The following is a 120052-nucleotide window of genomic DNA, read 5'->3' as shown; positions in this document are numbered from 1 at the left end:
AATATCCGGACGAGTACACACCATAGCATACATCAAACTGCCAACTGCACTAGCATACGGTACACGATCCATATGATCCTTCTCCACCGTAGTAGTGGGAGATTGTTTTCCCGAGAGTCTGAAGTGTGGTGCCAAAGGTGTTGACACCGCCTTCGCATTCTGCATCCCGAATCGAGAAACTACTCGTTCGCTGTACCCTTTCTGATTCAAGTACAGTTTCTTACTTGACCGCTCTCTCTTAATCTCCATTCCCAGTATTTTCTTTGCAGCGCCCATGTCTTTAATCTCAAACTCTTGACTGAGTTGAGATTTCAACTTATTTATCTCCACCATGCTTCGAGAAGCAATAAGCATGTCATCCACATACAAAAGGAGATAAATAAAGTCACCTTCGCGAAGCTTCTTGATGTATACACAACAATCATAGTCACTTCTGCGAAAACCATGCTTTAGCATGAAAAAATCAAATCGTTTGTACCATTGGCGAGGGGATTGTTTCAATCCGTAAAGAGACTTTCTCAAACGACATACTTGATTTTCTTTGCCCTCAACCTTGTATCCCTCAGGTTGAGCCATATAAATTTCTTCTTCCAAATCTCCGTGCAAGAAGGCGGTTTTAACATCGAGTTGTTCCAGCTCAAGATCCCTGTGAGCAACAATACTCAATAGCACCCGAATAGAAGTATGTTTCACGACCGGTGAGAAAATCTCATTGTAGTCTACCCCTTCTTTCTGTGCATAACCCTTGGCCACTAGTCTTGCCTTATACCTTGTACCCTTGATTTCGGAAGAATCCTCTTTCTTCTTGTACACCCATTTACAACTAATAACAGACTTACCTTCGGGCAATGGGACAACCTCCCATGTCTTGTTCTTGTGAAGAGACTCCATCTCTTCTTGCATAGCAACCAACCAACTCTCTCTTTCCTCCGCGGTAATAGCTTGTTTGAAGGTGACCGACTCGTCGTCTTCCACCGAGAGTGCATATTCAACCAGATTTGCCTGCCCGTAATGCCTAAGAGGTTTGTCTGACCCTAACCTCTGTACCGGCTTATATAACCGTTTCGGCCTAGTGTGTACCGAAACATCCTGCTGTTGTTGTTGTAAAACTTGTGTACCTTCCCCTTGAACCTCCTCATGATCGGGTTCATCAATTTCCTCATCCTGAGTTTTATCCTGATGCTCCACCTGATCATGATTCCTAGAAACCCGTTGGTCTTCGGCTTCTACTTCCACTACTTGAGCTTTAGTAGACCCAACATCACCACAACTAGGCACCGTAGCTTTCGCCATAGCTACAATAGATGACTCATCAAACACCACATCTCTGCTGATTACAAACTTCTTGTCTTCCGTACACCATAGCCGATAACCCTTGACTCCTGTAGCATATCCTAAGAAAATTGCCTTCTTTGCTCTATTGTCAAGTTTGTTACCTTTAACATGGTAATAGGCCGTACAACCGAAAACCTTAAGTCTCCCGTAATCTGCATGTTCACCTGACCACACCTCGTAAGGTATGCCGCCATCTAAAGAAGAATGTGGACATCTGTTCACAATATAACAAGCTGTAGCAACAGATTCTGCCCACCATTCTACGCCTAATCCCGAATTGGAGCGCATACATCTAGCCTTCTCAAGTAGTGTACGGTTCAATCTCTCTGTGACTCCATTCTGCTGAGGTGTGTTTACTACTGTCCAGTGCCTCACAATGCCTTCCTGATTACAAAACTCCTTGAATGCCCCATCCGTGTACTCGGTCCCATTATCCGACCTTAACGTCTTCAGCTTTCGACCAGTTTTGTTCTCAACCATTGCTTTCCACACCAGGAATGTGTTGAATACCTCATTCTTATGCTTCAGAAAATAAAGCCAGACAAATCTCGAATGATCATCAACGAATGTAACAAAATACCTGGAACCACCCTTGGAAGGTAACTTTGCCGGTCCCCAGACATCGGTGTGTACGTAGTCTAACACCTATTTGCTCCTGTGCTTGTTTGTAGAGAACGTCACCCTGTGTGCCTTCCCGAACACACAATGCTCACAAAACTCCATGCAAGGCTTCTTCATGTCCTTCAACAAGCCTTTCCCGCACATCAAAGATAGACCCTTTTCTGACATATGCCCAAGGCGCATATGCCAAAGCCTCGTACTAGCCGTTGGATCCCTTCCACTGATTCCTACTGCTACATCTCCAGTAATTGTTGTCCCCAAAAGTTTGTACAAATTACCGTAACGAGTACCTCTCATTACCACCAAAGAACCCTTAACGACTTTTATGGAGCCATTCTCTATAATTATCTTACAGCCGTTCCGCTCCAACACACCAAGGGAAATTAGATTTTTCCGCAAATCGGGTATGTGTCTTACGTCCGTCAATGTTCTCACCACTCCATCGTGCATCTTGATACGTATTGTTCCGAGTCCCACAGTTTTACATATACTATCATCACCCAGTATAACTGTACCACCATCTATACTCCTATAGGTAGTAAACAACTCCCTATTTGGACACATATGGTGTGACGCCCCTGAATCAAGCATCCACTTATCGAAGATTTTCTCAGACACCTCTGTCACCGAGAAACATTCATCCGCCTCTTCTGACACATATCCCGCCTCTTGCATCTCTTGTTTCTCCTTGTAGCCTTCGTTCTTTTGCTTCAACTTTCTCTTTGGACAAGCCGCTTTAAAGTGGCCAAGCTCACCACAACTAAAGCACGTTTTCTTGAAAGAGCCTCTAGATTTGGATCTAGATTTCCCGCCCTTTCCCTTTCCCCTTTCATTACTCCTCCCCCTCGTTACAAACAACCCTTGTGCTTGTTCTTTGTCTACTCCACCCGACGCCATACTGCTAGTAGCAACCTTACGAAGGTCATCCGCTAATAGCGAATTTCTCGTCTCTTCCATGCTTAGACTATCACCAACAAGCATCAAAGTTTGAACAAGGTTCTCATAGGATTTAGGCAATGAAAGTTGTTGGGATTTAAACCCTTCTACTAGTGTTTATAGCGGAAATAAGACATCTAATGTCTACACTAGTATCCCCAGGATCACATGCAAAACTAGTAATTAATCTAATGGAGATAGTAGATTACCTTAATCGCTTTTCCCTCGAACTAGTTGAATTGATTGAAGAAGACCAAGAGCTTCAAGTGTAGCTCCTCTACTTGGGACACGAGCAATCAATTTGATCTCCCACCTTGTTGTATAGCTAGCACACCAATGGTGGTTGGATAATAAGAAGACCTTCTTCTTGCTTGACTAGAAGATAGCTTGGGAATTAGCTCACTTTCTCCTCTCTACTTGATGTGGTAGAGTAAGAAAGCTTAGAGAGAAATTCCACACCTTATTCTCTGCCCTAAGATTGTTTATATAGAACCCTAATAAGAATCCACCTCCTTTTAGGTTTCCTAAAACACCCTTTAGAATAAGATTTAGGGAAATAGTCGAAAATAGCAACTATTGGTATTTTCTCAATTCCCTAAGGAGATGACGTCCAAACCCAGCCAAAATTGGCAGATTTAATGTTCATAATATAAGGAAACGTCCCTCCAAAAATCAGCCCAATCCGAGGCCTAAAAGTGCCCGAATCGGCCTAGGCCCAAAAACCCTGTTTTTGGCCTTTTTGTACTATCTTTGCCTAATTCCTTTTTAGGCCTATGAGATATGTTTATGGGACACTCCCATGATTATATCTCACTCCCACTAGTCATATCCTAGATCAATTTGTCACTCTTATGTGTAACCCGTTGTAGGATCCGATCGAAGTTAGCCGCGAATTACTTCGTAATTCGACGATCGTAGTTGGTCTCTAGCTACAACTCTACGATCCCTAAATCAATCGGACTTGATGATCTTCCACATCAATTATCCTATCCGACAAATTGTTCGCATTGTCACCTTGGTCGAAGGACATCTCCTTCAACTCCTTCAGACTCCCACTTGGACTTAGAACAAGTGCAATGCCTCGATTCCCGTGTCAATTTAGTATCCCATCTGATACGTCACGTCATTCAGACTTTCTTGATATCCGAGTACAACTGTAAAAGACAAACGATTAACTTTTAATCCGTTTGAGCGCGGCCACGCATTTTCAGTTGCTACTCATCAAGTGGCCTTGAGACACTTTGTACCTAATGTGATTAGGGTGACACAATCCATTCTTGCACTCCCACTTAACTTCATGTCTATCCTGTCCTTCCCAGTATCCGCCTTTATAACCTCCTTTTACGGCGCGGCGTTTAACAGAACCAAAGTCGGGCATTCCTTACATAAGATGAGTGGAGCACTCATGTTTTGAGGAATCTCTTCAATTGTCTTTATGAGAAGTATTGACGTTCATCACGAGTGATGTACTTCTCATTTTGAGGGTTATCCAGTGTATAAACCTTTTACACACCCACGTAGTCGAATAGAATATATTATTTCTATAGCCCATGAAACTGCGCTATCCCATCGACTCCCGTGCTAGTCTTCGTGAGTCATTGTTGTCCATGCAATGACCTGGACCAGGGATTCGATAATAAATATTCCAAGTTCACTTAATAGGGTTTCATTCATCAGATCACGTATCTGACAAACCTATTCGGAATGTTTTATCATCAATGGACTGTCGTTTAAATACTAAACCAAATTTAGACGACTTGTGAAATAACTCTATTATTTCTGATAACGAGAGTTGTAAATCTGAGCCTCTTCCGTAAAACTCCTTTTACCCACTCAATTTTACTTGTCGAGGTTTAAAATTATACCTCATGCCTTAGACTGTGTATGAATCTCATACTATGTCTTAGGTGACAGTTTAGTTTGACTACCGTGGTAGTCGGTTTTAAACTTTGCTTATTATCAATTAATTTGAAGATTGCTAACTTCAACCTTGATAATATCTAGTAACTTTTACTAGAGTTAAGGCTTTTAATTCTTTATGTAGTATTTGCAACAGTTCCCGGCTTAAACACTTTTAGCCTACTTTCCTTTCATGTCTGAAAGTTTGCTACGATGACATGTTCAATTTTGTACTACTTCATCCTTTAGCCTTCTAGGATGTACTAAGTAGTGTTTCGGTTTTCCAATCCGAATTCGGATGTTTAAATGCTAATCATGTCCAACATGATTGACTTTATGTTTTCGAACATAAATGTCTCTCTCATGCGTGCTAGCTCATCGGTGTCTTTTCAGACTCCGATTTTTGCAACGCCCTCTGTCATGAGTTTTTGGGTCGAAATTCTTTTAGACTTTCCGAGTCTTAGATTTTCTGTTTCGGATCTCAAGCATCTCAGCGTACTGAGTCTCTCTAATCCTATCATCCTTTTGATCTATGCCTATAGATCTTCAGATGCCCAAAATGGCATTTTATCCTTTTGTGTGTGGTCCTTTATTGAGTCAGTTCGTTACTGTTATATAACACCTTATGTCGTACTCAATCTTTTGTATGTACTCTGCATACGGACCCGGAAGGTTTGTTTCTCCCACTTACCTTCTTGAAACTCGTGATTCAAGATTTTCTTCATTCCTCAGGAATCAAACTTCTTTGATTGCCTTTTGAATCGAAGATTCTAACTCTTGCGTGCTTTTAATCCGTTGATAGATTTTTGAAGCATGCATATGGACATAACTTGATTGGAAGAATCTTTATTCTTCTTGTCTCGTTTCGGGAAACATGAATGTTTCCATCCTTCTCAGTTTTCTATTTTGGAAAACCAATTTAGGTCTTCTGTTGACTTAAATTATCAAGCTTCATGTCTTGACGAGATATGGATTCCACGATGATTTTGGCTTCTAGCCAAAATCTAGAGTCAGTTTCCGTTTCTGCGCAGGTCTTTTATCTCTTCAGAAATAACCTTTATTTTCTGAGTCTTTGAGATTTGACCTTTTAGGGCTTTTGAACAACAATTTGGAATTTTCTCAACCACTTTGAGATATTCCTTTAGAGACACTTTCATTTGCTTTGAGAGTTCTCCTGCGAATGACATTCGCTTTTGTGCGGTGGGTTTACAAGATCATATCTTTAACCTTTCCTTTTCCGAGGAGCCGCAGTTTGTTGCTCTTGGTCGAATTTAATCGTCTTGTACAAGTTTTCATGATTGTTCTTCATGACTCTTCATGATTTTTCTCATGATCGAATTAAATCGACTTGTACTTTTCTCCCACTTATTCTTGTAATAATTAATGCTAATTATTAGAAGAATACTATCATGAGCAACAAACACTTTGTTCTCTTGAATGGTTATGGAAGAAGCCCAAATTTCTTTCAAAAGAAATTGCGTCAGATATTAGCTAGTTTTTGTAATGCTTTTACAAGCTTAGCTGTTAGACAGACTTTGGTAAGTGTGAAAACAATCGTGTCTAGAATATATCCCAAGGTATTCGGAAGACTGGCTTAAAACCCATCATTGATCGAATCATGCATAGCAGTGTTCGATTACTCCCACTGAATCCACCATCCGTCGGATGTGTTCCATGGAGCAGAGTTGGGAAACTGTTTCTCAACTCCTTTGATGGTTATCAAGTGTTTGACTCAAGTTTTCACTATCTTGTCAAAGTGATTCTTTACTTCGGTTTGTACTTTGTTTGAACCTTTCAAACATTCTGACTTGTACTTTATGATTTGTACGTTTCCATACTTCATGAAGTTGTCAGAGTACGTATTTGAAGTTTCTCTCGTTAGCTTCTGCAAATAAACTTATAGGTCTGCATAACACTGTATGAGTCCTAATAGATTACTAGTCTCTATGCCTTTTGAAAAAGGGTGACTTTGTCAATTCAGTCCTTAAGACCTAATTGACAATGCTGAAGTTTAATGAGTTTGAATCTCTTGATTTTAGCCATTATCAATGTTAACCTTCAGTTAATTTTACCACTGGTTTAAAACATCATATGTTTCTAAAAGAACTATTAAGTTCTAAGCTAGATCAGTGTCTAAAAGAAGACTTTGATCCCTTTCAGCATCCCTAGCATTACTGCTTCTGCTCCCTCTTGGATCTTTACTTCTTTTAGTCAAGTATGTAATTCCCTTAAGCTCCCACTGAGCCGCTCATCTGGTCTTAAATACCTGATGAAGGAATTTTACGATACTTGTTTTTAACTTTGTTAACAAGGATACGGAACCGGAATTCATAATTCCATTCCTTTTGTCCTCCAGGTGCTAAAGGTAGTTTCCTTTTAAATGGTCTAGCCATTGTTTAGAAACATTCATAGTAATGAGAAATACTCTTGATCATGTACTCGGTAGCTGCTTTTCTTTGATCAAATGTTTGTCTCGCTTGACTGATCCTTTTGCCCTTTTGAATCTCAAGAACTCTTTCTTAGATTCTTTGTACCAAATCTCAAGAACCTTTCTTAGACTGGATATTCCCGTATGTTCTGCTCAGTTTGTCCGTAACAACCTGAGTGACTCATCTAAGGTCTTTATCTATCTTTGTTCAATCGATATTGAATTGGGTGATAGATGTATTCTGTTGTCTTCCCTTAGGATGACTTTCAGATTGCCTTGGAGGTCTCGTACCTCTCCATTTATGACTTATGTAGGAATTTCTTCCTTAGTTTGTCTTAATGGTTATGCTAGCATCCATTACTCTTCCAAAGAGAATGTTATACGATTGCTTGCAAATGGCTTTTGACCTTCTCTTGTACGAGTCAACATTGGGATTGGGTATTCTAGTGACCTTCCTTTTGAATCTGAGAACTATTCTCGGATTCTTTCATTCTAGGAAGTGGATCAACACCTCCCTTAGGTGTGATTTTAAAGTTGAAACCGTTTTCATGTGTCATCTTAAAAACTACATAAAGAAATGACAAAGTTTTAAAACTCGTTATCGTTTTTGAAAAACATAAGTTTTCCCACATTATTCAATAAAATCGTCCCCGATTGAATAAGTGATTCCAAGACCCTAGTTCTTCGGAGTAAAGCGGACGAAGGCCCTACCCTTTGACTCCGTCGTTCCGGGTGAGTGAACTACTTCACTGATCATACCTTATGACTCTTGGTTGATAGATTTCATTAATGAATGACTAATCTATCCTTTTGCCTCGAGTATCCAAGACTCTCTTGCTGATCTCGTTGAGTAGAACCATTTAGACGTGTAGGCCTCTTCTATAGACCTACCCGCATTGTCCCAAGGTAGAGGAGGTACTCTGCGAAGGCCGACCCACCTTCCTCGAACAAGGGCGCAACGAGTGTCTTAATCTGGATAGGCGATTACTCAAGATTACGTTTTGGGGACTTTTACGCTAGTCTGGCGTTTGTTATAGTGAACTATTTAGCCTAACTAACATCCACGACATAAAGCGTAAAAAGTAAGTAAATGCGCGCGAGAAAGTAAATCAAGCAGACATGGATCCTAGTATGGCCCCTAACCTAGAAGATTTAATCTCCTTTGGTTTTCTTCTTGTTTCGCCTTTTGGTTCGTCTAGATCTCCATCTTTGAACCTCCATTGATTTCTCCCACTCGCTTTTGGATTCCATCCTTGAGTTTTCTTCAATGGACTCATTGACCCTAAACTCTAATTACAAGACTCTAACGATTCGCAGATCGTATAAACTTGAAATTAAAATTAATTACAAAGCATGCACCCATCCGTGCTTAAAACAAGAATAAAGATATAAATCTATGGCCATACTAGTTTCCCGCATTCACAACACATGCAATCATATAATATATCAAGGCTAAGAATTATATATGCATGATTATCTTGGGAGATACTTTTGTTGACATCACATGTCACATGACCTACCTTAAGTCTAAATTCGAAGAATTCGACTAATGGTGCGTTCTCGTTTTATCTCTTATGATTTCTAAAATCAACTTTAAGAAAAACTCCGTTTTGGGCTTGAGAAAGCCCGGGTCAATTTCGGAAAAAATATTGGTTCGATTCTTAATGATTTCATAAATCAATTTAAAGAGAAATCCGTCTTGGGCCCTTGGATGGCCCGGATTGATTTTGGAATTATTTGGTTGGAATCGGAAGAAATTTTGGCAAAAACTCCCACTCGAATGATGGTCCCTTTTCGTGGTCCGAAAAGCCTCGAAAAAGCCTGGGACAAGTCCTAGACAAGTCCCGGCCCAAGCCCAAAAAGGGCTCGGACAAGATCCGGACATAGCACGGCCCATAGGGCCGGCATGTCCTGGCCGAGGCCTATCAAGGCCTGGTCTCGTTCTGGCCGGAGCCAGGACGCTAGTCCATGTACCAGACGCGTCCTAGACGTGTCTGGTGCTGGACCGGACCAGCACTAGGTGTCTCGGACCTAGTCCGAGACACCCAGAACCTCAGACGCGTCTCCAAGACACGTCTGGTGGTAGCTACTGGACGCGTCCCAGACGCGTCCTGGTATAGCACGCGACCACAGTAGTGGGATGCGTCCTGGTCGCGGCCTTGGACGCGTCCTGGTCGCGTCCCAGACGCGTCCTGGTCGCGTCCTGGCCTGACCAGGACAGCAACCTTGAAGTTTCTAAAACTTCAACTTTCCACTTTTTTTTTTTTTCTTATGCAACTCTAAGTTGCTATTTTCCAATTTTAAAACTTTTCTTAAAATTTTGAAATTCCTTTTAGAACACTTCTAAAATTTTTCAAAACTTTTAGAAACTTTTAAATTTTTCCAAATTTGTTTTGGGAGTTTCCTAAACTCAAAACTACTCCTTTTTAGAACACTTCTAAAATTCCAAATTTTTGTTTTTCAAAAGTTTCCAAAACTTAAAAAAACAACTCTTAATCAAACCAATTTTGGATCAAAATCTAGGTTTTCGAAACTTTTTCAAGAACAAATTTTGAAATCAATTTGAAAAATCTTTGAATCCAATTCAAAATTAATCAAATTTTATGTTTAAAACCTTTTAAACATAACTATCAACTTAATCAAGCATAGATTAGTTTGAAATTCAATCAAATTGAGTCTTTTAAAACACTTTTAATCATCAATTTGATTCTCAATTTGAAATTCATTGAATCTCATTCAATAATATCAAATTGTGAGTTTAAATAATTTTAAAACACTTTTAAAATACTTTTATAAACTTAATTTATCAAATTATCAATCATATCTAATATGAACTAGTTCGATTCTTAGCAAAAACTAGTTAATTGCAAGAGGCTCTGACGCCACTGTTGGGATTTAAACCCTTCTACTAGTGTTTATAGCGGAAATAAGACATCTAATGTCTACACTAGTATCCCCAGGATCACATGCAAAACTAGTAATTAATCTAATGGAGATAGTAGATTACCTTAATCGCTTTTCCCTCGAACTAGTTGAATTGATTGAAGAAGACCAAGAGCTTCAAGTGTAGCTCCTCTACTTGGGACACGAGCAATCAATTTGATCTCCCACCTTGTTGTATAGCTAGCACACCAATGGTGGTTGGATAATAAGAAGACCTTCTTCTTGCTTGACTAGAAGATAGCTTGGGAATTAGCTCACTTTCTCCTCTCTACTTGATGTGGTAGAGTAAGAAAGCTTAGAGAGAAATTCCACACCTTATTCTCTGCCCTAAGATTGTTTATATAGAACCCTAATAAGAATCCACCTCCTTTTAGGTTTCCTAAAACACCCTTTAGAATAAGATTTAGGGAAATAGTCGAAAATAGCAACTATTGGTATTTTCTCAATTCCCTAAGGAGATGACGTCCAAACCCAGACAAAATTGTCAGATTTAATGTTCATAACATAAGGAAACGTCCCTCCAAAAATCAGCCCAATCCGAGGCCTAAAAGTGCCCGAATCGGCCTAGGCCCAAAAACCCTGTTTTTGGCCTTTTTGTACTATCTTTGCCTAATTCCTTTTTAGGCCTATGAGATATGTTTATGGGACACTCCCATGATTATATCTCACTCCCACTAGTCATATCCTAGATCAATTTGTCACTCTTATGTGTAACCCGTTGTAGGATCCGATCGAAGTTAGCCGCGAATTACTTCGTAATTCGACGATCGTAGTTGGTCTCTAGCTACAACTCTACGATCCCTAAATCAATCGGACTTGATGATCTTCCACATCAATTATCCTATCCGACAAATTGTTCGCATTGTCACCTTGGTCGAAGGACATCTCCTTCAACTCCTTCAAAAGTAACAATATGAGGGCTTGGTCCTCATCCTCAACCTTAACATCAATATCCTTCAAATCTGAGATAATCCTGTCAAACCTATTCACATATTCCTGAATAGAAGAACCCTCTTCCATTCTACATGTGAATAATTTGGATTTTAAGTAGACCCGATTCGTTAAAGTTTTCGTCATGAAACTGCTTTCTAGCTTTAACCACACACCCGCCGCCGTTGTTTTTCCGTCTACTAGGAACGCCACGTCCCTCTCAAGACACAACATAATGGTAGCCCGTGCTTCGAGATCTAACTCCTCCCAATCCTCATCTGACATATCTCCTGGTTTCTTTCCCGTCAACGTCTTGTGTAATTTCTGCGAGATTAACAGATTCTTCATCTGCATCCGCCAATAAGAAAAATCGTTTTTCCCATTGAACTTTTCTATCTCATATTTCCCTGATTTGACCGTACCACTTCTTGATCCCATCTTCTCTTCGTTCAATTTCAACAAGGCTCTGGTACCAATTGTTATAACTGAAAGTCGCGGAAGCTATCGACCCTATCCTAGAAATTGATCCGATTATGAAGATTAATTGAAAAGCTAAGCCAAAATCAAATATGCGAGCAGAATTTAACGAGGTTCGGCTTTAAAGCCTACGTCCTCGGGCGAACAAGAAATCTTTATTGAAGGATAGATGAAGACGACTCACACAACCCGCAAGTTCGTCCCAAGATGGTACCGTATAGTAATAACCTTCTATACTAAATCTTCGACGACCGAGAAATTTAACACCGCTCAAAAACTATGAAAAATTTCTCTCACTCTTGCTCTCTCTCTCTAGCTCTCTAAAGAAGAGTTGTTGTTGCTTGTGTTGGTGTGTTGATTACAAAGCACTCAACCCCTATTTATATATATTATAAGCCAAAAAATTGGAAACTGCCTATTGAGCCAAAAAATTGGAAACCATCCCAATTTGGAAACTGCCTATTGCTGCCTCTTAAACCTCCTCTTCAATTTTTAGAAACTGCCTCTTACAATTTTCCATCCATATTCACACTATCAAATAAACTAATAATACTTATTTATACCAATAAATCATATGATAATAATCTAATAGAGTAAACTGCAGCCTGCAAAACAAAGAACACAAAAGTCATGCATAAAACCTTTCGTCTACAAGTCTAGACCTTTTCAAGGCTAGAACATTATAATCCATGAACAAGTCCAAACTTTTTCTTTTTGAAAAAGTCTTCACTAATCAACTAATAATAACAATTAGTCAAAAATTGGTTGTCTAAGTGGTCCAATTGTTGACATAAATTCTAAAATCCTGGAGGTCTTAGGTTCGATTCCCAGATGACGTGGTTTCCATTGTTTATTGAACTTGGTGTTTATTGAACTTGGGTTATTAAGGTATTAAATAATGTTGTTGGGTTTTAGGCCATAGTTTAGTTGGGCTATAGGCCCGTTCTTTGTAACAGTTTGAATTCGACAGTTTCGTACTTATCACATCTTTGATGTATCAATGTCAATGTAATGACTATCGTAGATCGTAGTCAATTTCCAAATAAATAAAAAACTAATAATTACAATTGGTCTCATAAAAAGTAGGTAGACAGATTACATATAAGTAGGACTAAATTGCAACTTAGTTAACACTCGAGGTTCAGCCGGTAATGCAACCAATTTGAGGGAGTTAAAAAAAGATTAACCAATTTGTGCTTATCTCTCTGCATAGCAAGGTGACACAATGAAAATCTCTGAAAAACCTTAGATCTTCGTCTAAAGACTTTATAATTGAAACTAAGAAGATTTAAACTAAAATAGTGAACTTTATTGATAATATTGAATGAATAAAACAACTCTTAGATCCCCCTTATATAGACTTAGGATTTTCTTAACCTAATCAGACTCAAATAACAACTTCTAAGAAAATAAAACACTGGAATCCAAAAAAAAAAATAAGAGAATGCCGAAATTAAAAAAACTTACTGTAAATAGTAAAAAAAAATTACAGTCCGTTTTAAGGACCTAAACAATGGAATGAGTGGAAGGTTATTTCGCACCATCCCTCAAAATTTCGTCCAATTCCCACACCCATAGCTTCGATTTTGCCCTTTTTAATTTGTCACCTTTATACTTGACCAGATCAATTTCCTCTATGTATTTTTCGACTAATTCCTCTACATCACAAAGGTCACCCATCTTTCAAAAACAAAAAAAAAGGTCTCCATGACTGGACTTGCAAAAGTCGTATATATTTTATAAGAGTTGCACATAGTTTGCACGACACCTGATAATCCTACAATTTGTTTTGTTGTAATTATTGTTAAGCTTATGTGTAACTAGTAAAAGATAGGTATGATAAAATTACTTTAGTTGTAGGACAACCATTTGTTTTGTGATCACGTGTTAAATAACTACGAACACCCAAAAGAATTCGACATAAGAGATTATCTCGATATCTATCTGATCAGAACAGATGATCTCATCTATCCTAATTGATTCTACGCCGTTGGATTAGATTAGGTAATAGGTTAAACATCAATCTCTAAAATGGTCCTACATACATCAATCATTAGGCCTTGGATTTAACTCTATGGAATAAGGAAGAACCACTTTCATAAATCAGCTGCTTACTTATTGGATAAAACTAATTAATTATTGATTACCAACTTATTAAGGAAGTAAGGTAGGCAGAAAAGTTGAACTTTAGGAAGGTTCTCACTGTCACAAAGATATTATCAGTAGTTAATTAATGTTTCTTTCTGACTTAATAACTTGTATCAATGACAAACAGCCAAATTTAATAATTACAACATAGATTATTAACTTGCATTATGATGTTTTCAATTTATTTTATAATTTAATTAGAGAAAGATCAAACTGACAGAGTGTTACAATATCAATGACACTACTCAAATTATAAATTGGTTTTACAATTTTTGGGAACAAACATCTCCAAACCAACAAAAAATAGTACAAACTACATCTAAAAACAAACACCGTCACGTAATATCTATATATACTACTTTTCTAGTGATAACACGTCTTCTATAATTTTTTGGACAGCAGGTTTACTTATATGGTTTTTAGTACGATACGGTGCAAAGAACTTAAGAAGAACAAACACGATTGATCTTAATTATTCATTATTCAGTTTTGGTCCGATCATTTGAAATCAATTTTTCTTTGCATGTAACATCACCTACATAGACCCGAAGATTAGTTATAAATAGTGGCGAGACCAAGATTTATAGTCTGTGGGGGCACATTTAGTACCAATAAAAAAATTAAATAACAAGATAAAATCATATACATTAATTCTAGTAATATAATCGACTCTCTCTCTCTCTCTCTTGTGACAGTGAAGGATAATGGTTGTGTTGGTAGTGGTCGCAATCGATCTCTCTAGTGCACGACTCTAGTTGTACACCCTCATTGATAAGACGCTATCGATGATTATAACAGTAGTATTTTACTGCAGGTAAACACGTCTATGTATAGTTGGTCAATGATGTCCCAACTGAAATTTCAATGAGTTTTAACTGATTTGGTCTTTGTTATCCAATAACACGTTATTGGTTACATCAGTAGGATCTTACGTTACTGATGTTACCTACAACCTCTTATCGTTGGTAGCTTACCTGATAAAAAAAGTCAAGACCACAACCCTGCTGTTGACTGGAAACCACTACCATCACAGCCATTATCCTTGAATTTGAATGCATATAACTCCAATTGAAATTTAACATCACACTTCGAATAAAAGGGAGGAAAATTTTAAATGCACTTATTGTATACATTCAAATTCAAAGGTATTTTATGTTATAAGTTAAAGGAGATGGGAGTGTAGAAAACAAAATGTGGCCCTTAAATGTTCAACTATTCCTTATTCTTTTGAAAATATATCTTCCCTTTTCTAAGAAACAAATTACTACTGATTACCTATGCATAATCCAAAGTGATCAACTCTCCAATGTTGGAAACATATTTGAAACTTTGGAACTAGGTAGCACTTGAGCTAGAATATTTCTCTTTGTAGACTATATAGCTAAAATAGGGGTGTCTCTTCCTATTTCTATGGAGGTGCCTGTAGAATCACAAAGCTGGTTTATTTATATGGGGCTCTGTAACATTAGGCCCAAGTCAAGCACTTTGGACCTGGACCACTCCTGTTTTCACGTGTATTAAATCCCCACTAGGTGCTGTTTAATGGAAGTTTTAAAGGCACCCTCCGAAGGCAAAATATTTATAGTTGACATTAATTAATATTTAAAAAACGGACAAGAAATGAATCTATTGGGATAGATATCGGAGAGAAAATACCTTATTGTGTGACTGACAATCGGGAGTGAAGTAACAGATGATTCAAAATAGCGCGGCAATGGCAGTCATAAAGAAGACGAATAAGATGGTGTTATTTGATTCACACTGCCATCTTCAGGATCCAAGAATCTACAAATTTGCCCCACAAATCATCACAACCGCCATTAATTCCGGTGTTCTCCGGTTCGCCGTCAATGGCGTCTCAGAGGTAACTACTACTACTAGTACTAATCTAATTTCTTCACTCTTTCCTTAATGGGTAATTTGTTTGTTGATTAATTGAATTTTGGGGGTAAGGGTAGAAAGATTGGCATGTGGTAAAGCAGATGAGTGAAGATTATCCTTCTTCTGTAATTCCTTGCTTTGGTCTTCATCCCTGGTATGTTCTTGAAAGGACACCAAACTGGTTGAATACTTTAAAAGACTTGCTTAATTCAACTCCTTCTGCCTCTGTTGGTGAGGTTTGTCATCACTTCTTTACTTGAAGGCTTTTATTTGAACAGGTATAATAACATAATGTTCTTGAATTTGTAATCTATATCTATACTCATTTCCTCAATTTGACCTCTTAGATTGGCTTGGATAAAGGTTCTCGCGGAAAGCAAATCGATTTCATCGATCAGGTACTCTTCCCTTTCAAAATTAACAACTTGGGTTGCTTTCTTATTGAGATTTTGAGATTCCCCACTTTTTTTGTTGTTCTAATCTTAATTGTGTTACTAACAAGAACGAAGAATTCGTATACCAGAATATGTTAGATGATAGTTCTTAATTGTCTTTTTCAGGTTGACGTTTTTCGCCAACAACTTCAATTGTCGAAAGATTTGAATAAACCAGCTTCAATCCATTGTGTTCGCGCCTTTGGTGATCTTCTAGAAATAATGCAGTAAGATTCTTTCTATTAACTTTTTGGTACAATCTGAAACTATGATAACTTAGGGTTCTGGTCATATGAATAGCCCAACAACACTAGGACCAATTCTAACTTTACTGACTGAGTATTGCGATATCGAGAAATGCTCTTTTGATTCTGAAAACTAAGTGTCCTAATTTCTTGATTGGATTCAATTGAAATGATTTTCAAAAGACAGAAGCGAGGAGTTCCAAAATCGATGATTTTTTAGTTAAGAACTATAAAAAGAAATTCTGAAAAAGAAAGAGAATGTATCATAACAATGATGTCGGTACTAGGGGGAAGTTGCATTTTTGTTTTGAATTATTTTTTAATATGCTCGATACTTCCACAACTACAGATTTGGATCAAATTATTTGTCTGGTATATACATTTTATTCCTTATAGCTTTTCCATTTTCGACAACCCTTTAGTGACATCATACTTTTCATATCAAGATCTATTGGCCCTTTCCCAGCTGGGGTGATACTTCACAGTTACGTGGGATCTGCTGAGATGGTTCCTACTTTCGCGAAGCTTGGTGCTTACTTTTCTTTTTCTGGGTTTCTTATGGACTTGAAACCCCAGAAGGCAAAGAAAATGGTGAAGTCGGTTAGTTCGTCCCCCTTGTTTATACTAGTTTGATCAAAACTCAATTTCCAAATAGAAGGCGTTCTCATTCAGCTACAAATAACTTTCTAGGTTCCTACTGAAAGGATTCTACTGGAGTCAGACGCACCTGATGCACTGCCAAAATCAGATGTGGGTTCTCTAGTATTAGTTCAAGGGGATGCTTCCGTCCGAGAACAGCTTCAGCATCAAGAAACAGATGCTTCAGATTCTAGCAATTCCTCGGACCAAACATTGCCAAAGGAAACACTTAATCAACCGGTCAATGTTCATGCTGTGAGTCTTATTTTTTCCCTTCTTTTGGGTTCTCGCTCATATGTTGATTTTTCTGCTTTTCATACTTCCATAGTTTAACAGATCTGGTGTGAAAAAAAAAATCAACCGAATATGTAAAGCATTCAAACTACTTGACCTTGATGTATTTCAAAAGAAGTAGAATCTTTCTCATGAAGGTAGAATAAAGTCGGTAAATTGTTAGTTAGAGGTTGGAAGAGACAGCTTTTGCTGTTATGGAAGCTTCAGAAACTGCAGTCGAAAGTTGTTTGACTTTTTACGACCGAAAAAATTATAGAGACAAGTTCATCCATATGTTAGTATATGAAGGATCTGCTTGTACATAATGGGATGTGGTTATACGAGTGGTCTTACATCGAGTAGCCACTTCCGTGGCAACTGAAATCCTGACGGTTTTCATTGTTTTTGTGAGAAAATGGATCATATACCTCGCAATTCATTTCTTTGACCAGACAAGACCTTGGTTTTAGTAGTTTGGAGTTACGTTTTTAATTTTGTGCTATACTTTTAATGTAGCAGTAACATGTAAGAACTTGTTACAGGTACTGAATTTTGTGGCTTTGTTACTAGAGATGCCAGAAGAAGAGGTTGCAGAAATTAGCTACAGAAATGCAATTCGCTTGTTCTCTTATCCGGGTTCAAAAGTTATCGACGGTTAAATCTGTTAACTATTTCGGGATTTTGCTTTTCTCTATGTATGAAGCTTGACCAAAACAATGGAAATTCGACTTTCTCATTCCTTATGTGTCATCTTAATATCTGCTACGTAATCTTCATATTGTATCATGTCCTTATCGATCATGTATATTGGAAGAGTAAAATTTACAAATATAGAATCTTAAAGCTACTGGATGGGAGACGTATGTTGGTTGATTGGGCCACTCATTGTACAGGCCTAATATGTCTAAAAATCTTAATTAGAATATTTTATGTATCTATTTGGGTTTTGATTGATGTAATTGCATTTACATCTCTCCTGGTTGAGTTCAACTGAAAAAAGCAAGATAAAGGTGACACTTAAGTGACGTCGAAAACGATGAACATGAAAATGAACTTTGTCTACTCGAGGCTGTTGCTTTCCTCCATTCATGTCAGTGAATACACGAAAAAGAAATACAAAGAAAAGAAATGTTAATCGACGAATGAATAAGAACACTATCATGTCAGTTGACACCGCTCCCACTGCGAAAGGCCAGTCTACTAGTTCATAAAGCTTACGAGTTATATTTCGACTCTCTATCCCGGGGCAGGACTGTTACGACCTAGGTGATCGATGTGGTTTTAAGACAATGTAGTATATTTGTCGATGATTTGATGAACGAACAACCTCTATTTCAAAAACTCACAGAATATTAAAATCAATCCACAAACTAAGAAACTTAGAGCTCAAGAAACTATATATATAAAACTTCATGAAGTTTTGTGAAATAAGTTGCCGACTCATCGTACACATGGTGATTGGGTTCGTTTTCAGGACGTGGGAATGCTTTGTACTGATTTTGTTAGTCTCTGAGCTTGTTTTCAAAGATAATCACCTGGTTTAATCTTGAACTTGAGGATATGAGGGTTTCTCCTTGAAATAAACTTGATGGGGTGCTCTGTCGATGGCCTATGTCGATCTGTTGCGGATATTAGCTGGGACCAGAGAACAATATCAAGTCAAGAATCATCATAAGAAATCTACTGTAGTTTGTGGCAATCAGTCAATGCAATACAAAGGGTAAAGAATTATTTTTAAATCATAAAGGTAACAAGAAAAATCAGAAACTTGGGTCTCGTTCACCCTCCTTAACCTTACGTCAACTAAAACCCTTTCTGGCAATATTTTCTTTCACTTTTAGAAACTTTCTATTTTTTTCATCAAAAAAAAAAGAAACTTCCTATTTTCTGAGTTTCTCCAAAAAAGTATATATAGGGAATGCCCCCCTCTCCACTTTTTGATTCTGAATTCACAAAGGTTTAGACTTTAGAAAGAGAAACAGAGAGAAAAGGCATAAGAGTTTGAACTCATAATTCAGCATTCTTTATCATTAATCAATCAATAGAAATAAGAAGAACTCAAGATGAACAATCATATTCATTCAAATAATAATCAAGTTCCTGTTGGGTGGTCTTGGGCTAGGGTTAAAAGTAGGTTATCTAGGTTGTTTTCCCTAACAAATTCAGATTCAGGAAGTGGAAGCCAATTGCTAAGAACAAGGTCAATTACTGAAACAAGTTTGGTTAGGAAAAGCCAAAGAGAAGAATTAGATTCCTTAATTACTATATTCAAGATTAAGTTTGATGAAACTTTACTGGAAAAGGTAATGATTCTTGATGAGGAAGAGATTTGTTCTATATGTCTTAATGAGATTAATGGAGATGATGGAAGAATTACAGAGTGCTCGCATGTTTTCCACTTCGATTGTTTATTCCTATGGGCGAAACAACAACTAACTTGTCCTGTTTGTAGATTTGATCTATGCTCTGAATAAAAGTTCAAGTGAAGAAGATTAGGTTTTTGTTTATTTGTTCTTGTAATATTTGGATAATCTCTAATGAAAAAAACTATGGTTCAGTCTAAGATTTTCTTTGTTTTTTGTTGTATTATGCGATTTTTGTCTAAGGTTTTATACCATCTAGTTATTGTTCCAAACAAATTCCTGCGCATAAACTTTTACGTTCTTGCTAATATTCGTTGGGAACTATAAAAAAAAATTCTGTTAAAAAAGAGAATGTATCATAACAATGATATCGGTACCAGGAGGAAGTTGCATTTTTGTTTTTAATTATTTCTTAATATGCTCGATACTTCCCAACTACAGATTTGGATCAAATTATTTGTCTGGTATATACATTTTATTCCTTATAGCTTTTCCATTTTCGACAACCCTTTAGTGACATCATACTTTTCATATCAAGATCTATTGGCCCTTTCCCAGCTGGGGTGATACTTCACAGTTACGTGGGATCTGCTGAGATGGTTCCTACTTTCGCGAAGCTTGGTGCTTACTTTTCTTTTTCTGGGTTTCTTATGGACTTGAAACCCCAGAAGGCAAAGAAAATGGTGAAGTCGGTTAGTTCGTCCCCCTTGTTTATACTAGTTTGATCAAAACTCAATTTCCAAATAGAAGGCGTTCTCATTCAGCTACAAATAACTTTCTAGGTTCCTACTGAAAGGATTCTACTGGAGTCAGACGCACCTGATGCACTGCCAAAATCAGATGTGGGTTCTCTAGTATTAGTTCAAGGGGATGCTTCCGTCCGAGAACAGCTTCAGCATCAAGAAACAGATGCTTCAGATTCTAGCAATTCCTCGGACCAAACATTGCCAAAGGAAACACTTAATCAACCGGTCAATGTTCATGCTGTGAGTCTTATTTTTTCCCTTCTTTTGGGTTCTCGCTCATATGTTGATTTTTCTGCTTTTCATACTTCCATAGTTTAACAGATCTGGTGTGAAAAAAAAAATCAACCGAATATGTAAAGCATTCAAACTACTTGACCTTGATGTATTTCAAAAGAAGTAGAATCTTTCTCATGAAGGTAGAATAAAGTCGGTAAATTGTTAGTTAGAGGTTGGAAGAGACAGCTTTTGCTGTTATGGAAGCTTCAGAAACTGCAGTCGAAAGTTGTTTGACTTTTTACGACCGAAAAAATTATAGAGACAAGTTCATCCATATGTTAGTATATGAAGGATCTGCTTCTACATAATGGGATGTGGTTATACGAGTGGTCTTACATCGAGTAGCCACTTCTGTGGCACCTGAAATCCTGACGGTTTTCATTGTTTTTGTGAGAAAATGACTCATCTACCTCGCAATTCATTTCTTTGACCAGACATGACCCCAGTTTCAGTAGTCTGGAGTTACATTTTTATTTTGTGCTATACTTTTCATGTAGCAGTAACATGTAAGAACTTGTTACAGGTACTGAATTTTGTGGCTTCGTTACTAGAGATGCCAGAAGAAGAGGTTGCAGAAATTAGCTACAGAAATGCAATTCGCTTGTTCTCTTATCCGGGGTCAAAAGTTATCGACGGTTAAATCTGTTAACTTTTTCGGGATTTTGCTTTTCTCCATGTTTGAAGCTTGACCAAAACAATGGAAATTCGACTTTCTCATTCCTTCTGTGTCAGCTTAATATCTGCTACATAATCTTCATATTGTATCAGGTCCTTATAGATCATGTATATTGGATGGGAGAAGTATGTTGGTTGATTGGCCCACTCGCTTTGTACAGGCCTAATAGGTCTAAAAATCTTAATTAGAATATTTATGTATCTATTTGGGTTTTGATTGATGCAATTGCATTTACATCTCTCCTGGTTGAGTTCAACTGAAAAAAGCAAGATAAAGGTGACACTTAGGTGACGGCGAAAAAGATGAACATGTGTCTACTCTGAGGCTGTTGCTTTCCTCCATTCATGTCAGTGAATACACGAAAAAGAAATACAAAGAAAAGAAATGTTATCGACGAATGAATAAGAACACTATCATGTCAGTCGACACCGCTCCCACTGTGAAAGGCCAGTCTACTAGTTCATAAAGCTTAAGAGTTATATTTCGACTCTCTATTCCGGGGCAGGACTGCTACGACCTGGGTGATCTATGTGGTTTTAAGACAATGTAGTATATTTGTCGATGATTTGATGAACGAACAACCTCTATTTCAAAAACTCAACAGAATATTATTCACATTCCTATATCAACCATAAGTTACAAAAATTTGCAGATTTGACTAGTTTTGTAGTGATATCTTGAGGGATGATTCAGCAGGAGGAATTCAACTGTGATTTTCAGTTTAGCTGCGGAAGTGAATATTCATAACAGACGGCTGAAGGAGAGTGTGTTGGATTGACAGAGCGAGGGGCAAAATTGGGTGAAACAGGAACGCCGAGATCTTCTTCGCCTGACCATCAGCACCACCACTTTCCGGCCCTGTTTCACCCCAAAGACATTTAGTAAGTTAAAAGGAAAAAAATTAAAATCAATCCAGAAACTAAGAAACTTAGAGCTCAAGAAACTATATATACAAAACTTCATGAAGTTTTGTGAAATAAGTTGCCGACTCATAAAGGTAACAAGAAAAATCAGAAACTTGGGTCTCGTTCACCCTCCTTAACCTTACGTCAACTAAAACCCTTTCTGGCAATATTTTCTTTCACTTTTAGAAACTTTCTATTTTTTTCATCAAAAAAAAAAGAAACTTCCTATTTTCTGAGTTTCTCCAAAAAAGTATATATAGGGAATGCCCCCCTCTCCACTTTCCACAAATCATTCTCTTCCAAGTTCTCGTAAGTTCTTGAATTTGATTCTGAATTCACAAAGGTTTAGACTTTAGAAAGAGAAAAGGCATAAGAGTTTGAACTCATAATTCAGCATTCTTTATCATTAATCAATCAATAGAAATAAGAAGAACTCAAGATGAACAATCATATTCATTCAAATAATAATCAAGTTCCTGTTGGGTGGTCTTGGGCTAGGGTTAAAAGTAGGTTATCTAGGTTGTTTTCCCTAACAAATTCAGATTCAGGAAGTGGAAGCCAATTGCTAAGAACAAGGTCAATTACTGAAACAAGTTTGGTTAGGAAAAGCCAAAGAGAAGAATTAGATTCCTTAATTACTATATTCAAGATTAAGTTTGATGAAACTTTACTGGAAAAGGTAATGATTCTTGATGAGGAAGAGATTTGTTCTATATGTCTTAATGAGATTAATGGAGATGATGGAAGAATTACAGAGTGCTCGCATGTTTTCCACTTCGATTGTTTATTCCTATGGGCGAAACAACAACTAACTTGTCCTGTTTGTAGATTTGATCTATGCTGTGAAGATTGAAGAAGATTAGGTTTTAAGGTTTCTTTGTTCTTGTAATATTTGGATAACCTTTGTTGAAAAAAATTATGGTTCTCGACTAGAATTTTCTTTGTTTTTATAGTAGTATTTCTTTTAGTGCTTGTTCTATTATGTGAATTTTGTCTAGGGTTTTATACTATCTAGTTATTGCTTTCATAATTCTTACTTGATAGTTGATGATATCTATTCCCAAAAGTGATTCAGTCGGTCCAAAGATGATCCCCAATTAAATCCATTATTTGCAATCTTGCAGACAAAGTGCTAAAGGTGTCAATGACAAACCTAGTCCATGTTATCAGACTATAGGTTCCTTCCCTTGTGTGTTGTGTCTGAAACACTAAAACGATATCGTATTTGAAACAAATTCTAAGAATTTGAGTATTGCTAAGCAATATTAGGTACATTCCTAGCTTACTCAACTTTAGTTACGATATATTTCCACTCTTAGTAGCTCATTGAGCTCCCTCTCCCTATTTATTTGATGAAAGGAGAGGTTTAGGTTTTTGGTTTTCCCTTTCAACAACAAAAAAAAAAAAGAAGCTTTGTTGTTCCCTTATTTAGTAAGATATAGTGAAGAGCATTTTTGTATGTTCAAACTATAACAACGTAGGGCTTGGTAAGCAAAGTTAATTTTGTCTGAGTTACAATAGCCGTGTTTGGACGTTCGAGCTCAAAGATCATCAACAACATTAGGGGTGATCAATGGTCGTTTGTGAACTATTTAGAGTCAGGTCGGAACCAAACTGTTAAATAATGATCATACTAAAACGAAGCAGATCGAATCATCAACCAACTTCATTTGGCTTAGGTCCATTTAACTTGATTGAATTTGGTTGACCAAAGAACCCAATTAACTAAATTAACCATGACAAAAAAAATGACAACGGCGGAAGTTATAACTTAAAATCAATCTTTAATTAATCTCTATCAAATATTAATTATTAATTCATAGTAATATATAATAGTAATTTAAAAATTTAAATTGAATGCAAATTAAATCTATCAGATCAGTTTTTCAACCGAACGGATCTCATCTCAACATTTATTCTATTAGTCCAAAACCCATTCTGTTCGGTTGGCAGCTCGCCCCAATAAAGAAAAAGACTAGGTTTACTGGTTTAGCTTCGGTATGAACTTAATAATTTGTAGTACAATTCAACTGTCATAATTATTAAATCCAATAATCCCCCAAATACAACTTTGATGCCTTAAAAACCCATCTTCGGTATCCCAATTCAACCACGTAGAAACAAGTAAAACTTAAAAAACCTAGAAATCGAAGCCACCTCCATCATCAAAACCAGCATCATAACCGGCATCATAATAAGCTGCACCAGAAACCATGCCTCCGATCAAAAAGACACCTAGAGCTCCTACATAAAAAAGTTCTAAATCGATTTATCACCGTACATTGACAACGTATCACACTTTTCTTAGAAGTTTAACAACTTAAGCCATCTTTGAAAAATGAAGTTTGGCTGCAAAAATTTTAGGAATACCTCAATTTATCATGATCTTCTTCTCTTTAAGAAATTACACATCAAGCATGATCTATGTTAGAAAGTTCAATTCTAGTTTATTTTTTTGATTGATCAATTCTAGTTTATTATATGTACGCATAAGGAGAGTGAACGAGACCCAAGTTTCTAATTTTTCATGTTACTTTTGTGATTTACATTTTTTAATATGGGCAATTGTATGGCAGCTTAGAAGTATTTCCTTCTAACATGAAAAATTAGAAACTTGGGTATCCTTCATCAACTAAAATCCTTTCTGGCAGTTAGAATTATTTCCTTCTACTTTTAGAAACTTTCTATTTCTAATTTTCTCCCCCAAAAAAAACGTATATATTGGATGGGAGAAGTATGTTGGTTGATTGGCCCACTCGCTTTGTACAGGCCTAATAGGTCTAAAAATCTTAATTAGAATATTTATGTATCTATTTGGGTTTTGATTGATGCAATTGCATTTACATCTCTCCTGGTTGAGTTCAACTGAAAAAAGCAAGATAAAGGTGACACTTAGGTGACGGCGAAAAAGATGAACATGTGTCTACTCTGAGGCTGTTGCTTTCCTCCATTCATGTCAGTGAATACACGAAAAAGAAATACAAAGAAAAGAAATGTTATCGACGAATGAATAAGAACACTATCATGTCAGTCGACACCGCTCCCACTGTGAAAGGCCAGTCTACTAGTTCATAAAGCTTAAGAGTTATATTTCGACTCTCTATTCCGGGGCAGGACTGCTACGACCTGGGTGATCTATGTGGTTTTAAGACAATGTAGTATATTTGTCGATGATTTGATGAACGAACAACCTCTATTTCAAAAACTCAACAGAATATTATTCACATTCCTATATCAACCATAAGTTACAAAAATTTGCAGATTTGACTAGTTTTGTAGTGATATCTTGAGGGATGATTCAGCAGGAGGAATTCAACTGTGATTTTCAGTTTAGCTGCGGAAGTGAATATTCATAACAGACGGCTGAAGGAGAGTGTGTTGGATTGACAGAGCGAGGGGCAAAATTGGGTGAAACAGGAACGCCGAGATCTTCTTCGCCTGACCATCAGCACCACCACTTTCCGGCCCTGTTTCACCCCAAAGACATTTAGTAAGTTAAAAGGAAAAAAATTAAAATCAATCCACAAACTAAGAAACTTAGAGCTCAAGAAACTATATATATAAAACTTAATGAAGTTTTGTGAAATAAGTTGCCGACTCATCATACACATGGTGATTGGGTTCGTTTTCAGGACGTGGGGATGCTTTGTACTGATTTTGTTAGTCTCTAAGCTTGTTTTCAAAGATAATCACCTGGTTTAATCTTGAACTTGAGGATATGAGGGTTTCGCCTTGAAATAAATTTGATGGGGTGCTCTGTGGATGGCCTATGTCGATCTGTTGCAGATATTAGCTGCGACCAGAGAACAATATCAAGTCAAGAATCATCATAAGAAATCTACTGTAGTTTGTGGCAATTAGTCAATGCAATGCCAAGGGTAAAAGCTTTGTTTTGCCTAAATGAGGATTTTTTTTTTTTAATGATGATCACTTGATAAGTTGATATACAAGTGATAGAAACAAAGAAGTTTATCTAAGCTGAAATTTGACTTAATCCCACTTTGCTTAAGAAGAACTTCCAGACCTGGGTTATAGGGAAGCACCTTGTCCTACATACTGGTAGGCCTTTTGGGCGGTTTGATTCCCAGGGCTGTGGTCAGGCAGGACGCCAGAGATGGGCTAGGAAACATTCATACCAAGAAAAAACATCTACCTTGCCGAGCCAAAACATGTACTAGGGCATCAGAAAAAGGCTTTACCTTGCCAAGACGAAACATGTACTAGGACATTCCCTTCGAAGGGGGGAGTGAGAAAACTACGAGATCAAACAGAATTTGTCCTTCTAACCCCTACTGACAAAACAGAAGTATGGCAAAATAAAAGCGTCTAGCATTTTCCCACGTACAAATGTGAGAAAATATGATAGGCTACATAATAATGTTAATATATTTATGATGTTAAATAATACACGATACCTTTTCGTCATACCGAAAGAGCGATTGGTCAAAGTATGGAGAAGGACTCTGAGATTGGCAACTGAAAGGTAAGGTTGTCATCATCTTCTTCACAAACTGCCCAACAAACAGATAATTATTAGCACAGCTTTGAAAAGAACTAACATGAACTAATCAAGAATAAAGTCATTTCTGAGGGATTACCTGTGTATTATTATTAACTTTACTTTTGGTGATCCTAAGATGCTCAAGAGCATATATGTTATTTGAATGAGATGATATGAAGTTCATATACAACAAATTCTTTGAAGTTGCATAAAAGTGATCAGAGAACCGCTCGAACAAGTAATATAGCTCATCTAGCGATTTCTGCTGATAAAATTATATACATTTTAGAGTAATGATAATTGTAAAATTAAATGTCATGGACCAACAACAACCACGGAATGTGAGTAAAACACCTGATAAAAAGCGATAAACTTGGTTGTCTCCATGTTATATACACCAAAGAACGCAAGATGTTGATCGATGTTTCTTGATACCTAAGAATTGCAAGAATGAAGAAACCAGTTTAATGTTTTATTTTTATTGGAATATAAAGAAGTTATAAAGATGATCCGAAAGTAAAGCACAAGGAAAGCTTACCCCTCCATCTACACTACCAAACTTGATTAGAAGGTGATGCCGGTCTAAGAATTGAACCTGGCAAGAGTAGCAAAAAAGGATAAACTTATGTCTTAATCTTTAGTTCTATGCAGTGATATGAGTAAATATCATACAAAAACATTAAAAATAAAAAGACCTACCTTCCACATGATCAAATCGACGTAATCTTGGAAATAGTAATGGAAGTTCTTCAGTTGTTGGATCCTCTGGTAAAACAATGTTGGACAGCAGTTATTCTCAGGTTTCTCGAAAATAAATCAGACAATGGAGTTATAGTCTAGAAGATAGTAATTGCCCAATGAAGTTTCAGGTGCAAATGAAATCGGATAACAAATTTAAATTTAATTAAAGAGATTTTTAACAAGCAGGTAAGAGATGATTTCTTTTATCAGCAAGTACGTAACATATAAATACATACATTATATATACATTTATATATATAAAGTATAGGAGCAACCACATGGTCTTGACACTTGACGATCAGCGAATCCCATCCCGGATCTCCCAAATAACTCCAGATAAAGAAAGACTAAATAGACCTCGATATATGTCCAACGGGTTGGATTTTTCATCCAAACAAGAACATAAAAAGTAAGTCTTTTAGTCCCCTTACGGTTTTCTATTATACATAAATGCTTCCTATATAAAGCTTATTGTCTTTCAACTCAGCACCAAAATGACCTTCATCACAAGCAATATCTCTCTGGGATACAACGACTATTTACTATAACTTTGAGTACCCGTATATTAGGTGTTCAAAAGACTCTTGCTTATGTCAACTGAAGGTAGGATTAAAGAAAATTTTCAAACAAGTGTCGTATTCTTGTTTATATGTATGGATCGACTTTTAAGCTCGTTCAATGTGGGTCAACATATGACAAAACTATTAAGATTATAGAACTAGGAAACTATATCGCATTAGAGATAACCAACCAAGCTATGATCTGTTTCATCATTCCATATTCCTTGAAAAATAAATGAGAGCAGCCGCTGTTTGATACCACTCAGAAAAGAACTCCCTTGTGTTTGTTGGTGACTATCTAATCCGTTTTGATCTTGATTTATAGGCATGGCTTGCTGCTTATTTTTGTCTGAGTTTACCATGTACTGCAATATATTAGATAAATACTCAGTTGAGAAACTCAATCTAATAAATTAAAACAGCTATAATGTGAAACAAATTAACATGAGATACAAATGAAGAAGGTGTTGATAACATAGACAGTTAACTAGGGTTACTGCTTGAGCTGATATTGCTGTCCAGAAATATAGGAAAATCTAACGATTTACTACAGATCAATCTAAGTTTGCGAAATTGATAATATCCGTATGGAGATATATAGTATAAGAAAAATCATCAATGGGAAATTTCTTTTACTTGCCTGAGCATGGGAATTGAGGAATAGTTGATCATCTTCTCGGCAAAAGGCCCCGATAGCTCGAACATTAACAAGGCTCCCAGATTCAAGAATTTGGAGAATGTGTATTGTTTGATAGCGAAGGGACATAATAGCTAACAAATCATCATATAAGAATACACCCATGCTATGTGCTAAATTGACAAAATCATTGCTGAAAATCTTTTCATCCAGCACCACTCCATCTTGCAGTCTAATAATCACAGAGAAAACATCAAAGAAAAATCAACTTATCATAAATTTGTCTAAATTTACTATTATTAGATTTTTTTTTCTTTACAGAGTTATTATTGAAAAAACGCAAACCTCACAAGGTGAAATGTAATCTTCTCAACTGATGGGATTCCCTGAACAGCTCCTTCTACAGTAGGTGCATCAAAAGTTTGTGCGGTTTGAGTTGCAAACAACCCGAACTGTTTACTCTCCACATATAGGAAGAAGTCTTTACAAATAAATTCATTGCTGGATGCAAGTGATATACAGTATAGCTGGGTGAAGAAACTCTCAAACTTCTTTGCTTTCGGAGGAAGATTGTGAGAATCATACTCTTCTTCTTTGCAAGAAAAGGAAAGCCATTTTGGCCTGTAAACAATTAGATCTTGATGATTCCTACTAAAACTAATGAGGAATTGCCCATCGTCGGTGAACTTGCGGAAAGAATTGTCTGGGAAATCAACATCATATATGGTACAGCTCGGGACTAAATTCTCGTAGAATCTCCTAGCGCAATTAACCTGTTTGTATGGAAATCTCGATTCAAGTTAGATACACATCTATTCTTTACGAAGAAGGCAAGAAATGGAAAAAAAAATAGAAGGTACACCCCCAGGTAGAATGATTGCCTATTCGGCTATTCTTTAAACGAGGAACGTGTCCTAATTAGACAAGAAAACAATATAGTCAAAACTCTATGGACCCGTACATATATATTAAATATGATATTTCGAGAACAATGGCGTTTGTTGTTGGAAGATTCTCATTTTCTTTGTTTCAATAAACCAACTAGCCGCGAAAAAAATTAGTTCCTGTACATATGACCTTTCTTATCGAGGATTCTTCCGTGCATCAACTGAAATCGAGATTTCACCCATAACAAGTTGATATGAAAGAAATGAATGATCTACTAATTCGCGATTGTTCCATTTCTTAATGTTAGCAATGAACAGCGGTCAAATAGGATCATTTAAGTTATATAATTACAAGAGCTAACTCAGTCCTATATCTCAATTTCAGAGCATTTAGAACAACACAGTATCTGTTCTTTAATGGAAAATCTTCTCAAAGGGGGAAAAAGGGGATAAATCAACTAAATGCCAGGGGAAGATTACAAAATCAAGCTAAAGGTCCAACCTTTATCACAGATGAATTGGAGCTAGACAATTAATGTACCTAAAATTGATGAAAGAAGTGCATGCAAATAGGGGTTCCTAGATAATTGTTCATACAGTAAAATCGAGTGATACCCGTGAAATTCATCAACTTGGGGTAAGATCTTTTAAGGTACAAACCCTAGAATCAACAAAACTCAATTGAAGACATACCCATGTTGATTATATAAACAAAAAAGAGAAAGAGAGACTAGAGCAAGAGAGAGAAAGAAGATTACTGAAGTGCCAGGAGCAGGGGTTCGAATCTGGCGTTCGAAAATCCTGGAGACGATATTGTTACTCTTGAACATTAGGGAAAGTAGAATTGAAGAAAAACCCAACTACCAGACGATGAAGAAGAAGAAGAAGAAGGTATTGGGAATTGGTTTCTTCTCCATATAATAATAACCACCATTGGAAGAAGAACAATTGCAGAAAGGGTAATAGTAAGAGGAGGAGCTGTAAGAGCAGAAATGGCTACTTGATACTGCCACTTGATGATGACGATGGCAGATAAATATGACCCACATGAAAATGATTTACTTATGCGGTTGATTTATTGCCACATCTACTATTTCAATCATGTGATTTATGATATATGTTACAATATTTTTTTCCTCACTAATCTCTTCTGCATTAATTTGTTATCCATATATTACTTGTTATCGGTAAATTAAGAATAAATACATGAATTGAATACGTACGGTAACTACCAACATAAAAGATTTCACATCTATTATGAGTCGAATTTGTGATCTCTCTGTCTCCATTTGGAGAGTAGATGTACAAACTACTAACGAAGTTTCTGGTAGTTGTTATTTGTTTCAAACAAAAATATTAGTAAAAAAAACAGTAATATTAAGTAATCAGAACAACTTCAAACGTGCTCTAATACTCCATATATGAAGTTTTTCAACCTCCAAACAACAGTGTCTTACTCTATGTATTAGAATCTTGTAAATAGTGATACTCCTAATTATAGAGTTTTGGGTAAATAATATTTTTTTTTTGTCTTTAGTCCCCGTAAAGTTTATATTCGAGTCATTCATATATTTCATAAATTGACACTTATGTCAAATAATGCTTAACATAATTAAAATTTCATTACTAAAAATGAAATGCATAACAAAATACAAAACTGGATGATAAATAAGAGGCAACGCCTCTAGAATATTTTATAGTTGGGTATTCGTTACGTCCAACCCAAATTTTACCGAATATGGAAGTGGTATCGAAGTGGTATAGTTGGGTATTCGTTACGTCTAACCCAAATTTTACCGAATATGAAAGTGGTATCGAAATGGTGCTTAAAATGACGGCTTGATCTGACAAAAAATAGGTTAGGCGGAACCACGCGGCAGGCCCAGCCAACCTGAGTGGAAATAATTCCAGGTCGGCCCTCAACCTAGGTTGGCTATACCCTGGCAGGCTGGCCCAACCAAGGACCAAATCCCGACCATATCCAGGTCGATCGAGTTCATCCCGGACCGGACTAGGCGAGCCTGAGTTTTTTTTAGTTATATTAAATTCTAAAATAACAATATGTATACATTTATATGTATATACATATAAATGTATACATCCTAGATTTTTTTTGAAAGATATAAATCCATATTTTAGGAATAATTTTCTTGAAAATTGGAATCATTGTTGGAAGCATTTTTGGGAATAATAAATAAAACATGATTTACTTAAACAAATATAGGTATGGTTTTTTAGAAAAAAAATTGGAAATAATTAATAGACATGAATTGCATAAATAGGTTTAGGAAAGATTATCTAGAACGATTTTCTAAAAAGATTTTCTAGAAAAAAATGTTGGAAAGATTTTTTCAGAAATGATTTTAGAAATGACTTTTTTGGAAATAAATCTTAGATCAATTTAAGGATTCTTATTGGTCAGAAAGAGGGATTTCAAATTAGTTTTTTCAAAATCCATGGAATTTTGAAAAGATAGAGAAAAGAATGAGCCGAACCCGGGCTTTTACCTGACGAAGCCAGACCTAGCCCGTTGGGCTCAAAACAGTGGCCCTACCTAGGACCGCAAAGGAACTCGAATCAACCTGCCTCGTTTTCTCTAGGCAAGCCGAGTCAACCCTGTACGAACCAGACCGATCCCGAGCCAGACTAGTCCCATGCCAGACCAGCCTTTTAAAGACCGCCAATAGAGGTGGTAGATCCGGAAGTGGTGGGTATAAAGGTGGTGGACATAAAATTAGTGGATACAAAAGTGTGGATATAGAGGTGGGTACGGAGGTATAGACGGAAATAAGTCTAGAAGTGGAGACGGAGGTGGAGACTTACTAAAACACTAAACAATTTTACAGGAATACTTACGTAATGGTTTTAGTTTATATTTTCGTATTTTGTAGTAAGATACACATTGTAGTATCTTTAGATAATATATTTTATTTTTTAGTATAATATGTTATGTATATTAATTATATTTAATTTATCAAATTCTAGAAGTTATAATAAATATAAATAATAATTTTGATATATTTAAAACTAATTAAATAACAAAAATGTTAATATATAGACTTAAATAGTCATTTGCTCTTAGAGTGAAACTCTATTTAAAGAGTAAAAATATAGAAAGTATGTCAATATAAGACTCCAACGCTTGGAGATGCTCTTATTGTACACTCAAAACAAACTAGTAGTTGGATTTGACTGTGTTGAGTCACAATTTTTCGACCATTTATATTATCTTACTTAGGCCTCGTTTGGGTAAAAAAAAGCCGTACTTGTTTTTAAGCGCAAAAAAGCCCATTTTTCATGAAAAAAAAAAGCCAAAAAATTGTAGCTTCTAGCTTATTGTTTTTTGACGGAAACATGTGTTTTTCAAATAAACAGACGGCTAGGGTTTTAGATATTTTATTTTTTCTCTTCATATCTTTTCTCGTGCTTCCTCTCTTCTTCTACAAAGTTAGGGTTTGGAAAGCAAGTCAGTTGTTATCGAAACCAGACGACATTTTAATTCCGGAGAAACTATCAGTTGCCATTTTAATTCCGTATTAAGAGCTATGGAAAAATTTTCTATATCAATTATCAAACCTCAAGAAAATAACGTAGTTTCATCCCACATTCGACATAACTCGAAATACTGGCCACTTTTTAAGGTAATATATCAATTTTTTTTTGTAGATAAATAATCAGACTCATAATAAATCATTTTCTCATGATTACCTTTGTAACTTGTAGAATTTTATTGGAGCTATTGATGGAACACATATCAGTGCTCATATTCTATTAGCGAAACAAGTACCATTTCGAGGTCGAAAAGGTATATGCACTCAAAATGTGCTAGCAGTATGTTCGTTTGACATGAAGTTTACGTTCGCACTTGCAGGATGGGAGGGTACCGTCAATGATTGGAAAAATTTCTTGAGACAATTAATAACCCATCGATGAATTTTCCACATCCACCTCCAGGTAATTTATTCATTATGGTTAACTACATTGATATATCATATATATTGGCACATTTATACATAACTGCATACAATCTTGAGTAAATATTATGTTGTTGACGCCGGAATTCCGAACATGAGTGGCTATTTGGCTCCATATCGTGGTGTGCGGTAACATCTTCCTGATTTTCGTCGTAGCGGTCAAACGAGAACACGAAAAGAAATATTTGATCACCGGCATTCGTCACTCAGGAGTGTTATCGAGCGATGTTTCGGTGTATTAAAAGCAAGATTTCCGATTCTAAAATGCATGCCACCATATCCATATGCAACACAAATATTAATTGTTGTAGCATGCATGACGATTCACAACTTTATAGTAAGGAAATGGCTACAGATTGGTTAATGCAGGAATACGAAAATGATGCAACTGAATTTGATTATGACGATGAAAAAGAACGTGAAGAAAGCTACGAAGAAGCACAACCATAAATAGTCAATCAACAACAACAACTGCAAATGGACGTTATTCAAGATCAAATTGCGTTGCTCATGTCAACCATTCAAATGATAGTGATGATTGAGTTGATACATTTTCATTCTTAAAATTTATCAACATCTTTTTAGTTTGTTTAAATTTATTAACGTAGTTATATAAGGAATAGTTTAATAACATACAGAATTAGTAACATATTATTAATTTATTAATATATCTTTTACAAGCGGATCAATTTAACTTTATGAATATAAAATAATTACATTTAGCTTATTTTACCAAACGCCTAACAATAACTTTTTGAGATAAAACACCCTTTTATTATGTCTTACCAAACAATAAAAATAGCTTATTATTAAGCGCTTTTTATGGGCTGATAAAAAAACTCATAAAAATAAGCTATATGTGTATCCAAATGAGGCCTTAGACTAGCTAGCTAATGGGCCCATTTTTGACCTTTCAATTGATTTTTGGCCCGTTTTTATTGTTATGGTAAAAGGTTACAACATTGTCTCCACCTTGGTGCAGTGGTTGGGTACCCTCTCTTAACCCCATAAGGTCGTGGGATCGAGTTTCGGTGTGAGTTTATCATCGAGATTTATCTCATATAATTTATATAATAAATAAAGTAGATCTAGGAATAGATGGGATTTCAAGCCCGCTAGGATAGCCCTAAGGGTCTTAATCTTATCTTTATTGTCCAAGATGGCGTAATGGGCGGCTTTAGTGTTCATCCAAACTTATGATGTATTGCATATTATAATCACGGTGTATCAATGTCATTCTAATATAATGACTCTTGGTGTCAAATCTCTCGGAAAAATAGAAGATTACAACATTGTGCTGGTTTGGTTGGTGCTTGTGTGTTCCATTGTCCTTTTAAAATAAGGTTAATTTTTTTTGGCCCCTAATTTCCGACTAACTGGCCATTTTGACCCCTAATTGTGTCCGACAATTTGTTTTGGCCTCTAACAGTTCGTTTTGGCCCCCAATATTTCTCTACCATTCCGATTATACCCTTGTGGTATTTACGTAAATATCTTTTTATTTATATTCTTTGTTATTTTACTTTATTTATCTTTCTCCATCTCCACCGTCTTTTATTTTCTTTTTCACTCTTCTCCTCTTTTTCATCACCATCTTCATCCACCATCATCAATGTCCAACAACAAGAGACGCACATCTTTGTTTCCTTTTCTCGACATTCTTTTTTGGTAATCTAATTTGGGATTTCATTGCTCACACCTCTACATCAAATCTCTTCTAATCTCTCTCCCCAACACCAGACCTATTTCTCTTCTTTTTCTCTATCTTATTTCTCTCTTCTTTTATGTGGTAGGGAGACGAATATCAACATACCTAGATCCAATGCTATCGGCTAGTACTTCCCCTCTCATCCGAGCTTTCCCAAGTGGTTTACTTTTACCTACCAAGTTTCTACCAAATCTAGATCCAGGTTGTTGCTGATGTTCTCCATTGCTAGGAGAAACACTCGTAGGTTATAATCCAAGTTTCGGCCTTGCTCCAATCGCAGTTGTTGAAGAGTGGTGGTGATGGTGATTCATTATGGATCTTTTGTGAAGGTTAGACAAAAGATCTGCTTATTGGTTTTTGTGGTGGAATTTTCATTTTGGGTATTTGTTGTTGGTGATTATAGTGGGATTGAAGATGGTGGAATGGTGAGATAAAATTGATTAAGATGAAGAAATGGGTAGATTAATATTTGAGATGATAAATAGGAAGTACTAGGGGTTTTAGATTGACATGGGAAGATGAATGATCACGATGAGTATTTCATTCTATGTTTTCACTATTAAATCCACCACCACCTCTACTACCAGAGTCATCGAATCCCCAAATACTTTTCAAAGATGAATCATATCTTTATCTAGCACTTCCCGCTCTCTCTCTCTAAAATCTCCCCTTCCTTCAGTATTCCTATTTCTTAGTTTTTTGGTATAATTCATTTTAGCAGTATTCGATTTTCTATAAAAGATGAATCACTGAAGGGTGTTATCGTTTTCATACAGATTTGTGGCAGTGGATGAAGGATGTTGTGGTGGAAAGAAGAGAGGGAAACAATATTTACAATAAAATAAAAAGAATAAAAAAGGGAATAAAAAAAAAAGGCAATTACAAAAAGGCTATAAGGGCAAAATGGGTAATTTTGACAAAAATTGGAGGCCAAAACGAACTGTCAGACTCAATTGGGGGCCAAAACGAACTGCCGGACACTTATAGGGGCCAAAATGTCCAGTTGGTCACAAATTGGGGGTCAAAACGTAATTAACCCTTTAAAATAATTAAGATGTTAAACATTAATATCTATATACATAAGCACTATAATTTGTATTTGGTCACCAAAAATCATTACAAGAACACACCCCATCTCTAAAATGGTGAAACCTATTAATATCTCTCACAATAAACTCTCTTTCAACTATTTGACTAATAACCTTAAAAGCTTCATGACAATCTCCACACATTCTCAAATTCTTCATCACTCTAATTGTTACCCCTTTTGGTATATTTAACAACCCAAACCCCAATGCCAACTTCTCACTATGAAAACCCAAAATCTCTTCCTTAGCTTCCTCTTCAACATCAACAAAAACCAACCCTTTTCTCTCCCTAACATACCCTTTTTCCTTCATTCTCACCTCTAACTCCTTCAACAAATTCATTACCTCATTTCCACTCTCACAAGACTTCACATCTCCTGCATAAAAAACATAAACTTTATCCTTAATTTCAACCCAACTACAACCAGGTTCTTTATGAATTCCATTCCTTTTCATCTCAGATCTTAACTTTGAAACATTTTCCCAATTCCCATTTGATGCAAAAGTATTTGATATTGTCACATATGCAGTTGCTAATTGTTGTTTTGTTTTGATTAATCTCTCACTAGCTTCAACAGCAATATCTAATCTATTATAAGTTCTACTTGAAGATAACAAAGAACCCCACAAAATTTCACTGTCTTTGATTTGCCCTGGAATACTTTTAGCTAACCGATAAGCTTCATCGATTCTACCTGTCCGACCAAGCATATCAACAGCACAAATATAGTGTTTTGAATCTGGCAAAATCCCATGTTTTTCGTACATCAGATTCAAATATTCGAGTCCTGTATCGACTAGTCCTGAATGACAACAAGCATGTAAAACTCCTAGGAAGGTAACATCATTTGGTCTTATCCCTTTTTCGAGCATTTCATGAAAGAGATCAAGAGAAAATTTCCCAAGTCCATATTTTGCTGCTCCGACGATCATCGATGTGTAAGGAACTAGTCCTGGATTTTGAACCCCTCTGAAGATCTTTTCAGAATAGTCTAACAATCCACATTTCGCGTACATGTCGATAAGAGAACTTTCAACTACTTCATTTGTGTTATAACCATGGCGAATCACAGATGAGTGTGTTACTTTTCCAGCTACTAACTTACCCAAACTTGCACAAGCATTAATTACACTAGCTAACATGAACTGATTCGGTTTATCCGATACCGATTTGATGAATTCTCTAAAGAGAATTAGTGCATCTTCCCCTTGAGCATTCTGGGTATAGGCTGATATCATAGAAGTCCAAGAAACTACATTCTTAGACTCCATTGAATCAAAAACTAGACGAGAATCATCGACATAGTTAGACTTCCCATACATATCAATAAGTGAAGTACAAACTACAAGATTAGACTGAAAACCTGATATCTCAATCTGGGTATGAATTTTTCGGCCGATTTCAATATCAGCAAGTAGAGAACAAGCATTAATTGCTGTGGCAAATGTGAAAGGATTTGGAAAAACATAAGCTTTGGGCATTTGACTAAAAAGCTGAAGAGCTGTTTTGGGTGAGCCACTGTGAATATAACCAGCCATAAGAGCAGTCCAAGAAACAACATTTGGATCAGACATTTCATCGAACAATTGATAAGCATTGTTTATTTTTTGGATTCTGATATAAGAATTTATGAGATGATTGGTGATGAAAGTATCATTTAAAAATCCAGATTTCAGAGCTCTGGAATGGGTTGAGATAACAGAGTTGAAGTTATTAGTGTTTTGGATTTGTTGAACAATTTCTGTGTTTGTATGGAAATTTGATTTTTGGCGGGAAAGATATGTGCAGAGAAAATATTGTCTTAATAAGGGCTTGTTCATTGCTGTTTGGTTGAGTTGGGAAAGAAATTGTGAATTTTTTGAAAACCCTAGTAGTTATGGAGGAAAGTCAACTGGAAAAATCAATTTTCACAAGAAAATTAATTTTTGCCGTTTGGTAAATCCACTTGAGAAAGTTAAATTTTAGGTGGCAATAAAAGGTTGGAAAGAAGTCAAAAAATTTCTCACTAAAAAGTGAGAAAACAGATTTCCCTCTCCCTCAACTTTTGATCTCACAAGCTTCTCTCTCGGACACTTTCCTCTTTGCCAACAATTACGACTAGTAGCCCAGTTGGTAAGTGCATCTACTCCGCAATACAAAGACCATAGATTCAATCCCATAGAAGTGCAACTGTGCAATTCAAAGAAAATATTGAACTTTGGTATAAATAAAGTAGTTTCTGTAGGCTTTAGCCCATTTCATTCGTCGGGCTTTAGACCAGTAGTAATTTGACAGTTATCGTGCTTATCACATCCTATCGATGTATCAATGCATTTGTAATGACCATTGCAATCAGTATAAAAAAGAAAAAACTTTCCTCTTTGAATGAACACCATATGAAAATGTTTTTCACAACCAAATGTTTTCACATGTATCAAACCCGCCCTTAATGATATTTGAAGGTTAGGGATCTCCCTCTATGAATAAGTTTAGAAGTATTATCTTATTGTTGCTCTGATATTTTTTTTTCCTAATATATCTTTTTCTTAACAAATCTAAATTCTAGAGTCAAACTAGTTATTGAATTTGTCAAATGGCACCTAAAAATAGCAAAAAGGAAAACAATACAAACTGTTGGATGGGCTGTAAAATCAACAAAATTTGTAGTCATCATCCTGCTTCTAACAATGGCAAGAATTAAACTTAGTTACAATAATTTTCAGAGGAAAAAAGCAGAAACCCCCCAAAAAAATGGGATCTAAAGTGAAGCTTGTTTTGATGATGATTCTATCAATGGCAGTAAGAGGATATAGTGCTTGGTTTGGACAAGCAATTTTCATAAGGAATGAAATGAAAGTCAAAACAATCAATCTACATTGTCATTCAGACAGAAAAGATGATCTCGAACCTCAAAATTTAAAACCAGGTGAATCTTTGAATTGGGTTTTCAACCCTTGTTTCTTTGGGACGACATTTACCTGTGAAATTCGCTTTGACAAAATCTGTAATAGTTTTGATGTCTTTAATGGCAATGCCCCTACGTTTCCATGTATTGAGAATTACTGGCGTATTAAAAGAAAAGGGATTCATTATTACCGGAATTGTCGAATGAAAGGTATCGAAAGTAGTTGGCTACACTGGTACAAATATAATGCTAATAGCGACACAGCAGACCTTATTGAACGCATTGGAAACGAGATTCCAGAGGATCAAGAAGATAGTAATGGCTCAAATGATGATCCACAATCAGGGGATGATAGTGCTGTTCCTAAAAATAAGAATATCCAGAGTTCTAGCTCAAATAGTTCAAAATCAACTTTACCTGGTTTAAAGGGTATGGATTTCAATTCTGGGAAAACGAACAATCGAACTAGAAGTTCAAATAGTTCAGAATCAGCTGCTATCAACTTAAAGGGTATGCATTTCGATCCCATGAACAATAAAACTTCTAGCTCAAATAGTTCAGATTCAGGATCAACTATGTCTGGCTTCAGTGCGACTGATTCCGATCCTAAAATTCCGAGTGATCAGATTGTTAGCTCAACCCCAACAAATTTAAGTGCTGATGATTCATCACCAAGTGATTTCTAACAAGTGTAAGTTAAGAAGATTGCTTAAATAAATGTATAATATTTATGCATTAGAATGACACATTTCCGAGTACAGAATTCAAGTGTTCTCCGTGATGGTCTGTTTTCCTAATCCAGGTCGAATTTCTGCTCCATCTTTTTATTGCTTACCCCCTTTAAGCAGTTTCATTCTCTTCACCACTTGTGACATTCCTAGATGAAGAACATGAACGGATTAGGGTGGTGTTTTGTTATTTTTGTCAGAAATGAATCTGAATATGAAATCTGCCCTATGTAAATTTTATTTCATGTCTGAGAATCAGATCTTGTGAAAGGTGCGTTAGTCTTTCATGTCTAATTATTGCTTGATGAGGAGTGTAATACGTAAATGCATCAACAGGTCTAGTCTTGGATAACAGATGGTTAAATAAGATCGAAACAGGAAAAACAAGGATAAAAGGACTTCCATCTTCAGATTTGACAGGTCTTATTTGAAAATTACCTGGTCTTCGATTAACAAGTAGGCTTGTCATGTGGATATCTGCGAAAAATATGTACACAAAATAACGCACTTGTCATTCCCCATGACTTGTACTTCTTTCCTGTAATGACACCAAAAATTCCATAACTAAAAAAAATAGAGAACGCAAAATAGTTCTTAAGAAAGCGAAAAGGCTATCAAATTCTGAGAAAAAACCGTGTCAATTGAGGAAATAATGAATATCTACTTATAAGAAGTATTTGTACTTTTCATACCATGGGGGGTGGATGAGAATGAAATTCCCAACTTCTATCTCAACATTATCACACATTCTTGAGCTAAAAATAATGGTTTTTTTTGTTTCACCATTCTCCGAATTTTCGTACACCTGCATATTACCACATAAATAATGGGTTCCTTTCCAATCACAAAGAAAAATCAAGTCATCTAGTAAAATGATGGAATAAAATGATATTGTGTCAGTGCTTCTGCAATATATAGTCACAGTATTACACCTAACGAGTGAAATTTTAATCAGACGGGGAGATTATTGGTTTTTTGTTTGTAATTGAATAAAAATGCAACTTAATACCTTCTGAACATATAACTTATTGCTTAGCTGCTTTTCCTTCCGTTAGGGAATGAAGAAGACAGGATTTCCTAACGTGAAACAAAGATTCAATTCTTTATGATGAAATAAAATAACAAGAACTTACGCATACCTTATTGTTTTCGAGGAAAGAGCATTCACATACTATCAGCTTTGCATCCAAATATCTTGACAGTATTTTTACGCCAATGCATTTCGTTTCATCTAAAAATAATAAGACACCATAATAGATAACTTAAGTAACATGAAAAGCCCTTTTAGAGGAGTAATATTTATTTTCTTATGTCTCTTACTACGATCTTGTCCAGTATCTGTTTATGGTAGTTATCAGGTGTTTGCATCATTACGATCAACTTCTGTAGATATCGGGGAGAAAAAACAAAGTATTCACCATGACTCATATCCTGCGAACGGTTCAAGAACTCTGCATGCCTATCCTTTTCAATCTGCAGGATATGCTGCAACCTACCATAGTACCCCATGCTGCACAATTTAAAACCATACTAGCTCATCTTGCAACTCTCTCTTTGGAGGACTAGCTGTATCAGTAATCTGAGACATGTATAATGGACAGATAAACCGAGAACACTTACCCTGTCTGTTTAGATGTCCCAAAGAAGCCTCCGCCATCAATCAATTTAGTGGCGTTTAAAGCTTCATGAAATCGATCTGCAATTGTCATCCCTTCAGTTTCCAAATTTGCGAGCTTCATCTGGCATGGGTCATTAGCTTGAAGTGCGAGCTTGGAAGCCTGCATAAGCAAAACAGTTAGAAAATACAACACCAGGATATGACTCGAAGAACAATAGAAAATGCAATTCAGAGATTACCTCGTCCTCACATGATGTATCACTATCCATGGGCTCAGCAAGTACTTCCTTGCCAAGAGTTCTATTACCCAAAGTATACACACTCCTCTTCCCAGTAATCCAGTGCTTTCTACGTTTCGGTTTAATATTCTGCTGAAAGTCAGAAACTAATCTATTACAAAGATCTAAAGATGTTTAGCTTTTTTTATAAGAAGAAATCAAACCAGTTTAGAGGTCCTTGTCACTGATTCATTGTTTTCTTGAAGACCTCCTAGAAGCTCAGATATTGAATGCTCCATGTCTCTATGTTCAAGTGATGAAAAGTCGGCACTCACTTGCACCTCGGACTGCTTTTTATTCTCTTTCTGGAAATCTCCCAAAAGCTCGATCATCGAGTGCTCCATAACTATGTCTTCAACATCTTCTAGTTCTTCATGCATTTCAAGAACCTTAGTCGATTCATCCTCTGCGTTACAAGTCAAAGATGGTCCCTTATGTATCTGGAATTGAATTGCAAATTTGGGCTTCACTTTGCCTCTACTACCTGCAGGAGATAATCATAGAACAACGAAAAGAATACAATAGTTGCATATATAAAAGAAGAAATGGCTGCTAGATCTTAGAAACAATTAGAAACACAACCGAGCGTCAGTAGGGGAACCCTACCAACTATGATGGTTAAAAAGAGGAGGAGATACCTTTCATCGATTTCTTGGTCTCAGGATTGACCCCATGTGATGAAGAACTGCCAGCATTATCATGTAAAAATATCAACTCTTTGGCCTCTTTATGAACTGTAGACCATGTAGATGCTTCGTCTTGGTCTCCGATCTCGTAGTTGTGGAGATGGTTTTCCCTGGACCTGATGGATTTTGGCATCGAGGAGCCCGTGGGGACATTATTTTCCTCAATATCAGATATACTTTCTTCATCAGTACTGCTTGTAAGTACCCTTCTGGACAATTGTATGAACTTTTCATCTTCTCTTTCAGAAGTATACATACCAAAAACACCCTTAAAAAATACAATTGCATTAGATTGAATTCTAGTACTGAGCAAGACATCAAAAAGAACTAATAAAGATAATCAGCACTCTGGAACAATGGCACTAAGCAGTACTGTTAATACAGAATAAATATACCTCAAAAGCAATGGTAAATATGAAATCAAAGTCTTAAGCACTTAATGTGGCCTATAAGAATCTACTACTTTTAGAAGTCTATTGTTGAAAAATGCCTTGCAAGTTGGCAACGGGGGTTTGGGGGCATAGAGCACCAGGGTCGTGGAATAGGTTTTACGACCGAACAACATAATCACTTGTGTGATTGTGTGATTGTATATTGCCATCATTACTTTACTGGTTTGCTAGTACTTTGTGCTAACACCTAAGTTCATGGCAAGACTAGTCAAAGTTGCTCGAGCGAGATTAACTACCCACTCCATGAGTTAGCCCCCCCCCCCCCCCCCCCCCTCTATATGAGGGGCCCATTCATAGGATAGATCCGTATCGTAAAAGGCCTCTATCCGGAGCCTTTTTTCACCTGCCATGTCCTTCATGAAGCCCTTTCGAATGCTCAAACTAGGAATGTGAAACCTAGCTCTAATACCAAATTGATAAGTATTCAACTAATACACCTCAAAGGGTAATCTCCAACAAGTGATAAAATAGGCACCCCAATATAACCCAAAAAAAACATATTAAAACCCTAATACTGGTAGAGTAGTAGAAAATTCATTTGAAGTACCTAATTAAGTTACTGATCTCTAAATCATTTAAAACAAAACAGTTTCTCAGATAGAAAACTATACAAATTTGATCAATCAATACCTTGTCATGTATACTTGTAGGGTTTGTTGGCCAATCGATAATATCTACATCTTCTTCATCTTCTACAAGATAAAACAAATAACAAATCAATTCAGATATAGTTTTTTTTAGGTCATCATTGTTACCTCCATTAATGCATCAATAACAACAACAACAAATACCTGAAATGCTTTGATCAGAATCACGATTTTCCTGCAAAAAAAAAAAAAAAAAAAAAAAAAAACATGATAATCAAGAATTAGGTGGAGATTTTTCAAAATTTGAATTGAATGAGATTAGGTTGAATTTTTTTATACCATAGAAGTATAAAGTATTTTGCCGCCAAAAAGTTTCTTCCGTTCGTTCTCGATTGTCAAAATCTCCCTCTTCTTTTCCCGGCAAGAGGAGGATAGTCGCGTAATATCGGTCCGAAGGTCCGATACCGTTTTTCCGGGGTAACACTGATACAGTGTCACAGTTACGGTTCGGAATCTTCTAATAATCCGGTTCAAGATAACGCGAGAATGCTAAATTGCGCTTTGGTGTATGTGTTTCCTTAGACTAATTTGATTTTCACGGTTTCATTTTGCGCAAATTAGTGTAGTAGTAGAAACTACTACTGCTTCAATGGCTTCTTTCACTATGATAAGTATATTTAGCTTCGTTTCTCCACCAAACCATCTTCCTTCAGCAGCAACTTTTATAAAGAAGGTGAGATTGCAGAAACCCTAGTTGTAACTTCTTTTAATTGTTTATATTTTCATCATGATCTTTGCAATTCTCTTTGCAAGTACTTTTTGTTTTGGTTTTAAGTCTCAGAGGTAGAAATGAGAGAAATTTAGGGTAAATAGTTGTATGAGATAAAACCATAGGGTTTAAATTGTATTGGGTAGGGACGTCTGGGTGAGTGTGAAGCAATTGATGAAAGTGGTAGTTGTTTGGGATCCCTAGTTGTTTACTAGTTTTACAGTATTTGTTATAGGTTTTCGATGCATTTGAAAAGTAGTAATGGTGTTTGTGGTTTGGTTTTTGTGCATTTTGAAGAGAGGGAGAGAGAGAGAATAGTCCCGTACGGGGAAAGGGTGCTTAGTAACCAAGAATATAATGTCTAGGTCTTCTGCACTCACAACCAATTGGTTTTGAGTTGGATGGCCGCAAACTTAACAGAGAGATTGAATTGTATTGTGTTGAATGGCTTTAAAATTTGCGAAGTTATAGATTTTTTTTTTGAAAACTTTGAATTAATATTAAGGAAAAAGAATAATAGACTGTACAAGAACGAAAAAGGGGGATATACTAATTACATGTCGCTCATTATGCCCCCCCAGTTCGACAAAAAATCAAGAAACGAGTAGCCCCTAGCCCACGCTAGAGACCTACTCCAATGAAAAAGGACACCCAACACATCTTCCTCCGCTACCTTAAAAGCCGAGTTAGAATTCCTAAAAGTACCCTCATTCCTCGCCTTCCAAATACACCACCAGATAGCAAAAGGAACCAAATCCCATAGGCCTTTTTTCAATTTCTTAACCGGCATCTTCCTCCATTGGCCTAATAACTGATCTGCCGAAGCTGGCAAGGCCCATAAGAACCCTATAGACCCAATGAAGAAGTTCCACAACTTCACTGCCTCCGGACAATGAATCAGCAGGTGAGAAACGGTTTCCTCGCTCTCTTTGCACCGACCACATCTGTTGGGTAATATCCAACCATTCGGGGATTTGGGTGGTATTAGTGACACTGGTGAGAGTGTTGTTGTTCTTAGGTGCTCAGTTTTTAGCTTCTTTGGCAGAAGGAATCTGTTTTAGTTAGCAAATCACATGATTTACGAACAGTATGCATTCTAGACAATTATATGGTGCAAATATGGTGTTTTCTTGTTTGGAGAATAGTTGATTCCCACATACCCTTAATTTGAATATGAAAGGCTTCTTTGTTGTAGTTTTTGAAATATCTTGGTACTGATCTAGACTACTCATAAACCTAACCACTTGCCTACTCCCAATCTAGAAACGAAAACCATGTCTTGTTTTTTCTTAGGTTCTTGGTCGGTAACGAGCTAAGTGGTCTTTTTTATTGGCTTCTAAATCAAGTTTTCTTAGGCAGTGTTATCATGTTGTGGGTTGAAAATTGTGCAGTTAGCAAAGAGGATATCTATACAATAAGCATAGTGAGAATGAACAAAATAGTAAAACTAAGAAAGATCCAGATCTCATCTATCCAAGTCTATTAGGATAGTTATCCCTTTTGATTACTTTCGTGACTTTTCGGTCTTTAACTTCATTCACTTTTACTGATCTAAGTCAGGAAAACAAATCAGTAAAAATGAATTAGCGAGTTTCTCCGCCTCGCTCGGTCTCTGGCGAAACTGAGACCAACTACATAGCTTTCGTCAACGGCAATGCTTCAGACATGTGTATAAGGCAGGCGGCAAGCCATAGTTTTGCGCTTCTCTGGTTTTCTTTAGGCCTCTTATTACCTTATAAAAGTTGTTCTTACAAATTTTCCTCGGTTTTTGTCCTAGTTTTTATTTGATTGAATCAACTTAACATGTACATTATATAGAACAAACGGAAAACCGGACAAGATCTTTTTTACTAGTCCTTGTGGTATATTATATACTTTGAAGACAACAATTGTGATATTATAAGTGCTAGAAAGTTGAACGTTTGGGTTCAAAGTTTCTTCAACTCTCTGCGTTATATATGGTAACAATAACGTACAATTGTCACAGCCCTATCGTAATCGTATCGTAACCCAACACAACAGGTTTACCATATTTCTTCTTGTTTTAGTTCGACTTGTGCTATCGCTGATTAATCCTGCTTAAGTTTGACTATTTGCAGGAACAATCTTCGAAAAGTAAGTCATCAAGTAGAGAACCAAATCAAACAGCTTACAGGATAGGTCTCCCAACTTTATCCACCTGATTATAGCTTTTACTTGCTTGTCACCGGTACTTGATTTAGCCTTATTTGGCATTTCATGATAGTAAATAATTCTGGCTTCTCTACAGATTTATCTCATTCTGCTGATTTAGGGAAACAACAGCGAACGCTTCAACATCCAGGTATGAGAAACCGAATAAGACTTCAATTTTGATCTGTGGTTGAATATTTGGATCATGTGATGAAACTCAAGGTAAACTGCATTGAGGCTTGAAAGCATCCTTTTAACATTAGCACCATCCTTCTAGACCTTAAGGCCTAAACCCTAAACTGTATATGTCTCTGAATGCAGAGATGGAAAGCTCACAAACACCACTTTTACTTGTGAATGATATAACTAGTTTGGATGGTAAACTGACAATCTACTAATGTCTGATATGTAGGAAGGAATATCCGATGCTACACTAAAACGGTTGACCTAAGATGTTGTGACTATTCGTCTATGGCTCTACCTCAACATTATTCTAAACCCATTTTCAGATATCAAACTGAGTTTCCTGGCTTTAATGTGGTAATATCTGGTTATTGGGTAGGACCTGATGTCGAAGATGGTTGGGGTTATACAGAAGCTATTCTTGGTCAAGTCCATTGAATTTTGTATTTCTTTTTTGTTGCATTTCTTTCTTTTGTATTGGTTATACCTAGCAGGCTTTGTCTGGATGTACCACAGGGAGATGATCTAAGGGACTTCATGTTTTCGGCATTCCTTAGAATCGTGAGTACAACTTTATTTCCGACCTTTATTGCTTTCTCAAACCGGGACTTATTTGCACTCTCGTAGGAGAGCTCAATTACATGGAGGTGGTCTAAATTATCTAGAAGAAAAATGCTAGGAATAAAAACAACCAGGCAGACTCTGGGCAAAAATCTTATGTGGTTTGTCGTGATTCGTGTTTCAGATGATTCTGATCTACTAGAACAGAATTTCTGTCAGAATTTTCCTAATTTTTCTTGTTCCGTATCATTGCCTAGTTCCACACAACACCCGCGGGAAATTGCTATTTAGCATCTAAGTGAATTATGAACATTAACCTATCTTGTCATCCTCTATAGAGTGCTATACAATTTAACTATCTTACCTATAGGAATAGATGGCATTCAAAAGTTCAAAGTCAATATTATCAACTTGCTTTGATTCTTTTTATGACCATGACAAAATTGTAACTACCACTGTCACAATGCTAAGGCAATTTGCAATTGTTTGAAATTTGAACGGATGGCGGCTAGAATAATTGTTGCGTGAAGTTTTAACGCATGGTTCTTAGAAACTTTGAAAGTAGAAGATATTGATGGTAGGGGACTTCATACCGATTAGTTTTTGTCAGATTCAGAATGTTGAAGCCTGCACCGAGATTATCTTAATCCACTTGAAGAATGAGCATGAGAATCCCAACAATTTGAAAGAGATTAAAAGAGAAAAACAATTGTGATGGTACTAGTAATGGTGTTAACTAGGAATATAAACAGGAATAAACCCGTTTTGCTTCTTTCATTTTTGTTTCATTAGAAGAGAAAGTAGATTATCTTATTAAAAAGAGGTTGGACTCTAGCAGTTCTATATTAAATATTCATATTCTAACTGCGAACGTTGAAAAAAAATCTGTGGATAAATCTTGATATCTAAATAGGTCATAAACACAAGCGGAAGGCACACAAAATGGTTTTCTACATACAAGATGCCAAAGTCTTATCGGACGTCCAATTGTTAAATTTCTATTGAACAAAAAAGTTAATTCAGATGCCAAAATCCACACTTCAATTTTTTGGTAAAAGAAACTCATGGGTCTAAACTTCGGTTACAACATAGAGGCCTAATCGGAATTAAATCAAATATTAATGATCTTATGTGGAAGTTTAAATTACAAAATGAAGAGTCAATACTTGTTTGTCCAAGTAGTTGAAAGTGTTAACATAAATTCCAAAACACTGGAGGTTCAAAACTCAAATCCAAAAAGAGGTCGAATCCATGGTATTGAACTCCCGTTGTTAGAGGTCTAAATAATGGTTTAGCTTAAGCAGTTAGATGCTAAGTGATATCTCAAAAAGAAAACTAGGAACCGAGACAGTCAACCACACGTGACTGTGTATCGACTTTATAGGCTTTACCTCCTAGGACACGGGAGGAAAGAAAAACAAAACACGGGATACTTTCTGCCCAGATTCGTGAATTAGGGTTTGGCAAATTTTGACCTTCACTAACAAGTAACAACCACCTCCAATAAATCTTCCAACAGGCCATTTTCCATGGCCCATGTGATTTGTTTGTCCAAGAAAAGTATTCTCTAGTTTATAATTAAGTGTTCATTTTATACTTCCTAAAAAAGAAACAATCGTCATCCGACTAACAAAGCTTTCTTCACCAAATAAGTACGGAGGCTTTAGACGGAGCCCAACTCAATCTGGATTAAGCTACTTAAAGTCACATATTGCACTCATTTTTCGACACTTGGAGCCAGCTAAACAGTCGCATTTTTGGATCTGGAAGCTCATTCGACAACACTACGCGCTCATTGATGATCTATCAGTCTAGGAAGTGCAAATGGCTACGAAATTAACATCTGGACTGATAATTGAATTTCTGGTTCGAATCAAACACCTACGAATTGTTGGAATCGGAGTCGATTTTGGCTCGACCTGACTCGTCAAACTCAGAAACGGAATGCACCATTGCATTTGTCTCGTCGAGCTCTTCAACTTAGAGCCAATAATCACTCAAATCCGATTCCGGATGAATGAGAAATTCAAGTTTAAAGTTTGGACGATGATCGGTTGTATTAAGGACTAAATCTACAAAAAGAACACAGTCAGTTTGGGGAGCATTTGAGCGAAGCGAGCACGTCCAAGATCTGGACGGCTCGCGTTCAGTCCGCGCGTTAGAAGGAAATCTGACGGTCGCGCTCATCCCCGTGTCGGGATCTCTTCGGGACAACGCCTAAAGCGTTGGATCAGATAGATCCAACGGCCCGTGATATTCCCGCTTCTGGCATGAGGTGGGTTAACGCCCATGCTTCATCCAACGGCCAGATTTCTCATCTGTTAGGCCATATTTGAGATAGATCAAGGGCAGGCGTTCCCTCCGCATTTTTTAGATCGATCCAAGTCCAACGACCCAGAATCCAACCGACTATAAAACTCATCCAGATTTCGTTTTGAGTCCCTAGTTCCGAACAATTGTGTTCCTTAAACCCCAAAAGACACTTATACCTATTCAATTCCTATATAAACAACCCAAACTCACTTCTTTGTCCATCAATTCATTCTCTTCTTCTCTTCTCTTCTAACAATTAGAGGTTCTGGTTTGCCTAGAATATCTGATTGAGAAGTAATTCTAGAAGTTCTGGTTTGCCTAGAATATCTAGAAAAAGGAAGAAAGAAGGTTTGAGTGAAGTGATAATCATAAAGTGTCTAGGACATCAAATTCATTCTCTTCTTCTCTTCCCTTCTAACAATTAGAGGTTCTGGTTTGCCTAGAATATCTGATTGAGAAGTATTTCTAGAGGCTCTAGTTTGCCTAGAATTAATATCTAGAAAAATGAAGAAAGAAGTTTCGAGTGAAGTTTGAATTTCCAAAGCGTCTAGAAGATCATCCTCATTAGTCCAAGAGCTCATAATATTTACAAAGGTTCGTCCGCTTTCAGAATATAGAAGTACCATCTTAAAACTCTGAAAGGAAAGTCGTTGTATCCCGAAAGCATACACCCTAACGTTTGGTATTGTTACGGGGTGTAAAATGTCTTAAGGAAAGAGAATTTGTTCTCACCTCGACTAGAGTAACGTCTATCTAGGTTAATCCGAAAGAAGGAATATGGATAAATCATTATTCTTTAATAGTCTATCTCTTTATAACTTAGAGAAAGGAAACTCTGTCTAAATCAAGCCAAGACAGAGAGAAATCGACTTATCGATTGATAACCAGAGGAACAGCACGAATACCCACAATTCGCCATTATCCCAGCTTTTTCCAATTAATTTAGCACAATCAGTGGAATGATCAGCTCCTCAAGTCCATGTTAAATCAGCTCTTCACGTCGCTATTCGATCAGCCCACTTGTAACCTCATCAAATCTATACCAATCCAGGAAAATGGTTCGGACACCCTTCATTGGTCTCTCACGGCATCGGGTAACTTTTCAGTTAAGTCGATGTATAAGCACTTATGCCTCACTCAACAACCTCTTCCCCAACCCAATGTTTATTGGAATTTCATTTGGTCCATTGGCACTGCGCGTAGAATTACTGTATTCTTTTGGAAAATCTGTGCGGCTGCCCTTCCAGTGCGCTTAAGAATAGGCAAAATTTAGAAAATCACTTTATGTGCCCCAATTGTAGTCAAATCTAATCGCTTGAACATGTCTTGCTACATTGTCAATTTGCTGAAAATATATGATTTTGTTTTAATATACTCTCCACTAATATCTCCTCCATCTCTGATTGAATTTCCTCTTGGCAGGACATAGGCTCTGATACCTTGTTCAGTTTGTGGTCATCCAACTCAAAACCAATTGGCAATGAGTGGAGAGAACTTATACATTATATCCTTAGTTGCTAGTTACCCCTTCTCCCAAGTGGACTACTCTCACACTATTGGCGTACTATATAATTTAGATTTTACTTTGTCGTAAGCATGCTTTGTTTCATGTGCGTAGTGGAAATAAATCATATACATAAGGTGGGCCCATTAAAATGGGCTCATTCATCCTAGGACTATGGTAAGTCCACAGCTGATAAAGGGACTCTCTTGTACACTGCATGGTGTACTCTCTCTAATAGGACAAGAGGTATTTTAGTCTTTTTATAATGTATTTAGAATGTGAAAAGACTAAAATACTCCTTGTCTGGTTAGTCACCCCAACCATGGGGTATGTCAGGGGTACAGGGAAGTCCTCCAATCATTTTTGAAGTCATATTCATCCGACGTTGGGCTCTTCCTTTTTCTCCTATTAATAGAGAAGGATCTCTTGCTTCCATTCTCAGTATCTTAAAAACTCAACCCCATTCTAATCTCTTTCTAACCCTTTGTTTCAATTCCCCACCTACTTCCTCTCTCTTCTTGTTGTACTTGAAGGTTACTATATAGCTAGAGATCGAAAAAAGAAAATGTCATCAGCTGATGTGGTAGTGATTCATGACGATGGTGATGATGAAAATATAGTTGATGAAGAAGAAGTAAATAATGAACATAATCAAGTGAAAGAGGATGAATTGAAGGTAAAGAGGATGAAAATAGAGTTGCCTCGCTGTGATTCTTTAGAGGTCGAGTCAAGCAAATATGCTGGTGGTCATGGTTCACAAGTCTGCTTCTTACTCTCTTTCTCTCTCTCTCTCTCTGTAGATCTCTCTCACCATTTTCAGTTTCTTTTTTTTTAAGAAATTGTATAATTATAAATTAGTTAATACTTGGCTTTTCTTAAAATCTTTTAATTTTGTTTTAATATTTCTCACACTTTCCTTTTAATTTAATATTTTAAGAATTTATTTATTTTTTAGTTTTTTTCTGCTGACAAGTTTGGGAAATGATAAAGTTACAAAAGATTTTAACAAAAAAAGGTTCCCAGCTGATGTGGCAGGTGTGATTTTAAACTTTGACCAAATGTAGGCCGTTGAGAGATGAAAATCACAACCGTCACATCAGCTGGGAACTTCGTCAAAATCATTTGTGATTCTAGCATCTCTCTATCTTTTAGTGAGTATCCACTTATTGTTTCTAACTTATTAAATTTGAGTTGGAAGTTAAACTTACACATATTTTTTTTTTTGTCGAAATAACTTACACATACTTGGAGTGATACCAGATCTAGACCTACTTGTGATAGGTTGAACAACGGCATATATTTGTAGTGGCCATAAATAAATTGAAGTAGTTGAACCAAACTAGGTAAATTCCGTTTGAATATTTGAGAAATCAAACTAAATTAAATGATCATTCGTTTGTAGTATTAGATAAAAAAATTTGATATTTATTTGGTTAAAAAACCAATACTTTTTTTAATCCTCTTACACGTTGTTGCAAATTTCTTTCAAGTCTGGCACAACTTCTTGCAAGTTGTTATAAATTACAGAAATATCTAGGGAGTTGAAGACTATAAAAAAATGAATTAGTCTATTTTAACTCAAACAAAAAATTTATAGAGGCTTTTGGCAAAATCTAACTATATAAAATTATATATTAATTACTCCATGTTCAAATTACCATTTAGTTTTTTTTCTGATAAAGATGATATTTATTGTGAATAACCAGAAAATGCAATTTCAGCCTGTCAATTACATGAAATTAAATTAAATTTAGTGGTTTAGAAGAGTTCATATCTTTTTTTAATGATTTACTTTGTCTGATTCTCTAAACAGCTTGAACCCTTTTTGTGTTAATCAAGACCTATGGTAATTTTAAATAGTTGTTATTTTATGTGTGACTCAAATAGATTTAAAATCAACATATATTAGTCATTAAACAAATCTAATATCACTAGTCTCATAAAAACAAATGTATTGAAATAAACTGAAAATAAAAAAAATCCTTATTTTGAGAAAACAGCAAAATTTGTCGAGATACAATGATTTTCGGGGTGGGTAAATCATAAATTTCCCTCAGATCCTCATCCTTCTTCAATGTCACATTGTCGACAGAGGGTCGTCGGTCCAACCCTCTACCAACGAACTTTGCTAGAATTCTTTTTCTGTTTTCCTCTTCTCACTACAAAAAGTGATTCCCGCGAGCAAACGAGGTTTTTTTTTCAGGCGCGAATAGTTTCCGCAAAACAAATCTCCGCCAAGTTATCGCCGACGGAGTAGATAAAACCGTCGGGAATCTCTACCGACGGAAAACATTCCAGCGGCAACCCGACCAAGAAAAAACACAGGAATGTTCACGGGTGTGACCTATGCCGGCAGTTTTATGTAAAACGTCCGCAATGGTCAACTACTACCAACAATTACTTGCAGTACCGTCGGCTATATACATTATGGCCGACACTTTCTCATTACGGCGTCGGAACAAGGCGTCGGCAATAACCCTTTTTTTTAAATCTCAACGTGTCTCGAACCCTTGACTTCTAAAATGGAAGACTATACCTCTTACCACTCCAACCAAGGGTTGTTGACAATATAAGCCTTTTTTTGTAGTGTCTCCCCATCACCACCATCATTTTCGTATCTTTCTCTTTCTCTCCCTCTCCCTGTTACGCAAAGGCAGAATCTGATGGTCGGAAGTAGTGATGGTGGTGACCGGTGTGAGGAGAGATGAAAGAAGAAAGTCTGGAAAGAGTTTAAGACTCACTAACAGCGACAGTCTGTCGACGACTCTTCTCAGCGTGAAAATAAAATAGTAAAGGGTGAGAAGAAAACAAAAGGGAAACGGATCCCTGCCTAAAAAAGTGGCCTGAATAATTCCACTCAAGATGCTCTTGTTTTTTCATGTGAAAAACAGGTCTGTGTCTTAACAAGAATTTGTGCTTTATTTTACAATTCAGAAACTCATATGTGGCCTTGTATGTTCTGAGGACGGATCCTCTATAGATAACAACTGCAAACAACTGCAAACAATTGGATATCTTTTATTACTTAATTAGTTGAAAAGTTCAAATAGATGAAGTATTAGTCCATATTAAACCCAAAAATTTTAGGAAAATGATTTTTGTACCGCCTCCACCCTACCGTCTGGATGACCACCCATATAAAATAAAGGTCAAAACCGTTGAAGGTCAAAACCGTCATTTCTCAGGTGCCTATGTTTTTAGCCTATGATAACAATATTAGTTGCTTATACGTTCAATTTGTTTCTTTATTTTGTTTTTCAGGGAGTTAGTTGGTCGACGATACTGCATTTGGCTTTTCAAAGTATAGGAGTAGTGTACGGTGACATTGGTACATCACCTTTATATGTATACTCTAGCACCTTCACCAACGGTATAAAACATAACGACGATATATTGGGTGTACTCTCCCTCATCTTTTATACCATCACTCTCATTCCTCTCTTGAAATACGTTTTTATCGTTCTTAGAGCTAACGACAATGGCGACGGTAAATAACTTCCCACCCTTTCTATTACAAAAGTGTTTATGACATAATAATAATAGTGAGGTCAATCCTAAGGAATTAGGATTTGAGTCTAAAATATGAATTCAATTCATATCTATATATATTGGAATCTTGAATATCATAAATTGAATATTCTATTAGTAGAGATTTCAAATTCAAAGGTAGGCTAACTCCATTTGGATGTGTTATGAGTTATGATATATATATAACTATGACAATTGAATGAATTGTTTATGTAGGTGGTACATTTGCATTATATTCGTTAATATGTAGATACGTGAAGGTGGGTTTGATACCGAGTCAGCAAGTAGAAGACCGAGACTTATCGAACTTCCAGTTAGAGTTGCCTAACAATAGTGCGCTGAGGGCTTCCAAACTAAAATCTAAGCTCGAGAAGAGCACGTTTTCGAAATATTTCCTCTTGTTCGCAACAATGCTTGGGACTTCTATGGTCATCGGTGATGGTGTCCTCACACCTTGCATATCAGGTACTACTATTTAAATAAATCATGCACTTTAATAAGTCAAACTCGTCTAAATATTTATTTTTGAATTTATTTGAGTCAGACGATTCAGATTTAGGCAATGATACAACACAAACACCCTTTAAATGTTTCACTTTCAATTGTAAAGATTGGATCTAATGGTCTGAATTCCATCTTGGAGGACAGTTCTATCTGCAGTAGGAGGAATCAAGGAAGCTACATCTGTCATGACACAAGGTATAGTTTGTTTCATTTAATTTTTGGCTCTACCCGACACCAAACGCGAAAAACTTAGGTTTAAATGATTAAACATGAAATTAATGGTAGATGCTACAATTACTTAAAAGGTTTATTTAGAAAATGACATGCTGACTCACTTTCACTAACTAAAAGACAAAGTTTTTCAAAGTTGACTACGATCTGGGCCGTTCATTTATCCGGATGAGTCAGCATGTCATTTTTTTTTAAGTTTCAACTAAAATCATAGAATGATTAGAAACTAATTTATGTTGCAAATAATCTATTTGTTTTTTTGGTAAACACAGACAGGATTGTGTGGGTATCAGTTGCCATCTTGATCTTATTGTTTGTATTTCAAAGGTTTGGAACCGACAAAGTGGGTTACTGTTTTGCCCCATTGATCTGTCTATGGTTTGCCTTCATCGCGTCTATTGGTGTGTACAATTTCTTCAAATACGATCCTAAAGTGGTCAAGGCAATCAACCCGAAATACATTATAGATTATTTTAGTAGAAACAAGAAAGAAGCTTGGATTTCGCTTGGTGGTGTCGTCCTTGCAATAACAGGTAACCATTATTATCTCACCAACAGTCACAGATGGCCGTCTATATCTGCGACGGTCTTTTAGTAGAGACAACCTAATTATACAATTTATTTTGTTTTACAGGAACAGAAGCATTATTTGCTGATGTCGGTCACTTCACAGTTCGATCAATACAAATCAGTATGTGTACTGTGACATACCCTGCTCTTATCTTAGCATACGCTGGCCAAGCATCATATCTCCGCAAACATAACGAGGATGTTAGTGATACATTCTATAAGTCCATACCAAGTAAGACATATTTTCAGTATATTTCATTTTCCTTCTCGGGTCTAACAACTACTAAACAATAATACGACTTTTAACCACAGTTTCCAGTTTAAATTTTTAGACGACACTTATAATGCTGTCGTGTATAATGAAAACTACGACATCTATAAACCACAGTCTATGGATAATTGTGATGCAGGTTCGATATTTTGGCCTATGTTCATTGTGGCGGTTTTCGCAGCTATAATTGCGAGTCAAGCTATGATCTCTGGCACTTTCTCCATCATCCAGCAATCGTTGTCGCTTGGATGTTTTCCTCGCGTTAAGATCGTGCACACATCGGCCAAGTATGAAGGACAAGTATACATACCTGAGGTTAATTATCTGCTCATGTTGGCATGTGTAGGAGTCACACTAGGTTTCAAAACTACTGTAAAGATTGGGAATGCATATGGTAAGTTCTTAATTTAGCTCATTCCTCTAGTCATGTAATGGCTTAATCCAACATTTTGGTACTACTGTTACAGGAATAGCTGTGGTGTTTGTGATGACACTCACGACGTCTTTACTAGTTCTCATCATGATAATGATATGGAAAACTCATATACTTCTCATTATCAGTTTCGTGCTAGTAATCGGTTCAGTTGAACTCCTATACCTAAGCTCAGTTCTCTACAAATTTGACCAAGGAGGGTATCTTCCATTAGCTTTCACTGCAATCCTTATGACTATAATGTTTGTATGGAACTATGTATACAGAAAGAAGTACTACTATGAGTTAGATCACAAAGTTTCGCCCGATAAACTCCATGATATTGCGTCTAACACGAAATTATGTAGAGTTCCCGGACTTGCTATATTTTACTCTGAACTTGTTCATGGAATCCCACCCATTTTCAAACAATATGTAGACAATGTGCCTGCCCTTCACTCAGTTCTTGTGTTTGTCTCTATTAAGTCACTTCCTATAAGCAAAGTCTTACCCGAAGAACGATTCCTTTTCAGAAGAGTTAACCCTAAAGAGCTTAACATTTTTCGATGTGTTGTGAGGTACGGGTATACAGATACACGAAACGAACATGATTCTTTTGAGAACATGTTGGTAGAAAGATTGAAGGGATATATTACCGAATGTATGTGGTTATCGGAAACAAATCAGGGTAACGGAGTGGTTATTGTCAATGGTGGTGAAGGGGGAAGAGTGGAGAGAGATAGTGGAGCAGCCGGAGAGGTGGAGGTGGTGGAGGAGGCGTATCGAGCCGGAGTTGTTCACTTAATGGGTGAGAATGAGGTGGTTGCTCATAAAGGATCTAGTTTGGGTAAGAAGATTTTAGTGAACTATGGGTTTAGCTTCTTAAGGAAGAACTTGAGACAGAGTGAGAAGTTCTTTGATATCCCCCACCAAAGGCTGTTGAAAGTAGGGATGACTTATGAACTTTAGATGTTTATGATGCTTGACAAAGGAGTTTGAATGTAAGATGAAGCTAACATTATATATATATATATATATATATATATGTGTGTGTGTGTATATGTGTGTGTGTGAGTATGTGCGCGCTCGTGGTGTGTGTGTGTGTGTGTGCAATTGTAATAATTGTTTTCTTTCAAAGAAGTTCAACATGTATAAGTTAAAGATGTAATAATAAAGAAGTTACTTAATTTGGGTTTTTAGGTAATCGTATTGATATTCTAAGTTGATTTTGTTGATACAGATATACTATGAATATACAGACTAACGCCTCTCAGCAGTTACTGATATTATTCTTTTTGCTTTTTTATTGCCTGGGTCTGAGCCCAAAGAACACGGAATTTTGTTTCTGACAATAATTTATTGAGCCGACTAAAAATGTCGAACAAGAGTGAAATACGATGGTAACTTTACGGTCATTAAACCTCATAAACATGAAACATAAACCTTTGCATCTTTTTCTCCTCAAGACCTATCCAAACATTAATACCTTCACCTCCTGGTCCTCCTCCATGAGTAGTGGTCCCATCTGAAAGCAAAACTACAAAATCATCAACCCCACCTGAAACTGGCCCACCATAAACAGGTTTACCATACCCAAAATCCATATCATAAAATGGCAATTTCCACCAAGCTGATACATAAAAATTTCCATTCAAATTTGTTGATGGTACCCCTTTATAAACCTCTAACCAATCAATAACAGATCTAACATAATCATCTGTAATTTTCTCAATACCTTTCTTGATCATCTCAACACAAAAAGAAAAAGGTTTTTGATCCAATTCAATCACTTTAGCAGTTGCAGAAGCTGTAATTACAGCATTTCCAGTAAACCCAAGTGGTAATGGTGGAGATAATTTTGATCTAATATCAACTGCAAACATAACTGTTGAATCTGAATTTGGGTCATCAAAAACTGCTTTAGTTCTTGATTTCCATAAATGAGCAACAATGGCTTCAAAGGTTGAGCATTTCTTCATCTTGGATTTGGATTTCAGAGAGTTAAGCATTTCAGGAGTGAAATAGAAAAGTTTGCAGGTTTGGTGATCTTTAATGGTGGATTTTGTTGGTGGTTTAAATGATGAAGAAATGGAAGAAAGTTTGTCTGATTTTATGTATTCTTGATGTGGGTATTTGATTTGAGGTGGACTTCTTGCTTTAATGGAGATTCTGTCATTGTTTAAGAAATGGGTTATTTTGAGAACTTCACCTCTGCAAATGGTGGCAAGATTATTAAACATTTCAGCTGCTGCTCTTCCATCAAGTAAACTATGATTTGTCACAAATCCAACTGAAAAACCACCACATTCAAATCTTGTTACCTGCACAATTTGAAAAACATATCAAAGGTTTAGGCCCTACCCGAGCCCACTAGCCTAATTCGACATGGTAAATGAATTGTGTCATGTTGGCGCAGACAAAATGTCTAACCATGATCTAGCCCGTGGGAACGGCTGTGGCAAGGTAACCGGTTGTGGTTAAACGTATCGTGTCGTGTCACTCACTGTAATAGTCTAGCCTCTACCTAGACCACTCCACGCTTCCCCACCCAGCCTACCCAATATATAAGTTAGGGTGTGACGTTGTAACGTAGGTCTGGAAGTCTACCTAAGCAATGTGGGATTAAGTGTCGTGCACATGAAACTTAAATATGATGTTAGAAAAGTAGTTAAAGTTGCCTGAATTGTCATGAGAGGTCCATTTGAAAGGTCTTTAGGCAAACCGATTCGAACAATAAGATGGCGAAACGAAGGATTAGGAAGACGAAGATCGCCGAGATCTCTTAACATAAGCTTTGATGTTGCACTCACAAACAAAACTCCTGCATTATTACAAACAAGCTCTAACCTACTTGTTTCATGATTGAAATTCAATCTTCCTGCCATGAAGTAGTAATGAATCAAAAGAATTTCAGAAACAGATTTCTTAACTCTCTTAGCAATGTCAAGTGTTGACTCTCTCATAGATGAATGAACTTCAAAAAAGAAGATTGTACCAACAGGAAAAGCTAATGTTTGATCTATATTTGATAAGAAAATCGTCTCAAATGGTGTCGGATTTTTCGAAGAAACTAATGTAACTGGTTCTTCTTTGTTTATATCTTGGTCTGTTAAGGTTATAGACATGGTTTTCTTGAACAACTTACGTATGTTGACTGAAATCAGTACTGAAGTTTGTGTGTGTGTGTATATATATATATATATATAGGAGTGTATAATATGAAAGTTGAACAAAAATAGTAGGAATAAAGAAATGGTGATGATGGGTAGGGAGGAAATGCATGAGTGGGAAACATACAGGGTTGATGCATCACAAGAAGAGGAAACATGAATTTGACATTTCTTTAGCCATGGATTCTAAAATCTAGCAACATATTTGGCATGGCTTGGTGGTGTTACCCTTTGGAACTCGAAATTGGTGTCGATCAGTGGCAAAACCAAAAATTTCTAGACTGAAGACCTAAGATTCTGAAGGCTCAAAATGAGCTTTAAAATCGGCTAATATGTGAGATTTATGTATAGATTTTGTTTTCATAATCATAAATTCTGTGATTGTTGGACTATTGATATATAGTAAAATTACATAGCTTGACCACAATTAAAGACTAAGAGGGTGTTTGATTTTTTAGCACTCATAAGTGCTATCACTTACTAAGTGATAATCACTTATTAAATGATATCACTTGTAAGTGATATGGCGTTTGTTTTCTATCACTTCTAAGTGTTTGGTTTTTGTTTTTATATTAATTCTACATGTTATAAAAATGAGAATGTCTACTTTGACCTTAAAATATTTACATATTAGCATTTCATACTAATTCGTTATGCTCGCGAGTTTGGATACAAGAGAATTACGGCTTATGAATACTTTCTGTGGAAAATATTAACCTCAAGTAATTAAAAACTATGAAGGAGAAAGAGCTTACGTTGCATCATGGAATTTGTGAAATTTTTTTAAGAGAAAAACTTAAGTGAAGGATGAGTGAAGAAGGAAAAGGGTCATTGGTAAAGTCATAAAAAGATTTTTTTACTCATCAATTGTTTAAGATTTTTTTTTTAGTTATAATTACATTATATTCGATAAGGATAAAAATGTCTTTCTTAGCACTTAGAAAGTAAGTGCAAAAAAATAAGCTCCAAGTTGGAGCTTACTTTTTTGCACTTACTTTGACCCCACTTACAAGTGATATTCACTTATTAAGTGAAAAAACAAACGGTCTAAAAATGTCGGCCCACACTTATTAAGTGAAAATCACTTAATAAGTGCAAAAATCAAACACCCTCTAAGACACGAGAACTGAGTAAGTTAAGCTTTGAATCTTTAACCATAATTATGAAGATAAAGTTGTTCGTAAAAGATCGGAAAGATATAAAAACAAATAGGCAATGACTCACACGACAATTTACAAGGTAGAATCCAATACTACCTTGCTCAGTGCGGAAGTTTTAAACACTAACTACTGAGTCGCCATATTTACAAGGCTTTCGATCATTTCAAGAGTTCGTTGCCGACATTTGATGAAGATGGATATTGAAAGAGAAAGAAAGAGGTCAAGTAGAGAGCCAAACTAGCTTTATTATCAAAAAATGATGGAAAATATTGACAAAGACAGATAAGTGGCTTCTAAGTCCATATGGAATTTAACCAATCTGATGAATATTCATAAGCAACAAATGTAACAGCACTAGCAGGAGCTGATTTGACAATGGAAGGGGCAAAACCCTTGTAAAGACCAGATAATCCCTCGGTAAGCAATATGTTTCTTAGGGCATTAAACATCCCATTGTAAGCAACCTTCTCTACTCTTGCCCCGTACTTTAAGTGCCTTTGAAGTCCTTCTATCTGTTACACCAAAACAATGTCAAGATAGTTAGAGATCCATTATCGATTCTAAACTCTTCTAGAAGCAAAATCTACAAGTATCTGAGTACTCAGACAATGCAAAAAAATACTAAAAAGAGTATCCGTATAAGGAATTTACTCCAACACAAAACACTTCAAGGAGATTCCACTTCTATAACACAGAAGTATCCATGTTTATCGACTTATCGTGTAAGTGGCAACGTTGACTCTCTAAAGTCAGTTCTAAGGTATATGTATCCCAAGAAAAAGAAATGTGAGTCCATGAACAGCTAACCATCATACCATCTATATACTATAGTTATTGGATACGTGGAGAACTGGTAATATACCTGAAACCTCTTCTTGACCACATCAAGTGGGTGACAGACAGCTTTGGCAGATATACCGGCAGCAAACCCGCAAATGGTAAGTTGGACGCTCGAGATACTCTCATCCGACGAGATTAGATGGGATGATCTGAATTTATTCCACCTCTAAAAGTAACACAAGAATCGTATTTAGTGTTACATAAGGAATTGTATGAAGATATCAACAAAAAAACAGCATTTAAGTACAAATTATTTTGAACTGTCAGTTTCTGAATTAAAGCATTACCATAGCCCAACGCTTGTAAGTGTCATAAGTTCCAAAATGCATACCAGCATAAGGAATGATCTCCACTAAAGTTGGCGAGAGTCCAGCATAAAATCCTCGAAAGCCACGGGTTTTGGCTATATCCATAAATGCAGAACTCATGGTAGGGTATACCTGAAAAAGTTAAACTTGTTGCGGTAAACTATATAGATGGGAGTATGGGACCAGTTGATCAACCGGATTAACTCGTGGATCAGACCGGGAACGGTAGTTGCCCGTGTTGATCCCGTATCGAACCCTCAAGTTTGTTGTTATGTATGAAATTGTCTTATCAAAAGAATTTCAGAGAGAAATTCTTTTTAAGTTTGAACGGACCAGGTGGGTTTTAGTAGTAATTAAGAACGTCTAAATTTATTCTAAAGTGATCTTTTACTGATCTGTATTGTGGAATTCCCATATTGAAAGGATTTTAGTTACGTAATGTACTACACAAAGATTTTTTTAAAAAAAAAGGTGATAAAGTGAGTTATTCTCATTAATATCTGTTTAGGGAGTAAAATATCACTCTCTTCTTTCTGCGATTACCATAACTAACTGTACAAATGTAGCATGCACTTGGGCGAGAAATTCAGATTCTTCAAGATCAAACATGCAAAATTAAACGTGAGTTGTGCTTACCTTTGGTTCTCCTTGTGATGCTAAAAGGGTCCGTAAAAGATCAAATGGGTATGTCCCTACAGTTGCAACGCACCCCGCAAGTCCCCCACTTAGGTATGATATATAAGGACTCAAACGAATGTGGTCCTCTGCATCATTAGAGCAGACATAATTTAACCTAAAAAACTGCTTACAACCAGAACCTTGGTGAAGAAAGTAAAACTGAAAAAACTAAGAGAAATCATATTCTCCGTGTTCAAATACCTGATTTTGATGAACCTGATACAATCGTCTTAAACTTGTGTAACACCATAAACTGTATAGAACAATATGGCATGACCATGAGTAGTGCCGGTACATTACCTCGCCAAAAACCCTGTAATAAGAAAACCTTTTGTCAGAAACAAGAGAAGATCATTTGACCCATCATAAACTGGATGTGTCACGTTTTAACAATCTAACTCAATAATATAATTTCTTCAATTCATTACTTTCTTCAATTGGATATTTAGTATGAAATCTTAAGCCATATATTAACAATTCGACATCATTTATTGGTGGAATAGTCAGTACCCGGAGGCCTTCTTCTCTGAATATGTCTTTAGTGGCTTGGGCCATTCCAGTATACTTTGATGGTCCATGGAATTCATTGCGAGGTAAAGCTAAGGAAGAAGTAGGCTCTAGCTGAACCTGTAAAAACCACATCCAAAGGATTATTAGTGCCTTATTCGGTTTAAATAGTTATGATGGTTGAGCATAGTGAGGAAGAATATAATAGAGGGTAACAATGCAGGTAAAAAACAAAGAGCTTTTCATATCGTATACCAACAACAGAATTTAAGTAATTAGCTCCATATGTACCAAACTATCATCATTTTAAGAGAAGAATATATATGAGAAAGAATGATGGAATACAAACAGCCTACAAAGAATTGGGAAAAACAAAAAGAAAAATTCCCATGCCAAATTATCATCATTTGAGATGTGCTATCGGGAAATATTAGGTGTACTAAATTTATTTGAAGAGAAGAATATATATATATATATAAGAAAGAATCATGGAATACAATCAGCCTACGAAGAATTGTAAAAAAAATAGAAAAAAGCAAACCGCATACCAAATTATCGTCATTAGAGAAGCGCTATCAGAAATATTAGGTATACTAAATTTGTTTAAAGAGAAGAATATATATGAGAAAGAATGATGGATAAAACCAGACTACAAAGAATTGGGGAAAACAGAAAGAAACAAACCACATACTAAAAACATATAGATAACATCATCTTACTTATTAGGACCTCCTAGTTGATAGTAAAATCATGACAGACACTAGGGAAACCCAACACTTCTACTGAACCAAATAAAAAGCAAAGAACGACATGATAATTTGGAATTGTCCACATCAATCCGCCTTCTCCAATTAGTACTCGCTTTCCAAATAGACAGAATCATTGCATGATGAATTAATCTCCAAATCTTTATGTTCCTCCACAGAAATTGTATATCATCATAACTCAAGAAGCGATATTTCAAACTCATGGGCGTATCTCATAAACCATGCTCCTTCAAAGGAGTACATATAGAAAGATCACAAGCGCGAAATCCAAAAGATATGTGAAAATTTGACCCAATAAAGATATGTAATAAAAATATTCCTTAACGAGATTCCAAAACGTTAAGACAAGACATAAAGATGATGAGTTTCACTCATCACAAAGTTAACCCGGTCCTAGAAACTCCAAAAGTGCCAAAAATTATCTAAAGGCTAAAGCTAGGAAAAGATATTTTATTGAGTTGAAGATAAATTGGATGAGAAAACAGACCTGAAATCTGATTTTAATAACATCCAGAGGCGATGTCACCGTCCGTGAAATACCACCCGAAATTGCCCCAGCTGTGAGGTCAATGAATGCCCGCTTTAGCGGCCCTGGCTCTTCCATTGCTGAATTTGAAGTCCCAAATATGGTAAACCTATTTCCAATATCAAACAGAAAACCAATTAACAACCAATAATACACTACTAAGATCAAAAATAAGAAAACTTTAACAACTTCCCCCCAAGAACAAACAAATAGAACATAAACAAAAACAAATAGCTTCCATAGAACAAAAACCCAAATCAAAAGCAGAAGAAAAAGATAAGAAAAATGAAAACTTTATGAGCTTAACCCAGGATTCCAATCAACAATTAGAGACTCCCCATACAAAAAAAAAGTTGAGGGCAAGTAATTACATACTCCAATTAACATTGAAAAAAATAAATTTCAAAATAAGAACCCTAAAATCATGGAAAAAAAAAACAAGGGTTTAATACAAATACAAACTGATAAGGATTTCAATACAAATATGAAAAAGAAAAAGAAGAAACAGAACAGTGTTTAATGAGGTTGTTATGAAACGGGATTTGAGTGAAAACAATACCAGGAGTTTTGGAAGCGTCGGAGTTAAGAGGAGAAAAAAGAAGAGAAGGGAAGCTTCGGTTGAAGATGGTAGAGCGAGAAAGAGAGCGAGAAAGAGAGAGAGATATATAGAGAGAAAAAGAAAAGTCACAGAGAGAGAGAGAGAGAGAGAGAGAAGGCAAACCGGGAGAGGATGGCGTCGGCTATTAGAGGGAAAAAGGTTTTGCTCAATTTTTTACGTATTAAAACTTTGAAGAGAGAGAGAGAGATAGAAAACAATGAAACCCCAACGACTCTGTTATATTGAGCCGTGTTTTATTATCGTCGGAAATAACTGCCTTTCGTAACAGTGTTCCACCATTACTGTTATTTTTATGTGTGTTACAAACTTACAATTAGGGGTGGGAATCGGGCAGGTTCGGACGGGTTCGGGCACCTATGAACCGGATTCGGGCGGATCGGGCTCGGATAAGGCGAGCCCGCGATTGGTAGTCGGGCGGATCGGGCCGGACCAAACTCTCACTATAGGAGCCCGTAGCCCGTCCGAGCCCGGCTGGCCGAGCGGGTTCCAACAGGCTCGGGTTTTTGTTAATTAAAAAATATTAAAAAAAAACATTTGTTTAACAAAAAACACATAATTATGCTTTTAATTAAAATAAGTCTATTACATCACATATGAAACCCTAGATCATCCTAGGGTTTAAATGAACATCACTAAACAAAATTACAACAAAATAACAAACCATCTCAAATGTTTGGTTTAATCAAACATGAACATCTAAAGAAAATAACAAAATTACTGCAAAACCTAGATCAAAGAAAATAATAAACAAAATTACTAAAGGTTTTTGGACCTTTTTCAACAAAAAAAACAAAACTACATATCATCATCATCATTATTAAAAATACAACCATCTCAACAGATCTATTAGACTATTACACAACCTTAAAAAATCAAAAAAAAAACTAACTACATGAAGTAGAAGCAGATCTATTAGACTATTATACAACCTTAAAAAATAAAAAAAACCTAACTACATGAAGTAGAAGCAGATCTATTAGACTATTATACAACCTTAAAACGAAGGAGATTAGAGAGAAAACATAAAGAGACATAGAAAGCAAGGTACTTCCGTTATTCATCTACCTATACCGTCTTCTTCTTTTCCTTGAGAACTCTTTTCCATCATTTAGACGATGCTTCTTTGATTTCTCTAGTGTTCTTCATATCTCTCATTAGAATACTGTCCATCTCCTTCTTCCTGTAGAATCCTCTCTACCTCTCTCTCTCTTAAACTTTTAGAAACCCTAGGCATTATGAAAATTAGTCTTTAAGTGGTATATATAACCTAACCCTAAATCTAATGGGAATAGAGGGTCTCAGCCGTTAGATCATAAGGCCCCTAAATATGACGGACTCTCGGGCGGGTTTATCGGGCCGGACGCCGGACTGAGGGATCTGCCCGTGGCCCGACTGCTAGAGTCCGTCTAAACGGGCCGGGTAAGCCCGCCTCGGGTTTTTTCGATTTTCGGGTCTTTGCGGATCGGGCGGTTAGGGCCGGATCTCGGGTTTTCAGACCGTTTTTCCAGCCCTAGTTACAATTGTTTGAACGACAATATTTTGTGAATAGAAAGTTTTTTTAAGGTGGACGACGATTCTACGAAGTCATTACAAAGACATTGATACATCATCAAGATGTGATAAGCACGATAGCCGCCTTATAATAAACATTCTAACCTACCGGGCCTAAAACCTATCTATACTAGTGGCCTAAAACCGCCAACAACTGGCAACCCAGTTGGTAAGTGCATCTACTCTGCAATGCAGAGGTTCTAGGTTTAATCTCATGGAAGTGTAAATCCAAGAATATTGAAAATTTTATGTGGGCTTTAGGTCATTCAAATTTCGTCGGGCTTTAGGCCATTCATTTTGTCAGGCTTTAGACCAGTACTAATTCGACATTTATCGTGCTTATCATGTATCAAATGCCTTTGTAATGACCATTTAAATCAATATTAAAAAAAATTAGTGGCCTAAAGCCTATCAAATTACTTTATTTATACCTTAAATAACTCAAGTTCAATAAACCATCGATTCTACTTCCTCTGATAATCGAACATGGAACCTCTAAAGCTTTGAAGTTTATGTCATCACCATCCAACAGTAGGGTGACCAAATATTGACTTGTATAGAATGTTAAGCCAAGATACTTTTTATTTTATATTTTCAACCCTAATTATCTCAACAAATATATGGTGTAAAACCGGTTTATTATTGTATTTTCATAAATAGATACCAGATCAAAATCCAACTGACCAGATTCTACAGTTTATCTATTAAGGTTGGAAATATCAAATTGAGGGTTTCAAGAACATCTTAGAGATGAACAATTTAAGTTTTTATATATATGAGTAAATTTGATTTGGTTAATAGTTGAGTTGCATAGCATTGTAACTGGCAATTTCATAATGAATTTTTGAGCTTATAGCCCAAAAAACGGGTCCTAATAGTAGATATAATCCTCTCTAATCCTATAAAGGGTTTTAAAACCAAAAAAATAATATAAATGTATATCTAGTCCATTTGGTCTCATCTAGAGAGAAAACACAAATCTCTAGAATAAATATTATTTCATAATCCCTAATCTAACCTTTCCATATTTTATAACTGATTTACCTTCGAAATCTATGCATATCTTTTTCCATATTTATCTCCCATATTTCTCCTTAATCATGTTTCTATTCAAAGTAAGGATATCTTCATTATTTTCAGTAACGGAAACTCTTCATTTGATATCTCTAAAACCGATTCAGTTGACAAACCTCCATTAAACTCAGAAAATCTTCTTCTACATTATATTGCTGCCCAAATTCATCATTTATCAGGTTTAATACTTTCGAAATCTTTATAAACACCATTGTTAATATCTAATATTTCTTCTTATAACTAAAATCCTAATTATTTCGCTCTATTATAAAACGTATCAGATTTATGATACATATCTATAAGATCTGTTTACTAATTCATTAACTTCGAATGTATAATGTTTATTTTCTCTCTCTAAAATTTTCATAACTGTTTAAGATCTTTATGTTTATTCCTTATTCAATGATTAATAACTAAAACCCTAAAATTTTCGTAACTGTTTAAGATCTTTATGTTTATTCCTTATTCAATGATTCCTTCAAAGTTAGTATGTTATGTTTGCATCCAGTGATACATATTTCTTTAGATTTATGTTTAATCTTATGTTGTTTCTGATATTTCGTGAGATCAGATTATCAATCATCAATCGAATGTTTGATGTTTATTTTCTTTCCCCCTTAAAATTTCATTTATGTTTTTGATCTTCATGTTTAATCCTTCAACTCGAGTTTGACATTATTGCAATCAATCATCATAGCAGATATCTTTAGCTTTGTAGTTTAAGCTTAATGATATTCTCATTTTTTTCTTCAGATATGGTTTTTAATCCGTACGGATTTATGAAACATTTGTTCTTTCGTACGGTTACTCATAATAGAATTTACAGTACATGTACTTTATCGTTAATTACCACAATTTATAGTAAATTATGGGTAATTTATAGAACATTACCCGTGCTTTAACACCAAAACAATACTCATTTCATTAGTAGAAATACTTCGCTTTACTATCAAATCTCGTGTACTTTGCAATAAAGTATATATAATTTACGTATATCTTCATGTTCTTACCATTATGTATATAATTTACGTATAAGTGCACATAAATTATGTATTATTTATTTACCATTACGTGTACTTTTCACCAAAAACAGTAGCCTTGATAAGTTTACCAAACTACTCAAAACCTTCAAATGTTGTCAAAATTTGACAAACATTATACATAATTTACGAAACTGTACATGTAGTTTATAATAAAATATATGATTATTTTTCTTTAATGTATGTGTATTTATGTGTGTAGATTTGATATACTAGATGAAATTTCAAAGAGAATCATCAAATCAAAGTGAGTCAACGAAACTAATGGAGAGTACATGGATGGGCACCATTTTTGAACCAAAGAAGATTTTGTACTTTTTTTTTGTAACAGAATGTAAAGGATGTGTAATGTAAAAGAAAGTATGTGTAATGTAAAAGAAATTATGTGTAATTTATTGAACCACATACATTTGATAAATTATGTTGTATACTTGACAAATGATGGTTTCCTCGTCATAAATAATACATAATTTACGTATTTGTTTCATAATTTGTATTCTATGTGTATTTATGTATGAGTAAAAACGAAAACATATGTTGCTTTAATGTTCCCAGAAAAATATACTATTTCCAAATCTGAAAGTTAAGTGAGAGAAAGTGATATATATGTTTTGTATATTAACCCCCAAATCACGCTAAATTGATCCTAGAAAGTATACTATTTCCAAATCTGAAAGTTAAGTGAGAGAAAATTGATTTGAATCGAAAAAAATTTACATAGTAAGAGAGAGAAAATTGATTTGGTTACGATTTTTTTTTGAATTGATTTGGAAATAGATTTGCTTTCCAAAACGGTTAGAAGATAGAGAAAAATCAATTTCGGATTTATACGTTAGCTGCTTTAAATCCCCTAAATCACGCCCACATTAGAAACATTCCAAATTCACCCTGAAAAATTAAAAATCCCGTGATTTTTGTAGGAGGGACATGGACGGTAGTTATCTCATAAAGAATGGGTTATTATGTCCATAATGTAAAAGGACTAAATATCCATGTTTTGGGAAGATTGGATCATAAACCTTTTTTGAATATTATTTTGGTCTATATACCTACGGACCCTTTCATAATTGGAAAAATAACATATGTAACTTTATTTTTCTTTCGGTTTCTCTTTGTGATGCAGCTGATAAAAAATAGCATTACAATTTTATGTTAAGTGGGATGGTGACAAGTCAGAGATTCGATGACCAAGAGGAAGATTTTCTATTTTTAGTAGTTTCCTAGTTCTATACTTTCTTAGTTTTAGTAGTTTCAGAATATTAGTTGCTTTAGAGAAGATTTCCCAATTTTTAGCAGTTTTTCAATTTTGATTATTTTCTTTGTTTTTAGCAGTTTCTAGATTCTAGATATTTTAGAGTTTTAGTATTTTTAGATTATTCTAGGATTTCAAGCTTATAAATAGGCCTTCTATGTTCATTGTTAAGGGAGCTTAGTTTATTGAATAAAGTTTTGTTTGATTTAATCAATCATAGAGGAGCGATCTATGACGCGCTGCATCAGTTGGTATCAGAGTTTGCGTCGATCTTTAACAATGCCACCGAGAAGACAACCCGCTAGAGGTAGGGAGAATCTCGTGGATATTGTTAATGAAAGAGATGAAGCTATAAATCAACGATTAGACGATGTTGACGAATGACGGCAACAGATGACTCGAATGATGGAACGGTTGACGCATCGATTAGATGCATTGATGGTTCATCAAAGGGAACCGACTTCACCAAATCGTCACTCAGAAAGGGATGCTGGATCTACTGAAGATGATTCCTAAAATCCTTTTGCTAGGGACATTCGGGGAAGAAGGAACGAAACCAATCACGATTCTCGAAGATTGGAAGCGGGATTGAGGATTGATATCCTGAAATTCAGAGGGTGTGTTCAGCCTGAAGAACTCCTCGACTGGCTAACTATGGTTGACGATATTCTTGAGTTTAAGAGGATACCTCAAGATAGACAGGTTCATCTTGTGGCTAGTAGACTTCGTGACAGGGTTGCTGCATGGTGGCAGCAACACGAGTTAACGCGGTCCAGAACAGTGAAATCAAAGGTAACTTCGTGGGAGAAGATGAAGAAATATATGCGTGCAAATTTTCTTCCACATAACTAGACCAAGTTAATGTATCAGAAATTAAACAATTGAAGCAAGGGTCTCGTACTGTAGACGAGTATACTACTAAGTTTCACATTCTCATTTCTCGCAATGAACTTGCTGAAACCGAAGAACAGTTAGTCGCTCGCTACATTGGTGGTCTTAAGGAAGATTATCAGGATACAATCAATATGTTTGATCCATTCACGATATCAGATGCTCATCAACGTGCCCTAATTTGTGAAAAACAAGAAAAAAGAAGAGGCAGAGGAACATCTTGGAATTCGGTGTCTTGGAGGAGTCATGTTGAATTTAGGTCAGATGGGGATAACCAACAACGAGGAAATACATCAGATTCTATTCAAACACCTATAGCTGCGAGACAACAAGCAAATCAAGCTAATCCATCTCAAACTAGTGGTTCGACTATTCGATGTTTTCAGTGTTGCGAATTTGGTCATCGTGCTAATAATCATTGTTTAAAAGGAGGGCTACATGGTAAAGGGTTGTATATTGATAACACTAGTCAAGAGGAGGCCGATCATGACGACGGTGGTGATCCCGTACATGATGATGATCAATCGGAATAACACGTCGAGGGGGATGTTGGTCCCTTACTAGTTGTTCAGCGAGCGTGTTATGCACCACGTAATCTTGAAGGGGAAGATTAGTTACAAAATAATATCTTCTAATCTACTTGTACGATTGAGAAAAAAGATTGTAAGCTTCATTGGTTCTGGTGCATGTGGGAACGTTATTTCTGAAGAAGCAGTAACAAATACTTACACATTGGCGTGGCTTTAGAAGAGAATCCAGGTAACTGTTTCTAAATGATGTCTTGTTTGCTTTTCCGTGGGAACAAAATATCGTGATAGTGCGTGGTGTGATGTCGTCGTTATAGATGCGTGTATTGGATAAATCTTGGCAGTTTGATAGGTCAACTCTGCATGACGGTCGAAGGAACACTTATTATCTCAGAGTTAGTTCGTTAAGGAGGTTGAAAAATGGATGTTAGATATATGTTAATTGGGGAGGAAAGTAGTATTGAGGATGGGGTGATTCCTAATTCTGTTCGCCCAATATTGAAAGAGTTCACAGATGTTTTCTCTAAGGACCTACCTGACGGCTTACCACCGTTGAGGGATATTCAACATCAAATAAATTTTGTCTCAGGTGCAACACTGTCAAATAGAGTTCATTATAGGATGAGTCCGGAGGAACACGTGGAATATGTGGTGGGCGAATATAACAAGTTATCAGCAAGGAAAATTGTACCATTAGAGATACTTGAGAAGATTAATCCAAATGCTTATCATCTGAAACTATCAAGTCATGTGCCTACCTCAGATATGTTTCATGTGAAGCATTTATTACCATATTCCGAAGATAATTCAGACAAGGACGGCTCGAATTCGAGGTCGAATTCTGTCCAATCCGGGAAGGATGATGTGGCAAAATAGCATTAGAGTTTTATGCTAAGTGGGGTCGTGACAAGTCATGGATTGGATGACATAGAGGAAGATTTTCGATTTTTAGTAGTATTTTATATTTTCTTAGTTTTAGTAGTTTCAGAATATTAGTTGTCGTAGAGAAGATTTCTTAGTTTTTTGCATTTTCCCAGTTTTGGATATTTTCTTTGTTTTTAGCCGTTTCTAGATTCTAGATATTTGAAAGTTTTATTATTTTTAGAATTTAGACTTCTATTATTTTAGGGTTTCAACTTTCAAGTATATAAATAAGCCTTTTATGTTCATTGTTAAGGGAGCTTAGGCCCCGTTTGGTTCAGCTTAAAAAAAGCTAAAAGCCAACCTTTAGCATATTTTAAGCGCTTATTGAAAACTTTGCGCGTTTGGTTCAAAAAAAATGTAGCTTATTTTAAGCTAGAAAAGCCAATTTTTCCCAAAAAGCAGAAGCCACAATTTTGTGGTTTTTTTTATAGCTGCTTATTAAAAGCTAGCTATGAAAATAAAATAAATAATTTTTTTGTCACCATCTATAAACATCCACCACCATCACAACCACCCCACCACCTCTGCCACCACAATTACTCCACCACCTCTGACCATCACCCCACCACCTCTGCCACCATTCCACCACCATCACTAATACTTCACCACTTCCATACCACCTCCGGCGCAACTCCATCACCACCACTTTCGCCGCAACTCCACCACCACAACTATTCCACAATCATCAATTCTTTTTACAACCACTCCACCACCTTCGCCACCACTCTACCACCATCACGGATGCTTCACCATCTCCCCCGCGACTCCACGACCTCCGACGTAACTTCACCTTCGGTACAACTCCACCACCACCACAACCACTTCACCATCGTCGCCACAAATCGACCACTCCACCACCACACTATACCATTTCACTATAGGCGTTACAACTTTACCCCTAACCACCAACACCCCCTTTATTCTACAACCAACATCACTACCATAACTCCGCCACCATTAAGCACCACCATAACACGTCCACCACTATTGAGCCCATCATCAGTACATAAGATTAAAATTTTGATCTTTATATGTTTATGAAAATTAAAAAATTTCTATTATTTTATTTTATTTTTAATATATATATATACTAGGGTATATCCCGTGCCCCAGGGCACGATCACTTACATCAATCAAATGTTACGAAATTTATTTTATATTTTACTGAGAGAGAGAGGGTTTTTTTGTTAGTTATTATTTTTTTGTTTCTTTTCTCTTAAATTAGTTATTATGTTATTGAGAGAGAGAGAGAGAGATTTCAATTTCTTTTTTCAACCATTGAAATTTATTTTGTTTCTTTATTTCTTAAATTAGTTATTTTATTTATAAGAAGGAAACAATTATTGTTTTTTAAATAGGTACCTTTATTTCTACGAAGGACTATATTTTAAATTTTGAGAAGGACTTCTAGACAATATCCTATATTAAAGAAGGATGTTTGTCCCAGTCATCGTTTTCCCTTCTGTTTTATTGTATATATATAATTTTTTTTTATTAATATAATGATATAAGCATATTGTTTAATAACTACAATACGAAGTTTACATTTTTTTCACCAAATGTCATATCCTAGCTTTTTAAGATACAAAAACACTTTTTATGTAGCATACCAAACGACTCAAATAGATTTTTAAAAAGCTATTTTATTTATGGACTTATAAAAAAGCTCATAATATAAGCAATGTGTGTATCCAAATTTATCATTTTCTACACGTCGAGTCAAATGAGTACTGATAAAAAAATTATTATAATTTAATTATTTTACAAATAGTCCATTTACACGATGAGTACGTGGAGTTGGAAAAAGTTTCTATGACATGATCTTGGAATATTTTATGAGTTAGTGGAAATTAAAAAGTATTGAAATATCATATAAAGAAAAGCCCTATTGGCAAAATTTCCTATAAATAAAGTCCAATTGGATACTCGAAAGAACAGTTGTGTTTCAACCGAGCATGATATTGGTTAATGACTTATGACCATCAAGTTGGAAACATGGACCCAAGCAAGGAAAATGAAATACAGGATGGAGTTTATCTTGTTCTATGGGCTTTTCAAATATATAAAAAGAGATGGAGATAGAAAGATCGATTGATAAAAAATTGATAACCGGTACCTAATGTCTACTTGCCAAGTATATATATATATATATGTATATATATTTCCGCCTTTATCTATTCTTGTAATTTGAATCAGCAATTTTAAGTTTATTGTAAATTTGTATAAAAGTAGTATTTCTTTTGTTTGAAAAAGAATAGATAGTTATAAAAAAGTAAGCAACTTGTTCTTAGTAGTGGGGTTGATTGTGATTGTTTTCACATACAATAGCAAATTGATAGTGAGTGTTAACAACAATAACAATACCAACAATAATCATTTTCTAATAAATGACTGCAATTGCAGAAAAAGATATGTATCTAGTTTCGGTTTCTATTTGTTCTTGTAATTTGACCAAACAGTCTCCAAGTCTAAATTTGTCAAAAACAATAACTGTATGCTTGTACAAACAAAATCGTAAGCAACCAGTCATCAGCATTTTGCTAGGGTTATGGTTATTATGAACAAAATTGGTAGCTTGTATGAACAACAAGCACGAACACAATACAAACCATAGTCACCTTCTTGAGCTTGATTCTTGCGCATAATAATTGTTTAGGTTGAAAAACTATTTCACTCAGTCTTTTTAATACAGCTTTAATTGACAATTTATGTAGTTAAGGACGTCTATATAATGTATCATGCTGTTTGATGCAATACTAATAATGGTAACATATATTAAATGAAAAATGCAACCGGAACTATCAATCATCAACTCAGCCAAGATCAAGTTAGTTTCCTAATTTGGTGCTGGAAGGAGTTACCCTAATGTGGTGGTGGTTGTGGTCTTGGGCTAAAAATTCAAATTTAAGACTTCAGCCGAGTGGGGTTGGAGATGCTCTAACACCAGGATACAATGCTATAACCGAGTTGGAGGGGCCAATAAAATTTCTGAGACTTTTAAATGCACTCGTCATATTTGTTAGGGAAGTTTTATAGATCCCTCCCATTTTTGTTAAAAGACCTCCCCATGAATTCATTGACTTGGTAAATAGTAATTGATCTTGTTTGGTTAAATGGCCCCCCATACAATTGTTTGAAAAAACCCACTTAAGGGTGTATATCACCCGCATTAGCAATCTACATATCTCAACCCTAAATCTCTCCAAAACTCAAATCCCCAAACATTCATCTTCTTCCACTTTGGTGATAACTAAAACTTTCAAAAAACTAAACCTAGGGTTTGAGGAAGATGAAAGAGGAAGAGATGAAGATGAAAAGAGAGAGAGAACGGGCGAGAAACCGAGAGAGAATGAGAGAGATGAAAATGAAAATGGCGGTATTGATAGAGGTGATAGATTTTACAGAGAGAGAAGATAAACTGAAGAAGAAGATGAAACAGAACTACTAGTGCTACTAGCCCAATTTTTCGGTGGGCTCAGGGCGAATTATGCAACATTTTACGGATCGAGCCCGCCGAAGTGTTGCATAATTCGGTATGAGACCACCGTAAAATGTTACATAATTTGGTCGGAGCCGACCGAAAACTGGTCCAGCAATTACTGGTGCTATTGGCCCAATTTTCGGTGGGCTCGGGCCTGATTATGCAACATTTACGGCTCGAGCACTCATCATATTTGCCCCCAGTAGCTTTTTGGTCTGGTGCGACCTGAAAGCTCACTTGAGGGTCTCATCTTCATCTGTTGATTTTCACCCGCTTCCAGACGAAATGCTTCCAAATAAAGTCCGCAAATCTTCTTCCTTGTGTTGCTAACTAGTAGATTCAAGTATTCAAACAGTGTAGTTTCAAAAAATCAATAAAAACTAAACTTAAGGTTATGAGGAAGATGAAAGAGGAAGGGATGCAGATGAAGATGAAAATAGGGAGAATGAAAGAGAGAACTCGAGAGAGAATGAGGGACAGATGAAGATGAAAATGACGGTAGTGATAGAGGTGCTAGATTTTACAGAGAGAAAGAGAGAGAAGCTAAACTGAAAAAAGAAGAAGAAGAAGATGATGAAATAGAGGTTATGAGGAAGATGAAAAAGGGGTGGGACTTTTGATCGGTCGAGGGGCTTAACCAAAATGAGAGATTTGGGAGCCGCTTTTAAAGGACGAGGGGCCCTATAAAATCGCCCTTTTTCTTATATACGCTCTCATCAAAGGTATGGGTTTTGTTCAAATCAAATGGGAAGTGAGTGTATATAACAACCAATGGCGAGTGCATTTAAAATTTCCTTCGTATATGATATTTAGGCCCACCATAGTAGACCCATAACTACTACCTTCTTTCTCTCTCTAGTCTCGCTTGCTCATAGTAGTTTTTTTTTTTTTTGTTGAAAGGCTCATAGTAGTTTTTGTTCCAACAAATTATTTCAAAGCTCAGAACCATCTTTTTCGACTTTTCCAGACCAACTGTGTCAAGTTTCAGAGATCGGCGCAAAACTGAATCGGTTTTCATTCAAAAACATCTTCGGACCCGTTCTTCTTATTCTTCTTCAAACTTTTCAAAATTTTCGATTCCTAGGGTTTCTCATTCATTCTCCATCTCCGAGAGATGGTATCAATGATGAACAACTGCAAATTAGAGCAGAAATCCGATTTAATTCCGATCGAAACTCCTCCGTTCCAGACGATATCCCCTTCGAAACGAGCAATAATGGATTCAAGTGACAGTCTTGAGGAAAATCTTATGCATAGCTCGAATGGAATAATCTCCGGTGGCGATAAAATTGATGGTGCGGTTGGTGTGTCTCCTGAAGTCGTTAAGGAAGGATTGGATGAAAAAGTTGAAGCTAGGGTTTTGGATAACTTGCAGGCGGTTAATGGAAATGATACTGTACATGTAGAATCTGATAAAACAGAGCCTGAGAAAGCTAGGGTTTCTTTTGAGGCCGATTCTGGAGGAATGAAGAAGGAATCTAGTGTTGCTCTTGAATTTGACTCCACAGAATCGGATTCTAGGGTTTCTACTGAGTTTGGCTCGACAGAAATTAAATCTAGGGTTTCCGAAATGAAGGCTGAGGGGGTAAAGAGGGATCAGAGTAGTGTTAATGTGGAGAGTGATTTGGGGGCAGTGAGAACGATAACAGAAGAAAGAGATGAAATTTCTTTTGGGGAGGCATTGGGGTCAGAAGCAGAGAAGGCCCTAAGCTGTGGATTTGAACCAGGGGATATGGTTTGGGGTAAAGTGAAATCTCATCCATGGTGGCCAGGGCAAATCTTCAATGAAGCTTTAGCAACTTCCTCTGTTCGCCGGACAAAGAGAGAAGGTCATATATTGGTTGCTTTCTTTGGTGACAGTAGTTATGGGTGGTTTGATCCTGCAGAACTCATTCCTTTTGATCCTAACTATGCTGAGAAATCACAACAATCGAATTCCCGATTTTTCATTAGAGCAGTAGAAGAAGCCATTGATGAATCTAGGAGGAGAGCTGCCCTGGGTCTGATTTGTTGTTGTCGAAACCCGTACAATTTTCGGCAAACAAAGGTTCAAGGGTACTTCGAAGTAGATGTGGTTGGTTATGAACCAGGAGGAATATTTTCAACTAAGCAGATTAAGAAGTCAAGAAATAACTTTGAACCGCTTGAGGCACTTTCTTTTGTACATCAATTGGCGATGAGTACTTGGGGTAATGATCAAAAGGGTATTAATTCGGTGAAGAATGTGGCAATGCTTCTTGCTCTTCGAAGGGCAACTTTTGAGGAGTTCGATGAGACCTATGCTCAGGCATTTGGAGCACAGCCCATACGGCCCAGTCATGATTCGATGGCCAGGACAGACCAGCTTGCTAAAGGGCCATCTCGAGGTATAAATTCAAAATATATATTCAATACTGAAATATTGTTCATAAATTCATATATTGATTTAGTATTACATTGTTACTACAATGTGGAAGTAAGGATCATGTGTTGTCCGTAATGTGTTTCTACTATCTGTTCGCACAAAGCACAAACATATCTTGTTTACCTAATTGTCTTATCCCTTAGAATTATGTATAGATAGCGTATTAGTTCTACACCTAGGTGAAGTGGGTGTTTATTTTGTATTGTGTGAATATTAATTGGTATAGACTTTGCTGATGTAACTTATGTATATAGAGTAGAGTAGCCTCTAGAAAGTCATCTGATTGAGTCTGTATTTATCATCAAATTCAATGCTCGCGGATGTTAATATATATAGTAATTCTAGGAATTCAGATAGCCTGGAACGAACAAGTTTCTCTAGAGCATTCTGCAACCTTGTTCAGATGTCAACCATTGAATTTAGATTGTCTTCGTAGTTCGTAGTTTTATCTCCTTGGACTAAGACTGCAGAATTAGGCTCTTTAGTCATTAGAGGAACAAAGATAATAAGAATTTTAGTTTCGAAAGCATCCTACCTGTTTTTGGTACCATGTCGTCTTTCTAGTTTCTTCCTGAAATTCCCTTAATATTGCAATAAAACCTCTCTTGTCGTAAAACACGAGTTCAAACTTTAGAAGGTGATGCACGGGTTATCTTTTCATGCAACATCAATACCACATCATTATATGCAAGATATATTTTCATGGCTCACACATTTCACATATCATCAAGTGATTGACATTTCCTTGGGTGCTAGGCCAAAAGAGCAAGTCACCTCTTATGGAACATGACTGCACGAGTGAATGCACATTTCTCTGAAATATCCTCTCTGATCTTATTTATATGTAATGGTTAATTAGATTTAGCTTTTTGTAGACCACTCTTCTACTTATGAGGTGTGAGTGACATATTTAATAGTTTAATTATGTCTATAACTAAATAAGTGGTTGTTCCATGTAATATATCATTTCTGGTTTCACCAGAACTGAAAAATTAGGTCGGTGCCATAAAAGATACTGTGTAGCAGACGCAGTTTTACAAACCTAAATTAATTGAAGAACTCTGTACCTTTCTTATGTTTTCTATCGGTTACCTTTTCTTCAGCTCCTTTGAGTGGTCCTATGGTGATGGCTGAAGCACTAGGTGATATGAAAAGCTACTCAAAGCCTTCAAAAGTAAAGGACCAATCCAAGAAGAATAATAATGTACTCAAGAAGAAGGATAAACTGGGCAAGGGTACAAATTCTATTTTGCAGAAGAAAACTTCAACTGTCTCAATGAAGCCTCAGGATATTCCCAAACAAGATGGAAACCAAACCATCAGCAGGGGTGTTATAGCGTTGTCTTCCAGAGAAAGTGGTCAAGGATCTGAAACCACTGGTGAGAAATTGGTAGTTGGTAAAACGAGGGTTGATGATGGACAGACGCATGTGAAGCGGCTTGATATGGCACCTCCAGCTTCTGTTGGTTTGCAAATGAACAAACCCTCGGATGAAGGTATGAGTGTGTTGCATGAGATTAATGAAAGAGCAGCACCAATTGCAAATGTAAACCCAAAGGATCGGAACCTTCACGACTCTGGTGTGGTTGGAAGATCAGAAGCTGCTACGAATGTACCCAGTGGATCATCATTGTCTGAAGGTTCTGAACAATCCAAACAATCACTTGATTACCATTCAGAGCCTGATGAACTGGGGAAAGTTGGAGAAGGGGTTCTTGGTACGAATTCAGATGGGGTGGTTAAGAAAGGAAAAGTTCTTAAGCACCCAAAGAAATTGAGTTCTGGTAAAACTGGTAAACTGGAAAAGAATGTTAAAAAGAAGAGAAAGCTGGAAGAAGTCCTCGAGGATCACCCTCGTAAGGTTCCCAAAACCTTGAAAGTCGAGGGGTCTGTGGTGGAATCTTCTGAGATTAGTTCGACTCAGAGGAATGATGATGGTGCAGGTCTCTCTTCTGATTCTGTATTAGCTTCACCAAGGGTCGACCTAGCAACTGTCAAGCTTGAACTTCCAGAACTAATTGATGACTTGTTAGCTCTAGCTACTGATCCATTCCATGGTATCGAAAGAAACAGCCCGCAAATTGTAAAAAATACTCTTCTCCAATTTCGATCCCTTGTTTATCAAATGAAAGTAGCCCCTGTCACCACTACTGAAGCCAGAACTTCCGAACTTTATGTCATTGCTATGACACCTCTCAGTAAGAAACCAAAGGACCCATACCCAGCATCACGAAAACCAGTAGGCAGACCCGATGATCCTACAATATCAGGTCGTAAAAGGAGTTTATCTGGTCGTCAAGAAGAAAAAGCTGCCAAGAGGGTTCAGAGAGTAGATGAGTTGAAGTCATTGACTACTGAAAAGAAGACTGTAAGCAAGAAAGTGCAAGCACTGAAGCTCGTAGAACAGAAAGAGGCAAGAATTACTGGGCAGAAGAAACCGATAAAGGTGGACACGACACCGAAGAAGCCTGAACCAGTGGCGAGAGTGGTTGAGCCAGCAATGCTGTCTTTGAAGTTTCCTTATCGAACTAATTTGCCATCAATTCCGGAGCTGAAAGCAAGGTTTGCACGGTTTGGTCCACTTGATCAATCTGGTTTTCGTGTGTTTTGGAAAACGTTTACTTGCCGAGTTGTATTTAAGAACAAGTCTCATGCATTAGCTGCATATAATCATGCTATCCAAAATAACCTCTTTGGTCAAGTTAGGGTCAACTACCAGGTGAGAGATGTTGCAGCTCCAGCAGCAGAGATGCCTAAATCTTCTAAGCTAGAGGATGCTTCTGACAAGGTCCCACCAATCAAGCATGGACTAATGCAGCAACATACTCAACAGAGCCCAGCCGTGCCACTGAAGTCCTGCCTGAAGAAACCATCAAGAGACGAAACAGGATTGGTTCTGAATGGTGACCCGAGAGAGAGCCCTCGTGTAAGGTTCAACTTGAGTAATGAAGAAAGTGGTGGTGCCGGTGGTGGTGGTGGATCATCATTGTCTTCTTCATTTGCTATGGATGTTAATAATAACAACTTTCGAAAGGTTATTCCTCAATCACAGCCTCTTTTATCTCTTAATAATCAAAATGGTGGTAGTAGTAGTAGTAGTAGTTTTGAGGCTAATGTCAATCAAAGAATCGGGCATTTACCGAAATCACCTTCTCCATATATACATCAACCAAATGATCATCTTTATCATACTTGGAACCAAGTCCAAGTAGAGGAGGAAAAGAATAGGAACAATACCCATAATTCTACCTGCACAAACAAGACAGATATATCTAGTCAGATGCTTAGCCTAATGGTAAAATGCAATGATATAGTAATGGACATCACCTCCTCTTTAGGCTATTCACCTTACCATTCTCTCTGAATTAGAGAGGAGGTGAAATAACAGTGTAGAGGGAGAGATATAGAGAGGGAGGAGTTCACCAGCTTGCGATGGATATACCGCATAATTTGGAGGGACGAAAGATAAAGGAAGCGAAAATGAAGAGTATGTAAAAATTTGTAGGCCGGGGGGTGGCTCATAATTAGGCTTTTCGGCCGGTTCATGTCTTCATGAAGATGCCAAGATGGTTCCTACTTCCTAGTTTGGAATTCTTCTACACCATCTCATCTCTTTTACTCTCTTCTCTCATACTCTCTTATCTCATCTCTCTCATCTCTCTTTTGGTTTACCATGGTGATGGATTTTATTTGATTCAAAGCCCAACTTTGTCAGTAGGTGTACTTGTTTTGTGTACTTTCAACATTCTTACACCCAAAATACATGAATGATTTCATTACAGTATTTATTTGTTAGTTTCTTTTCTTTTGGCTGCCTCTTAAGCCACATAATCTTTGAGAAATGAAGTTTGGGCACAATATAGTATGATGTGATTGACCACCAAGGTATAACTTCCAAGATAAGACCTCATAGGGTAGCAATTCAATTATGTTTAATTGTTTGTCGGAGTTGTTTATTCAAATCAACAACGATTGATTTTTGTTTTATTTTGCTACCCACCTTATTCTTAACTCGGTCCAAGGAAAAATGAAAACTTAATGGGGCAAGAGGAATATTATAAGTTGCATATACTTATTTTAATTTTGATGGTTGTACAAACAAAGGACAGAACAAAAGGGTATCCAGCATAAATCCTTTTGAAAAAGGAATAATTCTTCCCTAAGCTAAGAAAAACACATATGATATAGATCTAGGGTATTTATTCGACCAACTTAGGCTTTGGTGTTGTTCAACTTTTCTAATAATCTATATTTTGGAATATAATTTGTTCAGTTTTAGTTGTTTTGCTTAGAGTGAATTTAGATCTTCAGCAAGTCTTCATTTTACAGGCATGTGTTTTCAATAAAATAACATGTCAGAAACTTACTGTAAGACTACACATATGATACAGATCTAGGGTATTTATTCGTCCAACTTAGGCTTTGGTGTTGTTCAACTTTTTTAATAATCTATATTTTGGAATATAATTTGCTCAGTTTTAGTTGTTTTGCTTAGAGTGAATTCAGACCTTCAGCAAGTCTTCATTTTACAGGCATGTGTTTTCAATAAAATAACATGTCAGAAACTTACTGTGAGACTCGATTCTGCAAGGAAGATAATGTACGTAATTGTTCAATTTAAGTAAAATTGAATTCAGATTTCTACAGAAAAACAAAAACAATTTAGGCAGTACTACAGAAAGATTACTCGTTGACAGAGAAAGAAACTTTTCTAATAATCTATATTTTGGAATATAATTTGTTCAGTTTTAGTTGTTTTGCTTAGAGTAAATTCGGACCTTCAGCAGGTCTTCATTTTACAGGCATGTGTTTTCAATAAAATAACATGTCAGAAACTTACTGTAAGACTCGATTCTGCAAGGAAGATAATGTACGTAATTGTTCAATTTAAGTAAAACTGAATTCAGATTTCTATAGAAAAACGAAAACAATTTAGGCAGTACTACAGAAAGATTACTCGTTGACAGAGAAAGAAACTTTAAAGTTTAATTTGTAAAGATGTCACAACAAATAAAAGTAAAAAAAAAAAACTAAAGGAAAAAAAATAAAAGAAATTAGACAATAGTCTATGGGAGAAAAGAATGACAAATGAACAAAGAAAAATAATATTTACTGCAACACCAAAATATTTTTTCTAATATCTTTCACTTCATGCATTGCCCAATGTCCAAAAAAAAAAATATTTTTTTTTTAACAAAAAAAAAAAAGGACCCAAATCCATAATATTCCTCCTATGACTTGGGGGCATCCTTAGACCTTCGAATATGCCAAATGATGAGAGGTAGAATTTGTTTCACTTCTCAAACAAATAGATTTAATGGTCTTTTTTTTTTTTTTTTTTTTTTTTGTTGACAGAACAAATTGGTTTAGTGGTCTCTTTTATAACTGTGTTTACAATTTATTTATTTATTTTTCGTTAAAAGAAGTTTACAAGTTAGACAATTTAGGAAGTGTAAATCAGATATATTTGAATCAAATTTGACAGGACAAAGTATTTATTTTGGACTAATCCAACTGACACGCTAGCAAAATGGTCAAAAAATAAACAAGACAATAGATTCTGCCATTCCAGAAATGCGTTTCAAATTTCATTTCTAATATGTATTATCGTGCTTTAATTTGTTAATATTATTCTCTTTTCAACAAAAAAAAATACAGATTTCATCAAAAATCAAACAAAATAATACAGTATTTATTTTGGACTGTTTGTAACATGCATGATATGCTAAATGGTGTTTATTGTATATTTGACCCAAATATTAACTATAATGATCATTGAGATAAATTTGTCATCATATGTTGGAAAGAAATACTTATCATCACAAGTCGGAGAAACAAAAATCATTTTGAATCAATTCATAACTCAAGTCAGATTCAAAAATCAAACCTAGAAAGAAGAAAAAAAAAAAGCTCTTTGCTTTTCAAAATAGAACCCCCACATTGTCTTCATAATTCACCAGTTTTTTAATCTTATTTAAGGAAGATCAAAATTATAGATTTAAGTTAATCTTTTACTTCACATTATAAATGGTCAACTCTTATTTAACAAATATTGATACATCATCTTGTTGTGATAAACACGGTAACTGTCTAAAGGGGTTTAAAGCCTAACAATATAGAACCTAAAGTCGAACTACTTATCATACTATTTATACTTCTAAATAACTCAAATTTAGTAACTATAGATTCCACCTTTTTTAGTAATCGAATTTAAAACCTCGACCACTTGGGCAACCAAGTGTTGACTATATAGATTTAGGTTAATCTTTTACTTCACAAATTATAAATGGTCACTCTAAATCACAAGGATTCCTTACTAATATGTCATTGATTTGGAGAAATTAACATAATTATAATTACTATTAAAAAGACTATTGTTAATAGGGGTGCCAATGGGTCCTCGATCACTCGGAATCGAACCGGAACCGGAATTGTCTGTGTCGGTTCTGGATTCTCATTTTCATATCCGATAAGAATCCAATACCCCACGGGGTATCACCCGATTGGAACCGATAAGATTTCAATACCAATTGGGTAATACCCAACTATAATACACGATTGAACGACTCTTTTGCAGATATGAAGGTCCCCATTATTTATTCTTTGTTAATTATGTTTTAATTATGTCATTTGAATTTCTCACTTATACATAAAATTCTTAGTTGATAATCAAAATTTACTTATAATAAAGTTTACGACAATTTAAAATATATTATAATAAGATTTGTTGTAAATTTTAATAATTCGTTCATGTTTCTCTTATTTTTATTTTTTTAAATTGACTACGATCTACGATAGTCATTACATTGGTATTGATACATCAAAGATGTGATAAGCACGAAACTGCCGAATTCAAACTCATACAAAGAATGGACCTATAGCCCAACTAAACTATGACTAAAGCCAAACAACATTATTTATACGTTAATAACCCAAGTTCAATAAACCATGGAAACCACCTCCTCTGAGAATCGAACCTGGGACCTCTAGGTTTTTGGAGTTCATGTATCTCTTATTAAGTAGGTTATACAATATTTCATCAAAAAAAAAAAAAAGTAGGTTATACAATAAATTTGAGTTTTTGAGTGAAGTATAACTTTCCAGATTAGTGGTGAAAAATGATTAAATAGAGAGTCCTAAAGAGAACTGATAAACACACGTTACTCGACAGGTACCCGCACTTTTTATAAGATCCAAAACTGTAAATTTTAATAGATTTCGGTTTTGGCTAGTGAAATGCCCGATCAGGAACCGACCCGTTGACACTCTTAATTGTAAGGGTTATCTATCATGTCGTCCCTGATATTTTACTTTGTGAGTCCCCAACGTGATTAGTCTGTGCATTAGTCTGTGCAGACCGTTTGCACCCCAAGGCTAGCCCGTTATAATCAAATGGGTCGGTATCGGGCTTTATCAGTTTTTTTTTTTTGAGAATTCGACTACGATATCGTTACAAGGCATTGATGCGTCGGAAGATGTAATTAGCACGATAACCGCCTAATTTAAACCAAGAATGAAAGAGGTCAAAAGCCCAACAACAAAGAGGCTTAAAACCCGACAAATTATTACATTATTTATAGCTTAAATTACATAGGATAAATTCTGATGGCAAACTGCTTCCTCCAAGACTAAATCCTGCGACCTCAAGGACTTATGAGGGGTGTCAAACCGTTGCACCAAAGGTTGGTGGACGGGCTCTATAAGTTGTTTTTGAGCTATCTCCATTCTCTCCTTCCAAAGATAAACATCACGACGGGTTTCCTTGTATTTTCCTTCACATTCCAGGGCTTTCCAGTAATCCTCTTGTATTACGCGTTCACACCGTGTCCAACTTTTGGTAACCCACGTGTAAACTTATAGGAAAAGTACCTAACTTTTTGACGGTTAAAATGTGACGAGACGATTAAATCTAACGTCCATATCTTCTCAGCGTTAAAACTGGAGTCTTTATTACCCACGTTGGTAACCCAAAATTAGAATATAATCCAGCGAAATTTCCCTTGCACCGGTTATACCCCTCTCCACTATAAATTCTCCAAACCCCATTATGTCTTTTCGTTCATCACTTTTTTCTCTCTTACCATCAACTTTCTCTCTCTAGAATTTTCTTTCTCTGACACTTTTTGATCAATACAACAACAATACTATTGGTGATTAGGTTTTTCTTGAACTAATCATGGAGTATAGAAACTTGGAGATTAATATAATCTCTGCTAAAGATCTCAAGAATGTTAATACTTTCTCAAAGATGAAAGTTTATATTCTTGTTTCAATTGGAGGTGATCCAAGAACAAAACAGAAAACACCAGTAGATCATGATGGTGGTAAAAACCCATCTTGGAATTTTCCAATGAAATTCATAATTGATGAAGCATCAGCAAATCAAAACCGTTTGATTCTTATTTTTCAACTCCGATCTGAACGTCTTCTTGGTGATAGAGATATTGGTGAAGTTCATGTACCCATTAAAGAACTTCTTGATTCAATTGGAGATGGAAATTCAAATCGATTTGTGAGTTATCAGGTTAGAAAAACAAATGGGAAACCTAAAGGGGAATTGAATTTCTCTTACAAATTCGGCGAGAAAGTAACGCCATCGCCGGCACCTAAGATGGAGAACCCTATTAACGCTTATCCGGCTAAAGCTTCTTCGGCGGCACCGAAATTGGAGGAACCTGTAACGGCATACCCGGCTCCGGTTGGTACAAGTGTTCCGTATCAGGCGTATCCACCACCTCATGCTGGGCCGTATCCACCACCACATGCTGGGCCGTACCCGCCGCAGCCGACAGGGTATCCACCACAGCAACCAATGGCTGGATACGGGTACCCACCACAAGGTGGATATCCACCACCACCACAAGGATATGGGTACCCACCACAGCAAGGATACGGGTACCCACCACAGCAGGGATACGGGTATCCGCCACAGCAAGGACAACCACCTAAGAAGAACAAGTTTGGAATGGGTTTAGGAGCTGGGTTGCTAGGAGGAGCTTTGGGTGGTCTTTTGATCGGAGACATGGTTTCTGATGCAGCTGATTATGATGCTGGTTATGATGCTGGTTTTGATGATGGGGGTGGTTTTGATTTCTAGGTTTTTTTTTAAGTTTTACTTGTTTCTACGTGGTTGAATTGGGATGGATACGGAAAATGGGTTTTTAGGGTATCAAAGTTGTATTTGGGGGATTATTGGATTTAATAATAATATGACAGTTGAATTGTACTAAGTACAAATTAGTAAGTTCATACCTAAGATAAAACCTATTTTTCTTTAATGGGGTGATCTGCCAACCGAACTCAATGGGTTTTGGACTAACAAAACAATGTTGATATCGATTGGGTTGAAAAACTGAGCTGATTGATTTAGTTTGTTTTCGGTATGAATCTTTTAAATTACCAAAGTGAAATGCATTATGTTACTATGGAATTAATAATTAATATTTGATATAGACTATTCAAAGATTTATTTAAATTTCAACTTCTGTCTTCTTTGTTCGTCTTCATTTTTTTCGTGTTTGATTTGATTAATTGAGTTATGTGATTAACCCCATTCAGTCCGAGTGAAATTGAGTCAAACCAAACGAAGTTGTTTGAAAATTTGATGGGCTTGGTTTTGGTCTATGATTTAGTCTGATCTGGGCTTGGTTTTGGTCTATGATTTAGTCCGGTCATTATATAACGGTTTGGTTCCGCGACCTGACTTCGACACACACAATTTAGCTTAATGGTTTTCAGGCCGAACCGATCAATATTCCGCTCGGCTGAAAAACTATCAACTGATCATTGTTTGGTTTGACTTCGGCTTGAGTTTTTGAAAATCGCCGAAATCGAACCGACCGATCTATACATATGTGTATATAATTGATCTAAATAAGGGAACGCCAAAGTTCCTGAACCTTTCTTTTCATCAAACATTAAAAACTTATTTCTCTCCCTCCTTTTATGGAAGATTTTGCCTTCATAATACTACACTACCTGACTTAATATAGATACTGTAAATTCTTATTGAAGATTTTGTCTTTGGGTAAAATCATGGACATTGTTTAACCGTCAGAAAATGACGATTGAAAGGCTATCTAGGTTTATCCAACAATAATCAACGTTAATCTTAATAGTATAATGGTTAAAGTACACACGTGGCATGTGCATCGAACAAGCATGCAAGAACGGTCTTCTAATGAATAATATCAAATAAATAGGGAGAGTGAGCTCAATGAGCTACTAAGAGTGGTAATGTATCGTATCTAACATTGAGTAAGCTAGGAACGTATGGTAATATTGCTTAACAATACCCAAATTCTTAGAATTTGTTTCAAATACAATATTTTTTGGTATTTCAGACTCAAGGGAAGGAACCTATAGTTTGATAACATGGACTAGGGTTGTCAATGACACCTCTAGCACTTTGTCTGCAAATAACGGATTTAATTGGCGATATTTTTTAGAACGATTGAATTACTTTCGGGACACAAATATCATCAACTGTCAAGTAAGAATTATGAAAGTAATAACTAGATAGTATAAAACCCTAGACAAAATTCACCTAAAACAACAAGCACGGAAAGAAATACAACTATAAAAACACAGAAAATTCTAGTCTAGAACCCATAGTTTTACTCATCAAAGGTTATCCAAATATTACAAGAACAAAGAAACCTAAAAACCTAATCTTCTTCAATCTTCACTGCATAAATCAAATCTACAAACAGGACAAGTTAGTTGTTGTTTCGCCCATAGGAATAAACAATCGAAGTGGAAAACATGCGAGCACTCTGTAATTCTTCCATCATCTCCATTAATCTGATTAAGACATATAGAACAAATCTCTTCCTCATCAAGAATTATTACCTTTTCCAGTAAAGTTTCATCAAATTTAATCTTGAATATAGTAATTAAGGAATCTAATTCTTCTCTTTTGCTTTTCCTAACCAAACTTGTTTCAGTAATTGACCTTGTTCTTAGCAATTGGCTTCCACTTCCTGAATCTGAATTTGTTAGGGAAAACAACCTAGATAACCTACTTTTAACCCTAGCCCAAGACCACCCAACAGGAACTTGATTATTATTTGAATGAATATGATTGTTCATCTTGAGTTCTTATTTCTATTGATTGATTAATGATAAAGAATGCTGAATTATGAGTTCAAACTCTTATGCCTTTTCTCTCTGTTTCTCTTTCTAAAGTCTAAACCTTTTGTGAATTCAGAATCAAAATCAAGACCTTCTGGGAACTTGGAAGAGAATGATTTGTGGATGGTGGAGAGGGGGGAATTCCCTATATATACGTTTTTTTTGGAGAAACTCAGAAAATAGAAAGTTTCTATTTTTTTGATGAAAAAAATAGAAGGTTTCTAAGAGTGAAAGAAAATATTGCTAATAGCCAGAAAGGGTTTTAGTTGACGTAAGGTTAAGGAGGGTGAACGAGACCCAAGTTTCTGATTTTTCTTGTTACCTTTATGATTTAAAAATAATTCTTTACCCTTTGTATTGCATTGACTAATTGCCACAAACTACAGTAGATTTCTTATGATGATTCTTGACTTGATATTGTTCTCTGGTCGCAGCTAATATCCGCAACAGATCGTATCGACATAGGCCATCGACAGAGCACCCCATCAAGTTTATTTCAAGGAGAAACCCTCATATCCTCAAGTTCAAGATTAAACCAGGTGATTATCTTTGAAAACAAGCTCAGAGACTAACAAAATCAGTACAAAGCATCCCCACGTCCTGAAAACGAACCCAATCACCATGTGTACGATGAGTCTGGCAACTTATTTCAAAAAACTTCATGAAGTTTTATATATATAGTTTCTTGAGCTCTAAGTTTCTTAGTTTGTGGATTGATTTTAATTTTTTTCCTTTTAACTTACTAAATGTCTTTGGGGTGAAACAGGGCCGGAAAGTGGCGGTGCTGATGGTCAGGCGAAGAAGATCTCGGCGTTCCTGTTCCACCCAATTTTGCCCCTCGCTCTGTCAATCCAACACACTCTCCTTCAGCCGTCCGTTATGAATATTCACTTCCGCAGCTAAACTGAAAATCACAATTGAATTCCTTCTGCTGAATCATCCCTCAAGATATCACTACAAAACTAGTCAAATATGCAAATTTTTGTAACTTATGGTTGATATAGGAATGTGAATAATATTCTGTGAGTTTTTGAAATAGAGGTTGTTCGTTCATCAAATCATCGACAAATATACTACATTGTCTTAAAACCACATCGATCACCTAGGTCGTAACAGTCCTGCCCCGGGATAGAGAGTCGAAATATAACTCGTAAGCTTTATGAACTAGTAGACTGGCCTTTCACAGTGGGAGCGGTGTCGACTGACATGATAGTGTTCTTATTCATTCATCGGTTAACATTTCTTTTCTTTGTATTTCTTTTTCGTGTATTCACTGACATGAATGGAGGAAAGCAACAGCCTCAGAGTAGACAAAGTTCATGTTCATCTTTTTCACCGTCACCTAAGTGTCACCTTTATCTTGCTTTTTTCAGTTGAACTCAACCAGGAGAGATGTAAATGCAATTGCATCAATCAAAACCCAAATAGATACATAAATATTCTAATTAAGATTTTTAGACCTATTAGGCCTGTACAAAGCGAGTGGCCCAATCAACCAACATACGTCTCCCATCCAGTAGCTTTAAGATTCTATATTTGTAAATTTTACTCTTCCAATATACATGATCGATAAGGACATGATACAATATGAAGATTACGTAGCAGATATTAAGATGACACAGAAGGAATGAGAAAGTCGGATTTCCATTGTTTTGGTCAAGCTTCATACATAGAGAAAAGCAAAAACGTTCTAAATGATAGTATTATTTTCTGCTTCATCGTCAACTAATTGTTGCTCACCCCTAATATTATTGATGGTTTTAGAGCGTGGAACACCCAGACAGGAGTATAGTAGTGTATTCTTTAGCTTCAACTTGAATTCAAATTTTGTAGCATCCAAACTCAAGGGAAGGAACCTATAGTCATATAACATAGACTAGAGTTGTGGTTGACATGTCTAGCTCATATTTTGTCTGCAAACACTAGGTTTAATTGCCAATCTTCTTCAAACGGATTGAATCACTTAAGAAGACCAATTAAATCACTTTCGGGGACAGATATCATCAAATAGCAAGTATGAATTATGAAAACAATAACTAGATGGTATAAAACCTTAGACAAAAATCACATAATACAAGAAAAAACAAAGAAAATCTTAGTCTAGAACCATAGTTCTTTTCATCACGGATTATCCAAACATTACAAGAACAAAAAAACAAAAACCTAATCTTCTTCACATGAACTTTTATTCAGAGCATAGATCAAATCTACAAACAGGACAAGTTAGTTGTTGTTTTGCCCATAGGAATAAACAATCGAAGTGGAAAACATGCGAGCACTCTGTAATTCTTCCATCATCTCCATTAATCTCATTAAGACATATAGAACAAATCTCTTCCTCATCAAGAATCATTAACTTTTCCAGTAAAGTTTCATCAAATTTAATCTTGAATATAGTAATTAAGGAATCTAATTCTTCTCTTTTGCTTTTCCTAACCAAACTTGTTTCAGTAATTGACCTTGTTCTTAGCAATTGGCTTCCACTTCCTGAATCTGAATTTGTTAGGGAAAACAACCTAGATAACCTTCTTTTAACCCTAGCCCAAGACCACCCAACAGGAACTTGATTATTATTTGAATGAATATGATTGTTCATCTTGGGTTCTTCTTATTTCTATTGATTGATTAATGATAAAGAATGCTGAATTATGAGTTCAAACTCTTATGCCTTTTCTCTCTGTTTCTCTTTCTAAAGTCTAAACCTTTTGTGAATTCAGAATCAAAATCAAGACCTTCTTGGAACTTGGAAGAGAATGATTTGTGGAAGGTGGAGAGGGGGGCATTCCCTATATATACGTTTTTTTTGGAGAAACTTAGAAATAGAAAGTTTCTAAAAGTGGAAGGAAATATTGGTAATTGCGAGAAAGGGTTTTAGTTGACGTAAGGTTAAGGAGGGTGAACGAGACCCAAGTTTCTAATTTTTCTTGTTACTTTTTTTTTGAATAATAGGATTGAATTAAAAGAAAAAGGGGAAAAGAATGTACAAGGCTATTTTCCTCGGTACTTTTATGATTTAAAAATTTTAATATGGGCAATTGTATGGCAGCTTCTAGTTTTGACGTGGGTAGACAAAAAAAAAAGGGTTATTTCCCTAATGGCCCCCTACTTTGTGACCAGCTTCCCGCCTGGCCCCCAACTTTACGAGAAATACCCATATGGCCCCCTAATTCCGTTAACTTTAACTTTCCGTCATTCTCTCTCCTCCATCTCTTTTTCTCTCTCTGCCATGTCACGCCACATCATCTGTTACGCCACTTCATCACCTTCTCCGGCAAGGTCGCCGGCCGGCCAAATTTCTGGCCGGCGACCTTCAAACTAAAAAAAAAAAAAAAAAAAAAATTTTTTCTCTCTCTCTCTCTCTAAGAACTCCGACGAAGGAACCCTTCGCCGGAGTTCGTCTGTTCTCACGAACAGTGGACTGTTCGTGAGAACAGAGGTCTGTTCTCACGAACAGACCGCGAACTCCGGCGAAGGGTTCCTTCGCCGGAGTTCTTAGAGAGAGAGAGAGAGGAGAGAGATAAAAAAAAAAAAAAAAAATTATTTTTTTTTTTTTAGTTTGAAGGTCGCCGGCCGGAAATTTGGCCGGCCGGCGACCTTGCCGGAGAAGGTGATGAGGTGGCCTAACAGATGAGTTGGCGTGACATGGCAGAGAGAGAAAAAGAGATGGAGGAGAGAGAGTGACGGAAAGTTAAAGTTAACGGTTTTAGGGGGCCATATGGGTATTTCTCGTAAAGTAGGGGGCCAGGCGGGAAGCTGGTCACAAAGTAGGGGGCCCTTAGGGAAATAACCCAAAAAAAAATTAGATGTTGTTTCTTCTTGGGAGGTTTAATAAATGATTAGAAGGTAAACAGACTCCCAATTGGTGTGAGATAGATACTTATAATAAACTAGAATTGAACTTTCTAAAATAGATCATGCTTGATATTTCTTAAAGACAAGAAGATTATGATAAATTGAAGTCTTCCTAAAATTTTTGCAGCCAAACTTCATTTTTGAAAGATGGCTTATGTTTTTAAACTTATAAGAAAAGTGTGATGTTAAGTTTGTCGCCATCCAACTCAAAACCAATTTACTTCTTCCCCCATGTGCGACTATTCTCACACGTCCCTTCACATGTGGCATTTTTTGAGCCTAAGATATGTGGGTCTAGCTATGATACCTCATTAATTTCTTGGCCTTCCACCAATCGGCTGTGAGTGGAGGGGACATATACATTATATTCTTGGTTGCAAGTTACCCCTTCTCCCATGTGGGACTATTCTCACAATATGTTGTCGATGTATTATGATAATAAATGGATGTAGAACTTTTCTATGTATATTCGAGTCTAGTTAATCCATTACCTAACTAACTCAGAGATTTTCACACCCCGTAGCCACTCCAATGCTTTTGAAATGGAAAAAAATCGTCATAGTGGCAGAAATTTTAATGGTGTCATGTAATTTCTCAAATTCTTCAGGAACTAAGTGACTAAAATATCTAGGGTGTATCCGCCACCAGCAGGGCCGTACCCACCACCACATGCCGGACCGTACCCGCCAGAGCCGGTAGGGTATCCACGGCAGCAACCAAAGGCTGGATATGGGTACCCACCACAGCAAGGGCAACCACCTAAGAAGAACAAGTTTGGAATGGGTTTAGGAGCTGGGAGGAGCTTTGGGTGGCCTTTTGATCAGAGACATGGTTTCTGATGCAGCAAATTATGATGCCGGTTATGATGCTTGTTTTGATGATGGAGGTGGTTTTGATTTTTAGGTTTTTTAAGTTTTAACTTGTTTCTACGTGGTTGAATTGGGATTTGGAAGATGGGTTTTTAGGGCATTTTTTTAGGGCATCAAAGTTGTATTTGGGGGATTATTGGATTTAATAATAATATGACAGTTTTTTTTTGCTGACAGAATAATATGACAGTTGAATTGTGAACTGCAAATTATTAAGTTCATACTTATTTCAACAACAAAAAAAATCATACCTAAGCTAAAACCTAGTATCCTTCATAAAAATAAAAATAAAAGAAAAAAACTAAAACTAAAACGTAGTATTTTTCTTTATTGGCAGAGGCGGAGCCACTAGTGGGCTCTACCGGGCTGCAGCCCTGGTGTAATATCATGATAAAGATAAGTAGTAAATCCAAATCATACAAGGCTAGTGGCTCATTGGAAAAGTTTCTGTTAATTTTCAATACACCAGAAGGTAACGTGTTCGAAACCAATTGTTCACCCCCCATTTTGCTCTTTTTTCCAATTAAATTTCTAAAGCTAGGTCATGTTTGGTTAGGCATAACCTTTTGTAACAAACAAAATTTGTAGGAAAATTTATTTTTGGTTTTTCTATTGTTCCAGTTTTCACTAATATCTTCACTTTTTTCTTTTCATTCTATATAACTGCAAATCATTCAACAAAGTTTTTGTAATAGAAAATAAGATTATGACCTACGCTAACATAAGTATAACTAATAGAGTACATATAATTCCAATATGTTGAGTATTAGACAGTGACGGGAGACTCAAGTTTTTAGTTTTTCACTTATAACTTAATATATCGTATGAACATAGGTAATATTTACAGTTATAAATAGTTTGATTTGTTATAAATCATGTATGTAAATTTATAGGTAACAGATTAAAATGGCCAGCGCTTGGGGAAAGCTAAATAGTTTTCGGGTGTGAAATTTTAAAGGGAATATGTAGAATTTTAAAAATTTTCCGGGGAAATAAATTTAACGGGAAATAAAAAAAACACTCCACCTCACCTCACTCTCTCTCCACCTCACCTCTTTGTCTTCTCCGATTAGGTCGCCGGCCGGAAAATTTTCCAGCCGGCGACCTAATCAGAGAAGAGAGAGAGAGAATGGTAGGGAGAGAGAAGATGAGGTGGAGAGAGAGAAGTGAGGTGGAGAGAGAGAGAGCTGAGGTGGAGAAGCTATTTTGCTTTCCCCCTAAATAATTGCCAAACAAAATTGACCAATTTTTGACCAAGTCTTCACACCCCGGAAACTATTTAGCTTTCCCCAAAGCGCTGGCCATTAAAATTTACTACATATACGAGATTAAAAAATTACTACAGATTATTGATAAATGAAACAGGAGACCCAATTTCATGTTTTTTCCGATCCAATTTCCTGTGTTTTTTTTTTGTCAAAAAGACAAGTTATCTTTTTGTCCTTTTAGGCCCCATATATAGTTTGGAAATAGGCTTGAAGGACAATTCTAAAAGCACTCCCATTTCTAATGCCGAAATTGCCTTTGGAATCTTAGCTTGCGAAGCTTTGCAAATAGTTTGCAGTGCTTTGCAATCTGGTTTACAGAGCTTTGCAAACTGGTTTGCACTGGTTTGCAATCTGATTTACAGAGCTTTGCAAACTGGTTTGCAGAACTTTGCAATCCCGTTTGCATTGCTTTGCAATCTTGTTTGTCTTGCAATGACTTTGCACACACTTTGCAATATGGTTTGCAGAGCTTTGCAAACTAGTTTGCACTATTTTGCAATTTGATTTGTCTTGCAAAGCTTTGCAATCTCGTTTGCAAACTAGTTTGCACTCTCGTTTGCAAATTGGTTTGCAATCTGATTTGCAATAAGATCAGTTTTGTCTTTCCCCTATATTAAATTATTTACAAAAATGCCATAGGGAGCTGAAGCCTATAAAAAGTTGATAAATCCTTTTTAACCAAAACTCAAATTTTTTTAGGGAGTTTTGGCCAAATTTCTCGAAATAAAATTACTTTTTTTTAGTTCTAATTTTCAACCCGTCCCTTAATTAATTTCTGGCTCCGCCTCTGTTTATTGGAGTGAGCTGTCAACCGAAGCGAATACTAACGAAACAATGTTTAGATGGTTTATAAAACCGGATTATATATTACTTATGAATTAATAACTAATATTTGATAGAAATTGTCTACAGATTGATTTTAAATTTCAATTTGTGATCTTCTTGTTTAGTTTCATTTTTTTCCATCCTTAATTGGTTTCCTTGATCAACCAAATTCGGTCAAGTTAAGTGGAGCCAAGCCTTGGTTGATAATTGGTTTTGGCGGATGATTTAGTCCTATAATTATTTTACAGTTTAGTTAGGAATTAATTCTAAATAGTCAGACAATTGACTGTTGACCACCCCTAATGTTGTTGATGATTTTAGAGCTTCAACATCAAAACAGGGCTATTGTAATTGGACAAAAATAACTTTGCTTACCAAGCCCTCCACTGTTAGTTTGAAGATACAAAAAATGCTTTTTTTATATCTTACTAAATAAGGGAACAAAAAAAAAAACTAAAACCCCTCTTTTCATCAAACATTAAAAACTTATTTCTCTCCCTCCTTATATGGAAGATTCTGCCTTCATAATATTGTACTACCTGACTTAGAACAGAACTGTAAATTCTTACTGAAGATTTTGTCTTTGGGTAAAATCATGGACATCATTTAACAGTCCAAAACTTATATAATTGAAAGGCTAACTAGGTTTACCCAACAATAATCAACGATTCGACCTTAATCCTGATATAATGGTTAGAGTACACATGTGTATTGTTGAATCGAACAAGCGTGCAAGAATGGTCTTCTAATGAATTCTATAAAATAAATATGGAGAGTGAGCTCAACGAGCGCTATTAAGAGTGGTAATATATCATAACTAAGGTTGAATAAGTTACGAAAGTACGATAATGTTGCTTAACAATACCCAAATTCTTCAAATTTGTTTCAAATGTACAATATTTTGTAGTATTTCAGACTCAAGGAGAGGAACCTAGGGTTGTCATTGACACGTGCTAGCACTTTGTCTCCAAATAATGGATTTAATTGGCAATCTTCTTCGGACCGACTAAATCACTTTTGTGAATAGATATCATCAACTATCAAGTAAGAATTATGAGAGCAATAACTAGATAGTATAAAACCCTAGACAAAATTCACATAATAGAACAAGCACTAAAAGAAATACTAGTATAAAAACAAAGAAAAACTTAGTCTAGAACCATAGTTGTATTCAACAGAGGTTATCCAAATATTACAAGAACAAAGAAACCTTAAACCCTAATCTTCTTCAATCTTCACAGCATAAATCAAATCTACAAACAGGACATGTTAGTTGTTGTTTTGCCCATAGGAATAAACAATCGAAGTGGAAAACATGCGAGCACTCTGTAATTCTTCCTTCATCTCCTTTAATCTCATTAAGACATATAGAACAAATCTCTTCTCCATCGATAATCGATACCTTTTCCAGTAGTGATTCAAATTTAATCTTGAATATAGTAATTAAGGAATCTAATTCTTCTCTTTTGCTTTTCCCAACCAAACTTGTTTCAGTAATTGATCTCATTCTTTGCAATTCGCTTCCACTTCCTGAATCTGAATTAGTTCGGGTAAACAACCTGAATAACCTATTCTTAGCCCTAGCCCAAGACCAGTCAACAGAAGCTTGATGATAAAAAAAATGCTGAATTATGAGTTCAAGCTTCTATTTCGTTTCTCTTTGTTTCTCTCTCTAAGTTCTAATCTGTTGTGAATTCAGAACTAAATTCAAGAACTTCTGGGAATTTGGAGGAGAATTTTTTGTGGAAAGAGGAGAGGGGGTCATTCCTCATATAAATACTTTTTGTTTTGGGGGAAAAATTAGAAATAGAAAGTTTCTAAAAGTTGAAGGAAATACTTCAACTGCTAGAAAGGATTTTAGTTGATGTACCGATAAAGAGAGTGAACGAGACCCAGGTTTCTAATTTTTACTGTTACTTAAGATGATTTAAAAATTTAACACGGCAATTGCATGGCAGCTTCTAGTTTCTTCTTGGGAAGTTTGATAAAGGATTACAAGGTAAACAGACTCGGATTTGGTGCGTGATAGATACTTATAATAAACTAGAATTGAATTTTCTAAAATAGATCATACTTGATGTGTAATTCTTAAAGAGAAGAAAATCATGATAAATTGAGGTATTCCTAAAAATTTTGCAACCAAACTTCATTTTTCAAAGATGGGTTAAGTTTTTAAACTTATAAGAAAAGTGTGATGTTAAGTTTGTGGTCATCCAACTCAAAATCAATTTTTTTTTGTTAAGAGCAACTCAAAATCAATTGGCTACAAATGTTGCTAGTTAGTAGTTACCCCTTCTTTCATATGGGAATATTCTCACACGCCCCTTCACGTGTGGCGTTCTTTGAGCCTAACACGTGTATTTCTTTAGGCGACGTGGAACACGTGTAGCTTTTAAGCCTATCACGTGTGGGCCTAGCTCTGATACCATGTTAATTTTGTGACCATCCAACTCAAAACCAATTGACTATGATTGGAGAGGACCTATACATTATATTCTTGGTTGCTAGTTACCCCTTCTCTCATGTGGGGCTATTCTCACAATATGTTGTCAATGTATTATGGTAATAAATGGATATAGAACTTTTTTATGTATATTGGAGTCTAGTTAATCCATGAGAGGATAAATCTAAGGCCCAAAAAAGGAGCCTAAATAGGAAATCCAACCAATAGGGAATTATATCCCAAAAAAAACCCAAAATGTTAGATTACCTTCCTATCCCTCCTAAAGAAAACGTTACCTCTCTTGTCCCACACTCATTTCCCGCCCAAACAACCAGCCTCTCTCTTTCTATCCCTGACTTGATTGACACAACCCCTCTCACATGCCAGCCTCTCTCTTTCTCTCTCGGTCTCCGCGCTCTCTCTCTTCATTCAAACCCTCTCTCTTGATTACACACAAACCATCTCTCTCTATCACTCTTCATTCAAACGCTTCCTCTCCATCTCTCTCTATCTCTCTCTCTATCTTTTTTTCAACCGAAACCATTGCAGCCATTAACCACTGAGAATCGAAACGTTACCGGCGATTCTCTCTCTCTCGTGAAAAGCAGTTTAAGCAACTTGATCTACTTATTTCTCTCTCTATTTCGCTCTCTTTCAACAAATCTGGTGCTTCTCTCTCTATTTCTCTCTTTCAAACACAGGTACGCCTCTAATCTTCCTCTAAATCTTGATCCTCTCTCTGTTGTTGGTAAATTATTTGGATTGTTAGAACATTTTTGGGGTTTCTTCTTTCAGATCTTGTTTGTTGGTAATATTTTAGGGTTGTTGGTACAGTTTTAGGGGTGTTCGAAAATTTGGGTGTGTTTTCAAACAATTAGGGTTTATTATTTCAAGTTCAGTACTCTGATCTTGAGTTTGTGATAAAATATTTTGGGTTGTTTTTCAAAAAAGTTTTAGGGTTAAGTTGCTCTCCAGTTTGTGATAAAACATTTTGGTTGTTGTTTTGTTATTTCGGAAGCATGCATCTTCACTATAGGTAATTTGGGTGTTTATGGTTCTTCATCAAGCTTCTAGGTTAGGTTTGTTTTAACATTTAGGGGTGTGATCCGAAAGTTAGGTTTCTGTGGAGACATTTAGTACTTTGTTTTTGATTTTTGGGGGTCTGTCTTTGGTGATGAAATGAATAATTTGTTTTAACATTCTGGGTTGTGTTAAAGAAATTTAGGATTATGTTTAGCCATTTTGATAGTTGTTTGTGATTTCAGAAGCATGCATCTTCACAGAAGGTAATTTGGGTGTTTATGAATCTTCATCAAGTTTCTAGGTTAGGTTTGTTTTAACATTTAGGGGTTTGATACGAAAGTTAGGTGTCTGTGGAGAAATTTAGTACTTTGATTTGGATTTATGGGGGTTTGGCTTTGTTGATGAAATGAACGGTTTTTTTTTAAGATTCAGGGTTGTGTAAAAGAAATTAGTATTATGTTTAGCCATTTTGGTTGTGTACATACATTTTGGGCTTGTTTCAAACATGTGGGTGTCTAATACAAACATAACAAATTTTGCAGATAAATTTACCAAGATGGTTAAAGCTGCAACCAAAAAAGGAGATGGTCCAGCAAGCAGACAACAGACTCCAGTAAGGGCTAGCCCTAGAAAGAGGGCTAGTGAAGAGCCATCATCCGCTGGGCCTAGCAAAAAAGGCAAGAAAGTAGCGAGTCCTAAACAAGCTAAGGTCTGTTAGTCTATACACATCTGTGAGAATGTCCTCTAATTAATGTTTGTGCTCTCACATTTCATATAATGGTTTGACATATTTGTTAGTGTGTTGTCATTCTGTAAAATGTTACTTCACTTAATGATCTGTCATTATTGTGTAGACCATTGGTCTAGGCTTATTGTGTAGACACATTGCAAAATGATCTGTCATTATTTATAGTGATGTAGCATTCAGTGTAGTGTTGGACAATTTGGTGAATGCCCTGACATATCTGTTACTGTTTGTGTGAAGCATCGATCGTATACATCGAAAACGAGAGAGCCAATGGTGGAGGCTCAACCAACAGAGGCTAGGGAGCAGAAGAAGAAAACTATTTTTGATTTTCAATTTCTTCTTTGTTTTAAGAAGAAAACTACTTTAAATATTTTATTAATATTTCAAACCATTTTTAAGCATTTTACATAATTTCGAGACATTTTGGAGTTTGTCCTCTCAGTATTGTTTGTGGTCTCGCATTTCGTAAAATGTTGCTTCACTTATTCGTACTCTTATTCTTAGGGTTTTGTGAAAAGTTCTAAAAATCATTGGCATCAGCTTACAGTGTTGTAGCATTTGTAGTCGTGTTGGAACATTTTGCTGAATGATCTAACATATCTATTACTTTGTGTCAAGTGAGCAAAAGAAGAAAAATTGCAGTTCACAAGGTAGCAAGGGACAATTTGGAAGCATTTGTAGTCCAATTTTTGTTCTCTGGAATGTTGATGAAATGAATGAGTTGTTTTAATAATTTGAGTTGTGTTCGAGAAATTGGGGTTATGTTGAGACATTTAGTACTTTGTTTATGATTTTTGAGAGTTTTACTTGATTATTACAGTAATGTTATTGGTCAATGTGGTAGATAATTTGGTTTATGTTTTAACATTTAGTGGGGTGTTGATGGATTTTGTGGTTATTAATGAGTAAAAAATGATATGTTTTTGATATTTTGGGTTGTGTAGAAATATTTTGTGCAAAACATTTAAAAAAGAGAAGCAGCAGCAGCAAGACAATAGGTTGTACAAAGAGCTAGCTCTAGAAAGAGGGTTAGTGAAGAGACAACAACTGCAGGGCCTAGTAAAAAAGGCAAAAAAATATTAAAGGTGACTGAATCACAGACCAAGGCAAGATGCATTCCTAAACATTTTGCATAATGTTTAAGAATGCATACGAAATGACATAAGGTTCTGTGAAAAAAGATAAAATTTGGGGAAAACAGTGGCATCAGATTTTTGAAATGTCCTCTCATTATTGACTGTGGTCTAACATTAAGTATAATGTGTTCGCATTATTGGTAGTTTCCCGACAATTTGTAAAATAATCTCGCATTATTGACAGTGTTCTAGCATTGTAAATAATGTTTAGGGGTGCAAGGTAATAACAACAGTTGTTTCTCAAACAATTCGAATAATGTTGGAGCATGATCGATAATGTTGGAACATTTTCAAGAATGTTTAAGAATTGCATAAATTGTTCCTCGAGCATTATGTATAATGTAGCATGCAAGTTACCTAATCTTCATCCATTTCAGAATATATTCGGAAATGTTACACAACGACGGAGTATGTCCGTTTCAAAATCAAAAGTTCTCTCATCAGTGAAGAAGAGTAGGTATTTTAAATTGAACTCTGCTTTGCAATTTAACAAATGTTTGGACACTGCTTAAAATGCTTAGAAAACGTTAGACTGATCTGAACATCTTTAATACAAAATTGTGGTGAACATTTTTCAAAATGTTCACACATCCTTTAAAATGTTAATACAAATTGTAAAGTGTTTTGAACAAAATGAAAACCAATTGCTACTGTTAACATAACTGTACGGAATAGTGTTAACACATCCCGTAAAATGTTTAGACAAACTGTAAAGTGTTGCTTACAAAACGAGAAGTGGTTGCTAATATTAACAAATCTGTACGGAACAACAATGAAAACACCATGAAAATACCCTAAAACCAAGAACAACCTCACCAATGGAGCTTCAAATAAGTAGATCTACAAATCTAAATATATTTAACTCTCTACAAACTATGAAAACACCATGAAAACACCCTAAAACAAGATTTGAAGTTTTTTTTAACCTCCATTAAAGAAGATGATGAATGAAGGTGATGACTGAACCACGAAAACGTGAAAAGGGTTATCTCTCTCGGTCTCGGTTTTTTTAGAGAAGAAGATGATGAATGAATGAAGGTGGAATAGATTGAAGATGATGAATGAAGGTGGAATAGATGAAGTTTATGTCGGCTTCTATAGTCTACAGAGAAGAAGATGATGAATGAAGGTGGAATAGAATGAAGAGATGGCCGGTGAGGTTCGGGTGAGAAGAGAGAAAAGAGGGTTTGGTGTTGGGAGGTAGAGAGAGAAAGTAAACCCAGATTATGAGAGGAAGAGAGATATTTTGGAGAGAGAAATTTTGATTTGTAAAGGGAGGGAGTAGTTGGATATATATGGGAGGGCAAAAGAGGGATTAGAAGAAGTCTTTAGGTCTTAGAGATACAAGTTGGGAAGGGATGGAGCATAGGGATGTGTATTTGGGTTTGATATGAGTTATTAGTTGATTATTGGGTTTTGGGTGGGATATTAATCCTTGTTGGGTTTTTTTTTGTATTTGGGCCCAAAATTTGGGCCTTTCATCAAAAAATTCTTAATCCATTACCTCACTAAGAGATTTTCACACCTCGTAGCCGCTCCAGTGCATTTGGGATGCCAAGAAATCATCGTAGTGGCATAAATTTTAATGGTGTCATGTAATTTCTCAAATCCTACCGGAGCTAAGTGACTAAAATATCTAGGGTGTGTAGAATTACCTCTCCACATTATTTTCATCACCATTACCAATGTCATAATCACCATTACCATTTACCAATGTCAGTGGTTATCTTCGATGCATCATCTCCCACTATCTGTGACGCATCATCTCTCACTATTCTCTAGCTTGGTAAAAAAGTACAAAGAAAAGAGTAGGAGGAGAGAGAATGATTGTCGTGGACAAAAGTGGTCGCTGGCGGTGATGGCCAAGGAGAGACATAGAGACCAAAAGATAAATATATGCTTCAATCTTTAGCTTACGCCTCAAGCTTGTGAGCTAATGAATTAGACTCGTTTAGAACGTAACGATCATAATGTAAGTATAGTTTAATTGTAAGGACTAAGAGTTACAAAAACGTCCTAAATGATAGTATTATTCTCTGCTTCATCGTCGACCAATTGTTGTTCACCCCTAATATTATTGATGGTTTTAGAGCGTGGAACACCCAGACACGAGTATAGTAGTATATTCTTTAGCTTCAACTTGAATTCAAATTTTGTAGCATCCAGACTCAAGGGAAGGAACCAATAGTCATATAGCATAGACTAGAGTTGTTGGTATTGTCTTCTTCAGACGGATTGAATCACTTAAGAAGACCAATTAAATCGCTTTCGGGGACAGATATCATCAAATAGCAAGTATGAATTATGAAAACAATAACTAGATGGTATAAAACCTTAGACAAAAATCACATAATACAAGAAAAAACAAAGAAAATCTTAGTTAGAACCATAGTTTTTTTCATCAGAGATTATCCAAATATTACAAGAACAAAAACACAAAACCTAATCTTCTTCACTTGAACTTTTATTCAGAGCATAGATCAAATCTACAAACAGGACAAGTTAGTTGTTGTTTCGCCCATAGGAATAAACAATCGAAGTGGAAAACATGCGAGCACTCTGTAATTCTTCCATCATCTCCATTAATCTCATTAAGACATATAGAACAAATCTCTTCCTCATCAAGAATCATTACCTTTTCCAGTAAAGTTTCATCAAATTTAATCTTGAATATAGTAATTAAGGAATCTAATTCTTCTCTTTGGCTTTTCCTAACCAAACTTGTTTCAGTAATTGACCTTGTTCTTAGCAATTGGCTTCCACTTCTTGAATCTGAATTTGTTAGGGAAAACAACCTAGATAACCTACTTTTAACCCTAGCCCAAGACCACCCAACAGGAACTTGATTATTATTTGAATGAATATGATTGTTCATCTTGGGTTCTTCTTAATTCTATTGATTAATGATAAAAAATGCTGAATTGTGAGTTCAAACTTCTATTACTTTTCTCTTTGTTTATCTCTCTGGAGTCTAACCTTTTGTGAATTCAGAACCAAATTCAAGGACTTCTGGGAAGTTGGAGGAGATTTTTTTGTGGAAGGAGGAGAGGGGGTCATTCCTTATATGTACGTTTTTTTGGGAGAAAATTAGAAATAGAAAGTTTCTAAAAGTAGAAGGAAATAATTCTAACTGCCAGAAAGGATTTTAGTTGATGAACGATACCCAAGTTTCTAATTTTTCATGTTAGAAGGAAATACTTCTAAGCTGCCATACAATTGCCCATATTAAAAAATGTAAATCACAAAAGTAACATGAAAAATTAGAAACTTGGGTCTCCTTCACTCTCCTTATGCGTACATATAATAAACTAGAATTGATCTATCAAAAAAATAAACTAGAATTGAACTTTCTAACATAGATCATGCTTGATGTGTAATTTCTTGAAGAGAAGAAGATCATGATAAATTGAGATATTCCTAAAATTTTTGCAGCCAAACTTCATTTTTCAAAGATGGCTTAAGTTGTTAAACTTGTAAGAAAAGTGTGATACGTTGTCAATGTACGGTGATAAATCGATTTAGAACTTTTTTATGTAGGAGCTCTAGGTGTCCTTTTGATCGGAGGCATGGTTTCTGGTGCAGCTAATTATGATGCCGGTTATGATGCTGGTTTTGATGATGGAGGTGGCTTCGATTTCTAGGTTTTTTAAGTTTTACTTGTTTCTACGTGGTTGAATTGGGATACCGAAGATGGGTTTTTAGGGCATCAAAGTTGTATTTGGGGGATTATTGGATTTAATAATAATATGACAGTTGAATTGTACTACAAATTATTAAGTTCATACCTAAGCTAAACCAGTAAACCTAGTATTTTTCTTTATTGGGGTGAGCTTCCAACCGAACAGAATGGGTTTTGGACTAATAGAACAAATGTTGAGATGAGATCGGTTCAATTGAAAAACTGATAATAAACCGTTCTCTTGAGTAAATCTTCTAGTTGGCTTCTCCGGCGAAGGGTCTTCCCTCCGCCGGATTCCTCTTTTTCTTTGTTCTAATAATAAATAGCTTTTTAGAAGGGAAGAAGAAACTTTTCATGGGCATTACTCTAATTCCTTCTTCTTCTTCTTGGCCATGGCTGGTGGTATTCTCAGCCCTCTTCTCAAACTAATTACTACTTCTCGAAACCTATCTTTCAAATTCAAACCCATTACTTATTTCATTGATCCTCCAAAACCCATAGGTGGGTTTCTCTTATTACTCATTTTTCTTCATTCTCTCTTATAACAATCAATCAAAACTTTCTAATCCTCTTCTCTAAACTTTCTAATCCTCTTCTCTAAACTCTAAAGGGTTTTTAACAATGGCATCTGTGTTTTTATACCATGTTATTGGAGATCTAACCGTGGGTAAACCAGAGATGATTGAGTTTTTAGAGAAGGAACGGTTGAATCTGCAATTTTGGCAATTGGGAAGTGTACAGAAGGTGGGACTCCTGTTTGGAAGAAGAAAACACAAATGGGTTTGATTGAGAATTTAGAAATGAGACAACAAAGATTTGTGGGTATTATTAAGGCGATTGGTAAGGGGAGCTGGAGATTGTTGTTGGGGAGCTGTAGTACAAAATCAATTTTTTGTACTACAGCTCCCTATACCAATTTGGTATTAAGAGCTATTTTTTTGGATCTGAAACTAAATAATGAAATATGGATGGATTAGAAAAAACAATTATACCTCTCTTTCTTCTCCACAATCAAGTTATACAAGAACCATTATTGATAAGCAACTAGTTTATTGATTCTCACTCTCTTCTCTATTGAATACTAACGATTATTATGTCTCACGATATTTATAATGTTGCTTCTTTAATAGAGGAAGAACATATTTTCAATTGAACCAACAACCACCAACTCAATCAAACAGTGTTATTATAGATCAAGATCTACCTCAAGATGTAAGAAATTCTCAAGACAAATATTTTCAGTTAAATTTTATTTTTCTTTCTTCCTTCAACTTTAAAAATTTGCCCTAAAAGAGCCAGAACCGTTCGGTTCGTTCAGATATTACCCTGGGGAAATTTTTGAAACATTTCCCCCCAGATAAGGGAAATTAGGCAAACAAAGGTGAAAACAGTAAGTTTTCCCCAGGGAACCACATATTCATGATTTCGTCATTGTAATAACAGAACCTCAAAAAATGAAAAAACTAGCTACATTTCTAAAGTTTCTCCCCATTTCTGAAATTTGGTGAATAGTATGGTTACATTAGAGATATAACATATCAATTCTCTATACAAAATAGTCACAAAAAGATTCATCAAATTATACTATTGCCAGTTTTACTCATAATCTTCATCCCCATCGCTTGAATCCCCGCCATCGATTGAATCACCCTCATCTTCTTCTCTGAGACTTGATTTCCGTTTTCAGCAGAATCTTGATATATGCTTTTCGAGGGTGTCTTGCATTTTCTTCCTCGATTTCGGACTTATCGGTGTGTTTGTGTCTCCGCCACCACAAGCTTTCATGTTATCTAAAAGTTTACCAATTCGCTTGTTCTGCAAAATACAAACATTAAAATTCTAAGTGCATATCATGTTATAGTACTCTACATTTGTTTATAGTAGTTGATAAAAGATTTAGCTTACCAAACGCCTAAGTACCAGAGCCAAATCAAAGAACATAGTACAAGTGATGAAGGTGAAGATAATCAAAGAACCTAGAAATTATACAGAAATTGCATGAGAGAAGTTGTGATAAATTTCCACGAAAATCCTAGATAAAGTTTTGAAGCTAACACAACAATCTTAAGTATAACAAAAGGAGGAAAAGAAATAAGCAACTAATATCATCTTATGACAAATTCTCAGCAAAACCCTAGAAGTAAAACTCACTAAAATCCTAGATATAAAACTTAGAAAAACCCTAGAAATTAAAAGGGGAAGAACAACTCACAAATTTTTAATTGATGTCTTCTTCATTAGAGAAAATACTTGGATAGAATTAGCCGGGGTTTTGTAGTTGATGACCGGAAAAGATTGAAGAGAAGTTGGACAGAGATTAGGAGAGACGATTTGAAGAGAGATAGAGTGAAAGAAGAAGGCATCGTTTTTTTCTTTTCTTTAATTCTGGTATATTTCGATATATTACACTTGAGTCCCTTAAATTGTGAATCTTAGAAGGTCTTTAAAATAATAACTCAAAGCTTACATCTCCCTTTACTAATCTTGGCAGCTCCCCAACCATAATAGTTCCCCAACAACAATCCTCAGCTCCCCTTACCATTCGCCATTATTAATTCTCTCGATATTGTTTCATTTTGGCAAGAGAAGAATGTTTGAAGAATCAAGATATGGGGCAGTGGGTGGTAGCATTGACGGCGGTTCCCTGTGGTGGTGGTTCTCCGGTGATGGGGGAGGTTCTCCGACGATGAAGACGGTTTTCCGATGATGAAAACGGTTTTTCCAGTGACGGCGACGACTTTCCGATGAAGACTACGGTGGTTATTTTAGTATTTGTTTTTGTATTAGTATTACCTTTTGTCGACCTTTAGGGTCTTTTCATTCGCGACCTTTAGGGTCTTCTCATTCACGACCTTTAGGGTCTTCTCATTCTCGACCTTTAGGGTCATTTTATTGAGTCTGTGTCTAGTCCCATTTCTTTCTCTTCATGAGGCACTTTGCATTTAAAGGTATGTAACTCTCATGAAGTTTTCATAGGAGAGAAATAAGAATGATGTATCATCCATGTAAACAATGTGATTTTGTCACTTATTAATGGAAATGGTTCCCTTGGTTTCAAAAAAAAAAAAAAAAAAATTGAAAAACTGATCTGATAGATTTAATTTGCATTCAATTTGAATTTTTAAATTACTATTATATATTACTATGAATTAATAATTAATATTTGATAGAGATTAATTAAATATTGATTTTAAGTTTTAACTTCGGCCTTTGTTTCATTTTTTTTGTCATGGTTAATTTAGTTAATTGGGTTCTTTGGTCAACCAAATTCAGTCGAAGTTAAATAGAGCTAAGCCAAACGATTGGTTGATAATTCGATCGGCTTCGTTTTAGTATGATCATTATTTACAGTTTGGTTCCGACATGACTCTAAATAGTCCACAAGCGACCATTGATCACCCCTAATGTTGTTGATGATCTTTGAGCTCGAACGTCCAAACACGGCTATTGTAACTCGTCAAAAATAACTTTGCTTACCAAGTCCTACGTTGTTATAGTTTGAACATACAAAAATGCTCTTCACTACATCTTACTAAATAAAGGAACAACAAAGCTTTTTTTTTTGTTCAAAGGGAAAACCAAAAACCTAAACCTCTCTTTTCATCAAATAAATAGGGAGAGGGAGCTCAATGAGCTACTAAGAGTGGTAATGTATCGTAACTAAAGTTGAGTAAGCTAGGAATGTACCTAATATTGCTTAGCAATACTCAAATTCTTAGAATTTGTTTCAAATACGATATCGTTTTAGTGTTTCAGACACAACACACAAGGGAAGGAACCTATAGTCTGATAACATGGACTAGGTTTGTCATTGACACCTTTAGCACTTTGTCTGCAAGATTGCAAATAATGGATTTAATTGGGGATCTTCTTTGGACCGACTGAATCACTTTTGGGAATAGATATCATCAACTATCAGGTAAGAATTATGAAATCAATAACTAGATAGTATAAAACGACAAGATACACATAATAGAACAAGCACTAAAAGAAATACTATTATAAAAACAAAGAAAAACTTAGTCTAGAACCATAGTTGTATTCAACAGAGGTTATCCAAATATTACAAGAATAAAGAAACCTTAAACCCTAATCTTCTTCAATCTTCACAGCATAAATCAAATCTACAAACAGGACAAGTCAGTTGTTGTTTTGCCCATTGGAATAAACAATCAAAGTGGAAAAAATGTGAGCACTCTGTAACTCTTCCTTCATCTCCATTAATCTCATTAAGACATATAGAACAGATCTCTTCTCCATCGATAATCGATACCTTTTCCAGTAAAGATTCAAATTTAATCTTGAATATAGTAATTAAGGAATCTAATTCTTCTCTTTTGCTTTTCCCAACCAAACTTGAATTAATATGATTATTCATCTTGGGTTCTTCTTAATCTATTGATTAATGATAAAGAATGCTGAATTATTTCAAACTTCTACTTCTTTTCTCTCTGTTTCTCTCTCTTGAGTCTAACCCTTTTTGAATTCAGAATCAAATTCAAGAACTTCTGGGAAGTTTGGGGAGATTTTTTTTGTGGAAGGAGGAGAGGGGGTCATTCCTTATATATACGTTTTTTTTTGGGAGAAAATTAGAAATGGATAGTTTCTAAAAGTGGGAGGAAATTCTTCTAACTGTCACAAAGGATTTTAGTTGATGTACCCATAAGGAGAGTGAACGAGACCCAAGTTTCTAATTTTTCTTGATACTTTTTTTTTTTTGGTGAAATAATTTTTCCTGTTACTTGGACAATTTAAATTTTTTTGTTATGGGCAATTTTGTGGCAGCTTCTAGTTTCTCCAATTAAAGTGGGTAGACAAAATAATTAGATGTTATTTCTTCTTGGGAAGTTTAATAAAGGATTAGAAGTTAAACAGAGACACTTGCAATAAACGAGAATTGAATTTTCTAAAATAGATCAGAATTGATGTGTAATTTCTTAAAGAGGAGAAGATCATGATAAATTGAGGTCTTCCTAAATTTTTTGCAACCAAACTTCATTTTTCAAACATGGCTTCAGTTTTTAAACTTATAAGAAAAGTGTGATATGTTGTCAATGTATGGTAATAAATCGATGCAGAACTTTTCTATGTAAATTGGAGTCTAGTTAATCCATTACCTCACTAACTCAAAGATTTTCACACCTCTTAAGTCCCCGTAGCCGCTCCAATGCTTTTGGGATGGGAAGAAATCGTTGTAGTGGCAGAAATTTTGATAGTGTCATGTAATTTTCCAAATTCTACCGGGACTAAGTGACTAAAATATCTAGGGTGTATAGAATTACCTCTCCACATTATTTTTATCAACACTATCGATGTCAGATTGTCAGTGGTTATCTTCGATGCATCATCTCTCACTATCTGGGACGCATCATCTCTCCCTACTCTCTAGCTTGGCAAAAAATTTCAAAGAAGGGAGTAGGAGGAGAGAGAATGATTGTCATGGACAAAAGTGGTGGCTGCCAGTGATGGGCAAGGAGAGACATGAGGACTAAAAGATAAATATATGCTTCGATCTTTAACTTACGCTGCAAGCTTGCAATCTAATGAATTAGACTCATTTAGGTAAAACGTTACGATCATAATGTAAGGACTAAAATACAAAAACGTCCTAAATGATAGTATTATTCTCTGCTTCATCGTCAACCAATTGTTGCTTACCAGGTACCCCTAAATTATTATTGATGGTTTTAGAGCGTGGAACACCCAAACACGAGTATAGTATTTTCTTTAGGTTCAACTTGAATTCAAATTTTGTAGCATCTAGACTCAAGGGAAGGGGCCTATAGTCATATGGCATAGACTAGAGTTGTGGTTGACATGTCTAGCTCATATTTTGTGTGCAAACACTAGGTTTAATTGCCAATCATCTTGGGACCGATAGAATCACTTAAGAAGACCAATTAAATCACTTTTGGGGACAGATATCATCAAATAGAAAGTATGAATTATGAAAACAATAACTAGATGGTATAAAACCTTAGACAAAAATCACATAATACAAGAAAAAACAAAGAAAAACTTAGTCTAGAACCATAGTTCTTTTCATCAGAGATTATCCAAATATTACAAGAACAAAAGAACAAAAACCTAATCTTCTTCACTTGAACTTTTATTCAGAGCATAGATCAAATCTACAAACAGGACAAGTTAGTTGTTGTTTCGCCCATAGGAATAAACAATCCAAGTGGAAAACATGCGAGCACTCTGTAATTCTTCCATCATCTCCATTAATCTCATTAAGACATATAGAACAAATCTCTTCCTCATCAAGAATCATTAACTTTTCCAGTAAAGTTTCATCAAATTTAATCTTGAATATAGTAATTAAGGAATCTAATTCTTCTCTTTGGCTTTTCCTAACCAAACTTGTTTCAGTAATTGACCTTGTTCTTAGCAATTGGCTTCCACTTCCTGAATCTGAATTTGTTAGGGAAAACAACCTAAATAACCTACTTTTAACCCTAGCCCAAGACCACCCAACAGGAACTTGATTATTATTTGAATGAATATGATTGTTCATCTTGAGTTCTTCTTATTTCTATTGATTGATTAATGATAAAGAATGCTGAATTATGAGTTCAAACTTTTATGCCTTTTCTCTCTGTTTCTCTTTCTAAAGTCTAAACCTTCGTGAATTCAGAATCAAATTCAAGAGCTTCTGGGAACTTGGAAGAGAATGATTTGTGAAGGTGGAGAGGGGGTCATTCCTTATATATACGTTTTTTTGGGGAGAAAATTAGAAATAGATAGTTTCTATTTTCTATAAGTGGAAGGAAATACTTCTAACTGCCAGAAAGGATTTTAGTTGACGTGCGCATAAGGAGAGTGAACGAGACCCAAAAGTTTCTAATTTTTCTTGTTACTTCTGTGATTTAAAATTTTTAATATGGGCAATTGTATGGCAGCTTCTAGTTTTAACGTGGGTAGACAAAAAACATTAGATGTTGTTTCTTCTTGGGAGGTTTAATAAAGGATTAGAAGGTAAACAGACTCCCATTTGGTGTGTGATAGATACTTATAATAAACTAGAATTGAACTTTCTAAAATAGATCATGCTTGATGTGTAATTTCTTAAAGAGGAGAAGATTATGATAAATTGAGGTCTTCCTAAAATTTTTGCAACCAAACTTCATTTTTGAAAGATGGCTTAAGTTTTTAAACTTATAAGAAAAGTGTGATGTTAAGTTTGTCGCCAGCCAACTCAAAACCAATTTACTCCTTCTCCCATGTGCGACTATTCTCACATGTCCCTTCACGTGTGGCGTTTTTTGAGCCTAAGACGTGTGGGTCTAGCTATGATACCTCGTTCATTTTGTGGCCATCTAACTCAAAACCAATTGGCTGTGAGTGGAGGGGACATATACATTATATTCTTGGTTGCTAGTTACCCCTTCTCCCATGTGGGACTATTCTCACAATATGTTGTCGATGTATTATGGGAATAAATGGATGTAAAACTTTTCTATGTATATTCGAGTCTAGTTAATCCATTACCTAACTAACTCAGAGATTTTCACACCCCGTAGCCACTCCAATGCTTTTGAGATGGAAAGAAATCGTCGTAGTGACAGAAATTTTAATGGTGTCATGTAATTTCTCAAATTCTTAAGGAACTATGTGACTAAAATATCTAGGGTGTATCCACCACCAGCAGGGCCGTACCCACCACCACATGTCGGACCGTACCCGCCACAACCGACAGGGTATCTACGGCAACAACCAAAGACTGGATATGGGTACCCACCACAGCAAGGATACGGGTACCCACCACAGCAAAGACAACCACCTAAGAACAGGAGCTTGGAAGAGGGGGTGCCATAGGTGCGACGGCACCGGGTCCCCCTCAAACGACAAGAAAAATTGAAGAAATTGGGACCCCTCGAATAACTTATCTTGGTATAAATATTTGAAGGACTAAACCATTTCCATAATTTAGTTGTAGCTCATTTGGTAACATCTTTGTTTCACAAACAAGAGGTCAATAGTTCAAATCTCACTACTATCATTTTTTTTCTTTTCTGAACCATTTCCGAAGCATGATTAGTGACTGCAATCTCGTTGACATTGGTTTTTCTGGACTGGCCTACACCTGGGCAAACGGTAGAGACGAAGAGAGTCACATTAGAGAGAGGCTAGACAGAGTATTGACGAGCATAGAATGGAGGTTGAAATACCCTGACGCACAAGTAAAACATCTGCCCCGTTTTCACAGTGATCACGCACCAATAATTCTAAATCTATCGAAAAGAAAACTAAGAGGTAAACCCCCCTTTCACTTTGAGGCATTTTGGACTCAACACTCTAACTTTTTGCAGATGATTGAGAAGGAGTGGACTGAAACAAGAGGAGAATTTCACAACAGATTACCTGACCTAGCAAAGAGAATTAAGCTATGGAGCAATGATACAATAAGAAATCTATTCTATACAATAGAGGAAACAAAAAGAAGACTTTTAGAAATTCAAAAAATATCCAAGCAAAATTAACGGAATTATATGTCATGGAAGAGAAATTTTGGGGACAACGAGCGAAGAAGAGTTGGATCACAGATAATGATAGAAATACGAAGTTCTTCCACCTATCAGTCTTGAATAGGCGTAGAAAAAATCAAATCAACAGTATTCGGTTAGTCGATGGAAATTGGTCGTCTGATCCAGAAAAGATTGCAAATAGATTAGTTACACACTTCTATGAGGCTTCTAGAGCCGAGACAACTACCCCACTGCCACATAACTTTACTCTCAACTCAGAACCCTTAGAAGAAATACAAAACCGAAGTATTGGTGCTCCGCCTACCAAAGAAGAAATTCGAAATGTGTTAAAAGAGATGGGATCATACAAATCACCTGGTCCAGATGGGTTTTCAGCATTATTCTACAAAAAATGTTGGAATACTATCGGCGATGATGTAACTTTACAAGTAAAAGGTATATTTGAAACAGGTACCTTACCGAGCAGGCTAAACCATACATTTCTTGCTTTAATTCCAAAGAAACATAACCCCGAAAATCCTACAGACTTTCGACCAATATCACTGTGTAATGTTTTATATAAAGTCATTACTAAGATCCTAACAAAGAGAATCAGTCCTCTTTTGCCTAATTTAATTTCGCAGGTTCAGAACGCTTTTGTCCCTGGGAGGCAGATCGTAGATAACATCATTATATCACAGGAGATCTTTCACTTCTTAAAGCACACATCAGCAAAATCTGGATCGTTTGCGTTGAAGGTCGATATGGCAAAGGCGTATGACAGAGTAAATTGGGAATTCTTAAGTAGAGTGCTACAACTAGGCGGAATTAAAGACAACACACATGACCTGATATTGAGTTGTGTGTCAACAGCCACCTTCTCGGTCCTGGTCAATGGTAGACCAAAAGGCGAATTCCGAAGTAAAAGAGGACTTAGGCAAGGTTGTCCCTTAAGCCCGTACCTCTTTATACTTTGCTCGGAAATTCTCAGCAGATTAATAGACAAAGCCGAGCATGAAGGGATATATAATGGTCTAAAAGTTAACAGGTACGCACCTCCTATTAGTCATTTGATGTTCGCGGATGACCTGTTCTTCTTTGGACAGGCTACAGAAGATAATGCCATTCAGCTGAAGCAAATACTAAATTGTTATTCTGACTACTCCGGGCAATTGATAAATTATCACAAATCTGCAATCCACTTTAGCCGAAACAGTCTTTTAGACAAGAAGAACAAAATCATGTCAATCCTAGGAGTTACAGAAATGCTAGACTCGGATAAGTATCTGGGACATTTGTTACTGAAGCCGAAATACTTGTGCCGCTCTTATGATTTTCTTATTCAGAAAGTATCGAACAAACTGTCAGGTTGGAAGCGCAATACACTATCTCATGCAGGACGAACCATTTTATTGAAGAACGAACTAGCAAGCATTCCAGTGTATTTTCTATCCTCAAATATAGCGCCTAAAAAGGTAATTGATGAACTGGAAAAATATCAAAGATCATTCTGGTGGGGGCATGAAATCGATCAAAGTAAGATGCACTATGTAGGGTGGCATAAATTGAAGAAGAATTTCAAAGAAGGTGGGCTTGGAATCAGAGATTTGAGTAGGGTAAACATGGCATTGGTTGGTAAACTTGTATGGCGATTCTTAAATGAACCTACAGCAATCTGGGTTAAATTGTTGAAGGCTAAGTATCTAAAACAGGACAACTTTTGGGAGCATAAGAGTCCATCATTAGCCACTAACACATGGAAAAGCATGATGAGTATGAGAAGCTACATTGAGAAAGGAAGATGCTTTGCTGTGGGTGATGGTAAAGATATAAAAGTGTGGAGTGACCCATGGGTTCCCACCATTTTAAAGTTCAAGCCAGGAAGGAACTTAATTGATGAGGAAGCCCCACAAGTATTCTGGGTCTCAGACCTTATTGATCAAGACAGTCATAGTTGGAACCACAATTTAGTTAGAAGGGTGTTTGATAATATTTCGACGCGGGAAATACTCAAGATCCCTACATCTAGAATACAACAAAAAGATAAAGTCATTTGGACTTTAACAGAGAAGGGAGAATTTTCATCAAAATCACTCTATAGAACAATCACGGTCGAGCAAGCATCGTCTTCCAACCAACAAAGCATCATTGTAGACTTCTCATGGTGTAAATTTTGGGAAATCCAGAGCTTAGTTCCAAGGGTACAGTATTTCATATGGAGAGTTTTACACAATGCAATTCCAGTGAAGACCATATCAATGAAATTCAACACATCAGAACCCAAGCTTTGTGCATTTTGTTTCGAGCATGAGGAAACAATTGACCACCTCTTCTTAAGGTGTAAATTCAGTAAAGAAATCTGGTTTAAATCTTCGTTGGGACTACGGACAGAGGAATATCTTTCAGTTCAAGAAATGATAAAAGAATGGTTGAATAAAAAATGGAACATTGAAGGGATTAAATTGGGCATGTATTTGTTATGGCAGATGTGGAAATCCGGAAACAAAATTGTTTTTGAAGGAGCAAAACTAGACGAGTCGTGGATATTAACAACCACAACGAAAATGTATCTTGATTATGAGGAACACCGGGAAAAGGAAGGTGAGTCATTAAATCCCATTGAACAACCTTTCATCTCAGAAACATGGGAAACACCAAATGCGAATGTAGTGAAGATTAATGTTGATGGCGCTTTCTCGGCAAATCAGGGAGCAGCAGCATGTATAGCGAGAAACCATCAAGGAGAAATTTTAGCATGTGAAACAAAAACTTTTCTAACAAACACATCTATGGAATCAGAGTGTAGATCAATAATACTTGGGATAGAGCTAGCAATTCATTTAAGCTTAACATGTTGTGAAATTGAAGGTGATGCGAAAACGGCGTTACAAGCTTGTTCGACACACTTGGATCACTCCCCTTGGAAAATCAGAGCACTAATTGCCGATATCCATGATATGAAGAAAAATTTTGAATCCATCGTCTTCAAATTTATGCCTAGAGAAGGCAACAGTGCAGCCCATTCTTTAGCAAAATATGCTTTTGAGAACAATGTAAGCAAATTATGGATGGGACTAACCCCACCTGATTGTATTAAGGATGTTATCCAAAAAGATAATCATCTGATGCCAAATTCTATTGAATGAATAAAATGCAAAAGGCTATTTCATCAAAAAAAAAAAAAATAAGTATTGTTTTCGTCTTTTTTTTTTGCAAAAATGATTCTTGAAAATTTGTATAGAATTAAAATTAATGTTTTTTCTCTTGAAAAAAAAATAATTGGTTGACAAGTTATTTTGTTCTAAATATTTTTTTGAAATTGTCCTAAATACTTTGAAGCATCAAACATAGTCAATTGTTATATTCATTCACATTCATAAAAAATATATCAAAAATGGATCTAGTAACCAAAGTTAATCTGTTTTGTTAACGATCATATGTATCAGAAATTCTTTTCGTCTTATTATTGAAGGGCCCCGAATAGAACTTCGCACTGGGCCCCGTTTTTCTCAACCGCGCCACTGCCTAAGAAGAACAGATTTGGAATGGGTTTAGGAGCTGGGAGGAGCTTTGGGTGGCCTTTTGATCAGAGACATGGTTTCTGATGCAGCAAATTATTGATGCCGGTTATGATGCTGGTTTTGATGATGGAGGTGGTTTTGATTTTTAGGTTTTTTAAGTTTTAACTTGTTTCTACGTGGTTGAATTGGGATTTGGAAGATCGGTTTTTTAGGGCATCAAAGTTGTATTTGGGGGATGATGCAGGCGCATGAACATGTGGGCCCACGTCCACGCGTGCCCACATCCTATTCGGCCATAATAGTAGTTTTAATTAGTATAGGAGAAGTTACTTTAATTTGATATTTCTTTATTTTGAAGTTTCCATGTTTTGAGTAGTTTATTATTTTAGGAATCCTAGTTTGAGTCTGTCTAAGAAAGTTAGTTATCCTATAAAAGGAGATCTAGTCTATGTTATTATGGAGCTTGAAGAGAAAAACCATTGAAGTTATTAAGAATTTTAGTTTATTTTATCGTTTCTTATCGTTTTCTTTATGGTTCTTAGTTTATTTTACTGTTCTTTATTAATTCTGCTGCGTCTACATCAAGTGATATTCAGAAGCCATTTTTTTTAACCAATCACAATGTTTAACCCTACCGTTCCTGCTACATCAATCAAAGAGAAGACACCAACTTTTGCCTCCGAATGGGACAACATCAACAAGAAGTTATCTTCGGTTACAAAATTGGAAGAAGCTTTCGAAAATTACAAGAAGGAAAATATGGAAAAATTCGACAATATCAATCATCGATTCGATCAAGTCAATGATTCCATCATGAAGTTATCTAAACAACTCGAAGGCATATGTAAGTCTCCCTCTTCCACCACCACTCCTTCATCTTCTACTTCAATTCAAACATCATCACAACAACCACCTCCAACCACCACAAACACAACCGTTGACACCACCACACCAATTCCAATACCCCTATTCGGTCACCCTATCACTAACCCATGCCCGACCACAATCCTACCACCGATTTACATCAACACTACACCACCACTCTCACCGATTTCCCCATTAACATACATAAACCCTAAACCATACCAACCACACCACCTTTTTCCTTCACCGATCAACAAACATCAAACCGACCCGAGTCGTTCTCCCACCAATCTATTACCAACCCGAGTATAACCCAACCATACCCCTTCCGTAACCCTCGGCAAAACTATTCACCAAACACCCTTCCACTCGAGACCCACCACCAGAACCGCAACCCCGAATCCTCAAAAACCAACATGGAAACACCCACTCGCCAACACTCTCATGCCGTATCTCCCCATCTCACGCCAAACCGAGGAACATCTTCTTCGAACCACCGAACCGATAGCCACCACCCCTTGACCCATCACCATAACCGAGAGGACCTTCGTGAACAAACCCGACAACACCTCGTTGAACCCGACTATCCACCTTACCGTCATGAAACCCGTCCTCAAAACCGACCACACCCTTATGAACCGGATAGACCCAAAAACCGTCCCACCTATCAAGAACCGAACCATAATAGGTCCATGCAACGTAACCGTATTGCTCATCCACCACGCCCCACTTATCATGAACCCGACGACCATCACCCCGATGATGATCACGATTCTCCACCGGCTTATTCTTCGTACCGTGTCCGAATGGACGTCCCGGCATATGACGGTTCCATCAACATTGAAAACTTCTTGGATTATATTGCTAGATTGGAAATCTTCTTTGATGTTATGCAGGTATACGGACAAGAACAAGTTAGATGTGTTACCGGATATCTTTCAAAAACAGCTTTAACATGGTGGAAACAAGAATCTGAACAACGACGGTTATCAAATCTTCCTCCCATATCCTCGTGGTCTGAACTTAAAGCAGTTATGATGGCACGTTTCCTCCCTCCTGATAACGAAAATCAGTTATGTCTGGAATATCTTCGTTGTCGTCAAGGACGACGTTCAGTTGAAGAATATGCTTCCGAATTCCAGCGTTTAAGTACTAGGCTTAATCTCCCCGATACTGAATCCATGAAATTGGAAAAATTCAAAGATGGCCTTCGAGGTGACATTAAGGATCTTGTCAACCTTCGTCCTTTCTCTTCCGTCTCGGAATGTATTAGTGTGACTCGTTCTTTTGAGTCGGATTCTCGATCTATTTATAGGGGGAACTACAATCGTACTAATTATGTTCAGCAACCTACAGATGATACTGATCTTTCAAAACCAACGGATGACGGATCTAAGAATGTACCTGAAAATCCATACAAAAAACAACCTCCAGGTAAGTGTTTTCGTTGTTTTGAAACAGGTCATTATTCTAATAATTGCCCGTTACGTGGTAAGGCAAATTTGGTGGAAAAACAGGATTACTTGGATTCCTTCGATGAGGAGATCGATCATGTCAATATTGACCCAGATTCAGGTGACCGTGTTATGTTAGTAACTCGTAGGGTACTTTTTACTCCTCTTGAACATGACCATTCTCAACGGAAAAATTTATTTGTTACACGGGGAACAGTTTTGAACAAAGTTTGTACGATTGTTATTGATAATGGGTGTGTGGAGAATTTGATTTCTTCCAGACTTGTAGCTTACTTGGGTATTCCTACTATTCCAAAACCACATCCTTATCGTACTGCTTGGATTCAATCCGGTACTGCTACACGTGTTGATCGCATGTGTATCTTTTCCCTCTCTATTGGCTCTTTCTATTTATCTGACATTACTTGTGATGTTACCGATATGGATCTTTGTCATATTATTTTGGGACGCCCTTGGCAATCAGATGTGGATGCTATTTACAAGGGTCGTTTGAACGTTTATGAGTTTCCATGGAAAAGAAGAT

General features: G+C 36.1%; 13 protein-coding genes and 2 long non-coding RNA genes across 34 annotated transcripts in view; 10 read left to right on the top strand and 5 right to left on the bottom strand.

The window, feature by feature from the left end:
• Window positions 1–15310: 15310 nt before the first annotated feature.
• On the top strand, window positions 15311–18125 carry LOC147569233 (uncharacterized). Its single transcript, XM_086655699.1, has 7 exons — window positions 15311–15581; window positions 15676–15834; window positions 15946–15996; window positions 16159–16259; window positions 16724–16877; window positions 16968–17171; window positions 17732–18125. Exons 1-7 carry the CDS (start codon window positions 15411–15413, stop codon window positions 17846–17848), a joined length of 957 nt encoding a protein of 318 aa, XP_086511825.1. The 5' UTR covers window positions 15311–15410; the 3' UTR covers window positions 17849–18125.
• Window positions 18126–20068: 1943 nt separating this feature from the next.
• LOC147569232 (uncharacterized) lies at window positions 20069–21475 on the top strand. Its single transcript, XM_086655700.1, has 3 exons — window positions 20069–20244; window positions 20335–20538; window positions 21098–21475. Exons 1-3 carry the CDS (start codon window positions 20149–20151, stop codon window positions 21212–21214), a joined length of 417 nt encoding a protein of 138 aa, XP_086511826.1. The 5' UTR covers window positions 20069–20148; the 3' UTR covers window positions 21215–21475.
• Window positions 21476–25329: 3854 nt separating this feature from the next.
• Window positions 25330–30649, bottom strand: DET1 (light-mediated development protein 1 / deetiolated1 (DET1)). 2 transcript variants are annotated; one of them, XM_086655698.1, is made up of 11 exons: window positions 30240–30649; window positions 28940–29367; window positions 28598–28826; window positions 28149–28322; window positions 27356–27421; window positions 27195–27251; window positions 27011–27091; window positions 26754–26918; window positions 26571–26666; window positions 25849–25948; window positions 25330–25622 (listed from the first exon to the last, which is right to left on the bottom strand). In XM_086655698.1, exons 1-11 carry the CDS (start codon window positions 30309–30311, stop codon window positions 25486–25488), a joined length of 1605 nt encoding a protein of 534 aa, XP_086511824.1. In that variant the 5' UTR covers window positions 30312–30649; the 3' UTR covers window positions 25330–25485. The 2 variants fall into 2 exon arrangements, with proteins under 2 accessions (XP_086511824.1, XP_086511823.1); XM_086655697.1 differs by having other exon boundaries at window positions 26754–26921; window positions 30240–30526.
• Window positions 30650–36255: 5606 nt separating this feature from the next.
• LOC147569230 (Tetratricopeptide repeat (TPR)-like superfamily protein) lies at window positions 36256–38072 on the bottom strand. Its single transcript, XM_086655685.1, has one exon. It carries the CDS (start codon window positions 38070–38072, stop codon window positions 36267–36269), a length of 1806 nt encoding a protein of 601 aa, XP_086511811.1. The 3' UTR covers window positions 36256–36266.
• LOC147569229 (kinetochore protein) lies at window positions 36256–43972 on the bottom strand. 16 transcript variants are annotated; one of them, XR_015231220.1, is made up of 13 exons: window positions 43825–43972; window positions 43690–43720; window positions 43529–43590; window positions 42399–42714; window positions 41925–42244; window positions 41722–41850; window positions 41485–41642; window positions 41185–41374; window positions 41004–41095; window positions 40557–40669; window positions 40303–40402; window positions 39554–39742; window positions 36256–38421 (listed from the first exon to the last, which is right to left on the bottom strand). XR_015231220.1 is itself a non-coding variant. In XM_086655686.1 (12 exons), the coding sequence occupies exons 1-11, from the start codon at window positions 43825–43827 to the stop codon at window positions 40330–40332; spliced, it is 1392 nt and encodes a 463-aa protein (XP_086511812.1). In that variant the 5' UTR covers window positions 43828–43972; the 3' UTR covers window positions 38841–40013; window positions 40303–40329. The 16 variants fall into 16 exon arrangements, 9 of the variants coding, with proteins under 9 accessions (XP_086511812.1, XP_086511813.1, XP_086511814.1 ...); XR_015231216.1 differs by having other exon boundaries at window positions 41283–41374; XR_015231214.1 differs by lacking the exon at window positions 36256–38421 and adding an exon at window positions 38841–39293 and having other exon boundaries at window positions 41283–41374; window positions 41722–41853.
• A 93-nt stretch (window positions 43973–44065) lies between these two features.
• LOC147569228 (uncharacterized) lies at window positions 44066–47194 on the top strand. Of its 2 annotated transcripts, none has more exons than XM_086655695.1 (4): window positions 44066–44218; window positions 46339–46414; window positions 46524–46577; window positions 46839–47194. In XM_086655695.1, the coding sequence occupies exons 1-4, from the start codon at window positions 44135–44137 to the stop codon at window positions 47045–47047; spliced, it is 423 nt and encodes a 140-aa protein (XP_086511821.1). In that variant the 5' UTR covers window positions 44066–44134; the 3' UTR covers window positions 47048–47194. The 2 variants fall into 2 exon arrangements, with proteins under 2 accessions (XP_086511821.1, XP_086511822.1); XM_086655696.1 differs by having other exon boundaries at window positions 44094–44218; window positions 46354–46414.
• A 4153-nt stretch (window positions 47195–51347) lies between these two features.
• On the top strand, window positions 51348–57690 carry LOC147569227 (potassium transporter 5-like). Its single transcript, XM_086655680.1, has 8 exons — window positions 51348–51747; window positions 54249–54474; window positions 54732–54980; window positions 55164–55214; window positions 55523–55783; window positions 55885–56052; window positions 56231–56485; window positions 56559–57690. Exons 1-8 carry the CDS (start codon window positions 51553–51555, stop codon window positions 57470–57472), a joined length of 2319 nt encoding a protein of 772 aa, XP_086511806.1. The 5' UTR covers window positions 51348–51552; the 3' UTR covers window positions 57473–57690.
• Window positions 57691–59728, bottom strand: LOC147569226 (acyltransferase GLAUCE-like). Its single transcript, XM_086655681.1, has 2 exons — window positions 59182–59728; window positions 57691–58824 (listed from the first exon to the last, which is right to left on the bottom strand). The coding sequence occupies exons 1-2, from the start codon at window positions 59626–59628 to the stop codon at window positions 57919–57921; spliced, it is 1353 nt and encodes a 450-aa protein (XP_086511807.1). The 5' UTR covers window positions 59629–59728; the 3' UTR covers window positions 57691–57918.
• Window positions 59729–61051: 1323 nt separating this feature from the next.
• LOC147569225 (mitochondrial thiamine diphosphate carrier 2-like) lies at window positions 61052–65287 on the bottom strand. Of its 3 annotated transcripts, none has more exons than XM_086655682.1 (8): window positions 65019–65287; window positions 64421–64568; window positions 63170–63286; window positions 62861–62972; window positions 62618–62745; window positions 61961–62113; window positions 61696–61839; window positions 61052–61345 (listed from the first exon to the last, which is right to left on the bottom strand). In XM_086655682.1, exons 2-8 carry the CDS (start codon window positions 64535–64537, stop codon window positions 61127–61129), a joined length of 990 nt encoding a protein of 329 aa, XP_086511808.1. In that variant the 5' UTR covers window positions 64538–64568; window positions 65019–65287; the 3' UTR covers window positions 61052–61126. The 3 variants fall into 3 exon arrangements, with proteins under 3 accessions (XP_086511808.1, XP_086511810.1, XP_086511809.1); XM_086655684.1 differs by having other exon boundaries at window positions 65181–65259; XM_086655683.1 differs by lacking the exons at window positions 64421–64568; window positions 65019–65287 and adding an exon at window positions 63886–64015.
• Window positions 65288–76651: 11364 nt separating this feature from the next.
• On the top strand, window positions 76652–82006 carry LOC147569224 (PWWP domain-containing protein 1-like). Its single transcript, XM_086655679.1, has 2 exons — window positions 76652–78184; window positions 79326–82006. The coding sequence occupies exons 1-2, from the start codon at window positions 76933–76935 to the stop codon at window positions 81584–81586; spliced, it is 3513 nt and encodes a 1170-aa protein (XP_086511805.1). The 5' UTR covers window positions 76652–76932; the 3' UTR covers window positions 81587–82006.
• Window positions 82007–86234: 4228 nt separating this feature from the next.
• On the top strand, window positions 86235–87452 carry LOC147569223 (protein SRC2-like). The gene has a single exon (XM_086655678.1). The coding sequence runs from the start codon at window positions 86399–86401 to the stop codon at window positions 87317–87319; it is 921 nt and encodes a 306-aa protein (XP_086511804.1). The 5' UTR covers window positions 86235–86398; the 3' UTR covers window positions 87320–87452.
• A 2358-nt stretch (window positions 87453–89810) lies between these two features.
• Window positions 89811–90413, top strand: LOC147569222 (uncharacterized). The gene is made up of 2 exons (XR_015238609.1): window positions 89811–89894; window positions 90122–90413. It is a non-coding gene; the product is annotated as an uncharacterized LOC147569222 (long non-coding RNA).
• Window positions 90414–99089: 8676 nt separating this feature from the next.
• Window positions 99090–100804, top strand: LOC147569221 (uncharacterized). Its single transcript, XR_015238604.1, has 3 exons — window positions 99090–99313; window positions 100178–100344; window positions 100621–100804. It is a non-coding gene; the product is annotated as an uncharacterized LOC147569221 (long non-coding RNA).
• Window positions 100805–117425: 16621 nt separating this feature from the next.
• The window catches only part of LOC147569219 (uncharacterized), a 5022-nt gene continuing 2395 nt past the window's right edge, over window positions 117426–120052 (top strand). The window contains exon 1 of the mRNA XM_086671785.1: window positions 117426–118603. The gene's annotated coding sequence lies outside the window, so the exon portion shown is untranslated. The remainder of the gene's footprint in view (window positions 118604–120052) is intronic.
• The window catches only part of LOC147569220 (uncharacterized), a 1442-nt gene continuing 481 nt past the window's right edge, over window positions 119092–120052 (top strand). The window contains exon 1 of the mRNA XM_086662281.1: window positions 119092–119658. Within this exon, the coding sequence (XP_086518407.1) occupies window positions 119092–119658 (567 nt within the window). The remainder of the gene's footprint in view (window positions 119659–120052) is intronic.

Source organism: Eschscholzia californica, unplaced genomic scaffold, assembly GCF_041429995.1.
Source record: "Eschscholzia californica isolate CP2 unplaced genomic scaffold, dmEscCali1.0.p SCAF_1, whole genome shotgun sequence".
In the NCBI taxonomy this organism is placed as follows: domain Eukaryota; kingdom Viridiplantae; phylum Streptophyta; class Magnoliopsida; order Ranunculales; family Papaveraceae; genus Eschscholzia; species Eschscholzia californica.
This window is presented reverse-complemented; position numbering and strand designations above follow the sequence as displayed.

What these genes read in the sequence shown, in the direction of transcription:
- DET1 (XM_086655697.1), bottom strand. Translation starts at nt 30,311, where the DNA reads ATGTTCAAGAGTAACAATATCGTCTCCAGGATTTTCGAACGCCAGATT. An exon ending in ATGAAACAGATCATAGCTTG is followed by an intron (nt 27,422 to 28,148) that starts GTTGGTTATCTC and finishes TTGTTTTACCAG; the next exon opens with AGGATCCAACAACTGAAGAA. An exon ending in CAAGTTCAAGATTAAACCAG is followed by an intron (nt 25,623 to 25,848) that starts GTGATTATCTTT and finishes GGGGTGAAACAG; the next exon opens with GGCCGGAAAGTGGTGGTGCT.
- LOC147569232 (XM_086655700.1), top strand. Translation starts at nt 20,149, where the DNA reads ATGGTTCCTACTTTCGCGAAGCTTGGTGCTTACTTTTCTTTTTCTGGG. An exon ending in CAAAGAAAATGGTGAAGTCG is followed by an intron (nt 20,245 to 20,334) that starts GTTAGTTCGTCC and finishes ATAACTTTCTAG; the next exon opens with GTTCCTACTGAAAGGATTCT. An exon ending in AACCGGTCAATGTTCATGCT is followed by an intron (nt 20,539 to 21,097) that starts GTGAGTCTTATT and finishes AACTTGTTACAG; the next exon opens with GTACTGAATTTTGTGGCTTC.
- LOC147569229 (XM_086655686.1), bottom strand. An exon ending in TGACAAGGACCTCTAAACTG is followed by an intron (nt 41,854 to 41,924) that starts GTTTGATTTCTT and finishes TCTGACTTTCAG; the next exon opens with CAGAATATTAAACCGAAACG. An exon ending in ATACATCATGTGAGGACGAG is followed by an intron (nt 41,643 to 41,721) that starts GTAATCTCTGAA and finishes TTGCTTATGCAG; the next exon opens with GCTTCCAAGCTCGCACTTCA.
- LOC147569225 (XM_086655682.1), bottom strand. Translation starts at nt 64,537, where the DNA reads ATGGAAGAGCCAGGGCCGCTAAAGCGGGCATTCATTGACCTCACAGCT. An exon ending in ATCAGGTTCATCAAAATCAG is followed by an intron (nt 62,746 to 62,860) that starts GTATTTGAACAC and finishes CTAATGATGCAG; the next exon opens with AGGACCACATTCGTTTGAGT. An exon ending in CATCACAAGGAGAACCAAAG is followed by an intron (nt 62,114 to 62,617) that starts GTAAGCACAACT and finishes TAACTTTTTCAG; the next exon opens with GTATACCCTACCATGAGTTC.
- LOC147569224 (XM_086655679.1), top strand. Translation starts at nt 76,933, where the DNA reads ATGGTATCAATGATGAACAACTGCAAATTAGAGCAGAAATCCGATTTA. An exon ending in TGCTAAAGGGCCATCTCGAG is followed by an intron (nt 78,185 to 79,325) that starts GTATAAATTCAA and finishes CCTTTTCTTCAG; the next exon opens with CTCCTTTGAGTGGTCCTATG.
- LOC147569233 (XM_086655699.1), top strand. Translation starts at nt 15,411, where the DNA reads ATGATTCAAAATAGCGCGGCAATGGCAGTCATAAAGAAGACGAATAAG. An exon ending in CTTCTGCCTCTGTTGGTGAG is followed by an intron (nt 15,835 to 15,945) that starts GTTTGTCATCAC and finishes TTGACCTCTTAG; the next exon opens with ATTGGCTTGGATAAAGGTTC. An exon ending in CAAAGAAAATGGTGAAGTCG is followed by an intron (nt 16,878 to 16,967) that starts GTTAGTTCGTCC and finishes ATAACTTTCTAG; the next exon opens with GTTCCTACTGAAAGGATTCT.
- LOC147569230 (XM_086655685.1), bottom strand. Translation starts at nt 38,072, where the DNA reads ATGAACAAGCCCTTATTAAGACAATATTTTCTCTGCACATATCTTTCC.
- LOC147569228 (XM_086655695.1), top strand. Translation starts at nt 44,135, where the DNA reads ATGGCTTCTTTCACTATGATAAGTATATTTAGCTTCGTTTCTCCACCA. An exon ending in CAGCAACTTTTATAAAGAAG is followed by an intron (nt 44,219 to 46,338) that starts GTGAGATTGCAG and finishes ATCCTGCTTAAG; the next exon opens with TTTGACTATTTGCAGGAACA. An exon ending in TCAAACAGCTTACAGGATAG is followed by an intron (nt 46,415 to 46,523) that starts GTCTCCCAACTT and finishes GCTTCTCTACAG; the next exon opens with ATTTATCTCATTCTGCTGAT.
- LOC147569227 (XM_086655680.1), top strand. Translation starts at nt 51,553, where the DNA reads ATGTCATCAGCTGATGTGGTAGTGATTCATGACGATGGTGATGATGAA. An exon ending in TACATCTGTCATGACACAAG is followed by an intron (nt 55,215 to 55,522) that starts GTATAGTTTGTT and finishes TGGTAAACACAG; the next exon opens with ACAGGATTGTGTGGGTATCA. An exon ending in AAAGATTGGGAATGCATATG is followed by an intron (nt 56,486 to 56,558) that starts GTAAGTTCTTAA and finishes CTACTGTTACAG; the next exon opens with GAATAGCTGTGGTGTTTGTG.
- LOC147569223 (XM_086655678.1), top strand. Translation starts at nt 86,399, where the DNA reads ATGGAGTATAGAAACTTGGAGATTAATATAATCTCTGCTAAAGATCTC.
- LOC147569226 (XM_086655681.1), bottom strand. Translation starts at nt 59,628, where the DNA reads ATGTCTATAACCTTAACAGACCAAGATATAAACAAAGAAGAACCAGTT. An exon ending in GACCTCTCATGACAATTCAG is followed by an intron (nt 58,825 to 59,181) that starts GCAACTTTAACT and finishes CAAATTGTGCAG; the next exon opens with GTAACAAGATTTGAATGTGG.